This window comes from Dicentrarchus labrax, unplaced genomic scaffold, assembly GCF_905237075.1.
Source record: "Dicentrarchus labrax unplaced genomic scaffold, dlabrax2021, whole genome shotgun sequence".
In the NCBI taxonomy this organism is placed as follows: domain Eukaryota; kingdom Metazoa; phylum Chordata; class Actinopteri; family Moronidae; genus Dicentrarchus; species Dicentrarchus labrax.
Genome location: NW_026136718.1, coordinates 18579191 through 18720905, shown reverse-complemented (window position 1 = coordinate 18720905; position 141715 = coordinate 18579191). Strand labels below are relative to the sequence as shown.

At 40.1% G+C, this 141715-nt stretch overlaps 12 protein-coding genes across 18 annotated transcripts in view; 7 read left to right on the top strand and 5 right to left on the bottom strand.

Annotated features, from left to right (window-relative positions):
* Window positions 1-677, top strand: part of mob3c (MOB kinase activator 3C) — a 5293-nt gene extending 4616 nt beyond the window's left edge. Inside the window, exon 4 of the mRNA XM_051376803.1 lies at window positions 229-677. Within this exon, the coding sequence (XP_051232763.1) occupies window positions 229-258 (30 nt within the window). The 3' untranslated portion in view covers window positions 259-677. The remainder of the gene's footprint in view (window positions 1-228) is intronic.
* A 389-nt stretch (window positions 678-1066) lies between these two features.
* Window positions 1067-7300, top strand: mknk1 (MAPK interacting serine/threonine kinase 1). Its single transcript, XM_051376802.1, has 14 exons — window positions 1067-1222; window positions 1803-1865; window positions 2401-2503; window positions 2633-2731; window positions 2831-2928; window positions 3382-3461; window positions 3555-3628; window positions 3742-3846; window positions 3927-3982; window positions 4086-4181; window positions 4284-4478; window positions 4708-4872; window positions 5026-5069; window positions 5263-7300. The coding sequence occupies exons 2-14, from the start codon at window positions 1812-1814 to the stop codon at window positions 5480-5482; spliced, it is 1389 nt and encodes a 462-aa protein (XP_051232762.1). The 5' UTR covers window positions 1067-1222; window positions 1803-1811; the 3' UTR covers window positions 5483-7300.
* A 92-nt stretch (window positions 7301-7392) lies between these two features.
* Window positions 7393-9675, top strand: LOC127350312 (transmembrane protein 275-like). The gene is made up of 2 exons (XM_051376804.1): window positions 7393-8023; window positions 8432-9675. The coding sequence occupies exon 2, from the start codon at window positions 8524-8526 to the stop codon at window positions 9100-9102; it is 579 nt and encodes a 192-aa protein (XP_051232764.1). The 5' UTR covers window positions 7393-8023; window positions 8432-8523; the 3' UTR covers window positions 9103-9675.
* Window positions 9676-48628: 38953 nt separating this feature from the next.
* LOC127350675 (diencephalon/mesencephalon homeobox protein 1-A-like) lies at window positions 48629-53932 on the top strand. Its single transcript, XM_051377495.1, has 5 exons — window positions 48629-48838; window positions 50847-51014; window positions 51154-51332; window positions 51504-51951; window positions 52142-53932. Exons 2-5 carry the CDS (start codon window positions 50861-50863, stop codon window positions 52558-52560), a joined length of 1200 nt encoding a protein of 399 aa, XP_051233455.1. The 5' UTR covers window positions 48629-48838; window positions 50847-50860; the 3' UTR covers window positions 52561-53932.
* Window positions 53933-60493: 6561 nt separating this feature from the next.
* On the bottom strand, window positions 60494-68904 carry LOC127350358 (vitamin D3 hydroxylase-associated protein). The gene is made up of 15 exons (XM_051376881.1): window positions 68444-68904; window positions 66627-66740; window positions 66011-66151; window positions 65703-65836; window positions 65315-65521; window positions 65156-65196; window positions 64931-65055; window positions 63892-64017; window positions 63689-63786; window positions 62961-63060; window positions 62782-62825; window positions 62627-62666; window positions 62436-62544; window positions 62094-62239; window positions 60494-61458 (listed from the first exon to the last, which is right to left on the bottom strand). Exons 1-15 carry the CDS (start codon window positions 68657-68659, stop codon window positions 61336-61338), a joined length of 1764 nt encoding a protein of 587 aa, XP_051232841.1. The 5' UTR covers window positions 68660-68904; the 3' UTR covers window positions 60494-61335.
* Window positions 68905-71753: 2849 nt separating this feature from the next.
* LOC127350361 (cytochrome b-c1 complex subunit 6, mitochondrial) lies at window positions 71754-74499 on the bottom strand. The gene is made up of 4 exons (XM_051376883.1): window positions 74350-74499; window positions 73986-74027; window positions 73197-73358; window positions 71754-71999 (listed from the first exon to the last, which is right to left on the bottom strand). The coding sequence occupies exons 1-4, from the start codon at window positions 74392-74394 to the stop codon at window positions 71967-71969; spliced, it is 282 nt and encodes a 93-aa protein (XP_051232843.1). The 5' UTR covers window positions 74395-74499; the 3' UTR covers window positions 71754-71966.
* A 6-nt stretch (window positions 74500-74505) lies between these two features.
* Window positions 74506-79870, top strand: LOC127350360 (cytochrome P450 2J6-like). The gene is made up of 9 exons (XM_051376882.1): window positions 74506-75784; window positions 75911-76073; window positions 76655-76804; window positions 76903-77063; window positions 77263-77439; window positions 77876-78017; window positions 78355-78542; window positions 78634-78775; window positions 79329-79870. Exons 1-9 carry the CDS (start codon window positions 75581-75583, stop codon window positions 79502-79504), a joined length of 1503 nt encoding a protein of 500 aa, XP_051232842.1. The 5' UTR covers window positions 74506-75580; the 3' UTR covers window positions 79505-79870.
* A 743-nt stretch (window positions 79871-80613) lies between these two features.
* si:ch211-221n20.8 (neurogenic locus notch homolog protein 4) lies at window positions 80614-91819 on the bottom strand. Of its 4 annotated transcripts, none has more exons than XM_051377527.1 (23): window positions 91661-91819; window positions 91040-91177; window positions 90878-90944; window positions 90616-90789; window positions 89877-90002; window positions 89601-89741; window positions 89186-89311; window positions 88804-88836; window positions 88338-88460; window positions 88010-88132; window positions 87723-87845; window positions 86647-86769; window positions 86204-86326; window positions 85575-85700; window positions 84902-85030; window positions 84700-84792; window positions 83993-84088; window positions 83494-83589; window positions 83143-83238; window positions 81951-82052; window positions 81761-81866; window positions 81555-81671; window positions 80614-81018 (listed from the first exon to the last, which is right to left on the bottom strand). In XM_051377527.1, exons 2-23 carry the CDS (start codon window positions 91166-91168, stop codon window positions 80940-80942), a joined length of 2451 nt encoding a protein of 816 aa, XP_051233487.1. In that variant the 5' UTR covers window positions 91169-91177; window positions 91661-91819; the 3' UTR covers window positions 80614-80939. The 4 variants fall into 4 exon arrangements, with proteins under 4 accessions (XP_051233487.1, XP_051233486.1, XP_051233490.1 ...); XM_051377526.1 differs by having other exon boundaries at window positions 90616-90792; window positions 91661-91818; XM_051377530.1 differs by lacking the exon at window positions 81555-81671 and having other exon boundaries at window positions 90616-90792.
* A 762-nt stretch (window positions 91820-92581) lies between these two features.
* Window positions 92582-113818, bottom strand: ghrhrl (growth hormone releasing hormone receptor, like). The gene is made up of 13 exons (XM_051377908.1): window positions 113716-113818; window positions 105909-106014; window positions 105238-105345; window positions 103584-103675; window positions 102707-102810; window positions 101259-101391; window positions 100921-101074; window positions 99343-99403; window positions 98943-99012; window positions 98514-98605; window positions 97690-97819; window positions 96532-96573; window positions 92582-95178 (listed from the first exon to the last, which is right to left on the bottom strand). Exons 1-13 carry the CDS (start codon window positions 113767-113769, stop codon window positions 95077-95079), a joined length of 1248 nt encoding a protein of 415 aa, XP_051233868.1. The 5' UTR covers window positions 113770-113818; the 3' UTR covers window positions 92582-95076.
* Window positions 113819-117122: 3304 nt separating this feature from the next.
* On the bottom strand, window positions 117123-131766 carry fyco1a (FYVE and coiled-coil domain autophagy adaptor 1a). Of its 4 annotated transcripts, none has more exons than XM_051377889.1 (18): window positions 131662-131766; window positions 129996-130110; window positions 129128-129234; window positions 128812-128937; window positions 128547-128653; window positions 127885-128028; window positions 127693-127786; window positions 125076-127580; window positions 123976-124068; window positions 123085-123203; window positions 122826-122993; window positions 121776-121922; window positions 121410-121639; window positions 120882-121035; window positions 119472-119564; window positions 119158-119368; window positions 117730-117839; window positions 117123-117500 (listed from the first exon to the last, which is right to left on the bottom strand). In XM_051377889.1, the coding sequence occupies exons 2-18, from the start codon at window positions 130054-130056 to the stop codon at window positions 117425-117427; spliced, it is 4545 nt and encodes a 1514-aa protein (XP_051233849.1). In that variant the 5' UTR covers window positions 130057-130110; window positions 131662-131766; the 3' UTR covers window positions 117123-117424. The 4 variants fall into 4 exon arrangements, with proteins under 4 accessions (XP_051233849.1, XP_051233851.1, XP_051233848.1 ...); XM_051377891.1 differs by having other exon boundaries at window positions 129996-130107; window positions 131662-131746; XM_051377888.1 differs by lacking the exon at window positions 131662-131766 and adding an exon at window positions 131450-131649.
* Window positions 131767-132109: 343 nt separating this feature from the next.
* xcr1a.1 (chemokine (C motif) receptor 1a, duplicate 1) lies at window positions 132110-134540 on the top strand. The gene is made up of 2 exons (XM_051377909.1): window positions 132110-132740; window positions 132961-134540. Exon 2 carries the CDS (start codon window positions 132978-132980, stop codon window positions 133995-133997), a length of 1020 nt encoding a protein of 339 aa, XP_051233869.1. The 5' UTR covers window positions 132110-132740; window positions 132961-132977; the 3' UTR covers window positions 133998-134540.
* A 1920-nt stretch (window positions 134541-136460) lies between these two features.
* On the top strand, window positions 136461-141356 carry LOC127350871 (uncharacterized). Its single transcript, XM_051377907.1, has 13 exons — window positions 136461-136605; window positions 137172-137364; window positions 137482-137627; window positions 137807-137898; window positions 137971-138241; window positions 138382-138435; window positions 138567-138629; window positions 139037-139120; window positions 139226-139317; window positions 139420-139478; window positions 140487-140657; window positions 140764-140795; window positions 140930-141356. The coding sequence occupies exons 2-13, from the start codon at window positions 137172-137174 to the stop codon at window positions 141050-141052; spliced, it is 1380 nt and encodes a 459-aa protein (XP_051233867.1). The 5' UTR covers window positions 136461-136605; the 3' UTR covers window positions 141053-141356.
* The last annotated feature ends 359 nt before the right edge of the window (window positions 141357-141715 follow it).

Here is a 141715-nt window from a genome sequence, read left to right as displayed (position 1 = left end):
CTGGGCTGAGGCATTTATGTCAACATAACACAGAAAAGATACATCTAAAAGACCCTGTTTTATCACCCCACCTTTAGTACCCAAGGCAATTCTTTTTGTTGCTGGTCTCATAAGAACAACTTTTAATGTTCTTCATATTGTAACAATCGCTCTTCATAACAATCATTCATTCCACATACGATATGAATTTGATGTGTTAAACATGTCCTTTGTTTTCTTTTCCTACAGAAAGAGATGACAGAGAAGATATGCAATTAAACAAAACCACATGGACAAAGGAGTTTACATTTTGACGATAACTGAGCCCCGTGAGAAATCGGCGGCTTCAAAACACTCAGAACAAAGAACAATTTTTACATAAAGTTGAATGAGTGGTCCTCTAAGCATAACTGGGAAGGCCTGCTAATTTACCACACTTCTTCAGATGGTGGCACTGTGCCTTCACAGAGGTTTTTACTTTCAATAATTATGGTGCTTGATGCCATATTATAGGACTTTGTATTTGTGTATAATACACTCCTGTACTCATGTGCTTTTTCTTTCCTCCTGTGCATGTATGTTTATGTTTGACCTTTTTATTTACCATTGAGTCCTATTTTGCTGAACGGAAGTTTGTTTTTTAATTTGATGTCAGTGTTTTTTTATAGTTTGAATATAAAAACGCAGCCTCGAAATGATCAGTGTTTTTTATTTTAAGTTTTGTACTGCAACACAAAAATATGTAGTACTTGGCTCATGACTTTTCTGTTTTGATTATCAGAATAAACACTGTGAAGAAAACAGCATATTAACAAGATGAATACCACCCAAAGAGAAATTTCACCAGATAAAAGTAGTGTTCTAATAATCTAAACACGTATCATGATGAAGTATAGTAGATATGTGACATTAGCCGTACTTCCTCTCGGCAGTGCTGACCTGCCAAACCTCTGAAATACATGTAAATAAACGTCACCATCATGCACAAAAAATCCCCACTACGTGGAGTGGGGCGTGGCGGGGAGTCGAGCCAAGTGACGTAGCAGCGGTAACCGCGTTCTCGACCAATGGGAGGAGTCGGTATGCAGAAGTGGGCGGGGCCAACGTCTGTTGATGTGTTTTCCCGCCCTGTGCGTCACTAGCCGTCTGACTGATGGATCTCAGCTAGCAATGGACGCTTACATCAGCTGTCAGAGGCTTTGACAGAGGGGGATTTGGCTGGTTTGGGACGCAGAGAGTCCAGGTTAGAAGTGTTTATTGCATTTATATTAATTGTTTTAACGGCACCCGAGCGTCCGTTCGCTACAAACTAGTGAATGGACGTTAATCGGTAGGACAAGCTAACTAGCTGGTGCTAACGGCATTAACATTACGTCGGGTTTCACAATCAGCAGTTAACGCTTTTCTAATGTTCTGCTTATTCCTGTATACATTGTTCCCTCTTGCTAAAGGTGCCCAGATTTGTGTAGCAACGGTGCTCATGTTAAGCAACGACGTGGCTATTGTTAGCCGCAGCACTGGCAGTCGGTACACACTTGCTAACCAGCAAGTTTCATAACAATAACAACAGCGAGCTAAATATCTGCCATCACTGTCAGCGGGTATAACGCTAGCTGAAGTCCAGTCACTTAGTAACCGAAACAAACACTAGAGAGTCAAAGAAGGAGGGAACTATTTCTGGTACACGTCAAATTAAAACAGTGTGATTTAAAGGACTTGTGTTTGTCACTTGCCACTTTGAATTGACTGGTTCTCGACTATATTTGTGCATTTGCTGCTGCAGTTCGTTCCAGACTAACTCAATATTTGTGTTGTACCCTCAGTTGGCAGATATGGTGAGGCACAGCATGATGACAGAGCTGCAAGCCTTCCAGCACTCTTTCCAGGTAGGATGTGAACTGTTCTCAATACTGGGGCCTGAAACATGATATGCGTGATAAGCTCAAGCTGCTGGAAAGTAGTCCACAGACTGTCAAGGTTATCTGCACAGAAATGTAGAAGTTTTCATCAGTCTCCATGAGTCATGCATTATGACTGATTGTGTAAATGACTCTGGTAATATCCAGGGTGAGATCAGGCCTTTGGGGTTGTTTCCTGTAGTCTCATCAGCCCACTGTTCTGGCAGGTTGCCACAGGGGAAGATAATCAGGAAGCTTGTGTATATATTGTTATATGACCATATGATTACAGTCAGTCATTTTTTGTAAAAGAGAGTTTTATGACCTGTATGTGTTAGTGTACAGAGATGGTTAAATAAGTGAAAGTTAGGGGGAAATGTCTCGCCATTTAACACTTAATAAAGTGGGAGAATCATGTACTTCTTCATGTCCTTTCTCTACTGTACACCACCTGATCTTTCTGGCTACTCTCGTATTTTCCCTCCCTCTCTCCCCTCCCATGTGGCCCTTCTCTCTATTACAGGGTAACTCCCTGGCTGTAGGCCAAGTGGGGCAGAGCTGCAGGGGAACGGAGGAGAATGGTGTTGCTTCAGAGGACAGACAGCACCTTTCCCAGGGCCCAGCAGGTACAACGGCTGTATTATTCAGAATAGCTCTGGGGCTACTAAATCTTATGGTGCACACAGTGACACACGGGCAGAGTCTGTACTGTTTAACTAATTTGCTTGCATTTGGATTCTTCTGTGTTGCTACAGAAATGGAGAAAAGCCAGCCAGTGAACATCCCAGATGCAGCTAAAAGAAAGAAGAAGAAAAGAACGAGAGCAACTGACAGCTCCACAGGCACTTTTGATGGTAATAAAGCTGATATTATTGTGAGGCATATTGTACAGTATAAAAATCAAAAGATAACACAAACACAAACTGCAGTCTCACATGTCACATTTTTTTCAGATCTCTACAAATTGACAGACGAGGTGCTGGGTCAGGGGGCTTATGCTAAAGTTCAAGGATGCATAAGTCTGCAGAATGGACAGGAGTTTGCTGTGAAGGTGAGTACGGATGTTTTGTTGGCAGCACCCTATAAAATGCAGTAAAGTAAGATTTGAAGCTTGCTGGATGCTGTTTTATAAAAGTTGTATATAAATATATATATATATATATATATATATATATATATATATATATATAGTTATATATATATATATATTTTTATATATATATATATATATATATATATATATTTGTATAAACAATAACATTTGTAGACAGACAACAGTACAGAGTGAAAAGAATTTACATTTTTGTAGGTTGGTTGAGCTCACTTGCTCTTCTACAGCAATACATTACACAATACATTACACAATATATTACACAATACGTTGTTAAGTTAAACTGATAAGCACAGAACAGAATAATACACAATCCAATGCTAGCTTGTGTGATAACAAACAAAATGTTTCAGTTTTTATTCAGGCAGCTAATAGTGTTTTTGTTTTACAAAGATCATAGAAAAGAGCGCCGGGCACAGTCGCAGCAGAGTGTTCAGAGAAGTGGAGACTCTCTACCAGTGTCAAGGAAACAGGTTAGTGCATTTTGGATGAGAAAAGTCTTTCACTAAATTAAAATCAAAACAGACTGAAACAGATTCTAATTATTGGGAAATATTTTGTTGCAGGAACATTTTGGAATTAATTCAATTCTTTGAAGACAGCGCCTGCTTTTATTTGGTATTTGAAAAACTGCGTGGAGGTAAGAATAAATGAATAACAACAACAATCACATCTGCATACACTTAGCTCTTCCAGACGACTCACTGTAAACAAGTTCTGATTGCTGCATGTGATTGTCTTCTCTTCCTTCAGGCTCCATTCTTACACACATTCAGAACCGAAAGCACTTCGATGAGCTTGAGGCCAGTAAGGTTGTCAGGGACATTGCCCAAGCTCTTGACTTCCTACACACAAAAGGTTGGTCAGCCTCCAAACAGCAACCAATGTCCAAATAGAATAGCTGTGGATTTTAATGGTGGCAATGTGCTTTTCTGCAGGCATTGCCCACAGAGACCTTAAGCTAGAGAACATCCTTTGTGAATACACTGATCGGGTAAGTGACTTTTAAAGGACAGGAAGCTTTCAGAAGAACTTTAGTTGTTCCTAGAGGTATAGACTATAACAATATAATGTCTTTCCTTCATCTTTCCACTCAGGTGTCCCCAGTTAAGATCTGCGATTTTGACTTGGGAAGTGGAGTGAAGCTCAGCAGTGCCTGTACGCCCATAACGACTCCAGAGCTCACCACACCGGTAACAGTCTGGTTTGAATTCAAAGCAAATACACACACAAACACATAATCAATCTTTTGTATAACACTTCTTTGTTTTAATTTTATTTGTGCCCTCTCTTAGTGTGGCTCAGCAGAGTACATGGCTCCAGAAGTAGTGGAGGTGTTCACCGATGAGGCCTCGTTCTACGACAAGCGCTGTGACCTTTGGAGTCTTGGGGTCATCCTCTACATCCTGCTGAGCGGCAGCCCCCCCTTCACAGGCCACTGTGGCACCGACTGCGGCTGGGACCGCGGAGAAACCTGCAGAACCTGCCAGGTATGCTCATCCAATCAGCCTCTGCGCTCGCTCATTTCACCTGTCACTCCTAATCATCCATAATTACACTATCAGAGGAGCATCATGTAGTTATCACCAGATATCTAGATTTCTTCTTTCGTCCTGACTGCTTTAAACACTCACATACAGGCACTCTAATGCTGGTCCAAAGAGAGTGTTTTCATTCTGCTTCAGGTTTAAAGGATATTGTGTAATGTTCTTTCCTCAGAGTCACCTGTTTGAAAGCATCCAGCAGGGCAAGTATGAATTTCCAGAGAAGGACTGGGCTCACATCACAGAGGGGGCCAGGGATCTCATATCCAAGCTGCTGGTTCGGGACGCAACTCTGCGCCTTAGTGCTGCTCAGGTCCTCAAGCACCCATGGGTGCAGGGGGTAGGTTATTACATCTGGGCACCAGAATAGCTGTTTTGAACGTGGTACTCTACTATTGTCTGATACAAGACCACTGTATCACTCTCCTAATGCTTTTTTTAATTTATTAAAACCTGTGTTTTTAAGTCAATTATTAATTTTCTTCTTTTACAGAATGCCCCAGAGAGAGGTCTTCCAACGCCTCATGTTCTACAGAGGTATGTCTGCTTAGAAAGTCACGTCTAATGGATTTTTAAACAAAATTGTAGTATTTTATGCTCTACAGATGAAGTACATTCAGATTAAAGCAATAGACACTTTTTTGACAGGATGGTAGGCGGGAAGAACACATGGGAAAGAATGAAAAGAAGCTGTCTCCCAACTCTCCTTCTACCTCTTCTCTTCTTTCAGGAACAGCAGCACCAAAGACCTGACCCAGTTTGCAGCAGAAGCCATCGCCTTTAACCGGCAGCTATCCCAGCACGACGAGCAGCAGGAGGATGTCGGAGCCATCGTTTGCTCCATGAGGCTTTCTCCTCCTTCCAACTCCAGGCTGGCCCGCAGACGGGCACAGTCCAACGCTCTGCGCACCGGGGACTTCGCACCTGCATCGGACAACCTCGCAGCCTGAAGGGACCAGTACCAAGTCCCCGTCATTTTTTTTTATGACTGATTTTAAGCTCTCTACCTGCACCTTGTGTGTGTGTGTGTGTTTTGTTTTCACAGGCAGCTTTGTAGGATCACAGTATCAAAAGTAGTGACTGTTCTGTTCTTGGAGTTAAGGCTCTTTCCCATGGCCAGTAATCTTATCACCTAGACAGAGTTTGAGCACCAAGGGAACAGTTAATCCTCGGCTGCCACCTAATTGAAAACATAGTTGAAACTCCTGAGATTTGTCCAGGAATTGTTTTAAGCTGCCTTAGTTTGAGAAAATGTTTGGATTTATTTTTACGGATTTATTTATTTTCTATTCAGTGTTGATGACATTTACGATGACCCCAGTACAGCAGAAACAACTCTTAATGCCAGCAGTTTATAGTAAACAGCAAATCAGTACATATCATTATCAACACAGCATTACATAGGTTCAGTACAGTTTCTGTCCTAATGCAATATTCTCTCATTTTAATAGATTTAATGTTTCTTGTTGTCCAGCTGTGAATTTGTTCATTCTATTGAAATGCTACTTATTGCTTCTCAGTCACCAGAGGAATGGGATGAGTTATCTCATATTTTTTGCTTTAATAAGCATGTCAGTGTATGTGATTTGATGTGTGTGTGTGTGTGTGTGTGTGTGTAAGAATAGACTACACTTATAGGAGAGTGTCCATATTTTACTTATTAGTCATTCTTGTGGAGGCTCCATAGAACTTAGAGAGAGTGCAGGGATGTGAATGGATTTTGAAGTTACAGAAGACCCTTTTTTTTTGTATTTCTTATCATTTACTTCAACACAAGCTACCTGTAGCACTGATATACTTTAAAAGAAGTCACTTATTTAGTTTATCTGAAAGGGAGAATATTACATCATTACTGATGAGTTTGGGCCAACAATGTGGATTTGACACCTACAGTGATATTTTTATTGAAGGGGTTGGTTTTAATAACTTTTTATCCTCATTAGAGTCCAACATTACTTCAGGCTCTTTTTTTGCACCACGTCTTTGCACGTTTTGTACTGTACAAATGTACGCCTTCCCAAAAAGACTTGCTTAGTTTCTTATCGTCTTACTTGATATCTCGGAGTGTTTTTAGTCTGACTAATGACTTGTTTTGGTTGTATGTAGTTATTGAGACTTAAAAGGGGTTTGTGAATAGGTGATAGTTAAACTTTGTAGTAAACTGGAGGATTCCATACTGATGTTGAGGGGAATTATTTTTATACAAGTATTTGTATGTTGTTCAGTTTTCTATTTTTGGTTCTGAATTTGCCAATGGAAAGAATAATGGATTGATTTTCTTTAGTTCACCAAGTTGCTGATAATTACTTCAGATCCTTTTTTTTGAAGAAGAAATATTTAGATTTTTTAATTTTTGTTTCCTTCGTTGAGGATCCCGTTTATGTTTTAAAGAAGTCACTGATGACAGTCTTATCACTTCTATTTCACCTCACCAGCTAACTTCATATGTTGCTTGTTGACATGTCCCCAGATTTCACACTGTTGCCATGGGCACCCCATCCCTATAGCAACTAAGGGCCTTCATAGGCTGGCAGGAATATACAGAGAAACATCCACTTGCTATGTTAAAGCCCACTCACTGCATTATGAATCATAAAGGACTTGTTTCCCCCCATCAACTAGTAATTGCATCTAATGAGATACAGTAATTGGTGTGCCATTAAGGAGTCCCATTGTCACAAACTCTTATGGGATCCTATGCATAATGCTCTGTGTAGAGTATATTTTCATTGGTATGCTGTGTTCTCAATAAAAAGATCCTTAACATCTCTTGTCTGTTGTGTTACATCATTTAAACACTGTATTCCTTATACATGCAAGGTCATTCAGGAGTCTATAAACATATATATATATTCTTTTCTATCGAAGTAAATGTGGTTTCATTCAGCAAGGGCTCTGTTGTACTGGGTTAATGCTGAAAAGATGGTGAAGAAAAAGGAAGATGGTTTGGACAGACGCTGTGTCCTTGTGTTCAGACTTCTTTTAAAGCAGAGAAGTATGTCCAGCACTTAGCTACTGATAACCTGATTCTTTCTAAGACTTACAACACATAAAGAGTTCATATGTAAAACCATAAAGCCACCAGTGTGATTAATATTCCCTTGAGTGCATCAAAAACATAGTTTTTTTTTGCAAATAGAGCCTTCAGATCTACTTTTATAATAATTTAAAATTGTATTTAAAGAGCAACCCACCTCTCCTGTGTCTTTGTCTTTCTACTGACCCCTCAGAGATTTCTCAGTGTTGATTTGTCCAGCGGACACATGGAAAGACTTCACTTTATTGCTCCTGATGTGATTGGACCGTTTGTTTCTGAGCCCTCTGGCGCCCCCAGCGGTCCATCTTCATTAATGAATATACTGAGCTGTGTGAGAGCAGCAGTTCACTGTGCTGCTCACCTGCCGGAGGGACAGATCACCTCCAGCGTCCTCGACTCCTGCACTACATGATGGACGGACGAACACCAGACTGGGCTCTTGGTCTGATCTGAGGTAAGTGACACTGAGAATGGTAGATAATAATGTCTCTGTGGGCTTGTTCTCAGGTTTTCTTCCCTGTGCAAATTGTCTGTGCAAGTCGGAAAATGTGCTTTTGTGTTTTTAGAGTCGCTTATTCTTTTCTTGTTATTAGTAATAGCTGCACTTTTGGCCACATGCATTCAGTGTTTTGCGTCATTTATTGCTGTTTGTGCGTGAAAACATTTCTCAGTGGGTGTAACTGATGAGGAAATATTTTGAGGAAATTAATAACATTTTAGAAATCTTTTAAAAAAAGTTTTAAAAAAATCCAAATCCAGAAACATTTAAAGTATTTAAAACCTCTAAACCCACATTTGCTCTCTCTCTCTCTCTCTCTCTCTCTCTCTCTCTCTCGCTCTCTCTCGCTCTCTCTCTTTTCAGCCACTTCATCACTCTCTGAAGTGATGAGTTCAGTGATCAGTCAGTCATCTGTTCGTCAGCTCCTCCGGGTCTCACAGGGCTCTCCATGAGACATGGCGCTACCTGAAAAAACCTCCAGACCATCTGCTCCCAAGAAGGTCCCCAAGCAGCGCGCCCTGCGGCACCAGAGCCTGCCCTCCCCAGCCCTGTGCTGCGCCTGCGGCCTGTGCATCATGCTGGCCGGTATCAACATCACCCTTGTGGGAGCTTTCGCCTTTGGCACCTTCCTCCCTAGTGCTAACCCACCCATCATCATCGGGCCTCTTCTCTTAATGATAGCCCTGGCCTTTTTCACAGCCTGCTGTGTGGTCAGCAGGAGGCCCCCGGCCCACATGACCCACAAGGCTAAAGGTGGTGAGAAGTGGGGGCTGATGCGGATGGGGACGGCTGCGTTTGAGATGGAGACGAGCGAGCACACACTGCAGGACACCACGGCCGTTCAGCTCAGCCCCACCAACTCCCCCACCTCCTCTCACAAGTCCAGCTCCAGCCACGGGGGAGACAACGCTCCACCTACAGCGTGTCAGGATGGAGCCGCTGAGCTTCACATATCAGAGATGTCTGACATTGGAGATAACCCCACCTTGATCTCTGGCAGCAAGGAGGCGGCTCAGAACACTTCCTCTACGTAGCAAGGACTTTCCTCTGCAACCTGGATGTTTGAGTGTGTAATTGTTTTGCTGATTACAGGGTAGAAATGTGTCGTGCAAAACCTGATAGTAGCTTATTCACCGTGTTATGTTGAATATTCATTGCTCAGTCCCCATTATGCACATTACATTCCCAGAACAGGAACAGGAGATGACACCTTAATCCAAGTGCCTGTTTGTGTACTTATCGTTGTATTAAACATCCAGTTAAGTTAGATTATCCTGCAGCCACACCCTATGGATGGACTGTGGTTGTCACCTTATATGTCGGGGAAAGAAGAAGAGTATGTCGAGCCGAGCTTCTCTGACTCATGAGAGCTGGTCCTGTGTAAACCTGGTGAACAGTTTATTCACACACTTTGACAGAAGTGTAATAATGTTACTTTTTAATTGCTTGCATCAGCTGCAGTGAGTGAGTCAAGATCTGTGTCAAGATGGAAACCCAGGAACAAAATAGTGAATGTGTATTTCATGTTGTAGTGCCATTATTATTATTATTATGTTACTGCAGACATTGTACTGTATGTTTTATAAATAAAGCTGAACTCGTATTAATCAGTTATTTGGTCAGTTATTTCAACAAAAAACGACAGAAACAAAACCATAAAAAAAAACCACACACAATAGCACACACACGTCAGGCTATATAAGAAATGCACACAGGTTTGAAGATAATTCATTTGTTATCTGAGAAAGGCCAGCCGCGGCAGTGCAAACAGCTCCTTCCTAACATGTTGCCCATCACTTGGCATCTGACCCAACACCTGCTGGCAAAGGCGAGAGCCCTGTTTACTCACCATTATACATCTGCTGTCCACAAACACAGCAAGACACACAGTGTGATCCTCGCACACACGGCTCAACCACTGGAAGAGATAACAGAGCTGCCACTGCCTGCTGTTATTGCCACCTATTGTGTATAGTGTGTATGTGTGAATCAAGCTTTATGAATGGTTGCAGGCAGGCAGTGTGGGTGTCTGTAGTTATCTAGTGAGTCAGAAACACGACCGTAGTGTTTCTAAAAAGAGGGTGACATGTCTTGGCAACCTGCACTCATTTTACTAAACTAGTAATGAGGTCATGTTGCTCTGAAGGATGGCACAGTGTAATTAATTTAGTGCAGAATTGCAGGTTGGTGTATTTTAACACTTTACACTCTTTTATTTAAGTCTCACAGTTCACCTACTTGTATTTTTTGATAATTTACTCCAACTTTATGTCTAAATGTCACTTAAAGACATACATGAATGAGACACGGTATTAGATTTATGAATGGAATTCAAAAGGAAGATGAGCCATACGGTCAATTTATGAGGAATATCTTTACTGTGTTCTTGTCTAAAATTTAACTAGCAACAATACTTAATATAAATCTTGAGTTTAATACTTCAGGATATGTGTATTTACTGTCAGTATTATCATGAAACAGACATTCTGTGTGAAATTAAGTATTTATTTTCACTGATAAAGTTCATCTTAGCTTTCACTGGAGAAGCGTTTGGATGGATTCACAAATACAAACAAATTCATCGTGTCACTGGCTGCTCTCTTGCAGCTGCTGCAAGAAGCCCTGTCCCATGGTTTGACATCCTCCTTCTCATTTTTCTTGTTATTTGAGAGGATTTTAGGACCAACAAATGCACAGATCCAGTGATCCCAGTTTGGTGTGCTGGTCTTGTTTTCTGTCTGTGTGACAGGACTGTCTCTAAGCCCTGGATTTGCTCTGTCTGCAGTGTATGGCACACAGCAGGCAGCCTGCTGAGGCAGACTGGGACATGAGGAAGCCACCTGAGTTGAGTGAGTACCAGAAACCCTCTTCAGGATCAGTCTCAGACCAGTGGGGTCACTGGGAGCCTCATAGAGGAAGGATTCCCACTCAAAGTCTCCAGCTTTGGGGACAGCCTTTGAAGAACGCAGGTCAAGACGAGCAGCCTTCAGTTTGGCACCCAGGTGAAGAATTATTGGTGGCCTCTCAGAGAGAATGAGCCGGGAATCATCCCCTGGTTTCCTGCGTACATACAGCAGCTGCAAAGTATTGAAAGTGAAGTTTATTTATAAAATCATCCTCCAAATGTTGTCAGAGAAAATGAAGATACAGTGCAGACAAAAATCTATTTTTTGAGTTTCAAACATTCACCTCCTGTAGCTTTAAAGGTGCCTGCAGTCCAGCTCTAACTGATATTTAAGACTGACACCTCTTCAGCATACTGATGGTGAAAGCTGAATGCTCAAATGTTACATTTTCGGGCCTTTCATTAGAAATATATGAGTATGTAGCCAGAGGTTGCAAAACACATTCTTTACTCAAGTAGAAGTAGAAGTACTGATTCAACTTCTTTACTCAAGTAGAAGCAAATCAATTACAGACTCTGAAATGTATATATATTTATAAGTATAAAAGGAAAAGGAAATCTCTAAGTGTCTCTGAAGGACTTGTCTACTGTTTCTGTGCAAAGCTAACTTCTAATAGGATCGAGTCACTGTTTTGATCATGTAAAGCGTCCAATTATGCAGACCAATGCATGACAGACGATGCATTGAAAATGTGCTATGATGACAAAAATATACATATTGATAATACCCCTCAAATGCATTCAAACTAAAGTAACGAGCCTGTTGTGAAAATGTAAGGAGTAGAAAGTACAGATAATGGTGTAAAAATGTAGGGGGTAAAAGTAAAAATGTGTCAGTAAAGTAAATATACAAAAGTAATTTAGTAACAAAGTATTTGTGCTGTATAGTTAATTGTCACCTCTTTATGTAGTTAATATTTGCTTCACATTGAAATACAGTCATTGGAACAAAACAAAAAAACAAGATAATGATTATGTAAAACACCTAAATACTTTCACTTTTCAACCACATTTAGCTCAGTCAAGAAGTCTTCTGACCTTCAAATTACTAATTTCATATAGTTGTAACAAGTGTGAACCTATATTGTCAATGAGTTGGAACCAACAATATCCAAATAAACCTCACCTTTGCCATTTCTACAGTGGGTAAATGCAGTCAACAGATATGTAGATGCAGTGTTCTTGTAATAGTTGTTAGGATTTGAAGCTAGAGAGGTATTGTAGGAGTTAGTCAGCAGTGTATGTTTGAGGTGCTGAAATATTGAGCTGAATGTTCAGAGATGTTAGAATTCAGATGTTCTGTTGCAGGAATGGAACAGATCGATCAATTGAGTGTTCTCAAGGTCAGGTTGGCACACTATTGAGGCTTTGCTTCAAGGCTAATGTGCACTAAATAACAAGAATGATAGTAAGAATAATAAGGGACAGGGATCAAGGAAATGTATTTTATTATTTTATTTTATTTTATATTTTTAATTATACAAAACATGATTGTATAATGAAAAAAACATTACAGTCCCTCCATGATATACATACATAGAAAATTATAATTAAATTAATAGTAGAATAACATATAGAATAAATCATTGCATAAAGTTATTTATATACATATATGCATACATATATATACACACAGGAAATAAATTCTGCAGTGTATTTTAATTTGTGTCTGGAGGAATGTAAACAGCAGCAACAAGATAGTGATGAAAATATAGTTAATCTTCACATAAAAATACAAAGATTCAAAGTATGAATATACAACGTGCAATATTAAAATGCTATACAGGCCAATGTGTTGGTGGGCAGTACAATTTTATAGTATATAGAAATATAAAGTACAAATGCTGCATAGTTTACACAAAATGTAGCTACAGTCATTTTCTCAAACAACTTTGACAATTACTTAAATATTACGTGAAAGTGAAAGTTTGAAAGTGAAATTACGAAAGTATTAAGTGAAATGTGAAATATTTAAAGGGTTTTCCAGACAGAAAAAAAACTTCCTATGTACATTGATGACAAAGAAACTGTGAAAAATGAACCAGGTCCTGACCTGTGTCCCTGCCTGTCCCCAGTACCCTCTGTGTGAATACCTCGCCTTCTCTAACATCAACAAACATACTGCTGTGATAATAACCATCCTAAAGGTTCCTGGTCCTGAAGGCCAGCACAATACAAGCAACAGAAAAGATAACAGAAGAGATTGTTGACATTAATGTGGGGTAACAGTATGAATGACTACACACAGTCAAGTTGTTGACAGTTATTCATTGAATCAGATATTCTTAGTCTGTGTGTGTGTGTGTGTGTGTGTGTGTGTGTGTGTGTGTGTGAAGGCTATGTATGTGTTGGCAAATTTCATAATTTCAACAAAACAGTAAGAAAGTCACGTTGCTCGATGGCAGAGCAAAAAAGACCATTAATCGTGTCACTTTTATGTTTATGTTTCTTGTTAAGACACCATGATCCGCTGAATCTATTGTTACTGTGCTGGAGCCCCAGTTCTTCGTGCTGATTATCACACGATTCTTCAGACATTACTGTCAGCAAAATATGTCTTTGATAATTGATAAATACATAAAATAGCTGTAATTTGCAAGGCAATCTTCATTTCATTCCACCCCACTCATTAAAGTAATTTAATAATGACAGTGAGGCTGAAGGCTCATAATCACAAAGTGTCAGTGAGAACTGAAGGATGCACAAAAGGCTGAGGCTAATAATTTTATACAAATAGCTCCTATTAGAAAGAAATAACATGTTCAGTTTGCATACAATGAATAAAATGTAAGTTAAATAAATGATTATTCCTGAAGCTTCATCCTCTGGTTACAAAACAAAATAACCTCAAAAGAATTCAGCTCCAGTGACAGAGATCATCTACATCTAGTCTTAAGACTCCACCTTGTGGAGAGAAGAAAGTTAGCTGTATTAGCGTTCATGAAGAGCATCCCTATGGATGAAGCAGTGGTCCAGACCTTCAGCCTAGGCCCCTATGCTTCATGGGAGGGCTCCAGGCATTCTTATTAATAAGAAAACTTATTAAAGAAATAAATACAATTGGCCTGTATCTAAGAATTTAATTGAAGTTGCTACTTTAAAGTTTAGATTATAATTTAAAGGTTCAGTGTGTAACATTTAGGAGGATCCATTGGCAGAAAAAATATTCAGAACTGTGTTTTCATTAGTGTATAATCACCAGAAAATAAGAAATATTTTGTTTTCAGTACCTTAAAATTAGCTATTTTTATCTACAGACGCTGCAGGTCGCCTTCCATGGATGCTGCCATGTTGAACTGCCATGTTTCTCTAACACGCTTCGAAAAGGGAAGGCAGAGTGAGTGAGTTGCAATTTGCAACTACACTACAAGCTGCCACCAAATCCACATACCAGTCCTTGAAGATATGAACTGAAAAAAAATCACAAGAGCACAGTGAAGACCTGAACACAAGCTACATTCACTCAGTCTTCACTCTCTGGTCAGCAGTTTAAAAAAAAACAAAGACCTAATATAACAGTGACAAAGCATTACGGAAAAGAAAACACTGAATTTGTCAAAAAAAAAAGTCTATTAAGTATATATGATTGTTAAAATTGAAATAAAAACAGAGAATTGTATAAAATCTTCCTTAAAAAAAAAAAAAAAAACTTCATCTCGGAAGCTCTGCCCCAAATTAATCCAAATCACAAATTTTAGACTTAGATCAGTTGTTCTGTACACTCATTGTTATGCATTGAATATGATAGAAAAGGGGTCCCTGAAGGAACAAAGTTGGGAGCCTTTGCTTTAAACTAATAGTGCAGGAATCATCCTGTAGCCTGCTGCTTTAAAATAAAGAATTTAATCAATACAAGAGGAAGTCAGTCAGAAATGTTGTCATTTTAAGACACATCCTCTAGTTTCAGAATCAGTTGTGCATTAATTATAAGTTGCATCATCTTTCATGTTAGTTTTAAAAATACACAAATAAAACGCCAATTCAGCACATTATTTCCAAATGTAAACAACTGGTAAAATGTTCGTTATACTGTCTCCAGCACTGAGTTCTGCCACTAGAGGGCAGTATCGCCATTCACACGGTGTTTCCAAGCCAGGTGAAGATGGTCGTGTTCATTTCGAGGTAAGAACATTTACTGGCTTTGTTTCGATTGAGTCTTTGATAATATATTGCACCATATATAAAAACATTATCTAACCTTTACATCTCTATTTTAAAACATCATTTTAAAATATCATAAAACCTTTTGTTTGTCTTTTGATTCTGTGAACGAACATAACACACTTTGTTACTATTTGTTGACTTATATACTAATGCAGTCCTGCAATAAATCCTTCAATTTAAAGTCCCCTCCCAGAAATGTGTTTGTCTTCATTGTTAATTCACATGATTGTGCAGATGTGCAGAGTTTGACACTGGACAGATGTTTGTGACATTCATCTGCTGAAGAAAGTTTCTCTGTGCTTACCTTAAAGGTCCAGTGTGTAACAATTAGGAGAATCTATTGGCAGAAATGAAATATAATATTCATAGGTAGCCTATATTTACATTATTGTATAATCACCTTAAAATAATAATCATTGTTTTTTCGTGTCCGCAGAATGAGACATTTTTATCTACAGAGGAATCGGGTCCTCTTCTTGGAGTCTGCCATGTTTTTACAGTAGCCCAGAATGGACACACCAAACACTGGCTCTAGACGGGGCCTTTAGGATTTTTCAGGATCTTTGCAGCCACCGTAGTTTCTCCTTCACGCTTGGAACAGAATGCTTGTCTAACAGGTTTATTCACTGGTTACTTTTTTAATTTTTCACAGCCTTCCTGTCCAGTGAAAACAATCTCAAATCTCCAAATTTGGTGATTTTAAATCAGATTTTTTTCCCGATAAACTGAAGGATTAAGTGTTCATTTACATGTTAAGAATACGCTCCTTCTTCTTATGTTAAATAAACCATTACAATTCTCTTTTGGATTATCTGGAAAATGCATTGTCACAAAGCTAAAAGCAGGGTTGTTTTTTGTACTTAATGAAAAGTTGATATTTTTAGAGATAGTTGGTTCTCACAGGACAGCGGCACTACAAACATATGCTGAAGATGAAACTACACAACAGTAGTATAAAGTAGTTCAAATTAGCTCAACCTTTAACATTAACAGCAGTAAAATGCAACATACACATTAATGCAGTGTGATATCAACCCAAAAACATCATATATAATAGTAAATAAAATAAAACTTTCTTACTTTAAATTTTTTCTACAGAAAGAGTACTTTTACTTTGGATACTTTAACTATTCTTCAAACATTTTGCTGATAATACTTACAGACTTTTACTGTAGTATCGCTACTTTTACTAAACTAAATCTGAATACTTTTCCCAACACTGTTAAATGTGTTTTTATGTGTCTTAAAACATGTCTGGAACAAGTGTAAGTGATAGGATTTCCAGTGAAACAAATAAAAAGCATGAAAATAATAAAATATGTACTATGGAATTAAATACTGATCATACAGAGTTTAAAACAACAACACTCTTAAATTCTTGATAATGATATTAACTGCTGTATCATTAAAGTTTCCGTAAGTGACAAGTTGTGCTTATGTCCTTATTTTTTGGCTTGTTGAATTGTTTGTCTCAATAAATACTTTTCTTACATCCAAAGTGTGAGGACCTTGAATGCATCATGGCCTCTAACTGCACTTGTTCTAAGTACCCAGCCGCACTGCACCGTCCTTGGGCCTCCTCCTGCCTGCAGCTCACTGCGTTTCAGAGGGATGCAGTGATCCTCCTGCGGCCCTGAATCACAGCCAGGTCGTCTCTGAACCGCTGCCTGAAAAATACATTTCCCACAGGTAATACACTACATTCCCAGATAACCAGAAGATAGAACAATAGCAAGGTTATGGTGTCTTTGACCCCCTCTGTGAACACAATCATCACCAGGTGAGTGACCCGATGTGTTTCATGCACGCTGAACTTTCTATACACCGGCCCGGCATCTTGTATAAGCCATTTGTCTTTCCGTCCCACCTCTGTTGTTGGGTAGGACAGCCGTTTGATATCCCACCTCTTGAAAATGAAGTGCCATTAATTTGATCCTTGCATTCAGTTTGCAAAGTGTCCCTCTGTACAGCAGCCAGCTTGATCTAATTCCTAATGACTGTTGTGAGTGCTGACTCGGCTATTGTAAAACAAATGATATCTCTGTCCTGTTGGAATAATCCTAATCTATTTCAACGGAAGGGGTCGTATTAAAATGACAAAAGGGGGAGGATATTTCCATCTCATGATAAATGTGCAAATGTCCACCAAAGCTGAATCAGACACCACATTTTAATGGCCTGATTGCTCGTTCATTTCTCGCCTCATTCTCTAGCAGCCCTGCTCCCTCCTTTTTAATGCGGAGCTGGTCATATTTTGTCCCAGATTAGTATAGACGCCGGCTGACAGTTGCCTCTGCTCAAGGTATTTAGAAGACATAATTCATTCATAGATCTAGAAGTGCTCCCATTTGTCATCCCCATTTTTTATGCTCAGTCTCTCCGCAGTCGCTCATTCCTCTGGGTGGTGGTGTGTGTATGTGTGTGTGTGTCAAGGGAGATGAGGGCCAGGGCAGTTTTCAGCTGATGTATTAGCTGGCATATGCAAGCAATGAATTATCAAGGAGGAAAAGGAGTCAATTATCCACTCCTAAAGAGGGGCCGGGCCTGTGTGGCCTAGGGGCCCCTTTCCATATTTACAAAATCATTTCACAGAAAGGTACGCTGGGAGACCTGGGGAGGAGACAGTGAGCGCACATGCTGCACATGCACGGGCACACACAATTGGTTTCGACCCTCTCCAGCTCAACCTTGCCCCCCTTCGTCACTTTCCTTTGCTGCACATGCTCAGTGCTGCCTCTTCGGTTAACAAGGACAGGCGGTGACATTTTGGATCCGTATGGTAATAATCCATTTTATACACGCCAACTCCTCAAACTGATTTCGGCTGAGCTGGAATAGCCACGCCGTGACCGTCAGCCATTTTGCCGTGTCCCAATTCTCTCCCCTGACTCCCCTCGAATCAAAATGGGGCCCTGATTGACTGTGCCGCTCTGACTAATAGAGTGGATATGGTAAATGAAATACCCAGCACTTTCATTCCAAAGTCTCTTACCCCCTGTGTCCCCAGTCACTTTGCCTTGACATATTTTCAGAGATTGAGCGTTCTATCCTGTTTTTGATGAGGACAGGCTCAGACGAGGTGCACGCAGCGGCGGTGGCAGTGATGCCTCAGAGCAACCGGGACCCTCGGACATGGGCGGCCAAGCTGACAGGGCCCCTGGTGACTGACAGGGCTGACACTTAGGGAAATGAGGTCGTTAGACAGCATTATGAGTGGGCTGATAGCTCAGTAATGGGTTTTAAGTTTGGAATTTAACACAGAAGCCCACCGGGGATGGGTTTGATGTGCAGGCGGACAGGTGGGTTCCTCTAGAATAAAGACGGCAACTCTCCCGGGCACCAGAGAGAACAGGTTGAGAGGGGAAAAAGGGGATGAGGAAAATGAGAGAAAAGTGGAAAGAGGATGGGAAATGTTCTAAAAATAAAGCAGACCCGACAGTGATCCTCTTTAACAAAGATTTCAAGAAGAGGGTTTCAGCAGATGAGTGACTTTTGTTTTTGGTCCTGCCCTTCACTTCACTTACTGAAAGAGTTTTTCTTCTGATTTGAATGTCCACACAAACCAATTGAAAAATTATCTCCTCCATCCAGATGATTGTTCCTCCAAACTGTTTTAATCTGTTATGGCTCAATTGCAGAAGGTACAGATTCCTAAAACAATGAACATTTTCACACCCTTTGTTATGTTTTGGAAGGTTTAGAATTTTGCACGCCGTATGCACACAGCTTCCAAGCCGCCTTGAGTCTTAAGAAAGGGCGTCTAAATTTAGCACATAACGATAAACTCTTAAGTTATAAGACATAGGCTAATGCGTAAGGGTGTTAAAACCAGTGGGATAGTTTAGTGGAGATTAAGGGACGTATCAAAGACTTGTGTAAAGCTCCATCAAGAGCTGTGCGGTTGTTTGGTGGGCATCTGCACATGCTTAAAAAAAAAAAAAACGGGGGGCAGGAGTGGCTCATAGAGCTTTGGCAGCCATTGAGTGACTGATAATGTCTCAACATCACTCCCATTACTCCTTTTGGCTGTGCTGTGAAAACGAATGGTCCACTTTACTGCTGCCGTGGACCTAGTGAGTTCTGTTCAGGAGGAAGATTTAGAGGGACGTTATGGCCGTCCAGCGGAGGGAAAGACAACCCACAGGAGAGGATGAAATGGATGAGGTGGGGTAGAATGATGGCGGCAGTTTCATTCATTCCCCTGACTTAGTTTGGGAGATGAATCATGCTTGGTCTCTGTGAGAGGGTTATGGAGGGAAAAAGAAGGTCAGGTTTCCATGGCAGGATTTTTTCAGTAGAGCAGATGAGGAGGGTTGGCAATACAAATCAAGTCAAGAAGCTTCACAATGTGTTTCGGCTCCGTGTCCTGCAGGCATCTCTTTCACGACACTCTAGAGAATACACACCGAGTTCAACCTCATCAGAACAGTCCGACTGGTCAAGAAGTGATTTCTGGTTTATTAGAAGTAGACTTGTGTGAGTGTGTATGTGTGTGTGTGTGTGTTTGTATGTGTGAGTCCTGTTTATTTCTATAGTGTTAAGTATCTTTCACAAACTGCTGCTGCTTTAATCAGCATCTGTCAGGGAATTCATTATGCTCAAGTGAACATAAACCCTTTCTTCAGAGTTGTGAAAAAAAAACACAAAAACAGCCCCTTTCACTACCAGAGGTGTGGATGATCGCTGCAGCGGGCTTAAGTGACAGGTAAATTGCAGGTTAAGTGGAGAACACAGTCTTTTAACAAGAGACTCCAGGCTCCTGCAAATCCTCCTTAGTCTTTAATCTGAATACAAAAGGCAGGGGCGGGGGGATTAAATCTGACCCCTCAATGTTCTGTTTGTTCCAGACTCCACTCAAGGGCCTGCTGTAGCCAGCACAAGAGTCCCAGGTTTGCATTTCCTTTTGTGCCATGTGGCGGCATTTAAAAACAACAGCGTCCACAATGCTGCCTCTTCAGTGGCTAACTTCTCCGGGACAAAGGAAGGCCTGGAGTCACCAGCTTCTCCTATCATATCCACTCTTATCGAGCTTGAGTGTAAGATGTAGTTTGAATTCTATTAAAAGCGGCTGTTTATTTAATTGTGGATGAAATGCCAAAATGCGGCATCATTATCACAGTTCTGCTGTGGAGGAAAAACAAATCATTTCTTTATTTAGCAGCAGCGACGGTTAGAAAGAGGAGAAGGGGCCGGGGTGAGGCAGGCGGTTAGGGCTTGCCGAGAGAAAGGCGCTTTGGGTTGTCAACGTTTTAGAGGCTTAGAGTCAAACCTATCCGGGCTCAGGAGAGAGGAGTCTGGGTGTTAGGCAGGCAGAATGACTCCTGATAGAAGGAGTTTGCGGCTCAAGTCGAGAGGAATCGTCTTGGCTCCCGGATGAGGCGAGGACTAATTGATTCTCTGAAGTTTCCTGTCGCAGAGCCCGATTACAGGTATGACCGGATTAAAAAAGGAGAGGGAAAAAAACAAGGGATCTGGAGGAGGGAAATGGTAAAAATCAAAGAGAAAAGAAGATGAGGGCTGCCATAGACGGATCAGCATCGCTTATACGCGTTGATGTGCTTGCTTTTGTGTGCGTTTTGTTTGTGTGTGTGTGTGTGTGTGTGTGTGTGTGTGTGTGTGTGTGTGTGTGTGTGTGTGTGTACGGGTATGTTCATGTGTACACACACCGGTGCAGCTGTGTTTGATCTCTATACTCAGTGGCAATCATCAGGTCACATTGCAAGGCCCCTTTCACCGGCGTGTTGCACAGGAGCACATTGTGTTGTAGCAGCATGCTTCCCATAATCACTCACTTCTGGTTAACACGTCTCAAAGCCAGAGGCATGTGTCTCGCCTGCCCATAACAGTCCATGACAAGATTGAGTACAGAGGCCTGTGGGAGCCATAGTGAGGCGGGCTCTAAGAGAGAAGCCTCCAGGAGAAGGAGAGTTAGGACGCATATCTAGACCTAAGCTGTCATGCGTGCAGCTGTAATGGCTTGTTTAGTGGCAAAGTCCAATCTAGGGCCCTAGAGAGCCATTATTCCTGGAGTATCGATCGGGCCCTGCGGCCACCACAGCTCGGGCCCCTGTCCCTGATCCTGTTCAGTAATAAGCGTACTCATGTCAAGGTGGTAATTATCATTGATCTGTAGCCACTGTGACAGGGCAGCGGCCCCTTGCCGTGATTCATACCCGGCGTGGGGCTACTGGACTTGAGGCACCAAATCACCAATCTCAAATTCATGCGGCTTCTGGTGGCAATGCCATGCCCTCTCCTCGATACAAAGGAGTCAGGAGATGGATTCCAGGTTTTGGGGTTTTTGCTGCTTCTTTCCGGTTGGCAGTTTTGAGCAAGGCTAACTACCAGCAGGAGGGATTTGCTTGGCACGTTGTGCCAGAACTCTTAAGTCTTTGGACTAATTATTTTCTTAGTTAGACAATGCAAGAGCCTGCAGCAAGTTAATTAAACTTAACGTTCTTCCTGGAGGTGTTCTTTCCATCTCCTCTTCCATCGTTGCTAATGCTGTTGCCCCTCCTCTTGCTGTCCTTCCCCTTCGTCGGCCAGGACGCCCCCACCTTTCCCTGGGTTATAAGCAGGGAGATCTATCACTGTTGATCTACCTCTGTGTGGTAACCCACGGCGCAGTGAGACGAGCAAAGCACATTGTGCAGGGACACAATGTTATTGTGCATGCATTGTACTCACAAAGTACATGTCGGCATACCACAGTATATGTGGCTATGTGCTGACTTTTTAATACTTCTGCAAAGTTTAGCAGTGCTAATGAATGCATTACTCTAGGGAGGGATGTCTTTGCTCCTGACAAAAATTTCTTAACTTTTAGATTAGTGCTGTCAGTTAAACACGTTATTAACGGCATTAACGCAAACCCATTTTAACGGTGTCAATTTTTTTTATCGCAAGATTAACGTTCTTTTTGGCCTAGCACACTTTGTCGTTTTTTTTCACATGCTGTTGCAACAACTAGTAACATTAGAAAAACTACAACACCACACTGGATCTAGCAAGACCGGAAACAAAACAACAGGCACGCCGCACACACTTGTTTAAAGGGGAACTTGGCAACTCTAGCCATTTCTTCGCTGGTTTTCACTTTTGTCGTCGCATGTTTTCTCAACGAGCTCCCCCTACAGCCCTGGGACGTATATTTCAAAACACTGTCGTAAAAAAACTCACTTGCGGCACCCTCCTCCCCCTTTCTACCGCTGCTGATGTACATTTGTTGCCGCGCAACTTTTTCGTGTGGAGCAATGTCTACCGAGGTGGGTAATACATTCATCGTCGCTTGTTGTTTGAGGGGGGCGTGTGCATTTATGTGGAATTGCCGTAAAGCAGTTTGTGTTTCTCGTTCTCGTTCTCGCTTCTCGCGATACTTCCTATTTCCAATTTAACGGGACGATAGTCCCGAAGTTGCAAGCTTGGTTTTCTGCCTGGGGACGCTAGGGGGAGTGGGGACAGTCACCATTAACACCGGAACAGGCCATTTAACCATCCAAATGATTTCTAAAAGGGATTATTAAGTTGAAAAAGTTGCCAAATTCCCCTTTAAGAGTAGTAGACGTTACGTTTTGAGTGGATGGCGAGCGTGAGACGCCGAAATGGATGCCAGTAATATTCTGAATGGAAAGTTTACTTTTAAAAAGTTGCCAAATGGTTCCATTGACAAGACCAAAGTGATCTGTGTGTTTTGTCGTTGTGAACTGAGCTATCATCGCAGCACTTCCAGTCTGAAATACCACTTGATGGCCAAACACACAGCTGATGCAAATTCTCCGCCCCCTCGTCAAAGCCAGGCGACAATGGATGATTTTTCAATAAAAACAACATTTGCACAAAGCAAGCCGATCCACTTTTCCATGTTGATAAGAGCATTACAATGAGAAAAAATAATGGGACAAAAAGAAATCAAGGGACAGTTAGAATAGATAAAAATGTGCGATTAATTGAGAGTTAACTGTGACATTAATGCGATTAATCGCGATTAAATATTTTAATCGTTTGACAGCACTTTTTTAGATGAATCACCATGAAAATTCATGGTCCCCATTGGATTGAAGCCTATTGACTTTGGTGATCCCCTGACCTTTTTACAAGCACCACCATTAGGTTGATATTTCTGTTTTTTAGTGAAATGTGACAACTATTGGATGGCGTGTCATGAAATTTGGTACAAATATTCATGGTCCCCATGAGGCTTAAGACATTCCTCTTTGATAAAGCTTATGGTTAGGGCTGGATCAGGTGAGTCCTGAACCATCCCTTAGTTATGCTGCTATAGGCCTAGACTATCGGGGGATTTCCCATGGTGCACTGAGCTACTCTCTTCCTCTCTCTTTCTGCACTCATTCATGTCCCATTAATGCATGTTACTAACTCCACTTCTTCCCCGGAGTTCTTGTGCTTTCTCGTCTCGCAGGTTCTCATGGATCCTGGTGGAGCCTCCTGCCATGGTCCTGCTTGACTGCCATTGCCAATACTGTTGTTGCTGTGCACCTGTCTGTGTGTCTCTCTCTCTCTCTCTCTCTCTCTCTCTCTCTCTCTCTCTCTCACCCCAACTGGTCGAGACAGACGACCACCCACCTAGAGCCGGAGGATCTGTCCTAGGTTTCTGCCTTTTAACAGGCAGTTTTTCCTTGCCCTTGTCGCCAAGTGCTTGCTCATGGTGGTACTGTTGGGTCTCTGTAATTAATGTTAAAGAGTTCGGTCTAGACCTGCTCTATTTGAAAAGTGTCCTGAGATAACTTCTGTTATGAATTGGCGCTATACAAATAAAATTGAATTGAATTGAATTGAATGAATCGTAATGACTTTGGTAATCCCCTAACTTAACATCTAGTCCACCAGCTTCTCTCGATATTCCCTTATTCAGTGAAATACTCATCTACTTTATGTTCTGGTACAACATTTGGCACAGACATTTTTTGTTCCTAGATGATGAGTCCCATAATGACTTTGTTGATTCCCTGACTTTTCCCTCTCACACCACCCTGCAGGTTCACATTTGTGGTTGTGAGTGAAGTACCTCCAACTTTAGATGGGTTATCATGATATTTGGTACATTCATGTTCCCCTCAGGATGAACTGTAATAATATTGGTGATTCTTTGACTTTTACTCTCACACCATCATCAAAATCTATATGTCCAATACTTTAGTTTATGGCCAAATACCTGCAAAGCTAACATTCCCATCAGCCTCAGCTGCATTTCATGTTCAGTGCTAATTAGCAAGTGTTAGCCTGCTGCTGCAAGGTGGTAAACATGGTAAACATTACTGTTGACAATGTTGATATGAGCAAGTTGACATTGTCATTTAGCTAAAAGTGTCAAAATTGGCTACAGAGAGCCACATTTTTATTCTTCTTTGACTTTGACTTAAATATAGCTCCTCATGCAGTCTATAGAACTGTAGTTATACAGTCTACTGTATATTGTAGTTCTGCATTGGCTTTATTGGCACAGCTTTCACATGCTATCTCTGATTGAATCTAATTGCACTACATGCTCATGGTAAACCCCCCCCCACTTGTACTGGGGTGACAGAGGCAAGTGAGGACAGGGAAACAGTGAGAGTTAGATGGGCAGCAGAGAGACAGACACACAGAGAAATAGAGAGATGGTGGGGGTTTCAAGGCAAGCAATCAGTTTTCTTTTTGTGAGCGCTGGAGCGGGACTCGTGTCACCTGCAGACCAAACCCCATTTCCTCTGATTAAGTCCTTTGAAATATTCCATTTGTCAGTGTCATGGCCCCGGCGTGTTGCCGTGGCGAGCATCCAGCCGTGTCTGTTGACTGTGTCATTCTCCAATTTACATCAGACACTGACAACATCATCATGTCCCTAATGTCCCCTTGGCTTGCTCTTGCTCAAACCTTTGCTCACGCTCTTTATTTTTTTCTCTCTGATGCAACATTTGCTTATCTGCGTCCTCTCTGTATCACAGCTACACGAGAACCATCAGTTGTTGTCTGGATCCATCTGTGATTTCCTGTGCAGAGTGAAGCCCAAACTGTTTGCTCAGGTCTGGGGACTATCACTCTATGCCCAAACCTTAAGGGAGTTTTCCTCTTCAAAGTGTTGTTTCTTTTTTTCAATCTGTGTCTGGAGTATCAACAGCTAACATCACTCAGGCCTCAAACTCTCATGCGTGTGATCTAACCCCATTAGCAGCCAATGTCTTTTCAGGAGCAGAGCCGGCATGGTTCAGAGAGGATGGAAATTTCAATCTCCCCTCTATCATTTTCCCTATCATTACTCCATTCACAGCCATTTCTCTCCATCCTGAGTCCCGAGAGGGAGTGGAGCGGCTGAAAAGGAGGGCATCGTGCACTCTGTGCCCAACTTTAATATGAGTGGAGCAAAAAAGAGAGAGGGGGTGTTTATACATTATTAGGGGGTCTATTATAAAGCTGCTATCACATTCTCCCTCTTCTCTCCCTCTTCCTTTCATTCCCTCACTCTCCTGACAGGTAGCGGGCGGGCTGTCTTGATGACTAGACTCAATCACCTGTGACAGTTTTGATTTGATGTCACTCTCTGGGTCGCTCTATTTGTTTGAGCAGTTAAGAGGTAATTGTGTGACATTGGCGGTGGAAGACGTGCTTTGGCGGCGCACCCGTTGAACCGAGGGGACGAGACGAGGGAGTGTGGCAATAATAAATGAGGGCTATTTTCCCCAGCATTCCCAGACTGTGTGTACGTGTGTGTCAGTGTGTGAATTGCAGGGCTGTGTGTGTGTATAGCTGATGGGGGGAACAAGAAGGGGCGATGAGCCCCTCTACCCTGGGGGAATTCAACTGTGAGATGCACATTGAGGTCGCCTGCACCCACTCTTATCATCACTTTCTCTGGTGTGAACAGAATTGTTTCTTTGCGTGTTCGCTTTTTTTTTCTGTCAAAGATGAGTTTAGGTGTCACTCAGAGGAAATTCTGAGCCCTCAAAACATTGACAAGTGATGCAATATTTTTTCATGCTGCTTTTTATGGCTGTTGAGTTTATTTCAACAGCTTGTTGAATCCTGAAGATGACTGTATACCTATGATGGTTAACAATTAACAACAGTCTTTCTCATATTATATTGTTGTGTAGTCCTGTGCACCGCGTTTTTTTATGCGATGCCTAATTCCAGCAAAGGAGCATCAAAGATGAAGGATGGATAAAAATCCTAGAACAGTATCTCAAATGACTGTAAATGACACAACTATAATCAATATTCTTTATTTTTACGATGGATCAGATGACTATGCATAATGTGAAAGGAGTCGTTGTAGTGACGAACCAGTTTCTCTCAGCTCTATAGAGATTTTTAGCATTTTTCAGATCACTGTTTTGGTTTTCTGACCTCAACTTTACTGTTTAGGTCAGGCAGCATTGTTTTGGCCCACAGCAGGCAGCTGTTTTCAGTGCAAAAGCTCTATAAATGCATTGTACACTACCTGCCCAGCACCAAAGACAATTATGACATTTATGACAGTAAACTTCACCTCAAAAAGACGTAATAAATAAAGAATTTGTGTAAACAAAGGCAATTAACTAAATCCTCAATATGTTACTAAGATAAATTGCAGGGAGACACACGCTTTTGGTGCACATATGAGCAGAATTTAAACATTTTGACTATTTATTTTACTAAGTTTTTCTCTAAGTTTACTGTCACCTTTAAGTCTTTGTGGTCAAACCTACAGTATACACCAGCAACAGCAAACCATATTTTTAGAAACCCAAAAGTAAATCTGATAGCCATTGTGGCTATTGTACAACCACATTGGCTGTAAAGTCCTTTCTGTATTCAGTGAGTCTTCAACTCTCCCTGGCTTTGAGTGCCAGAGATAATCTAGAATCCTCCTTTTCTTATGTAGAAGAAGCAGAGAGAAATCATGGCTGAAGATTGCAAATCTGTGAGCTCCAGCTTTACTCCCCCTTTCTCTCTCTTCCTCTCTCTCTCTCTCTCTTTCTTTCTGGGTCCATTCCCTTACATCAGGGAGGAGGTATAGGAGGTCAATTTAGGGAGAACTGGAGGTTGACCTGGTCCAAAAATCAGAGAATCTGACCCAGTTGTGTTTTCTGCTCTGACCACTGTGCAGAACCAGGATAGTCTTTGGCATCCAAGGTGCCAGCTAAAAGGCTTTCTGGCTCTGCAAGTTGAGCTCATCCATTTGTTTGTTATCTCAATCCAGGATTTGGAGAGATACAAAGCTGATTAAACAACAAAAGCATATGGGAAGATAAAGAACACTTAGGTAATGGGTTTAGCCTGCCTGTTTAGCACGCCAAATTCATCCCCTTTCCTCTCGGCTCAAAATGCATTTGTTATTCTTCACTCAGTCTTGATCCAAATGGGAGAAAAGAGACAAGAATGGGAGGAAAAACAACAAAAAAGAGTGAGGAAAAGAAGAAGAGGCTTTTGGTGACAATCTTGTGAGAGAGCCTGCAGAGTATGGGAAACCAGCAGCAGGAAGCAGTAATGGTCTTACTGTTGCCATTGGCCTGCTGCTTGTAATGCTTCTCTGTGTTGTGGCTGTTCTCACAGTTAATCAATATTAAATAATACAGTGTTTGATTGCTTTTAACTGGAAAAGTATATTGTAAAAATGAATCCCAACTCATGAAATGCCTGTTTGTTTGTTCATTAAGCAGGTGGACCGGTGACAGTTAAAATTAACAGTAGCACTCAGCAGTGTAGTGCAGTCAAATATAATAGCATACAATAAGTTTACATTTTGCATTGAGTGTTGGAAGACGGATATTTGGTGTTGCTCCTGTTATATTGTGTAAAAAAGAATTTTTGCTGTGGAATTACAGGAGAATAAATTCGATTTTTAGAAATCTCTGCAGTGGATTTAAAGTCTAAATTATGCAAAATGTTGAGGAAGATATTGATGGAGTTAAAAGTAAAATGAATGACGAATCAAATAGATTACTTTAGCATTGAGATCTGTCTGTTCAGAAGATAAAAAAAAAACTTTATCTCTATTTATTTGGGTATATTATTTTGTTAATGGTTGAAATATTTGCCTAATACAGTAAGCACCCATCCATTATGTGTTCATTGGGTGGCATGTAAACCAATACAGAGCCATTAAAGCCAGCCTTACTCTCCCCTGGTGAACCTGGCTAAAAGCAATCTCAGGGCTTAGCAGTCACTCTGATAATAACACCTCACAGAGGTCAGTGAGCAATGAGGAGGGCTTGGGGAAAACATATTTACGCTCCTCCTGCTGCTTCCCCCTCATGGAAAGAAGCCATGAGAAAGGTGCTTACTTAGACGAGATAAAGAGCAAGATGAGAGGCAGCGGACTTGGATTAGGGAAGGGAGACGATCATGGCCAGAAAAGGCAGGGAAAAGAGAGGGGGGGTGGAGGACAGGGAGGCCGGGAGACGGTGTCTGGGCTGGTTGGATATGGGGGGAATATTAATCTGGGTTTAGTGTGAGCAGGACCCCACAAACGGCTCAAGCAAACAGAGCTTAGACGAGGCCAAGCCTCGGAGAAAGTCCTAAATCTTCACATTAGCTCCCCGCGTTTCTTCTGCTGAACCCGTAAGCTCTTTTTCTAAAGGACAGCACAAACAAACCACAACCCCCCCCCAATAGTACCTCTTGCCAGTCCTACACTTCCTCCCTCACAAGCAGCACACACACACACACACACACACACACACACACACACACACACACACACACACACACACACACACACACACACACACTATCAAAATCAAGACGGCTTTGAGAATCGAGATTGCAGGAAATTTATAAATCCAGGGCCTGAGTGGATAGGGAGAGATTAGATGGGTCCCCCTCTTAAAGCGACAGGATGCCTCCCAATTGTGTTCCTCATTCTCCGGTGTGCCCTACTTCTGTGTCAGTGAAGAAAGAGAGAGCAAGTAGAAACACTTTGAGGATTTGAAGAGCTGGTGTCATGATAACCTTGGCAATCCTGGGAAAAAAACGCAACTAAATGTTGTGTGTTTAAAGAAGTCTTTTTATTGGTTGGATTTTTATAGCTGGAAGTTTCCATGATTCAACTCATTTAGAGGTACATCCATGTGATAAAGGGTTTTCTGTTTTATTGCATTCTTTGAGGTCATTAAATCTCAACTAGGAAAAAAAATTAAATAATTTGGACAGTGTTCCCTGTTAAAGAGCAAACCTAAATTCTAAACTTTACATTATACTTCTCCATTAGTAAAACAAAACCAAACTGATTACCTCATCAGCAGAATATAAATTGGGTGAAAATCAGCAGGATGTGATAGAGCAGGAGGGATATGGAGGTGGAAGAGTCTCAACAGCTTCGGTGCCTAAAGAGGGTATCAGACTGTCCCGTTGGTGGAGAGGGGGGCCGCTGAGGGAGAGAGGGAGAGAATTGCTGAACCTCATCCCATCACCCGCAGCTTCCAGGCGGGGAGGGAACCAGGAAAAAGTGCCTTCTCACTGAGTTTCATTAACCTGACCACATGTGCCAAAAGCCCCGGTATTAGAGTTAATCAAACTGACACTGACACACTTGCTGCAGTCTTCTGGGTCACCTGGGAAGCTCATCCAGAAGCCTGCTGCCTCTAATGCGGAAGGTGCACACGTAAAGTATGCATATGTCTGCTCGTATGCAATCACACACATGCACACTCTCTCACCAACTGACACACTCATTGCAACGCTCCTTTGCGAACCGTAACTACATAAAATATCATTTATGGAGTTCCAATTAGCTGTGGAAGACCGTTTGATGTGAAGGAAGTGTGTCCAGTGCTGTAAGCTTCATGGCTAAATGTGACGATTGCATGAATGTGATTTCAACATCAAATGGAACCTTGAAAGGCCTTATATTATATATTACATGCCTTATTTAGAGTCACACTTTAAATCATTAGAGTCAATTGAAAATGTAAGTCTCCCACATATATGACAAAAAATAAATAATTAAATTCAGTAAAATGTCATTTGCAGTGGAGCACTGCACAGTGTGGCTAATTTTGTCCATTTTGTACGCCAATGACCTCTTTGGGTTTTTTTTTTTAAAAAACAACATGTCTGTTTTATCAAATTGTATTTGACACCTTAAAACTTTGACAGTAAAAGTAAAGACAAATCTTTATAAGTCAATTTTTGCAGAATACATCGCCCGAATTTTATAAATATTTCTTCATAAACTTCACATTTTTTGGACTCGTAAAAATAGTATTTTAGAAATGAATATTACAAATTGTCACTGTTCCCAAATTAGATGATACTAAAACATGCTCTATTATGTGACCTGACTTGGTCCTCTAATGTGAAGATGAAAAAAATGTTAAAACAAAACAAACAATCAAAAGTGGCTGCCCAGCTTCTGACAAGCATACAGAAACAAAAATTACTGCATGATTAGCCTAATACTCTACATACAGGAAAAGTAGCAGTTTAAACTTGACAGTGAGTAAAAATCCATTTCTGTGGACAAGAATTACTAATGGAAAGGAGTAAAATGGGGTTTTAGATATGTACAGTAGGAGGACTGGTTGTATTTAAGCTCCCCGCAAAGTCTCCCACTGGCAGCATTATCCGGCCTATGCACCTGTCAGACAACAGAACATGACAAAAAATGTACCTTCATCAAGAGGAGCCTAGCAAATATTAGACAATCTTAGAGACAGGGTGGCTAGCATTTATTCACAGGAATCATAGGAAATTACACAGTCGTGTAACTGACTCAGTTACAGTTTTTAAAATATATTGAAGACTTTTTGAATGTGCACTCAGATGTACGCACGCAGAGTCTGACAGGTTGCTCTCTGCAGGCTTCAGATGAGGCCCCTGGGGCATTGCAGAGGGTAACCAGGTGTCCACTGAGGCGCCCACTCACTAGAACAACCTTCATCAAGGCAACGCCCTCAACAGATCAATCTTCCTGTGACACTTCATTTAGACTGCATTAATGTGGAATTAGGGCCCATTACGGCTATTGGCAGGACCTGACAGTCCCTCAGCACAGTGATCCTCGCTTCCCAGGAGAGACCACTGCTGAATAGAGCAGATAAGGCTTTTTCAGCCCTGCTACAAAGCTGAAGAAGTCATTAGATTTTTCTACCCTCTCATTCGACCCCCGTCATCAGTATTGCTAATCAAATAAAGGAATGTGTAAGGGTTTTTTTTCTCCCTCTGCTTTTGCTCTCTAGCCCCTTTTTGATTCACAGGGAATGAATGAAAGCCTTTTGAAGGGTAGATTTCAACTCTATTCACTTCATAGGTCCGAATTTGCAATATATAAGTCTGCCTTTTGAATGGCACTTAATGATCTAATATCAGAAGTGTAATAGACGCCTGGGTACTTTCGGCCTAATCCAAATGACTGATGGACACTATTCAGAGCTTTTTCCAAAAGTCAGGTCAACCACGAGTGTATACGTCTATGTACATTTGGTTTGGTCTGTGTTTATGTGTTTATACTCAGAGAGAAAGACATTGTGTGTTTGAGCATCACTTCCATCCATTTGATGTTTTAAAAAGACCTCCTCTACATTTTGAGCCCAATTTTAAGCCCTGAGAATGAGACTTGTCCTTGTGTACAGGCACACTGTATCTCCCTCACACACTCAAAAGCACATATGCATGTTCATGCATCATATGATAATATAATACAGACAAACAAAAGCAAAGTCTTCTAAGGTGATACCATCCGTCTTATCCAGGGATTCTGTCTGCTAGCCCCCAAAGAAGTGAATCTGATTTGATATCGACATTTGAGATGGCAACCAGGGTCAGGGTAGAGCCAGTCATGAGGTGGGAGTCAGGTCAGCCTCCATGCGTTCCTCGCCCCCACCTCTAATGTGTCACCCCGCCCCCCTACTCTCCACTGTCTCAGCGGAGTTCATGGCGAGGCCCCCCTCATGCATCCCTCACTGACCAGGCAGCTGAGAGGCACACAGATACCCCCTTAAGGAGCTTTGCTCTCTGGAGGAAACTTAATCTCCTTTTTTAACGCCATCCCAAGGCTCCTCGCAGGCCCTGAATAGAGCGGGGGAGGAGCCGGCTGCAGAATATCTCCGAGCCCACATGGCAGCCCAGCCCAAATCTGAATATCTGAGCCACGGCGGAGCTGAGGAGCTCCAACGCCAGCACAGGAATTAGCCCTCCGACAGGCCACGCTAAATCCCCCGCCTCCTCCCCTCCGCCCCACTTGCTCCTTCTTCTTGTACTCTCCTGCAGCGAGTCCCCCACTTCACCCACCGCCGCACGTGTTTGACAGGCTGTGACAGACAGACACAGAAAGACAGAAGCTGATAGAAGGGTATTTTATGCTCATCTTTATGAGAAAGATACCTCATTTGAAAAGAAGAATGAGCTGACAAACCTTTAAAGGAACTGTTTGACATCTTGGGAAATGTGCTTGAGTTGCACTCTTGCAGATAGTTTAATGAGAAGATCGATTCCACCTCTTTATCTGTCAATTCAGGTGAAGTTGGAGCCAGGATGCAGTTAGCTTTGCTTAGCTTAAAGACTGAAAGCAAGGGGAGACAGCAAACCTGGGTCTGTCTAAAGGTAACAAAATCTACCTACTTGTGCCTCTAAAGCTCACTTATTGACATGTAAACAGTGGAGACTCCATAAAGTCACAGCTCCCCGGCCAAGAAATAGTCTGCAACTTAATTTTTACACTTCAGATTCTGTACAGATTAAACAAACAAGATAATAACCTGTTAATTTGTGAGTTTTAGAGGTGCTATTTTGTTACCTTTGGACAGAGTTATATGCTATCTGTTCCCCTCTGCTTTCACTCTCTGTACTAAGCAAAACAAATGATTTGTTGGCATCTTCAGACAGATATGAGAGAATGAATCTTCTCATCAAACCCTTGGCAAGAATTTTTTTCAAACTTTTAAGGTTTTAAAAGTCTTCAAATGTTAGAATTTTTTCTAAAACTCTGTAAACAAAATTGGTTCATGTTAACAAATGACCCATCAGACCTTTCTAAGCCTTTTATCACCTTGTCAGGTCCAACGGTAAAGACACGCAGATAACTCCCTGCTTCAAAAACCAAACTCACCCACTTTCTCTCTCCTTCTGTCTGCCTCACTCCCCCTCTTGACCAAAGGGCAGGGGTAAATATTAACCCTGACAGACTTGTGTGAAAATCTCTGAGCCATTTTATTTGGAAGGAGGTGTGACAGATTACCGAAGAAGGGCGGATTCCTCAGTGGCAAGAGGTAGCGGCTCTCTTTACCCAAACACTTTGGGACCCGTGCTCTGACATGCTCCTTTAGCACCCTGTCAGGAGACTATTCCCAAAGCAAACACAGCCAAGGCTTTCTCTCCACAAGGCGGGCCCTCATAAACTCCCTGAAAAGGACTTAGAGTGCTGAGGAGCCACAAGAAAACAAGATGTGGGGAAACCAAACAGACCTTACAAAGCCCTGGACATGGTGTCTTTAGTCAACTTAACGGGAGTATGGTGTTCACTTAGGGGAGTAAAAGGAAAGGCAAATTTCAGCTCCATTTTATCTCAGCAGGTCCAAACACAGACGAGTACTGTATTTCATGCTGAAAAGTGTCCAAGTGATACCAACAGAGAATAGAGAGAAAGTGTGAGGAGAACAGCCTGTTAGACTGTCTGATCTACAATATTTATTTTAAAATGTGTTTATTCCCTCTAATTCTTCTGTGAAAAAGCCTGTACTCTGTAATACTTTGGTCTGCACTTTTAATATCAAGCCATGGCTTTAAATATGTAAAACAAATAAAGAAATTAAGTTAAGTGTGCCACAGTTTTGAGGTCTTTGAAAGATAAAGTTTATTGCAGTTTTTAGAACAGTCAAAGCTATCAGTTATTGACCATCGGTGATGTGATGTGATGGGAACGCTCAGTCTGGCTAAGCACAGACTTGAGAACAGCATTGTGATCCAGACATGGACCCAGCAGAGTCATTTATGGTTGTGGTGTGAGATTCTGTCACAGCCATGATAATACAGTCCACACACTGGCTTAAGAGAGACAGGAAGTATATGAGGAATTTAAAACCTGGACTGTTAGACCAACACCAAATCCAATAATTCAATATTCTAGTGCTGGACAAATTAAATGAACCTCCTTAAACCTTCAATAGTAAAGTTTTTGGCCCCTTGGTGGACAAACTTTAAACACAACATTGGTATATTATTATTAGTTAATATGTTGATATAATATAATATAAAACCAAAACAGTCAGCTGAAAGAGGCAAAAACGCTGCCTCAACATTTGACCAAAGAAGGTATAATTCTTAGATATATTGATTGTGATAGTCCTCTAAAGAGAAGTAGCGTAATTAAACTCTGACTCCTGGCTCCTGCAGTCATATCAGTCTTAAACATAACTCCTTCACACTTGTTTAACACTTGGTCAGAGACCTAACAGAGCGTGTGAGTGTGTGTGTGTGTGTGTGTGTGTGTGTGTGTGTCAACTCCCTGAATACAGCTAATTTTCCCTCTGTTAGTCCTGTGTAAGCCTCGGCCTGTGAATGCACAGAGGGACAAACCTCTATTACCTCTTGAGCAAAAACTGGGTCAAATGGTTGAACCAAGAATTAATTTACAGGTGGTGGTATGGAGTATTACAATGGTTCACCAGGTTGTACAGGCAGGGTGTTGATGAAGGGTGTGAGGGCGATGTGGGTAAATGGAAACTGAGTTCTTAATTCAAAACTGGACCCTAATGAGTGGATTCCTCCGGGGGTAAGAAGGATCACAGTTTCTTCAATTGAAAAAGTGAGCCAAATGGATCATCCATTTATTCATCATCTGTGGAATCGTCTTAATTGGAATTCAATTTAGCAGTGTGTATGTGCGCTAATGTGACAGTGTGTGTGTGTGCATGTGCAATCACAGGCCACGTTGGACCCTCTTTTAAATATGCTGTGCCTGATGGGCTCTGAAATACATTTCTCTTGAGCCCCGAGCAGACTTAGATACACTTGTCACATAATCAAATGTGAAATACAAAGTACTGTATGGTGAAAGGGCCAGGACTTTATTCCAGGGGAAATAATTTACTTTTTTTTCTCCCCTCTCTCCAGTTGCTTGCTTTCATGTCATTTAGATGAGTGGTTAATAAGGCAGAGCGTTAAGAGGATTATGATCTGGTTGGGCCATGGTGGTGGTAGTGGTGGTGTTCAGGGGGGTGGGGGCGAGTCAGAGCATCTAAGGCAGCGAGATGTTGGGGGGCATATAGTCGGCTGGTACAATACTGGGCAGGAGGAGAGCATCCTCCTCACTGTCAAGATTCATTTAGTCAGAACTAAGCACTCCAATAGGCCTGAGCTCTCCAATAGGCCATATCTTTTTCCTGTTCTTTCAGGCTGGGGGGGATTTTCTTTAAAGACTTTCTATCTCTCTCTCTCTCTCTCTCTCTCTCTCTCTCTCTCTCTCTCTCTCTGCGTTAATGAAGACCCTCGAAGTGGTCCAATGGGAAGAGTTGCAGGTATTGTTAAGCCAATGAGGAGGTGAGAGCCTGAGTCCTGAATGGGGTTTAGGGTTCAGTCTGGAAAAGGGGAAAGATGTGGAATCAGGGAGCGTCAAATTTTAGCCCTGGCCTGTGAAGATTTTAGGGTCCTGTGTGCTGGGAATCCAAAGATAGAGCTTAAGAAAAAAGGCTTTTGGAAAACTTACACTTTTCAGCAGTCCAGCGTCGTTTCACTTGAGTGGAAAGGTAGATATTTTGGTAAAGTCTCTGACAGGTAGAGCGGACTTCACCTGGGAATCATCCTCTTGATGTGTTCTTAGAGGAACTCTGAGGATGGATGACGCAGTATCTCTGAGGAAGTAAATGTAACCAGAGCCACCTCTTTACTGAAGAGTCTTACCAACACAGACACAGATTCCACCACTGCTGGCCCGCTGCCATTGGCTAGTGTCCTCCGATGCCTTCTCCAAGCGATGCACATTGTGAGAGCCCATTTTAAGAAATCCCCATGGATCAGCCCCAATCGCTCCCCGGAGAAGACACAAGCCTCCCCCACCACCATTCCCAAACCCCCTCCACCATCCTCTCCCCCAATGCAACCTCCCACCCCGCCCTGCGACTCACAGCGCCCAGCACCAGGCTTCTTAAATGCATCTTTAATTCAGCAACTTTGAAGTGGCACTCCGGCAAATGCACTCAATCAATTATAAATGAAATAATCTCCTTATAATATTAGAGATTTTTAAAGTCTAAGAAATACTGGGAGATTAGGGAGCCCAAATCAGTTTTAGCGGTATCTAAAGTGACAGCAGGAGAATCATTGGAAGGAGCGGGTAGAAACTTAAAATGATTATGTAGATCTGTGTCACTGCCGAATGTTTCTGCAAATCCCTGCTGGATCTACCGCAACGAAGGAAACAGATTATTCCTGGCCTTATTTAAAGGGTTGGAGTTCTTAAGTGGCTTTTTAAAAGGAAACATTTATATATATTTACACATATATTTACAGTTACTCTCTCTCCCTCTCCACAGCTACTCTAGAAGCTCCTCACCGCCATCTTCTACCCTCTGGGTCAGCCTGTGTTGTCACATGTACATGAGCTCTCCTATTGTACGAAGGATTAAGCTTTTGTTAAAGTTTTAGCTTATAGCAACACTCATAACTTATTCATCAAAGCTCAGGATGACTGTAGATATACAGCCATTACATGCATTTTCGCCTAATGGTGTTATTGTATCTTGTGATTTAATAAGTTTGGCAGAAGAGAATGAAACTGCTATTCTTGTTTTTCAAGTTTAATGTGAAGTCAAATTTTCCGAAACTTTTTGTAGAGATCCAAAAGTAGTTTGTATTCAAATTTGCATATCAACTTGTATGTTTTAAATCAAATGACATGTTATACCTATCGTGCTTTTATGCTTTTTTTATTATGTCTTGCACAATTTAAGTTTATATTCAGATGATGTTAGTGCCACACATGCACGCTCTGCTGGGTTGTACAAACCTTGTGTTTAGTTCTACCTATTTTCTGCAGCGGCTGTTGTGTTTATCCTCTCCTACCATTACTCACAGTGGTAGAAATTATGACCCAGTGCACATTTCTATCACGCTGGGGTTCATTCATCTTTGATTACACCTTTCAGATGATATAAATTAGGCCTATCCCACACTGTTAGCTTGATGGATTACAGGGGCCAATATGAAACACACTGATCAATATCATGGATTAGTTTCTGTGTTTCAAGGCTATGCGACTCTGTGAGAGCAAGACTGTATTTGCAAGCCTGCTCAGCGCTGATAAAGACCACTGCCACCTTTTAACTTTGCAGGTCCTTTCCACTGAGCTGTACTTGAGTGTAACATCAGAAAAATACTCATGTATGCAATGCAACGACAAAATTAAAGTTTGCCCTCTTGTTATTACGCTACTCCTCTTGTCTCTTCCTCAACCTTCCCAGTGGATCACTTACACCATCAAACACGGGTAATTCTGTTTATTGTAGCAGGCACTTAAGCTGAGGAGAAAGCAGAAATCAATGGAGGGATAACTGTTCCAGAGGGCAGAGGTCATACACAAGGTGCTAGCGGGACTCATATCTCACTGGACTAAAAACAGTCAGTCAGTTTGGTGAATTGTTGTACGATAATAAAAAATATAGTTTTTCAGATATGCTATATATAACAATGCTGGTTAAAGCTGTACGGAGCAATAATTTTATGTTAACAAAAATTAAATTAGTATGTGTAATGCTCACACTCTGAAGTTGCCCTCAGCTATATGGTACATTTTAGTGTCTTTTAGCTCATTGTTTTGGTTTTACGATTCTGTTTTTGTCACTCTCATCAGCATCCTTTCCAGCAGCAGCTGGAAGTGGTTTTCAGCACCAAAAAAAAGCTCTAAAAAGCCACTGCGCACTACCTGCTAAACACCAAACAGCAGAAAAAGTTAGCAACTAGCTGGTGAACATAGTGGAGCATTTTGTAACTACACAGCTAATGTTGCTTTGTATCTGTTGGATGTGTGTTAGCTAATATGGTTTGCTATGGTGATAATACATCAATGATATGTTTACAGCTAGTTGCGCTTTCCACAAGCAGTAAAAAAGTCAGTTATTATGCTTTAAGGCAATGACTTTTTGTTGTACAGACATACAGTAAATGTCTGTTAAATGTTCTATAATGGCTTTACTCAGACATGGGAGGACTGTAAAGGAAAGAACCACAATGCTCTGTTGTTCAAACTGAACTGCTGAGAGGAGGCGTGTTTGACCATCCCTTTTAGCAGAACTCGGGGCATTTACACTCATTTTACAAAGAGGAAGAAGAGGTTTGGGGAAAGAGAAAGAAACGATTATGAGAGCATCAGGAAACTTACCGAGGCATTTATCAAGCTTAATGAAAATGCTCCATATGGACAAGGCACAGGTCAAACGAATAAGCTTTTAAAAATCAATCTCACCAATTACTGTCTGTCTTACTTGTGAGTGAGTCATGCTTGACTCGGCACACAATCAAAAGGGGCAGATGCAGGGAGAAGCTGAGGAGGGAGAAGAGTGACAACTTCATGTTTAGGTAATTATCACCACTTCTGGCATGAACTGAGGGGCCTCTTAACTGCCTCATTGTTGTTGTTAAACAGTTTGCTCCCTTGATTGATGATGAAAAGGGAACATGCACCCACACCTCTCATGGGACTGTGACATAATGTGTTGTGCATCCCCTGTGACCCTGCCAGCTGGGCAGGCTAAACACAACACACACAGGCGAGATTGTATGGACTACCACGGGGGGGTGGCTATCAATACATTATTCATATCCATCTGACGGGACACACTCTGAGGCGAGACACACGCACACCCTCACACCCACCCACGCACACACATTTATTCAAATTCAGCCACTTTATCATATCAGTGGCAGGGCTGAGAAGTCATACATCCCCGTAGATGCTCCAGTCTTTTTCCTGCACTGTCATCAGATTCCCTGGCTCTCCCCAGTGTGTTACCTCCTCATTCATATTCATGTGGAGTCAGATCTCTGCCAAAGGGCTCCTCTGCAGTGGGGGGGGGGCAGGACCCTAAGGCAAGGAAAACACTCTAAAAACACACACAGACATAAAGCATCGCAGTCAATCTCAGCATGAAGCACACTGTAGTTTTTTTCTTAGAGGGAAAATGTGACTAATGTGTGCGGTTTTGTGGAGCAGTATTTTTTTTTAAAAACAACCTGTTTTTAATGCAAACATATATTTGCATGAAGAGAAGAAAACAAAACATTTAATGCAGAACCAGGCTCACAATTAACGCCTTTTTCTGCAGTATTTTGTTTTCTCATGCCCACGTTCCAGCTCGGCGGGCAGCTAATCAGCGCTCATTAGGAACAGATAAATACATACAGATATCCATCGGTACTGGCTCTCTTTAGCAGGCTCCCCCCTGCTGCTGCTGTGTGCTGGAGGGATTAGCTAACGAGAAGACAGCAGCTCTCTCTCCTGGGTTCCTCCAGCCAGCCGCCATCTGACAGGATGGCCCGACTCTTTACATGGCCAGTTGGGCCCAGCAAGACTTCTTTTTATTCTGAATGCCTCTCTCTTTTTCCTGGCCTCTATATGTTGCTCATTTGAGAGTGTTTTTTTTTTTTCATTCATTTCACTATTAAGACTGATACAAATGTTACTTTGACAAATTGCTCAGCTGAACTACTTCTTTTACCCCAACTTTGCAATAAGTGTTCTTCATTCGTCCCTGATTGGTGGGATCTATGTGAGCAGGTATCCAGGTTAAGTGGCCAACCGCTGCGTCCCTGCAGAGAGCTCTGTGCCTTCAGGCCATCTCACACAGTCATTTCTTAAGCACTTATTTCCACACTGGCTGGCATTCTCTGCAGAGGTTTCCACCACACTGTAATTAGAGGCAAATGGCTGGGAGCAGACCTGTTGATCTGCAGGAATAACCCAGTAAAATATGATATCAACTTTGCTGCCCATTGTTATCACACAATAATTAAGGGAAGTGTAATTTGAGGTAAAATCTCTGAGTTACACAATATGCGCATCTTCCTGCAATGCAGGTACACACTGGAATATTCAGCATAGGAAAAAGATAGTATAGTTTCTTTAATATTTAACCACATTATATATTCGGTACATCTTCCATTTTAAGTTGGAAAAAAGTTATGTTAAGATTGTGCTGTTTAAAAAGATTTTAAAGGAATACTTTTGCTTTCTTTCTAAGAGATGGGGAGAATGATGACATTTGGTCTAAATATGAGGAGGTAGAGCTTTGATGCTGTTAGCTCAGCATAAAGACTGAAAACAGCTAGCCTGGCTCTGTCTGAAGGGAACAAAATTGGATGTCCAGCACATCTAAAGTTCAGCAATTAACATGTTATATACCTCCGCTGTCTCCAACTGTCATGGCGCTCAACTCAAGGTTTCGGGGGTACTCCACAAACCAATGGGTGATGTCACGATAGGTTCATACTTAGACTTGCTCACATCTAGCGGTGAAGTGGCAAATTGCAACCAACTGTACATTGTTCGCATTGCCGAAACTCACAAAAGACCCTATCTACAGCCAGGGTTTGATTTGTCCATTACGGGCTACTGTTACATGGTGGACCTGCTCCCTGAACTGACCCGATAAAATTATGCAACGAAAACACCGTGATTCTTATTTTCCTGGTGACACTAATGAAAAGATATCTATGAATATTATATTCCATTTCTGCCAATAGATCATCCTAAATGTTTGTGTTTTAATGGTCATGTAGGGGTGATGTCCCAGTGGTCAGTCAGTAGGTTAAAGCTGGATGTGGCTCTGTGCTGACAGCCAGCCAAAGCCTTCTTAAAAAGGCTTTGTGTAGAACAGGGCATAAACCCAGATTATGAAACAACAATAAATCAACCCATTATGCTCATTTCATGAAACAGTGAGAACTTATGGGGGGAAGAGCTTGACTTAGGTTTCTAAGAGCTATGCTCTTACTGAGATACAGTAATGAGTGAAGAGATGATGAAGGATAAATGGAAGTTCAACCATCAGTAACAAACAATCAGTGGTGTTTCTGTGCCTGTTTATGCTGTATTCGTTCACACGTTTGCAGATGTGCACCTCTTTGTTGCTTATTTATTAGATATTAGGCAGAAAAAGTAACACTTTCAGAGTTTGAAACAGACTTCAGACCAGCAGCCTTTATTCTGATGAGAGACTAAAGAGGAGAGGAGAACTCAACAGCGACTTAAGCTCATTTGAGCCTCAATTCTCTAAATGTTTGAATCCAGATGACCTACAGATGCTTTAAAGCAGATTTAGCAACAATAGCCAGATGTTGGATGTTGAGAGGTAGCTAGTGCAGGGGTTGGGGGGGGGGGCGGTTATCACACCGGCTGAGTTTTTTTCCGGTCTTTTTAATCGAGAAAAGACTTAAAGCTGTTTCTAAGTGCTTCCAAATCAGATATAACAGACAGAGAAAATCAACTTCTCCATGTAAGTGTGTGCTGCTTTGTGAGGCTGATATGGACCAGAGAGGATTACTCCTGGGTGGGAGGCTGGCTTTGGAAGGACTATGAAGATGGGAATATAGACTTTCCTACTTTATAGGATCATGACAATCAAATAGTGGATGGAAGCCATTCATGTGTGCCATGCAAAGATTCTTAAAGGGGAACACCGCTGAGTTTCACAATTTAATACATTTAATACTTAGTGTATTTTAGTAAACATTTCACACTGGTTTCTGGCAACTGGTTTTTGTTCGCTATACCTCTGTATGTAGCCCAAAGCACAATACATTTCTAATTCAGAAGTGAAGTCCATACTAGGACTATAAAGCTTAAGTATATGTTTATATATACATTTGTAGTGACACCAATTTATCGTCTGATAGAAGACTCAATACCCCAGAATGCATTGCAGCCACAACTGGCATCTAGCTGTCTAGTGTGTGAGAATCCAACATTTTATTTTATTTCCAGCACAAAGCACCACCACCATTTAGTAGTAAAGCATTTAAATTAAAATATATGTTTACATCCATCTTCATAGTTTTTTTTTTTTTTTACTGAGCACACAAATCAACATTAAAAGGACTTACAGCCAATAACAGAGGGAAGAAAACCAGAATCAGCCCGACTGTGTGACGACTGTCTGACTCTACTGTAGGTTACTGATAGTCCCAGCCCTTTCCCTGGGTGATAGTTAATTACCCTGGATAAATCCATTGGCAATTTGTCAGGCTCTTCCAGTGTGCCCCCCACTGAAACCCAACCATTTCCCTCCTCTCTTCTTCCTCGTTCTAAGCTCATGTAATGAATCACTAATCACTTGGTCCCTGACGAACATCCCCAACCTATTATCTCTTAATTACCCTATTCAGGGGGCATCAACACAGGCCAGCAGGGGGCGTGCTGTCAAACAAATATGAAAAATATGATGCGAATCAAATCACTTGGTTCTCCACCATGTATATTAAATTTCAAAACCCTGAACTTTGTTGTGTGTGGATGAGGACAGTGTATTTACTATCGATGTGGTGAATTATGTATGTCACCATGTTTCTGTTCGTATACCTGAGAGGGCGAGCGAGACACTGAAAGCCCCCCGGCTGTGGTGCTTTATGTACATAGAGCCAGAGCGAACTGGCTTGTTCTCAATCTCTGCTCGGCTCTCTGACCGCCCGGCTCCAAATGGTCCTCTTGTGGAGCATTTGGGCTGTGGCAGAAAATGGAGCCTCTAACTCACAGAGTCATTTGCAGATGCGACACTTGGGAATCGAAGCGAGTTGCCACAGAGCAAAGATAGAAATTGGAATTGGCAGCAGACATGAAATGGGGTCAGGGGATTTGTCCCTGAAACAGACACACACACACACACACACACACACACACACACACACACACACACACACACACACACACACACACACACAGAGACAGACACACAGACACAGACACACACAGAACATGTGAGTTTACAGGGTCTTCTAATTTACAAGGGGGGGTGTTCAAACAATAGTGTCACAGATTAACTGAGTCCCAGAAACAGACTCAGAATAAAAAGCCTAATTTGTAGCTGTCATTCAGAATTCCCTCACATGAAATTAAACAGATTCTTGCTGACTTGAGTCTTCTTGAAAGTAAATGTGGTTTGGACATAGGTCAGGGTCACCCTGTCGGTGTGATGGAGCAGATTGTCTAAGCGGTGTGTGAGGCGAGAAAGAGAAATTCCCATACTCCCTTTCCCCAGTCTGAGAAAAGAGCAAAGAATAGGTTCAAGATCACACAGTTGTCGCTTGTTTACATCAACCGAGTAAACCAAGAGCAATTTTTTTATAGCGTCCAAAACTGACAGGTGCCCCCTGCCAAGTCCTCTTAATAGTGAAGGTTTTTGAATTTAATCTCACTAATTTCGACATATCCCTCTATGGATCTTAAAGCTTAACTTTAGAAAAGAAAAAAGACCCTGTACGGCCCTTTTTTGAATCCTGGTGTCCGTTTTTTGTCAATCCTTTAGTGAAAGCCTGTCAAAAATGGTTAGCTTCTCCAGTGAAACTACTTCTTTGCATCTTAGCTCCCGGTCTTGCCCTGTGTCTGCACAATTTCTTTCTATCCTCTTGTTTCTCTCCTTTTGTTTAGATAAAGCGAGGGATTAGGAAAGATTTGCCCCCATAAAGTAGTGGTTTGATGGGCTTTTATCCCACCATGTTGCTAAAGCTGTGTAGCCCCTGGATTAGGCCCTGACAATAGGAACCCTTGTGCTGGGCCGCAGCCTGAGGGGCACAACCAAAGACCGGCTTTGAGAAAGAGGGAGGAAACAAACCTGCCAACCTCGATATGTCAAGTCTGCCAGAGAAACCGTTCAGAAGAGCAGCCCCGGCTACAGCATGGTGTGCTGTGTCTACAGGATCATACAAGGATAAACAATAGTGAAAGTGAACAACTTGTGGCCAGCCTCACATACTGTAGAGAATTACTGTGTCTCTGTCCCAATTATTATATTCTTTGAACACTAATTTCTGCCAAAGTTCTTGATGTTAAAAGTATTTTTAAAGGGGAACTCTGTTCACAGGTTTACAGGTCTTGGGGAGTAGCCTATACTGCATATGTGAAAATGTTGTATAAAGCCTTTTTGGGGTCTCAGAAGGAGCTGTATGAAGTCTGATAAATGTCCTCAAATGATGTCATTTGAGGCAGCTGCTACTAGCATAACACAGCATAACACACTCACATCTGCAACCAAACTGTCAGTTGTGAAGTTGGATTGTGGGTAAACTTTGGGTTTTGACAAGGATGAATAATATGTGGAATAAAAAGAAAAGAAAAGATAGTATCTCTGCTTCTGATACTTTTTCTATTTTGATACTTTTCAAACCACTGTGAGTCTGACAGTGTTATAGGAATACAATGCTAAAGCAATGGAGTACTCTTTTAAAGTTGCACCAATCAATATAGGCTACTTATATTACCAATTAATCAAAAGACGGGTAAGGGGACAAACAAGAATTTTTCCCGGACTTTGAGGTTCCCCCCAACTGTTTTAGCATCTTTCAGCTCATTGTTTTGGGTTTCCTGATAGCAGTTTACACTTTATAGTGCTCCCCAGGGAAGAAAAAATCAATTAATACCTCTTTAACTAATATTTGCTACTCATTTGTTGTGATTTGTTTTTGTCTGAATGTTGTCAGTTTTTATAATTAAAATGTGTAACTTTAACTTTGCACTAGTTTCCTGAATTACAAGAACTCCATAGAAGCCTTATGTATGCCCATTAAATGTGTTGTCACGACAGTCAATAGACTTCATTTTCCTTTGGTTATAGAGATTGGTGTCTTTCAATACTTGCAACTTTGGTGTTTTAAATAGCTTTTATAGATGTCAACCACATTAAGGTGACAGGAGACTGTGTGACCTTGTCCTTTGACATCATGGTAACTGCTGAAAATAGAGGAGCCAGAGATTTGTCCATTTAAATCAGGTATCCAACACATATGAGGAAAGTCTTAAAGGTGAATGCCCAGCTAATACACAGCCGAAGGATTGCTAATGGCAAGTTGCTTTGTACTCTAGTCACACAAGTCCCAAGGAAGCAGTCAATTCTAAACCATACATCAAAATGATTAATTTCACCCAAATGAGCACAAGCTAACCTTGACTAAGAGCATGTGCAGGCCAGAGCAGCTGGATTGAAACCTAATGTATTCATGAAGTTAAAGAAAACCTAATGATAAAAGTTAATGGGCTCTGAAGGCTGAAGGCATCAACTTTTTCCTCGATCTGATGTAAAATGCCACTTGGAAATATAGGGAGTCATTTGAGGGGTAAAATTACAAACGTTCATGCGTTATAAACCTGATTAAAAACTGAACATGATTTATAAATCGCTGCAGCTTCCTCGGCTGAGCTTTGATTCAGGCTGCCAAAGTCCTGATGCAGGGATAAAGTTTTGATATTCAGAAAGCAGGCGGGAGGATGATTGAGAGTAAAGACGATAACTCAGATCTGAGGCGAGGCTTTAACATGATAAAGCTTGAATGCAGCGAGAGTGCAGAGAACAATGAGTGCGGCAATGAAATCCACAGAAATCTGAGATGAATTTGGGGTTTAGAAAGTTAGCCTGGAGCGAGCAGTGCTGAGATCCTGGCGGTGATCAGGATGAAAAGCAGTGTGAAAATAGTAAGTTAAGAGATGGGTAAACTGATCATCATGATCAGGACTGATACTGTTCTGCAAAATAAAACATCTGGAGCTACTGTTTGTCTCTGTTCAGGTAAAAAGAACTGCAACAATTAGTCGATCAACTGATCAAATTAATTGATGGTTTAACTGAATTCATGCTTTTCAAGCAAAAATACCAAAAGTTTGCTGGTTGCAGCTTAGTGTGAGAATCTGCTGCTCTTATATCATTGCATATTGATTATCTTTTGGGTTTCGGAGTGCTGCTCTGACAAAATGAGATATTTGTTCATGTGACCATGAGCTCTGGGAAACTTTGGTGGATCATTTTTAATTTTTTAATGTTGATTTAATCAATAATGACAATAATTGCAAGTTGTAGTTTTATATAAACATCCTGCAGCATAATGTACAATCCACATTTGTCCAGCTAAATGTAAAACATCCTATTTACTTCTCGGCTTTGTTGGGTTGAATAAACAAAACTTAGTTAAATAAGAAAATTTGCTTTAAAATTTAATTATTTTTCCTACAATGATATTTTAATATCTCATAAAACAAATGCCTACATTTACAAAGTCACTCTAGAGTTTTATGTGGCTACTTTGTAATGTAAAGTAGGCATCACAACTTCAGGATACTTTTAGAAAACTGTAAATGAGTACCTTTTGATTATCATTTTAGAAAATCTCATAATATATCAACTTCACCAGTTTGAGACTTTATGAAGAAATTGTTCTGAAAATGTGTTTGTAGCCTATGTCCAAAGAAACGATAACCATGTGTAAACTGAGCCAGTGTGAGTTTGCTGTCCACTCCATTCCTGTCAGGAGGGGCTGCTGCTCCACTGGCCTAATATCACTCTAATAGCAGGCCCTCTTGACACTTGCATTAAAGCCCTCAGCCATGCTGGACATTAGCCCGCATTAAGTTCCGTAAAAAAGCTGATTTGAGGAAGAGCAGCTGAGAGGAATTCCTTCTCGCTTTAATTGCTTTAGAAACGGTTCCCACAAAGAGACACTGGCCAGATTTACCTCCAGTTTAAGTTCTTATTTCCATCGGTTCACAAGTTAATCCGATTTTTTTTCTCCTCTAGGCCCAAATGCTCTGCGGTTATACGGACAAAAGAGAAGAAAACATAAAGTGGGGATTAAAAAAACAGACATTAGAAAATGATCATTATCATTATTGTTATTATTGATCGTTGCATTCAGTAAACCACTAGATAGCCACTTGTTGCTTGAAAACTTCCTCTAAACTCATTCCTTTCATTTTGTTGCTTTCATATTTGGGATTTTTCCAATTCTATAAGAAGCCAAATTAAAAAATCAAGAGGACACCGCTTGAACAAAGTGAACTTTGGGTGAAGGCGTTGAGGTGTAAGAGTATCACATTTTCTTCTCACGCAGACTGTTGTCAGGAGTGTGAAGTTCTGCAAATGAATGTGGCCAAAGATCAAATTGAGTTTAGGATTTTAAACCCCTCCGCCTCCCCCTCCAGCACCTCACCTTCCTCTTTCTCTCTCGCTCTCTCGGAGAAAATTCAACAAAATATGCAAGCTTTACATTAAAAGGCTACTTTTCGATGCCCTTAATTCCAGCCTAAACGGTTTTTCTTCGGGAGAAGAAATCTTTTCTAAAAACCTTGAAGAAGAGAGGGGCATTATTGTTTTAATCCTCTTACCAGCAGTCATTTTAAGACATTTTTTTGGAGGGTGAAATGGCGTCTTGTCTACCCAATCCTAACCTAAATCCCTCGGGGCCGGGGAGCTGCTGGAGGCAGCAGCCCAGCCTGCATCTCTCCATCTCAGCTGCATTCCCACCAAACATGCAGTCACACCGAGGCAGGAGGAAAATAAAATTAAAGCACGGTATTAACCTGAAAGTCACCGTGCGCAAGTCACTGCAGAAGAGTGGTACAGGCCGGTTACTTACTATGTGCACATCTTTTAATTAAGACGTGTAGGCTATTATTAATGTTTTTTGGCTGAATTCAAGAATTAATGAGTTGGAGTTTCCTTTAAAAGAAGCTCTCAATTATTAGACACAGAAGACCTACTGAAAGAAATATTCTAATCTAATATTCAATTTTTTAGATTAAAATTTTAGTTTAGTTTTGTGATATTTGTAATGATTGTTTACACCTAAATTAAATCCAAAAAGTATTAGCCTATAACATACAATGTATGTATATGCTTTTTAATACAATGTGAATGTGGATTAAGGTTTCTGAAATAATTGTGGTTAAAAGCAGGTAACGGTATGCAGTAGGCTATTTTATATTTAAATATCCTATTATAAGAAATCCTTTTAAAAAATTAATAACATTTAAAAAAATGCCCTTTGACCTCGGCTTTAGCTCATATTGAGAAGCACATTTCAACCCTGAGATATTAAAAATATCAAAGAAATAATAATTAAGGCCATTACATAATTGGGAATACCTTAAAAAAAGCATCTTGTCATGCTGACATTTGTTTAATTTAGTTTTAAAGCATTAAGATAATTTGTTACTTAGGTTGAACCCTGATTTGGCGTCAGTCTGCATCCCCAATAAAACATATTATCATTATTATTATCACCCACTCAAATAACAACAGAGGGCTATAACAATAATTAGAAAGATAACCGTTTTTTTCTTTGCAGAAAAACAAAATATATAAAAACACAAAAATGTTTTTGGTTTTTTTTTTCTTCCTTCCAAAACAGCAACAGCGGCAGCAGAAAAGTCGGCACCTTCGGATGCAGAAAAATGATCTATGAAGTGCAGAGTGCAGTGAGGGAGGAGGGCGGAGGGGCTGTGGGGAAGGGAAGCGATGTGATTGGCACAGAGAAGGAGCGTGTGAGCGCCCCGGTGACCCCACCCTGAGCGCTTTAAAGGCCGGTAGATGGCAGCTCAGCATCCTCCCACATCCACAGAGAGGCGAGCCGGAGGACGGAGCGGAGCCACCGGGATATTGTCAGGATATCAGAGTGAATGAGAAAAAGATAATAAGGTGAAAGGAGAAAAAAAATGACCGACTGCGGATTTTAGAGAAGAAGATTTGAAAGGAAAATATTCGGCTGCCGGTGGAGATATTTCGCGTCAGACACACACACAGAGAGAGAGAAGAGAGGTAAGAAGTTTGCGAATTAGCTCCGAACAAGTTATTTTAAAACTCTAAAAAAGTGCTTTACGGGTCTATTTTTTTCTTTTTTTTTTTTTTTTTTTCTTTTGTTGCATTTTGGTTTTGTTATCGTGGAGTTTTGTTTGTCATCCAAACTCCATGAAGTCTTGGACAAAATCGCTTCCAACAGTGGACTGAGGTCTCCACCATCTCTGGTGATACAGCAGCTGAACAACGCGACTATCTGCTGCTTAAAGTTATAGTCGATTAAAAGTATGAAAGCGTTCAAAGTTTTTCAGTAACACCGGCAGTTATTATTATTATTATTATTATTATTATTATTATTACACAAATACACATCCTCATTTAGGTAGCCTACATTCAAACATTGTTTAATACGATTTTAAAGACGGTGTTTTTGTTTTTTGTTTGCAGGTTGTTTATTGACTATAGGCTATAGATTATCCTCATCCACGTCCTGTGTCGTTTAACTTTCTGCATGCTGCTGAATTGATGCCATGCATACACAGCTCCGGCCCCAAGGCAATCTTTAGTAAAAGCTGTATAACTCATAAATCCACGGCAATTAGCATAATTAGGCTTAAATCAGAGCCCGAGGCTGTGTGACATTGTCCTGAAAGAACTGCGTTATGTTGAATTTTTAAGCTGCAGATTTAAAAAAAATCGAACAGATTACACGAATCGAGCCAGAGGCTGATTTGGTAAAATAATGCAATGAAAGTACTTAGACCTACATGGGAAAAAGAAAATGTTACAGCATTAGTCACACGTTTTGATCTCTCTCTCTCTCTCTCTCACACACACACACACACACAGTAACACACAGGCTGGCCCATCTTTCACGTGTCAGGCCTGATGATAAATTAATAGCCTTGTTGGAACCTATTTGCACCCACATTAGACAGGAGCCCAACTGGGGATCCCGGGCATATTTCACTGAAGACCTGTCACACATCTCCGCCAGCCTCCAGGCGTCTGAGACTGACCTGGGACCCGCCACAGATTGAAATAAACGCCCCCCCCCCCCCCACTGGAGTCAAACTCTCAGGGAGCAAAGTAAATATTTGGTCGCACCTGCTGTCAGTGCAGCCTGCGGAGCTGTAAGAGCGCACAAAGGCAATGCTTTCAATTAAAACCTCTTCAGACTGAATTTAATGTGCTTGTAGACGGTGAAATTAAACAGCGAAATGGTCAGGTTTCCTTTCATTGGCCTATTTTGTTTTGCGTGGACGGGAAAAATGTCTGTATTTATTATTTACACCTGCCTGACCAATAATTTATATTATTGTTATTATTATTATTATTATTATTATACCTTTACATAGGCAGGGAATTTTATTCATCTCAATTGTGGACCATGATGAACAAATGAATCTATACATATAACAATACCAACATCAAGAAAGGGCTACAAAAGTATTGTATTTGTATTTAACTGCTGAAGTAGGCTTATGCTCCCTTTTTTTAAGTAATTGTAAATTACTAAATTTAGGCTGCCTTTCATTTCTGATTGGAAATAACAAAATCATTTGAATTAACATTTTTTTTCTGCACACCTCCGTTTACTATTATCCACTAGTTAAATCTGTCAGACAATTATTCAGTGTTGGGCTGTAGGTTCATGAAAAAAAGGATTTCTTTCTTAAAGCTTTGATCAGATGGTAATTGTAAATGTTTCTGTAGGCTACTTTAAAACTTTCCAAGATTTTTTTTTTCCTGAACTCCGCACCATTTAAATGTTTTACTTAAATGTAATCTTTTTTTCTAACAACATACACAGAAATACTGATTCAACATTTATTTCAAATGAATAATTCTTTCCTTTGGAGCGCAGTCGTTAATTCTCGTATTTCACCTGTTGCCATTTCAATTAATCAGGCTACACTATAATAAAGAGCAATTCAGTTTTTATCAGCGCTACGCCTCTAAAAAACAGACTGCTTTGTTCAGTAAACAGGACAGTGACACTCACAGCAGCTCCTCTCTCTCTCTGCAGACAGCTCGCCGGTCATGCAGCACTACGGGGTGAACGGCTACTCTCTCCACGCCATGAATTCACTGAGCGCCATGTACAACCTTCACCAGCAGGCGGCGCAACAGGCCCAGCATGCACCTGACTACAGGCCCTCAGTGCATGCCCTTACTCTTGCAGAGAGACTGGCTGGTAAGAATCAGTTGCTTATTTTGTTGTTCAACTGTGTATTAACACAAATTCAGTGTGCGTTGATCTCTGGGTGACCTTTGACCCGTCCTTCAATTAAACTGGTCGTGTTTCTTATTTCTCAACGGCTGCACATTTCAAGACATTATCCTCGAGGCCCGGTATGGCTCCCAGCACCGAAAGCAGCGGCGCAGTCGGACGGCCTTCACCGCCCAGCAGCTGGAGGCCCTGGAGAAAACTTTCCAAAAGACCCACTATCCTGATGTGGTGATGCGGGAACGTCTAGCCATGTGCACCAACCTGCCTGAGGCACGCGTTCAGGTAAAAAAAAAACCTCATAATGCATGTATCTTGTGTGCACAGTGCAGTTTAAAGGCAAAAGAGTAAACTTAAAGTTAAAATAATCTAATTAAAAGTGATAATGGACAGGCAAGGTGCTGAAAAATGTGAAGACATTGCATTCACTGATCTGTCTCTCCATCCATCGGCCAGGTCTGGTTCAAGAACCGCCGGGCCAAGTTTCGTAAGAAGCAGCGCAGCCTGCAGAAGGAGCAGCTCCAGAAACAGAAGGAGGCATCTGGAGCTGCAGAGGGATCTACAGAGGACTCCAAGACTGACCTCACCACCACCAATGCCACCACTACCACCCTGGTTCCTGAAGCCCACACTCCTCCCCCTCCCTCCTCTTCCTCATCCTGTCACTCAGAGACAGAGAGGCTGGCAGCCGCACGGCCCCAGCCTGGAGAGATGAGCGTTGAAGTCAACGTCACATCCCCTGAGCCATCGGACAGCGAGTCAGCAGTGGAAGATAATGCTGACAGAGAGGAGGACGAAATGAGAGGGGAGACAAGGGTGAAGATCAGGGAGGAGACGCAAGGGGAGGGGGGAGCGCAGCCGGGGAGCAGCTCCCCATCCTGCAAACGGCTGAGCCCCACATCAGGTAAAAATATCCCAGTCTAATGAGTGCAGCTACTTTTCCTGTTACACTCCCTGATCGTACATTTAAGAATCTTATCATAGATGGATATTCTAACTGAATTGGTGTGCAGGATAAACAAAAAAATATTGATGCAAGAGTCAGAGTGTGTTGACATATACTAACGTCCTCCTTCTCTCTTCATGTTTCTCAGAGTCTCCCTTGAGCTCCCCCGCCTTGCCGTCCTCCAGTAGTGTGACCAGCAGTTTGGCGCAAAGCAACTCCTACGCTTCGTCTCCTCTCAGCCTCTTCCGGCTGCAGGAGCAGTTTCGTCAGCACATGGCAGCCACCAACAACCTGGTGCACTACCCGTCCTTTGACATGAGCACGCCGTCCTCTCTGCCCTACCTGGGCATGAACGTCAACATGCCGTCCCCTCTGAGCTCGCTGCCCTGCCAGTCCTACTACCAGACCCTGTCGCAGGCCCAGCAGGTATGGAACAGTCCGCTGCTGCAGGCACCGCCAGGCAGCCTCCCTGGAAGCCTCAACAGCAAGACCACCAGCATTGAGAACCTCCGTCTGAGGGCCAAGCAGCATGCAGCCTCGCTGGGATTGGACACGCTCCCCAACTGAAGCTCAGGCTGCTCAGTTCTCATGTGTTCGCCCTCTAGTCAGGGCCGTACCTATGAATTATGGGCCCTGTCAACAGGAAGTGACTCTGGGCCCCCCTTCGCTTTCCTCTTGACCTCTCACCACTGTCAGCAACTATGGGTATCCATCCAAAACTCAGACACATCTCCAAAAACTACAGCAGAAATATCATATAATATCTATAATAAGTTTTTGTGGTCACCACCCAATTGGCTGTCATGATTTCAAAAATCCTCTGTTGTTGTACAATGTTTTCTTTGCAGTTTTCTAGATTTCAAATAAAGCCAATTTCAAAACCAGGGCGGTGTGACAAACAGTAGAAACGGGATATTTGTAGGCACACCACAAACCAAAAAATTAGTTTCAGAGCTGGCACTTTAATTTTGGGCCCTCGGTTGTCGACACACGTATTCCCCTTCACCTCATCGTCATCGTATGGGTGCGCAGCTCGACGCCGGGGGACACACCAGAGCATGACGGACACCTCTGCTGGATAGACTTAACAGAAAATAAGATTAGAACAAGAACTCAATGGACTAAATGCAACAAAAAAAATCCCACCTGGACTGCAGTTGTAACTGAAATGTACTTTTTGCCTGTGGATTTTTGCTTGTATTCAACTCCTCCTGGTCAACAGCATAAGCCAACTCTGCTAAAGCTAGCTGCTCACTATGTTTTCAGCCTCCTCTGTGACGTCAGGACAGGAAGTCTTAAACTGCAGAGCTGTCAGTCTTATTCCAGGACAGATATAAGATATTAAAATATTCTATAACTCAACCCCTGAACGTGAACTATGCATGCATGCATCCCTCTGAAGCATGGCTTACAGCCGCAAGACACAGAATGAAGTCATGTCAGATCTGATATCAGAAATAAAGCTCAGATCATGCAATATAATCCCACACACGACTCTCCTTGTTTAAAGTTACAGCACTCAGCTCAGCCTGCAAGAATCCATTGAGCGTTGTAAATATCCCTCAGTGTTCGCCTCCATCTGCCTGGCTAAAGAGTAACTCCATGTCTCCTTTTGTGTGAAGGATTTGAGTGGAAATAATTTTTTAATTGTGGCTTTAAGCAAAGGACCTACAGCAGAAATGAAATAAGGGGAGTCTCTGTAGAGGAGGCACAGTGACAAATAAATGTGAACCCAGCAGACATTTTTGTTCACTCGGGTGCCAGACTCAACTCAACAGAGTCACCACTTTTTCTGAGCCACTGGCTTCAGCAGAAAGACGCACGGGCCCATTCTCTATGTATTATATCACTGTAGATTCAAGACATGTATTTCTCAATTGTTTAAAATGTGAGTAATTTATCTGTTTAATGCAAGGGAATAAATCACACCTAAGAATGACTCATGCTCTCAGTGTCATCGGTTGAAAATATAAGATGAAAATATCTGCTTATACATATTGCCTCATTTTGCCATTTTACAAAGCAAAGAGGAAGTTTTAATCTAAGACAATGACTCTAGAAATCGTTTGTTACTACAAATGTAAGAAATGAACAAACATGAGGTGGCCTTTTTTGTACAAAAGTCCTTCATTTAGATATTTGTCTGGTTGAATTGAGGAAATAGAGACAACCCTGTATGAATATCATGAAAAAAATCCCACTTTCTTAATGGCAGATTTGTATATATATTTTTTTTTTGTAGATTTCTGAATCGTTGGACCTTTATCAGCTTAAAGGTGAGTCAGAATGAGACCAGACAATCCGTCTAGATTGTGAACCAGGAATAATCACATAGCAGGACATACAACCCACATGCACTCACACACAGGCCTTTAAAAAAGACCCCAAAACATTTTCTCAAAGTTTCTCAAGTGAGAGGAAGTTGGCAAAAAGCGAGGGATTAGTTTAGGGTGTGCTGAATCCAGCTGGATGGCTGACAGCACTGAAAGGGACTGACAGAAAACTGAATCTTAATAAACAGTTTTGATTTCCACGCACATTACCTCCAACCCTTTATAGTAAAAATGTAAGTTTGGTTAATATGTTCCACTGAAGACACCTTGATGAACCATAAATAATTTAGACACAGGAGGTCTACCGTTCTCGATGGTGAGGTTTACATACCACATACGGGAGAACCTGCCACTTGTTCACCCAGTGCAGAATAACTAATCCTAAATGAAATGACTGAAGCACAGTGTCAGGCTCTAAAGAGTCTCCAATCCACCACCCACCCACCTACCCTTCACTCTCTCCTCTCTCTCTCTCTCTCTCTCTGCTCCCCTCTTCCCCCACCCTGTCAGCCAAGGTTTGGCTGCACCGAAACAGAATGCTTTGCCATAAGAAGATTACCTTTGGTTGGGATATCGATGGATTAAGTAAGAATAGAATGAGATAAAATAGGACTGAAAGGGTTCCTGGAGTCAGCAAAGTTCAGACACCTGTTTTTTCTAGGTCTTTTCCCGCTTCCTTGCTCCATGACCGTAAAGATTATATCACTGTCGAACTGGAGAAAGGAAGGTGAGAGGGGTGGGTGGTTTAGGATGGGACAGGTTACAGTGCATTAAAATATTTTTGGGGCTGTAAAGACAATTCTTACAGATGCCTTTGGGCATTATTCATACATACTTTTTAAATATGTGGTCAATTTGTCATGAACGTCTAGGTTTTGCGTGTTCATAACGATCATATGGGTGTAAGTTAATGGGAATGCTGTGTTTGTGTGTGTGTGTGTGTGTGTGTGAGTGTGTGTGTGTGTGTGTGAGAGAGAGAGAGAGAGAGAGAGAGAGTGTGTGTGTCTATGGCAGCTAAGCTGCTGAAGGTTTCCAGGAGCTCTTTGATGTGTATCTGGGCAATGCGCTATTAGAGGGATTTTGCTAGTTGACAGCTCAGAGAATGTGTGGAGGAATTGCGATGCCAGCGGGCTAAAAGAATGCTGGAAACAGGATTAGGATCATATTCTGGCAGCTCCTGTCACTTCATCAATGGGCTAAGGTTTCCTCAGTGACAGCCCTCCTTCTCTGCCCTGCTAAAACCTTTAGTGGGACCATAAAAGGGGTGAGAGAGGGGAAAAAACAATGATTGAATGGTGTGCTATGATTTCTGTGCTGGGTTTGCTCTGAGGGCTTTGTGTTGGGAGGTCTGAGGGGGACGGCGTTGATTTGGAGGGAGGGGTAGGTCGTGGGGATGAGAAAAAGGGGCTGTTTTTTGGGGGGTGGGGGGCTGTGGTCTTTCTTGGAAGTTTTAACACCCAAATCCCCATGGCAGAGCATGTGGAGGGGTTTTACACTGATTCTGGCGGACAGGGACACCAGCTTGGTGTCCCCCAGGGGACGACAGCAGCAGAAGCAGCAGCAGGTGGGGAGAGAAGGGAGAGTGCTGTTTCCTGAATTTTCAGGATCCAGTTAGTCTGTGTACTGTAAGCCCTCCCTGTCTTCACCAAGTGAGACTTCTTGCACATAGCGACGCTACATCTGCTTATGTAGATATGTAGGAGTGTGATATAGGCTTGCAGGCTCATTTGAGGATATAACAGTGACTCCCTCTTGTGATTAGTTGATTTTATTTTACTGAAAGATTAAAATAATAAGTTGATCAACAAGTATTGTTTTATCATATTATATTATATTATATTATATAAGCCTATTATAACTTATTCCTGTTTCATAGAGCTACAAAGCCAATATAAAAATTATTAAAACAAAACACATCAGTGAACCATTAAATTTCATTAAAATAAACATATATACATAAACATAAACATAAACATATACAGACACACACACACACACACACACACACACACACACACACACACACTTTAATTGGTAATTTTATGGGATTTGTTGATAGTTAAAATATGTATATATTGCATATGCATGTGTATAAAACATGTGCTTTGCACCACATTTAAGTGCAAGCTATTTTTCATTTGTAGGTCCTGAAGAGGTTAAAAAAAGCAAATTTTTAAATTTATTTATTAAATGGAATTTCCCGATATTTCTAATGTGAAATGCAAGACATCACAAATACAAACCTAAATTTCACACGAGAAACACATTTCAGGTGATAAATTCACATTAGGCTACTTCATGTAACAGAAGTCAAATGATGAATTTACAGATAAGCACACACAGCTTTTCAGTCATTTTACATATGAAATATCATATTTCACATTATTTCACGTGCTTTTTTGAACATAAGAAATGAATCTTTAATCACTAGCTGTATGGTCAGACCTGACCCTTGGGATTACATTTAAATTTGTATTCCTCTACTTTCTTTCCATGAAAAACTATCATGGATCAGCCTCTTTCTACATATCACTCACCATGTTCAGGTGATCATTAAAGCTGAGAGGATTGTGAGGTCCACATGTAGTTGGGCCTGAGGTTGTGTTGTAGAACAGTTCCCGACTGGGCTTATAGGGTGGTCTCTGCCATGCATCTTGGACCAGCTGTCTCCATGCTGCCACCTAAACCCCTTCCCCCAAGAGTGTAACTCCACACTTTGCTCACCCATGTGAAACAATACTTTCACAATACCACAGGAGTTTGATTGTTGGCGACAAGTTATATAATGCCAGGAATTACAGACTAGCATGCAAATGCTAAATCCTCCTCTCTTTCTCCTGAGAAGTGGATGAGACGGACTATATCTGCAGGCTTCACTCTGGCTCCCCAGCTTTGTGCTACAGAGACGCTCTCCTTTCTCCCCCTGACTTGGGTGATAATCCTGACACGCACTGTCTGCATTTTTTACTGTACGTGTTTAAGCGCATTTGCAGAGCATTTATCTCTCCAATGTAAACCAATTTGGCTATAAGGGCCTTGGGCCAAGCAAGGCGCTGGAGGGAAGAAAGGAAAACTCAAGCCTAGCAGATGTGCAGAGAAGGGAGGATGGGAGAGCTGGCGAGGATGCGGGGGTTGATGAACAACTGAATGCAGCAAAAAAGGGAAAGCGGAACTGTATGGGAGAAAGAGTGTCCCTTGTCCGAAGGGTAAGCTTTTGAAACTTGGGATAGGGGCCTTTAAAGCCGATAGAGTGTGGATCACTGAATTGTTGAGTCACAGAATCTGAGAAAATCATACGGAGCTCCCAGTTAATCCTGTCATAGTGAAATCGGTGAGCATACTTTGGGGATCCCAGCCCCTTCTGAAGAAATTTGGAGCCTGCTGTATTGACAGAGCTGCTGTTTGATACCGCCTATACACCTGTATCAGCTGTCTGTTAATCTGCCTTCCCCTCCTCCCACTAGTCCTCCACAGCACGTCGCCTCTGCTGGTAGTAATGGCTGATGAAATGGACCAAAGACCTAAAAGCTGCCAATCTTGCTGCTTCTAGATGTCTCCTTTAAGTGGCTCTGGTTGCAGGCTGAACTTGTCACTTTGATCATCTGAAAGGCAGGATCCCTGCTGTGTCAAACATTACTACCTGCAATTCTGTGGCGCCATAAAGACTATGGGCTCCTTGGTCCCTGAAATGGGACATTAAGACAGAATCATCCTAGTTTAGTTGGGGCGATATCAAGGTGTTTTATTTGTTGGCACACAGGCAGGGTCTGAATGTGTTTGGATGGCTTTTAAAGTACCTGATCTTATAGTCTAAGGTTCCTGTAAATGAGGTGTTTGCTGCTCTTATCAATGAGACGTTACATGAGAAGAGCACCTTGGCCTGCCAGGGCTGGTGAATAGCTCTTCTGTATGATTCCACCAGGCTCAGCTTTGGCTAGATGCCCTCTACATCTAACTTCTCAAACTCTTTCATTATGTTGTCGCACTTTCTGATGTTAAATCCTGGATCAATGTTATTCATAACATTGGGACTATGTTATGACATTTAAAATGTTTTCTTCCAGTTACTGATAATACTGATAAGGTTCTATATCACATACAATCAGACAATGGTAGAAAAAGTATTCTTAAATAATGCAGCCTGACAGAGTTTTGACCTGTATAGATAAAAGTTGCAAAAGGGTGTATAACTGGGTGTTGATTATAAGTGGGATCAACAGTTTGTTTGTTGTGACTATAACATGGAGAGTTTTGATCTGCAGTTAAAATGTTGCAACTTGTGACTTAGTTCGATGGGTTTGTAACACTAATACCTCCTGCATAAGTTCCAGATATTATCAGATTATTTTTGATCTTTTATGCACACATGCATCATTCACACACTCACAATAGTGTAGACAGAACACTAATACAAATAATATGATTGAGCCCCTCATTGATATGTACATATGTCTTCTTCCTGATGTTTGTTTAATAGGACTATTTTATATTTAGATGTGTCACAACAGAAAAAGAACAGGTGTTACTAAAAACATAAAGAATGGCTCGGTTCTATTCAAGTGTCCCAGCCCATGACAGTGCGACAGTGAACTAGCACGCACAATACCAGCACCCTGAAACAGAAGCAGCGAAATGGAATTCAGCCATCTTTAATTTTTATTTCTTACACCTGTGTGTAATGTCTGCTGTGAAAAAGGCCTTTATATAACACATCAAAAAAACCTCCACATCCAGAAAATGTTTATATAGTGATGAGAAATATCATGTTATCTTAGACTTCACATTATTATGAAGTCAAGCTTCATCATATGCTATTAGTTATTTTTCCATTTATCAGTAAGAGTATACATTAATTCATATTTATTAAAATGTAAATGCTTTGTGTTAGCCAAAATTCATTCTCTTCTACTGTCCCTAGTTGGCCATAACAGGAAAAATTAAGAGTCTCACATTTACGTTACAGTCTGACAGATTACATCTCATCAAGTTTATCAAAGCGACGTGTATGTGTTTTAGGCTAGTACTGTGTATTGTTTCAACAAAATAAGATTAGGATTAAACAGAGTTTAGATAGTAACCATTTTTCTTTTGACTATACATTTTTTTTAAATGTATTCTGCTACAATTGGCAGCAGATATGAAATATTCTTCTGAACTATATCACTTGTGCTTTTATCATCTGTGATGTATTTAAGTACTACAGTATATAAATAACATTTAAATTGATTTTAATATGTATAATATAATACACACGACTGCCAAATTATAACTGGTAAATGTATTTAATGGGCCAATTTGAAGGCTGACTTTGTGCATGTGTGTGTGTCTATTTGTCATTGCTTCTGTCTCAGATCCTGAGGGATTTATGAACAATGTCAAGTTCCCTCTGAAGACCTGAGTCTCTTCACTGCCTCTTAAAGCTTAATGCTCCCTGACTGAGTGGCACAGCGAGAGCCACACACTCTCTCTCTATGTGCCACAGATAATGCTAAGAACAACCTCTCAATTCCAGCTCTCCTCCTCGCCTAATGTGCCCTCCTTCCTCTTCCGAACGTACACGGCCATTTCCATTCAATGATACAACAGTGCAAACATGGGTGATTGTAATGGAAAACACTGACATTGTCCCTAATGGTTTCCCATCCCAGGAGAGTTTTAAAACATATGTAAATTTATGTAAACCCAACAGAAACACATATTTACAATAGCACAGGGTAATCACAATATGACGACATGGTGCGCTGGCCTTGTAGATGGAGGCGCCATGTGTCATTAGTCTCCTTTATCTCTTTTCTGTTTCCTGTTATGGCATCAGTGCAACAATCACTCACAATAATAATGAAAATGATCTGCGCTCATCTGTGGCACAGTGATGGAGAGGGAGAGGTGGAGGATGAAGAAGAAGGTAAAAAGAGGGGTTTTTGTGCCCTCACCTCTGCTGGATGCCCTGAAGGTGCACCATACTTTATAAACTCAGTTCATTAAATATTCACCAACAAAACTGGTTTACTGTACAGGTTTTAAAAGCTGTAGATATCAAATCAAAAATGGCACATCACAAAATGTATCAGAGGATCATGTTTTTGATGACTTGTACCATTTCCAACATCTGGAAACTAATTTCAACATCTCTATCGTAGAAACACAAAACAGCAGTAGAACCTCTATTAGAAATCAGTTACTTTATTTCATTCTTAGTTCCCATATCACAGAAAGATGTCAGTGCTTGTAAAGAGAGAAACAACATTATTTTCCATATTCATTTTAAATATTAGTTTTCAACGTTTTCACAATGTAACTCGCAGTACCTCTTTGCTTTGGTGACATGAATTCAGTTTCTTCCAAAGCATGTGTCCCTCTTCATGCTATATTGCATGAAATATTAAAGAATACCAGGCAAGACCGAACAAAGACTTTGCTCATTTCACACCTACGACAGGATGCTGAATTTCGCAAAAGGAAAAAAACCCAACAAAAAACATGTCAATATCAATTAGAAAAGATTTTACAGCATTCATTTTAAATATTTTAAATTTTAAATGTAATAGTACAGTACAAATAAAATGTTAAAATCTTGAGGTTTGTCGGTGACAGACATACAAAAAAGGTCTGAACCTTTTTGACCAGTAAACATGAATATATCTTTTAACAGTTTTATAGTCAACATTCATTAAATCTTTATTATGGCCATAAAAAGCCAAAGAGTAAAAGATACCTGAGTACAGAGCAGAAGAGTGAAACTAAAAACTGAATTTGTTGAAAGGATATTACTATATTATTTCCATTTTCAAACAATCAACTACTGTACCTTTTCAAAAGGAATGTTAATTGTGTTATCTTTTACTCATATTTCATTTTTTTAACGTGTTTAACAAGTTTTGTGTTTGAATGATTTGAACAATTTCTGAGACTAGCTTATTATTTGTATTTCTCATTTTCTCACAGGATGTATTTAAGTCACATTTAATTGGAAGTCCCTTCAGGTAGCCCCACCTGTGGTCTCCAGGCCTTACTTTCTGCTCTGTTTGATTAGTTGTTCCACCTCCTTCATGAAGCGCAAGCAGAGCTCATCCTGCCACGGCAGGGCGACACACTGCACCGCCACGGGCAGTCCCTCACCACCAGACACAGCCTGAACACGAACACAGTACCCAGTCGGTCAACAGTCAGCAACCAGAAACACCATAGTCTTCTGCCTCCACCTACTGACCAACTGTGGAACTACTTTTGGTTTAGGGACAGAGTGATAGGTAGTATCATGGATGGATTACTGAGCAGAGTTCCCCCTTTTTCTAAACCCTCTCCTGCATGCAAGTCTACTCGAAGTCAAACTGAAAAAATGTATAATTGATGAATTGTTAGTCAGACAAACTAGTTCCAACTTCTCGTATGTTTGTGTTTGCAGCTTTTATAGATATATCTTGTAATAATACACAGAAAAGGTTTTGGGGGGGTCATGTTGAGCAAGACCAAACCAGCAATCTAAAGATGCCAGCTTAGACTAAGAAGAAATTGTGATTGGCATTTTGTTTACTATCATCTGGTATTTGGCCTAAGTAGATTAGTAGTTAGTAGATTACTAGTAGATTGAAAGCTGATTAATTGAAATATAGAAATAATTGTTAGCTGCAGATCTGCTTCAAATAAGCATAATACAAAAGTCAATATAAATCACAAATTGTCTCTTTGAAAAAATTTTAATCTTTACAAAGTAACTGTATTATATCATTTGGTATCTGTCACCTCTCACTGGCACATGGTTCTTACCTGTTTGAAGGACTTGTCCATCAGGTCCTGGTAAACACCCTTATAGTGCTTGAGTTCCTCCTCATCCTCAGCCGTCACCGTGGAAACAGGAACAACCCCGGCAGGAAAGTTGAGGAGATTGTAGAGCATCATGTAAGTGAGAACATCTGGAAGTACAGAAAACAGAAACAGGTTGTTCACTGTGGTACACTGGGTTTTATAGTAGTAATATTAGTGCTGTTCTGTACAGTCATGAGCACAACAACGTACAGTGCTGTGATAAAAATGGACATTATTATATCTCTATCATTCACAATGCCCTTTCAGATATCACAAACACTGTAACTGTTCAGGGTACCGTACGAGTATTCTTGCCGCAGTATAAGAAGTTGTAGGCGGGTCCGATAACAGGGCACAGCAGCACGTCTATGTCGCATCTTCTCCAGTGTGCTATCGTTTCAGAAATGTAGTCCTAATGAAAACACAAGAGAATTTAGTTTCACTTGTATGCATTCATACATATACAAGCATTATTAGCTGGCAGCTAACAGTACCTCAACAGCAGCATGCTGTTTCCACAGATCTGGAATAGATCTAAAAACAAAGGAGAGAACGAATCAGTACGGTATGTTTCGGCATTTTGTCGATTACAATGTGAGAGTCACAAAACTTCAAGAACAACCTGTCAACATTAAAATTACTTTCTCACCCAACTCCACAGATAGAACTGAAGATGGCAGAAACACGAGGAGACTGCAAAACACAAGCACAACATAAAACAAACTTTAAGTATTAAATCACACAGTGCCTGTTTCTTCAAGGCAAATCGCTGAGGAAGAAATGTGTCTTTAGTCTGTATTTAGTCTGTCACAGAAAGAGACACCTCACCAGGGGCTTGAGGAGGAAGGAGAGGGTTTTCTTCAACCACTTGGGAAAATAGTAAGGGAGAACCTGTGATCTGAGACAGGGGTCCACAGGGCCCCCCACCCTAAAACAGAACAATAAGGGATCTGTGAGGAAAATGAATCATATAACACGGATATTTATGTTTGTTTATTGCAACAACTAACTCTAAGACGTATATCAGATAACAACTTCAAAATTAGATATTTTATAGAAAAAAGGAAATGTGAAATGTTTAAATTATTTCCCCCTCCTCTTCAGTCTCCTTCCTCTTGGTTGTGGTCTACTAGTACTACCATATGTATAATTCCTTCATAACCGTGTTATTGTGATTTATTTGTTCAGTGGTTTCATACTGGGTTTGTATCTGTACTTGTTCTATGGATGTCATAAGACAGCAGTTGTTTTAATTCCCTCAGAGCATACTGACATATTGTCAATCCTGACTTGATTCTGTGTTGGTGTTCTCTTTACACGCCTCTCTCTCTTTCTGGGACTATGGGAGTAATGACAAGTAAGACAAAGCTAACTGCTGTACTAATAACATTTGGAATGTGTTGTTTAAATAAAAGTTTTAAAAAAGCATTTGAGTTCTAAAAATCTGATACAGGTCGTAAATATGCTAATTCTCAAACACAGTTACACACAATCATCTAACTAATGAGGCTAAAAACAATGACTGCACAGATGAAATAACTTAAAAGGAAACTCACAGTTTTTGAAGCAGGGTGGTAGCTCCGTCTGCTAACACTCCCTTTATCATCAGTTCATGGGCAGCGTGACTGATGTTCAGAGGACTGTAGGGCACCAACTACCGGCACAAAAGACATAAAAAAGGGACTGCATTAATAACATTTAGCTCATATGACATATTTTATGTGGCCGTAGATTGTGCCTGTGAGTGGTGTGGTCTTACAGTGTGCCCTGCTTGCTCTAAGAGGGCTTTGACCTCTCTGATGCCTCGGGCCATGCTTGGAGACGGCTGCACGTAGCCATCGTTTTCTAAGTAACCGATCCTCAGAGGTTTGGAGCTCTGGTATATCTGAGGACAAGACATTTTAATTCTGTCAGGTTTGTAGGGAGACATCTGAGAGGAAACGCACATAAACAGATTCACTTTTAGTACACAACTAGAAGATTGAGTCTTTTTATATATTAAGGCTTTCATTTTGTTTACCTAATTTACTTGAAATCAGAGGGCCAGACCTCAGAGTCATGATGACAAAAAAAAGTGTGTGAACACATTCTTAGCCAATGAAGCTAATTCTGATAAATCAATACAAACATTCATAATAATGTGTCTTTATGTTTCCCCTATGCATTATACTGTATATGGGTGAACTCAACTCATTACCACCACATTCCCCCAGAGAGCTTTACGGTGCAAACAACAGGCACCTCAAAGGAGTTTTCATCATGTTCTCTGAAAACTGGTACGAGGAGTTGTTCCAGATTTATGATTTCAGTGTCATCACTGTGCATCCATAAAGACATATGTGCTGAGATCTGTGTTAGGCTTAGCTTAGCACGAGAGGCAATCTCCACTCTTGTGAGAAGGCTTTCCACAGGAATTTGTCTTCAGGAATTTGTTCTCATTTAGCCACAAAAGTATTAATGAGGTTCTTTACTGAAGCTGCATGATAGGTTACAGTTTATCTTTAAGTGTTTGTATACTGAGGTTGAGTTCAAAAGTTTACTGAGGCCTGTAAAGTTACTTCACACCAAACTTGATTTCTTTATTGACCAGGCTTTGTGCACAGTGATGTTGAAACAGGAAAGGATATATTCAGCAAACTGGCATCATGTTATCAAAAATATATAGATCTCTGGATAAGCAATGTCTGGCTGTGAGTCACATTGATCTACCCACTCTTTGGTTTGCTATCCTCAAAAAGGAGCAGACTAGCATACTATATTCACTAATATCATTTTTATACTTTGGTTTCTGGACACACCTGCGTGTTAAAAGGTAAGGGTGGAACAGTGGGGTCCAAGGAAAACATGTGGTCGCAGAGCAGAGCCTGCATACACAGAGCCAGACTGTCCACATCCCTCGCCATGGGTCCGGATGATGACAGCACTAATTTCAAAAGAAACATAACAAAAAGCAATGTGATTTTTCAGACGACACATGTAGAGCTGTACGTTGGCAATGATGACGCTGCTTAACTAAACCTTACCAGATTTTTGCCCTCGATAAATGGGGCGTATACCCTGTGAACTGACCAAAACACAAAGAAATCAAAACAAAACAAAGAAGCAAAGAAGTGTGGTGTGGTGGAAAGTTTCATGAGTGTACAATGACTATCCATAAAACTGACTGACACGGAGACACTCACCTAAGCCGGCCTGCTGTTGGCTTAAAGCCAGCGATGCCACAAAATGAGGCAGGAATACGGATACTACCCCCTATATCGCTGCCTAAACCAAGCACGGAGCCTCCTCCCCCAATGAGAGACCCCTCGCCACCGGAAGAACCTCCGGAGGTCTTCTGGAGGTTGTGAGGGTTCACGGTCTGCCCATAGATGGGGTTAGAACAGTCATAACTGGAGATGAGACAATAAAACACAGATAAGCAATGAGCCTAACGGTCTTTGCACATATAAAAAATCACATATTACCTTTGCGCTGGACAAATAGAATTGCATGAGTGCACTGTTATTGTACAGTGTGTAACAACAGTGTCACAGCTTAACTTCCTGATTATTTAACTGAGAAATTAGTTACTTCAAAAGGCCCTGTGGCAGGTTGGTTTTCACAAAGGGAATAGCTCCTTGTCTCTTCAGAACTTCAACAAGCACGCTGTCCTTCTCGACAGGCTGGTCCAAATTAATGATCACACCACAAGAAGAGTCGTGATTCTTGAGTTATAGAATGAAAACAGGCAAAGACAGCAGTGTTAGACAAGAGCACATGAAAGACATAAGTCTGAGCTATATTAAGAATGCTATAATAGTATTATAAGTGCTTACAAATATCTGGAAACTTTGTCAATGTAATTGCCATTCTGTAAGGATGCAGTTAATACAAAATACCTTGTACGCAATGTTTTCTTTAATGCTGACTGGAACTCCGTACAAGAGACCTTCCTTTATGGAGGAAGCAGTTTTCAACTGGTCAAAACTCTCCAACAAGATCCCAGTGCAGCAGTTCAGCTTTTTGTTTACATCCAGAGTCTGTGGAAAAAGTAAAAACCATTTGGTATGAAATGCACAAGGAAACTACTAACTAGTACATGTTAAATATTGATTTAGTGACAGTGCATGAAAGCTACTTTTAGGCAAAACGCCTCAAACTAATGATTGTTTTTGTACTATTCTAGGGTACATTCTTGCAAGGAGACATAAGAAATGTGTTGGTACATTAACTTGATTTAAAAAGCGGCAAATGCTCCAGTCCGGAGAGTAAGGATGTGCTTCAGCATACAAACAAGAATTCAGTAGATCAGTAGATGATAATAACTTTTTGGGACACTGAGATCTTTGAAAACGGCCAGAGAGATAGGCCAGTGACTGCTCAAATTTATCATCTATTTGTGTCTGTATGTGTCTGTATGTGTGTGTGTGTTTGTGTGTGTGTGTGTGTGTGTGTGTGTGTGTGTGTGTAATATGTGAATATGAATGTGAATATGTGTTATCTTGGGTATTGAACCTTTTCCATGTAAGAGTAGAACACATCCTCCGGGCTCAGCAAGCCTTCCTTCAGTTGCTTTGTCAACTCAGACAGGGACAGTGTCACGATGTGAGCAGAGTCGGTCATTGGATGCTAAAAGACACACACACACACACACACACACACACACACACACACACACACACACACACACACACACACATATAGTATGGCATAGCAACAAATGCAAAAATCATCTATTTTCTAAGGGCCAAAGTAGCAACAGATGTATAATAGTTTGTCCAATATTTCTAAATATATATGTGTTGAAGACAGCTGGTAGTCAGTTGATCAATCTACAAGGTACATTGAAGTTGTTTTTCAACACATCATCAGTATGTATTTTAATATTTGTTTAAGAAAGTGGTTTTAAGATTGTTGTTTCCCTGCAGAGCATCAATGGTCCATTAGCTGCTCTGCTGTGGGACTATTCTGGTTGGTTTATTCTTTTTTTAGTCTGCCATGAACAGTGAGCTGCAAGTATGCAAAAAGATATGCGGCATACTACTTATCTTTTCTTTTCTTGTATTTTTCTTTTTCTTTGTTTGTTTTGTGTATTTGCTTCCCCCACTTAATGATTGACTGTACTCAGGTCATTCACAGTCAGGCAGTCAGGGCAGTCTTAAGGTGTGACATTAATGCTGCAGTAGATAACGTTTATAAAAATTACTTTTTGTCATATTTGTTTAAACTGTTCCTCGTGACAGTAGTATATTAGACACTTTCTCTGACTCTTCCTAGTGCTCATAATGGTATTTGCAAGATTCTATCATGGCTGCAATAAAATCTGTTTAATCTTTAGCTCCTTGCTTGTCATTCCTTATGCTAGTGACTAGTAGTGGGTGTAACATCAGAAAATGTCTGGATGGTTCAGAGCGTCACAAAATGAACACACATCACCACAAATTTGCACCCAAAGACAGATGGAGAATGATTTTCCATGAATGAATCAATGAATGAATGAATTGTGCAATAGAACATTTGAGTAATATCTCTTTTCATACTTAAATATTTTGAGCATTTCATGTCAGTTTATATTGTTTATACAACTACTTTAACATAATTTATTTTGAAAAGGGGAAGAGTTATTGACATGTATTTTTTTTTTTCAAGTTTCTGCTTTTACTACATTGCACAATAAAATGGTTTCTGTTTCATGCATTCTGACTCCATCAAAACCCCTATAATAACCAAAGCCTTCAGTATACATGATAACATTAAAATGTTTTATTTTATATACTATGTACTCCTGACAGTAGAATAAGACTTTAACAAGTTTTTGGTGATACTACAGAGCACAAACTCCACCTGTAATTTGACATGACGTTTAAATGCACCTGTTTCCCTCTAACATTATCACTTGTCAAACATGCAAGTCTGTCTCTAGTATTATTTACAGAACTTCTTTGCTGCTTTGCTCATTTGCATTGTGTATATTTGTATTGTTAATGGTGTGCTGTGTTGTGTGCATTGTGTGTATGTACCTTTGCTGTAGTTTGGGAGACGCCAAAGACAAATTTCCAGTGCGGAATCTCTAATCTAATCTAATCTAATCTAATCTAATCTAATCTATATTGTACAGTCTTGATCTTGCTGCACCCCCTATTGTATTCAAAGCAGCACTGATCGGTGCCCTTTCTGCTATTACAGGTCAAAATGTGTGAAAACGACTGACAGAAGCGTGTTTGCGACAAACAATGGTAGTAATTAATTCATCTACAAACCGAGCATACATTAGCCTGAATTAAAAACCAAACCAAGGAAGTGTGTTTTAACTTTCCCTCCAAGCTTCTCACCGACTCCTTGTACTGGAGGACAGCCTGCTCAGCCCGCTGCAGGCTCTCAGTCCTCCGGGTCCTGGCTCTCCGGATCTTGTCCTTCGCCTCTTGGTGGCTGCTGACCTTCCGCACCAGCACCACCAGAGCTCCCACACCGCAGGCTGCACCCGTCACCAGCGCCGCGGTCCGGTTGTCAAGCTCCACTCCCTGAAGAAAGTGTTTCACGTTGTCCATGGTTCCCCCACCCAAACCTCTTTAGCACAAGGATAAACGTCGGCTAGCTCAGGCTAACAACAGACTGTTTGTCAGGAAACGAGTGGGACTAGTTCGTGAGTCTGTCAGACGTTTTAAGTAAAGAGCCAGTCGCCTTTAGGACGTGTGGTTACATATTCATGATGGAGCTGGTTCAACTCGAACTACACTTGGAGCCTGTTTGCTCACACCGCCTGACTACCGAATAGCTCACTGTAGCAGAGCAATAAAAGCAATACACGTGTGCAAGGTAGAGGGCGCCAGTGCTACCAAATGAGTAATAACTACATAAAGTCATAACAAACTGACAATAGAGAAAAAGAATATATAACATCAACAACAATTTCTAATGACAACAAAATAACAATATGAAAACAAAAATATGAACATGATATAAAAGTGTGTTTGTGTGTGAATTAGAATTTTAAGACAGCAGTTAAATGGGCTTTTAGACATTTTTTGAAACATTTTATAGAGATGGAGTTTTTTTGCCAGATGGGAAAAGGTATTTCATAATTTGGTACCCCTAAATTTAATAGTAAATTGACCTCTGCACGTAAAAAATCTTGGGGGATGAAGATCTAAAGATTGTCGCGTTGGATAAGAGTGAACCTGAGAATTAATTTTAAAATAAGTCTTAAAGTGCTCTGGAAAGTTTTCATGATCTGAACATACCTTATAAATAAAAACACATATTTTAGAGATATTGATGTCATGAACAGTAAGAATCTGGAGTTTCTGAAAAAGAGGTACAGATGAGACATGTGACTCAGATCGGGTTGCCATCCTAACAAAACGTTTCTAAAGAACCAAAATTCTTTGGAGTGAAGTAGGAAAGGTGCTCGCCCAAACTATATTACAATATGAAAGACATGGATAAATTAAACTGCAATAAAGTGTAAGAAGACAGTTTGTGGTAACAAGATTACTAATCCTCCTAATTATACCGATAGATTTTTTTAAATTTTTTTTACTAAACCAGTGTATTTGTGCTTTCCAATTCAAACTCTCATCAACAAAGATTCCCAGGACTCTTGTTGTTGAGACTTGAGGCAACTCAGCAGACTGAATTATAACTTTACAAAAATCCTTAGTGTGATTTTTTGCCACAAAATATTATATAGTTAGATTTTTTTATATTCAGAAATAACTTATTTAAACTGAACCATGTAGCATATCTAGTTAAACCAACATTAAAAGTTTTAATCAGAGAATTGAAATTTGAGTGAGAATAAACTTGAGTTTGTATCAAGTGTTGTATCATCTGCAAACATTATTGGAGAAAGAATATTTGAGACATTTGATAAATCATTAAGTAAATAAGAAATAATAATGGTCCAAGAATGGATCCCTGGGGGACCCCACAAAGTAGTTTAGCTTTGTTGGAATAGCATCCATTAATACAAAAAAACTGTCTTCTATTTGAGACATAGTTTTTTAACCATTCAAATGTAACATCATGAAAACCACATTTATGCAGTTTTTTCAGTAAAATATGATGGTTAACTGTATCAAAAGCTTTTGAAAAATCTATGAATATACTACAAATAAATTCATTATTTTCTAATGCAGAGGTAACTTTGTCAATCAAATGATGCAAAGGCATATAAGTGGAGTGATTTTTCCGAAAACCATATGGATGTTTGTAAAGAATTGAATTACAATCTACATGAGAAAGGATCCTTTTGTATATGATTTTTTCTAATATTTTTGAGAAACATGGCAAAATAGATATGGGTCTATACTTATTAAAACAACACGGATCAACCGCTTTAAATAGAGGAATAACTTTGGGAACTTTTAAATCCTCTGGTACAACGCCTGTTGCCATAGACAGAGAAATAATGTAACCTAGTGGCTGCAAAATTGACTGCTTGACCTGTTTAACTAGGGTTGCAGAAATGTCATCATGGCCAGCTGAAGATGTTTTTAGTTCATCAATAATGTCACTTATTTCTTGGACATCAGGAGGCTTAAAAGAAGAGATAGAAGGATAATTTCCTGAAATGAAATCCAGTGGATTACCAAAACTAGGAGGAACTTTACTAGCTAATTCATAACCAATGTTAACAAAAAAAAGAATTGTCACTATCTAAACAGATTGAAGGTAACTCTGGGTGAGTCTTTTTTTCTCTATGCAGCAACTGATTTATAACTTTCCATGTGGTTTTAGTATAATTTGAACACTTTAAATTTTTCAGAGAACTATTTCTTTTTTGCAGATCTAATGGAATGAGTATATTTATTTCTATAAGATTTATAAACACCATTGGTAAGGGGTGTAGGATTTGAGACATATTTTCTGTTAACGAGTACTGGAATATAGGAAAATGATCTGACAAATCCAGATCCAAAACCCCAGATTTCATGCCTTCACTCAATTTGTCTGTTAAGATGTTATCAAAGTTGCTGAATTTTCCTTTACTCTTGTAGATTTATGAACAAGTGGGAAAAAAGTAACTAGAATAAAGAATATTAAGAAAATCCATAATTAATGTATCTAAATTATTTTTAAAGAGGTTTATATTAAATCAAGAGAATTGGACAGACTTTCATTAAAATCTTGGACAGGGTTAGGGTTAGTGTTATTTCTCTAGAATCTTCTGTAAGCCATGTTTCAGATAAGGCAATAACAGAGAAATTATGTTTGAGTGAAGATAAATAATGAATAAATTTGTCATAGTTGCAAGGAAGACTTCTTATATTCAGATGGAAAGTGGAGAATATATTAGAAAGCATAGTACTTCTAATACTTTTTAGTGAAGTCTCCAGATCCCGCTGTTTACTTTGACATAGTGTAGCTATAATAGCCTCTTTAATAGTTGTGTATGGTTTACAATGACCAGGTCAAAGGGTTGTATAGGTTCTTAAAAATTGCCATTACAGTACATGGGGCACACGCTCTACCAGATGAACTACTGCGAGCCCTCATTCATAACCTTTTGTATAGTTGTATATTGCTGGTTGTCACTGTGTAGGAACCACTGCTCTACAGGCATCAAAGGTTTAACTTCATAAGAATCATTTACAAACTTTTATTGGATTTATAATCATAAATGAACTTGTGACACAAGGGAAGGTTTTCAAGCCATCCACTTTAATGAAATGTTGACTCAGACTACCTTGTTAAATACTGTTATTTCTTCACATAAGCAGATACAGTATAGTATACATTTAAAGTTACAACAGACAGCAGATCCACATATGGATGTATTTAAAACAATTTTCTCCTCATAACACAATATTTCAAGAATGTCATCAGCCAGCAGTGCAACAACCAGGGAGGACTTCATTTGACCGAATGGAACAGTTTGTGTGCCACCTAGAGAGAATATGAGAGGAAGTTTGTTAATGCACACATCCTTCATACAGTGCATAGGAAGGTAAACTAAAGAGCCCCAAATCGTTTTGCTATGAAAAACCTTTTGACATCACTTAAATGCAGTGTGGAATTGTGCAAGGGGTCTCTCACATCAAAACAATAACAAGAGACGTAGTTTTATGACATCATGAAGTAGTGTGGGATCATGGGATTTGTTGTCTTCATTGTTAAACAACCACCACTGCTGATAAAAATCGACCAAACGAAACTCAGGCAGAACTTGTTCACCGACAAGGGAATATATTAAAGTTTGTATGTTGTATGTTACATTTAGTCACGTTCACTGACTTCCTTCCTCACTCTGACGTTTTTGTACGCTTTAAGACGACAGAAAAAACATCTTAGCAAATCCATTTTGAACGTCTTGAGGCGTTTACAACTGGGTACTGCCCAACTGAGGAGAAACCCTACATGCAATCATTTGTAAGAGACAAGTTACCCACTCAACCTACCTTGTATTAATTGAGGTTAAGAAAGTATTGATTGAGTTGGGCTTATAAAATAATATTGACTTACGGTGACATTATTAACATCTGCACTTATGTAGGTTACTGGTTACTTATAAATATAAATATACAATATCATACTTGACATATTCATTTAATGTGTGTTCGCCTTAGTGCCCAATAGATGGCAGTATAAGAGCACAAATGGCAACCTGTTGAATTTTGAGTAGATTTAGTGAAAAATAAAGAATCTGGTGTTCCGCAAGGCATTAATTTAAATGTAAACTGATTAAGATCCTTTCATTTGATCTACATCTTTTCATTTTTTAAAGTAAAGCTTGTGTTAACAGTGTATTTTCTGTCATCTAAACACATTCAATTGTGGTGTATTAATGCAGACACTGACCAATTGAACCAATCCGTACTGTAAGGATATACTGATGATTAAAAGGGACAGTAGAAATGGATGAAGTAGCTTGTATTTCCAACAAATAAAACCTTTTGGTAACTAGAGAAAAATGTGCTTGCTGCTGTACCTGTATGAAAGGTCAGCTGTGAGGAGTGAAACCTTACTTGTAAATGTTTTGTGAAATTTTTTGTCATTTAATTGATACAAGAACACAGTCCTGAAAGGTCCGTCCTGATACTATAAATCATTATCAACCGTACAATTGGCAGCTGTCACACTTACACAGTGGTCCCGAGCATGCAAGAAGTCAAACAGCTCCTCAGTACAATCCTCAGCCGTGGAAGACCGAGAGCCAACTCTGGTCTCGCACTGCTCCAGAAGCTTCCGAGTGTGAACACAATGCTCCGCCTCTTCACACTTCTGTCGCATCGCGTCGATTGGATCCTGAAACAGAATATATACAGATGATCAGTACTACGCTCAGTTGCCCTATTAGTACCAACCAGAGTAAACCTAATATTGGAAAAATCTAAACACAAGCACCACAAACTACAGCCATCCAAAGTGACCACGAGGAAACTGGTACCAGAGTGTATGAGTGTGTTCTGGGATTCAGAGGATTCAGAACTCCCTAAACTCTAACCTTTTCTTCCAGGTTTAATACTTTAGCCGTCTAAGAGGTTTGGAATCAGTGGAAATGTGGGAACAATGACATGTTTGATTCATTTACACTGAACAGGAAAAAATATCTCTCATGTATTTAAAACATAAGGTTCCTGGGGGGGGTAAATGGAGAAGGCCTCAAATGACCCCACGTCTGGTTATTGTCGGTCATGTAGTGGGTGAGATAGAAGGTCTAAATATTGTTCCACAGCTTATACACCTTTTTCTTCACACACTCGTATGTTTGTCATGTTTTACAGTTTAATGTTGTTGGTTTTTTTCTTCTTCGAAATCTGATACATAAATATATCAAATATATATCGTGAACAAACGTGTATTCTCACAGTAATAAAGAGGCGCAGTTAACATATTTATTATAATTTTAAAGTGTGTCTTCAATGCACATACCACCATATCTTCCTCTTCCTCCTCCTCCTCTTCTTCCTCCTCCTGAAACAAGACATTCACGACCAAATCAATGACATCATCCACAGACAGTCGTTAGCTTGTTAGCGAGCCTTTTGCTATAAATAACACATTCAATATTCAGCATGCAAACTTCACCACCGACGAACTAGTCTGTAACTTTGATTCAACACCATGAATGAGCTCCAACATGTTTCTGGACGTCACCTTATAACGTTTGCTAATGCTAACGTTAGGCTAGGTGAGGATTGTAGCTCAGTTAGCCGTGTTTTGTTAGCTTGCTGGCTAATGTAACCGAGCGTCACTGTCGTAGCAGCGTTGTGTTAAATCTGTAAAAGCTACTAACATCATCGGGCTCTCCGTTCATGATCATCTTCTCCTCGAAAACCATGATTTTTGGAGCTCTTGTCCTCAAACGACCGGCTGTCAAATCGCGACTGTTGGAGGACACAGCAGGTCACACGAGCACAGCGGACAAGTCAGCGACAACCGACCACAACGTATCCGGTCATCAGACTTTCACAATAAACCTCCCGTTCACCAAACCTTACAACCTCAGATGTAACCATTTGATTCAGTCTTCAAAATGCAAAAAAGGCTACAGGTTTTGATAGCTAGATAAACAAATACCCTACTATTTAACTATCTACTGATCCAGTAGTAGCAGTTTTTCACACAAAAATTGTTGTTGATTTTTAATTACGCGACAAATTTATTTTATTTTGAAGCCAGAGTCGTCAAGCAGACAAAATTGTGATTTGTGTACTTCCCCTCGGACAAAATTATGAAACACTACACCTCCATCACGTGTTGAAAAGTAGTACTACACCAGTCGTCCAAAATAACGTGAAGTCCATAATGTAGTGTTGTTTTTGATTTTGGATCTGCAGATGTTTTTATGGTTTGGACTTAATCCTTCTAGTTAGACTTAATATAAATTTTTATTATACACTTAATCTAACTTTGTAGTGGCGATTTGGTGCTCGGGCTCCTTTCCTGCTTCAATATACCATTAAGGTCAATCATTTTTTTCCCAGTCTGGTGAAATAACTTGAATGCCCTGCACAGAGCTCCTATTTCACCCCTGCCAAACATCTTTTGATGAGCTGGAACACAAGCTGTGAGCCAGGCCTTATCACACAGCATTAGTCCCTGACACTGATGATCTTGTGGCTACACTGGAGAGAGTCCCTGCAGCCAGGTTCCAAAATATTGTGGAAAGCCTTCCCCAAAGAGCGGAGGCTGTAACAGAACCATATTAATGGTCAGAGTTGTAGAGTTAGATGAGTGAAACAATCTCACATGGGTGTAATGTCTGTGTTCTTTTGGCCATGTAGTCTAGATGATTAGATATTGTTTTCGTTTTTTTCTATTTAGTACCTCACTACAAATAAGTTATATGATCCAACCCTGGTGGTCACTGGTGGACAGTGTTATTTCCTGATATCCATGTATAAAGAGGTCAGAGTCCAATACAACCAATGATATCAAGCTTCTCCCTCACAGGAGAGAGAAGAGTGCTCCTGGTTACATAACAGTCTCACAGGAGAACACAGGCTTGAGCCCTTGTTCACAGGATGGATTCATTCTTTTCTGTTATTGGCTCCTATGTGGATTGGGATATCAGAGGTCTACTGCTCTTTGCGGCAGTTTTCCTCCTAACTGCAGATTATATTAAGAACCGTCGGTCGGCCAGCTTCCCTCCGGGACCATTTCCTTTACCTATTGTGGGCAACATGTTCTCTGTGAACTACAGCAGGACCCACGAGAGTCTGACACAGGTAGATCAACAGATGGCAAAAATGAAATGTACCAATAGAAATACACCAGGTTTGATAGGACTCATCTTTCTATTATCTGTTATATGAAACATCATGTTCTTCCTCTTTTATCAAATCCACTCACAGTTAGCAGAGACATATGGAGATGTGTTCAGCCTGCGAATGGGCCAGGTGTGGATGGTGGTGTTAAACAGGTTTGATGTTCTGAAAGAAGCTCTGGTAAATCAGGGAGACAGTCTGGTTGACCGCCCAGATTCCCCTCTGCAGCAGGAAATATCCCATGGACTAGGTGAGTGGATGTAACACACACAGAGACACAAAGCTATTGTGACTCCTGTGATACTCACACAGGAAGGAGTGAAAACACTGTGGTTTGTTCAATCTTCTGAAGAAGTTAAAAGGTTATGTTTTACACCCATTTCATGAGCATGGCGTGTTTGAAGTTACGTACACTATGTCATATTGTAAATTCATCACATTTTTCCCCATTGGTTTCCCCATCAGCACAATCTGCATCTTGGTTTTGCCAAATTCTCATGATGCCTTTTGCCTGCTTCTTTTGGTCTAAATCCCCTCCTGTATGATTTCTATAGAATTAATTACAGAAATTTAGAGATTCTATCAGTTTTCTGTTAGTATACTTCATAAAGAATAACAAATATATTGTATATAGTTGTTTTTTAGCAGTTACAGTTAGTTAATATTTTGACCATTCATTATGAAATAAAAGCACTGTTCTCTTTTTATTGTATAGGGGGCTGAATGAAACGAAAAAGGTGTTGTAGAACGTGAACTGTCTTTATTTAATGTGTAAAAGATTATTCCTTGATTTTCCTGATATCTATGTACTTTTCACATATTTCCTATCAGGTGTGATTTTCAGTAATGGGAACCTTTGGAAGCAGCAGAGACGTTTTGCACTTTCAACCCTCAGATATTTTGGATTTGGCAAGAAGTCACTTGAACCTATCATCTTGGATGAATTCAGACACTGTGCAAAAGAAATCGATGGCTTTCAGGGTAAATACTGAGTATACAGTGACACATTTAAATGATACACACATACACAAATCATCACAAATACACAATTTACATCTCTTTTCTGTTTGATTGTGGAGGTAAGCCATTCGCTCCACACCTCATCATTAACAACGTTGTCAGCAACATCATCTGCTCCCTGGTTTTTGGTCATCGCTTTGAATACAGCAATGAGAAGTTCAAGAAACTAATGGCGTGGTTTGAGCAATCTCTTCAGATTGAAGCCTCTGTCTGGTCACAGGTGATTGATTGAAATCTTAATTCTGTACCATTGTTGTGCAATACATCCTCATTTTGAAACCATCTACAGCCCACTCACATAAATGTGAAAAAGTGTAAGCTGCACGAGAGCCAATTTGTAAATGGGATTTCAGTACTGATACTGATTGTCACAAATGCCTTATTAACACGTTACTCTTCCAACCTGTTCTACTCTCCAGCTTTACAACTCATTCCCTCTGCTGATGAAGTGTCTGCCAGGGCCACATCAGACAGTAAAGCAGATCTGGAGAGATACAAAGGACTTTGTAAGAGCAGAACTTAAAGACCACAAAAAAAACTGGGATGCATCCGACCCAAGAGACTACATCGACTGCTACCTGAGTGAGATTGAGAAGGTGACTCACATTAGATGCAGCTTTGTATTGCTGTGCTACTCATGAAGATGCTCAGTGCTCATTTCCTGTGAACATCTGCCTGTTTTGCACCTGCATCAGTATTCTCAGCTGTTAGTGTCTTGTACTCATGTGTCTTTAATCATGGCCCCCACTCCTGGCTGGACAAGTGTAAAGACCAAATGTGCCCTTTTGCCATGACCTCTGCCTTACAGTGCTATCTTTCGATTCCTTATCACCAACAGCATACACCCACTTCAATCAGACAAAGCAAAGTATTTAAAAAAAACAGGTACAACGTCCAGTACAGATTGAGAGCTTTTTAAGTAAATAAGGTTTGAAAGATTATGACCTTGGCTGTAAAAGTGTTAACCGGTACATGCATTGTCATTGTTATTTTGCAGAATGCATTAACACATGTATTTGTATATATCCTCAGACTAAGGGGCAGGCTGACAGTTCGTTTGATGAAGAAAACCTGATTATGTGTGTCATTGATCTGTTCGTGGCTGGCTCTGAGACCACATCCACCACCCTGCGCTGGGCTTTCCTCTACATGGCAAAGTACCCTGAGATCCAGGGTAGGGGCACTGACCAAGTTGGAGAAGCTCTTTGTTATTACTAAGTAATGTGTGAAAATGGGTGACACCGAACCCATTTATTGGTGGCAATTTTGTAATAAAAATCGTCACCTGTGTTTCAGGTTCAAACCAATCGACATATTTTTGTGCAATAACCAGTGTCCTTCATATTTATGAGGTTCAAGGTTGCAAATCAACACAATCATTAATCTGTCTGTTCACTAAGGTGGCAGTGCTACGTTATGCTCCATCTCTCCATCATCCTTTAAGATGTGCTGTGGGAGCCTGTTGATGAATTACTGTGTCTATGTTTGTCTGTTCTCCTCCTGTCACTCAGAAAAGGTCCAGGCTGAGATAGACAGAATGATTGGACAGTCCAGACAGCTGTCCATGGAAGATCGTGCCAAACTGCCCTACACTGACGCTGTCCTCCACGAGATCCAGAGGATAGGAAACATAGCTCCTCTTAGCCTGCCTCATATTACCAGCAAAGAAATGCAGCTGGCAGGCTACACAATCCAAAAGGTCAATTCTTGTATATATTCTTATGTCACATACACTTGTTACCATACCATATTGCGTCTTTATGAATTCCAATTGTTATTCCAATCATCAGGGAATAACAATAATTCCCAATCTGACTTCGGTGCTGTTTGACAAGAATGAGTGGGAGACACCCTATACCTTCAACCCAGGACATTTTCTGGACAAGGAGGGCAAGTTTGTAAAGCGAGCTGCTTTCATCCCCTTCTCTGCTGGTAAGGAGCAAAACAATCATTTTTATTTGTGTCTTTACCTGTTTATACAGGAGCCTGCCTGTCCCAGCATACACTGGGCAGGTGGTCCTCAGAGTCAAGAAGACAAAGCCAGGGATTATAACTATGTCCTTATTGTGAAGGACACCTGTCACTCATCACGTTACTGACATACTAGTAATAATTGATTGGAAGTATTATCACAGTCAGCATTTCTTATCAAAGACTCCTGAGATGTTCAGGCCACGCTGGTAAATTTTGTTGGCTGACATGGTCATTTTTCCTGCATCAAGCAGGTCCACAGTAGGAGGGAGGAGTTAAAAAGATCAGGAGTGGAATGTTCCTCATTGCTTTTTCCCTACTAGTGGACACCAGCAGACCCTAACAAGGGCAATGTCTGACAAATGATTGGAGTGAACCTCTGACCTTTTGTCGAGCCCTAAAATTAGGATTAGGAAAAGAATCACTACAACTGTTATCTTAAATTATCTTTTGACCTCCGGGCCAAAACTTTGTGTCAAAGAAATGTTTGTTTCAGATTGTTTTCTTGTCTCAGGCAAGCGGCTGTGTCTCGGGGAGAACCTGGCCAAGATGGAGCTTTTCCTCTTCTTCACGTCCTTCATGCAGCACTTCACCTTCGCCATGCCTGCTGGGAAGAAGCCTATATTGGACTTCCGCTTTGGCGTCACTTTGGCACCGAATAAATATGAAATCTGTGCAACCTCACGTTAACAGGCATTTTTTCCCCCTCTTGCCCCCACTTATGATTATGTTTCAGGGTTTATATAAAAATTAATCTTTGGTTTTAAGGAAAGACCCCATTACATAGGCTCCACTAGTGATATCTCTGTGAGGCTTCAAAACTGTGAAAAAGTTAGTTTCTTTCCACTTTTTGTTTTGTTTTGTTTAATTGTGTGATCTTTCCAAATGGGATTCAAATTATTGTTGTGTCATGATAAAAAATTATGATGATAAGAAATTCTCATTGCATGAATCCAATAGTAATGAAGCCTCTTGTGAATTTCAGGCTACTGCTGTCGAACCTCCATTATTCCAAGATTTCTGTTACTGTCTTTAATAAAAGTGTGATACATCTCAGCTATGTGTGTGATGTTACATTTTGGATTTTGGAACACAAGACCCAGTCAATATTTATTTTATATTATCCATGAGACTCATTAAATGATGTGTGATTTCCTAAAATATATTTTAGGATACTGTATAGATATTTGAAAAAAATGGCAATGTGCATCTAATGTCTTATATATTCAGTGTTAAAATGATCTTCAATAGAATAACTTTAAACTGATAAAAAACAAACAGGAAGTTAGTGATGGCTAACTGTATTGTCAGAGATACCTACTGATACAGCAGGGCTGTACATAGATATGGTCTGTGTTTTTCTAAAAATATGTTCATCTAAACCCTGAAGGAGGTCAAAGTATGTCATGTAGAGGCCTTTTATATGCTCATTAAAGTTTAACAGGAATGCCATTTAAACAAGGTCATGAAAAAAACCTAGAAAAGAGGGCAGATGTCAGTATTGTACGGCGATAAGAATAAGATATACAGTCACTATTATGTTACTAATAAGCTGAAGCAGTTCTGATTCAGCAGTTCAGTTTTGCTGTTAGATTATTACATAATCTTTGTTAGAGGTGGTCCTGTCTGGTCATTCACACAGTAATTCTAGTTCAAAACCCAAATAATCTTTCTCTAAAAGTTTGTGTGAGTTTGTGAGACAGTTTTTCTTTATTGGGACGATTCCTTGAAGTGAACTCTTTGAGTAGGACCGTACACTGACAAGAGACTGTAAAAAAATGTTCACAATATTGACACAATTTTGTAAAAAGACAAGAAAATTAACATTTAATAACTTTCAGCTGCCATACACACACGACAAATAATGAAACCATTGCACATTTCACATAGAAAGGAATATTTCTATTTAAAGAGAAGTCTCAACATATGTCCGAAAATAAACAGCCTTTATGATACAGTCACCCCTTTTTTATTTCAACAGAGAGTCTTCATTTAAGGAAACTGCAACACCTTCTCACTTACTCAGTTACATTTAATTTTACAGCTTGTCTCATTTCACTTCTTGTGTGTGTTTTCTGTTGGGTGGTGTTTCCGAATGATAAGGAGCATGCATGCACAACATCGTTCATCGCCCCTTCCTCTCTGGACACTGGATTTTGTAGCCGACCCTGTAGGCCTGCAGGTACACACGTGCCTGGTTCATCCTGAAAACACAACCACAAAGCAGACACAGCTTATTATAGTAATTATAATTAAACTCTGATCTAACTTAACCTTTATGTTAATATATGTTAATTATTGTTCACAAATGCTACTGTAAGACACATCTAATTTCTTGCCTATGTCATTGTGTTCTATCATGACCTTAAATAACACTTTTAATTAGGTAACTATTTAAGTAATGACAGGTCTGGAAGTCAATTTGTTATGACTGACACTAAACAGTTCTGTGATAAAACTCCATCCTTCAGTGCCCGGTTAGCTCAGTGGGTAGAACTGGCAACCCATGTACTGACGCTGAGTCCTTGCTGCAGTGGCCCAGGGTTCGAATCCGACCTGCGGCCCTTTGCTGCATGTCATCCCCTCTCTCTATCCTCCTTTCCTGTCTATCTTCAGCTGTCTCTATCATAAAAGCCCAAAAAAAAAACAGACAAAAAAAAACTCCATCCTTCTTTGACTCCAAACAGATAACAATAACAACTTAATCCAGATGTAGAGGATGTAAGAAGAAAACAAAAACCTGTATTTAGTGCAAAGCTGAACTCCCAGGGGTCCACAGCGGTCAACATAACTCTCCCTAAATGCCTTTCTTACGGCTCGAGCCATACTGACCACCGTGGTGACCACAGGGCACGTCCTAGGACACACACAAACACAAACGGAACATCCATGAGAATATATAAGTAACCATAATAACATAATGCTGCTGCTGGTGTTTACACTTACAGTCTCTCACAGCGCAGGCCTGCAGTCCCCTCCGGACAGGTGCAAGTGTTGTGAGGACTGCAGGTGGCCCCGTGTTTGCAGGGCGGCACACAGGGGGTGGTCACTGCTGTAGACAGATCAGAGCAAGAGTCTTAATGCAAAGTAAAGGCAAAGGTCTCACGGACACTAGCAAGCACACACACAGACTAACCAGTTTCACAGAGACTTCCTGTAAATCCTTTGGCACAGCGGCACCTGTTGAGGCCCACACACACTCCACCGTTCTTACAAGGTATCTGACACTTAACAGGCTCTGAGGGAGAAAGAAAACAGGAATGTACTCAACAGTATATCTAACTCAGTGCAGCTGATCTTTACAACATAGTCTTCTCACTCACCTGAAAAGCAAACATACAGTAAAGTTCATGGCAGAAATTCACAGAGCATCTACTACTGTTATTTTGGTAGGGAAAGTTGGTTGGATCTCATTTGAACTGAACAGGAACATAATTTAATAACATGTTGAATGAATCTTATTAATGGTAATATTGACTACACAATAAGATTTAGTGTTCAACATTTACTATATAGGCTGTAAATTCAGAAGCCTCCAGAAAGATCAGCAAACATTTACTTAGAGAATGTGGTGCTGCTCTGGAATCTGTGCAAAGCTCCACTGACTGGCTGCCTGGAGAACTACAAATCCCTCAGCAGCAGTTCGCAACTTCATTTGGCTTGTGAACCTTTAAAATAAATGGCTTGCAACCAACAACTATTTTCATTACTGATTAATCTGCTAAGTACTTTTTTACTACTAATTAATTACTTGGTCTATACAATGTCAGAAAATACGTTTAAAATGTATGTCACAAGTTCCAAGAGCCAAAGATGGCTTCTACAAAATTAAGGAAATAATTTTTTTCTAAGCCCTTTAATTATCACACACACACACACACACACACACACACACACACACACACACACACACACACACACACACACACACACACACACACACAGGAACAATCTACAGGAAGCTGCAAGTTGAAGAAAAGGTAGCTAAAAACCATAATTTCCCCCCCTTCATCCCATTTTGTTTCAAAATCACAACGGAAGTCAGCATCTCCTGTGAGGAGCTAAGACATCTGTCGTCGGAGTGTAAAGTGTGCTGGAAGTCAAGAAAAAATTCAGCACCTCGCCAAAGTAAGTGAATTTTTTTGTTTTGCATGAAATAGCAGAAGTAGGTAGCAATTCTCATGACTTATACTTTGATGATTGTTATTGAAATTTATATTATAGGTTTTACTATATTGAAACATGACTTAAACAGGGGTAAAATGCTGACTGTAATATTTCAGTTATATAACAATGGATATATACAGATATAGTGAGTGCAGTTTCACCTATCTGGCAACGAGCTCCTTGCCATCCTCCAATACATGTGCATTTGTTGACGTCCGCACATCTTCCCCCGTTTTGACACGCAGGAGTGCACAGGGCTGCAAAGCACGCAGACACACACACACACACACACACACACACACACACACACACACACACACACACAGATAGAGGTAAGTCTGTGTCAGAAAATGACACATCGAGTTAAACATCACGACTTTTAGATTAAACTGTTGCTTTTTAGTTTTTCTATTTTTAGATTTTACTAAGCAGTGCTAACAAGCATGAAGGCAGTCCCCCCCACCCTTAGAAGTACTTGCATGCCTGGTGTTTGATGTGGTTTTGTTACTCACGCAAAAGGCACTGGGGGCCGGTGTAGTCTGAGGGACACTGGCAGGTATCAGGCCCCACACAGCGACCACCATTAGCACAGGGCAACTCACACACCGCTGAGAGACACAGGGAAAGAGACATGACATGAAGGTCAAGACAGACTAAATCGAAATGGTTAAATATAAAAAGAAATTCAACTATTACCATGTAAGAGAAATGTGCTGTTTTAAATAAGGTTTGTTGTAAATACATAGAAGAGTAACAAATTATGCAGACAGTAAACTAAAGTTCAAAAATGAATAGCATAAGAGAAGTGGGTGCCACAAAGGAAGACTCAAATGGCACAAAAATGTGACCATCTTCTAACTGCTAATGCAACAGTGTTTTTTAGCAGACTTTCTTTATTCAACATAACACCTACAGGATCCCCCTGTGTTTATAGACAATGTCTATACAGTGCCTGCTTGGACAGAAGTGGGGCAGTCTTCATTAACGTCCAAAGTGTCAGAAGTGAAGTACCTTTGTGGCAGCCCGCTCCAGTCCAGCCGGGAGGACAGAGACACTTGTTCCATCTCATACAGGTACCCCCATGGGCACAGGGCGGGGAGCACATGGCTGAAATACACAATCAACAAATTCACACCATAACACTGACTCCTAATCAGCATTCCGTTATAACCAAATACACATGTCCCAGTCCCTGGAAGATATGATATCCAACAGGACAGACACAAATAAAATCTACATGCTTTAAATAGAACTTCTACAGGGCTTTGCTTAACATTTTGCAACATGACATAAACATTGTGTCTGAGGGACGCTAGCACTATGTAGTACATCCATGAACTGCTAATAGCTAACTGCTAATGTGATGAATATCACATGTAATATTTGTGTCGATAGACACATGTCTCGTTTGTGGTCATTTTCAAAAGAACTGGCACAAAGTACACAACTGAACCTTACACATATGGTGTCTCCATACCATCTCCCTGCTCGTGATCACATCATAATGGATAAACTAGAATTTCAACAGTGTTGCTAGTAGTATGTTGTGCTTCTATTCATCTGTGACCAAGCATGATATTCTGAAAGCATGTCAGTCATGATGACTAATTATTTGTCCAGAAATATTTGATTCAGTTGTTTAAGTACCTAAATTGCAAATAGCCGCCATATTAACAATTACATATATGTTATGTATGTATAACAGTCTAGGTTTGCACCTGAGCAGCCTTGTCCGGGGTAGCCTGGAGGACAGTCACAGCTGTTTGGGCCCACACACACGCCATAGTTGTGACAGGGAGGGTCACACACAGCTGGGAAGGTAGAGAACTCAATAAGCATCGTTTCATATTTTTAACCCTGTATAAAAAACAGAATCTAGCAGTTCCTTTTGTTAATGCTGTTGTTTGATGTTCGACTCACGCTGGCACTTGGTGAGGTCGTCTGTTTGTACTTGATACCCTTTCTTGCATGAGCAGTTAAACCCACCAGGATGGTTCAGGCAGAGCTGCTCACAGCCTCCGTTTGTGAAGTCCCCACATTCGTTCACATCTAATGACAAAAAGATAGTGACAGTTAAACAGGCAGACATTTCAAAACAGCAAAACAATCTATAAGACAATCTGTTCATTTCCTCTTGGGCTGAGTAGATGTGGCTGTGTGCAGCTAATCATCCAAGAAAACTTGGCCACAGCTGAACCGCTCAGAGTCACCAGCCATTAACAGCCAATCAAATTTCCGCACTTCAGCTGATGTGATTTCTTTTTATGAATACCTTCAGCCTGGCAAGTGCAAAATGGATGTGAAGTTGATTGCAGCCATTTAAACCTTTCCAGATCATTATTGTTTTTTGTCCAAAAGACTGCAGCAATAAATGTTTACAGAATGATGCTTGTGGAACCTTTGTATGTCAACAGATGGTGAAGTCTGAAGGAATTCAAGTTTTTTAACCTTAAATGTATTTAAATTTAAAAATCCCAACACAATCTGCTGCATACATATCAACTCAAAATGAATAACATTAGCCATCCCAAAATATACTGAAATGTATAAATATTCTGCTTAATTTCTGGGTCAAAACTTTGCTGAGTCTCACCCACGCAGCTCCTCAGGTCCTCGCCCAACTTCCAGCCTGCTTGACAGCTACAATGGATGTGACCCTCAGCCCTCACAGTACATATATGATCACAACCACCATTTCTCAGCTTGCAAGATGTAACATCTGTTCAGGTGAAAAAGAAATGATCTTAACATTGAGTATTTACAGACTATAACAATGTTTCAACAAGAGTTGAAAAAGTTTACTTATCATTTTCAAGCCAAAATGCCAAATTATCTGTTAAGAAAGAGATTTGAGACGTCACAATGGACTTTGGGAAATCAAGATGGCTATTTTAAAGAAAATAATCATTACCTACAGTCCTAATTATGATCAACCAAACTTTTAAACTATTTGACTAGTTAACGCTATTGTTTTTAGCCTTTTAAACTAACTATCTACTATTTAGTATTATCTAATAAGAACAACTGTAATTGATGGTATACCCAAGTACAGACGATTGTCATAATGTCTCTTTTGTGTTAAAGGAGGGCTTTATTTGGACCCTTAACTTTGATATCTGGGCTACAGTGAGATCATGGAAAACAAAACCAAAAATTATATTCTAGAGAATATAAAGAATACATATATTTTCAACTTAGAATAATGTGAGTTGAGACACGTACTGCTGCAGGTGAGGTTGTCTGTGTCTAGCAGCAGAGGAGGAGGGCAGTGGCAAGTGTGTCCTCCTGGAGAGTTGCTGCAGGTGTGAGAGCAGCCGCCATTCTGTAGTTTACATTCATCAATGTCTGAGCACAAACACACACACACACACACACACACACACAAAGTAAACATCTTTTTTTGGACACCATTAGCTCTGCTGTGGAACAGATTCCTAACTGAGTCTGGCTTTCTCATCTCACTAATCCACCAAAATGTGCCCTTAGGACATCCACTTACGTTCGGGCAGAAAAGAGACATACACACAAACAGGCACACACATAATGAGAAAGTGAGATAACATATTCATGGAAGTTTTTGTCTCTGCAGCATGTGGGTAAATCAGCCTGTTTAAATGACTGAAATAAGCAGGTAAACAGCAGTTAGAAGTGAAAGAGTAACTGACCCACACAGGTGTGGTCATCAATGTGCAGCTGGTAGCCAGGCCTGCAGGAGCACTGGAAAGATCCCTCAGTGTTGACGCAAATGTGCTCACAGGTCCTATTCAGTGCCAAGCACTCATCCACATCTGGGAGATCAGAGACACTTAGTTGACTCTTTTATAATCGAAAAACACGGCTCCATGTAAGGGCCCATTCAGATTTTAGTCAAACACTATTTGCAATGCATTTTAGCACTTGTTTCAACAAGCTTGGAGAGCCAGGTGAGTGGGGTTTGCAACCGAGGACAAGTTAATAAGAGGTGGCTTGTTTGGATCAAGGGACCAAAAGTGGCCTTGGCTTTTGAGGATGATAAACTGGTCCAGTATGGAGGACTAAAAGTGCCAAAAGAGACAATCACTTTGATGCCTTTGATGCCTTCTATTGAGTAGCTGCAGGATGACTTGGAACCTCAGTCCAAATTGAGGATTACAGCTCATTTTGTGAGCAGAAGCAGAGTGTGTAAATTCTTTCACAGGCTTCAAAGGTAATTTTAACTGATGATGGTTTTTAACTACTGTGCCTTCACATAGCCCAGTTGGGTAAAATCACACTTCTACAGCCCCAGTCACTGGCTGTGACTCAGGGCAGAGTAGGTCTTCAACAATCATGTTGTCCACTAATCACAGAACCTTCCTCTGCTCCTCCTGTAAACATGTCAAAGTGCCCTTGAGCAAGACAAGCAACTCCCTTGTGGCCAGGCCAGCGTCTTGTATGGCAGCTCCGCCACCATTGGTGTGTGAGTTACCATGTTTTAGACTGCATTGCCACGTTACCCCACACTAATTAACATGTTATTAAAATGTTTTATCTTGGGACAGAACCAGACTAGCTGTTTCCCCTCAGTGTCTTTCCAATAAGCTAAGCTAAGCTAAGCTAAGCTAAGCTAAGATTAGTTAACTTTTACCTTCATCACATAACCATGCTATACACAGTGGTCTTTATTACTTAATAGTTTAAACCCCTTGATGTGTGAAAGGATAAACTCTTGTTTGCCATACGTGTGAAGGGCTCAACGTTCTACACCAGAGCTGTGTATTACCTGTGCAGTTGTGTCCATCCTGGTCCAGCCGGTAGCCTGAGGCACACCGGCAGCTGTACCCTCCCAGTTCATTGGAGCAGTTCTGTTCACAGTGGCCGTTGTTCACAGCACACTCATCAATGTCTGTAAACAAGGATAATCCTGAAGGACTGGTGTCTGGTGATCGCTGTGTGCCCAAGAGCTGCTGGCACACACAGGTATTGACACAAGCATCACTGGCGGACACTTAGTGATACTGAGCAACACTAGTGGCACGCACACACAAAACACACATACTGCTTACCCACCAAAACATGAGTGTCCATCTCCATTGAAGCCCTGGTAGCACTGACAGAAATACGAGCCAATGATGTTGCCACAGCGAGCGTTGGTGTCACACCCGTGATCACCTGACGCACACTCGTTCTTATCTGGAAAGAGAGCGCACACACAAATGTTTTAAAACACAGATACAAAACTCCGTTCATTTCCACCCAACAAACATTATTCTGCCACTCGGGATAATTTTAATGGAAGGCATAACAGCAAGCATTAAAACAAGCGCACACAAGGAGGCTGACCCCGTCTACAGGAAACAGAGTTTTCCATGGAGGGACGTCAGCACTAATTGCTTACCTTCACAGTGCGTGCCGTTTCCCCGGTAACCTGGTCGACAAACACACTTGTAGCTCCCAAGCGTGTTCTCACACACACCCTGACCATCACACACCGCAGGATTCTCCGCACATTCATCCACATCTGGGACAGAAATATAGCTTGTTCATTCAATTGTTGCTCTGACATTATTGGCAATGAAATGTTTTATTACCGATGAAAAAAACAAAAAAAAGCAACATAGTTACTTTCATATTTCATGTCCCTATTAGGCATATGTTAGTTAAAATGTTGCCCCTGCAACACTATGGGAAGCTGTTGTATTCATTTAAGACAATATTTCGTTTTCCCAGATCTTCGATTTATCTTCGTCCAACTTCACATCCATTACTTTCCCGTAGCATATTGCTTATGATGTGGTTGTTACCTTGAACATTAAACATTAAAAAGCAAGCAGCACATGTTAAGCACGGAAAGCACATCATACCTTGACACACGGTGTAGTCTGGACACACAGGACCTGAGACCAGAAGTGCAGAAGAGTCACAAAAAAAATGGAAGGGAGATGATGAAAAAGAGAAAGCGAATAGAGTATTGGGAATATTTTAAAGGACAAGAGAGGAAATTAGTCATTAAACGAAAGATGAAAGAGGGGAGAGAGGGGCTGGGAAACAACAACAGAGAATAACAAAGTAGGCAAGCAGCAAAGCAGCAGATTTGAACTCTCTATTCCTGCAAAGCCTTCCTTCCTGTCAGCAGGAGTTATTAAGTCTGGGGCAACTCAAGCGAAATATGAGAAACTCAAAACACCAGATAAAATCTAGACATCAGTCTTATCCAGCTGTGGTGAAGCCCAACAACAGACTTACCAACACAGGCGGGGGCCTCTGCTCTGAAGCCTGGTTGGCACTGGCACACAAAGCTGCCGGGAGTATTCACACACACGTTTCCCAGCTCACGGCGACACTGCTCCTCGAAGCTGCACTCATCTACATCTACAGTGGACAGAAACCAAGGACCATAAATAGGAAGCTTTCATTTGACAGGCATGTCTCCGGTCATAAATGTGTTTCTAGATTGCTGTTTTATATTTTGTTGCTTTTTTGTATGTAGACTGGTATGTTGTTTGTGAGACCAGCAACACCCGTACACCCCTCACTGTTACCTCAGTGTAGCTGCTCCAGGTATACATGCTGGATAAAATGCTTTTGAACATGTATTTGTCATTGTACATGCATCCATATTCTACAGTCATAACACACCAGATGTCAACATCTGCCTCACCTACACAGCTCTGTCCATTTAGAGCCATTACATATCCTGAAGGGCACGAGCAGGTGAAGGAGCCAGGGGTGTTTGTGCATTCAGCGTTACCCTGACAGGCCTGCAGGCCCGTCACTGCAGCCAGAGCACACTCGTCTATATCTGTAAACAGACACACATGTATGACCATACTACATAGGCTGAATAGTGCGGATAATCATTTCTGTAACCACCCTTGCAACATGCTCTCACACACATTCTGTACATCCTCTCTCACACACACAGATGCTGACGAACCCTGGCACCCTCCAGCGCCTGTTAGGTAACCACGGAGACAGCTACATGAGTAAGAGCCGGGGGTATTAGTGCAGCTGGCATGGAGACCACATGGTCCTGGCCCCTGTCCTTCACACTCATCAACATCTGTTGAGTAGAGAGAAGGTAATACGCTGCATCTAAGTGACATTAACGTATGCAAATGAGCATATAAAACAGGTTCTGCTGCCAAGGTGCTACATGTGATATATAAATAAATATGATAATATTTAGTTTCACATTGAAATATCAAATGCAACATTGTCATGGTATCATGGTAGCCTTTTGGTAGATCACATTTTACAGGAATGTCCTGGTACTAAGGAAATTTTCTGTTTTAGTGTAGAGCATAATCACGTTGAAAATAATGCCCTTTTACTTAATGCACCATCTGTCATTGGGAGAAACTGAATTTTGTGTTTCGTTTGGCTGTGTTCTTGCTGAATTCATGCAGAAATAAGGTTCTAAATAGTTTAAAATGCAAATACACACAGCACCTTCAATGAAGCACTGGTTCTGTTGCTTATTTAACTTTTTTAAATTCATTTTTTGCCTTTAGTGACAGGACAGTTAAACAGATAGGAAAAGGGGGAGAAAGACAGGGGAAGACACGCAGAAAAGGGTCACAGGTCAGACTCAAACCCAGGCTGGGAGGATTCAGCCTTTGGTATATGGGGCAGCAGCTGTACCATGTGAGCTACCAAACGCCCATGAATCTCACCTTTACACCCTGCAGCTGCCTCCAGGGTGAAGCCCACAGGGCAGGTGCAGTTGACTCCACTCTTCACCATGCCAGATGGACATCCACAGCCTGTGCCGTTCTCCAGCATCACCTGGTTTCCAGTACACAGAGGAACAGGACTGGAGCTCACGGAAACTGTGGTAGTCAAGGAAGCTTCTAATATAAAAGAAAAAAGAGTTATTGTAGGAGAAACTGAAAGGGAAGTCAAAAGAGAAATGCAGCAAAAGCCAAAAAACCTCACGTGTGGTAGGTGTGTGGCTTGGTGAAGTTTCACTGAGATTTCCAATGGCATTCTCTGTCACCTGATTCTAAAACAGGAGAAACCAGGAGTTTCATTCAAGCAAGTTCATCCAACAAGGACAGATCTAACATGTCAAAGTGGAGGGTTTGTTTGGTCACTCACCTCGCTCTCAGTGAGCTCCCCCTCTGTGTGTTTCAGGACTTCATTTTCATTTTCCTCACGGCTGTTGAGAGGTTCGGCCACAGATGAAACCAGCAGCAGGGCTGACAAGAGAGTCCAGAGGTGAGTCATCACCTGAGTCTGTGTGGAGAGAGGCGGCGGGGTGTTTACTAAGCCAAAGAAAAACAGCTCAGATAGTTTAATAATGCATAAAATGTCTATGGAGAGCATGTTAAAATGACTGTAAACCCATATTCATGTACCCATATGAACGGTTAGTGCAGTCACTCCACCCATACAGTGCATGCCTCGGCAGGCAAAACAACACAGGGGTAAGAGGACCCTGTTATTAAGTTAACATCAACCCCCTGGGCTGTCTGCATAGAACAAAAGAGACTTACAGCAGCTGCAATACAACTACAAGTTTAAGATAAAGTCATTTGGATTTTTTGTCTTAATCTATAATCGAATCTAGAAATTAATCTATAAAAAACAGCGATTTTAAAAGAAAGCTTTTGCGAAAAGAAAAACTACAAAGACTGCCGTGAGACTAACTTGTGTGGGCCAAATGATGCGACAGACAAACTGAGCAAAAGTGTTACAAACTCGTTTTAGCCGACTTACCCGGGTCAGATCTACTCGCACTTATAAACCGGGAGACAGACGGAGTCCAGAGAGTTATCCAGATGACAAAACGAGCTTCCTATCTTCTCCAGATGCGGACTCGTGCAGCCGCAAGCCAGCTCTGTGTCAGTATAGGGGGGCTGTACACTACAGCAGTGACTCCACATCCTGTCCAGGAACTTTACACTTCCCATTCCACAAATCCCAAAGCACCGCTAAAGAGGAGCAGCAGACAGGCCCTGCAGGCTGCTGCAGGATGCCTCTGCTCTGAACTCTGACATGGAGGTCATAAACCAGTCAGGAGGATCGGTCAGCCAGGGAACACGGGAGGTCAGAGACACTTCACAAGCCAGTTTATTGGAAGAACTAATACAGAGAAGTGTAAAACAAGTTTCAATATAAATATCGTTAAAGGTACAAAAGACCACATGATGGCAGCAGGTGATTTCTCATTGAGGTCAGTAACCTTGGGAGAATTGAGTCATACAATAACCAGTAACTAAAAGTATCAAACAAATGGAGTAGAGTAAAAAAATAAAAAAGTGCAATATTTCCCTCTGAGATAATGCGGAGTGTAAGTATAATGTAGCATGAAATAGAAAATACTCAAGTAAAGTACAAGCACCTCAAAATGTTTCTTAAGTACAGTACTTGACTAAATCTATGTGATTGCTTCAGGGTCATTCTGTTTGTGTCAGATGCCTCTGACATCCTGCCTGATGGTGCAAACATCTGGGGCTTTCAATGACAGCAGAGTGAGAAGACCAAATAAACATTCCTTTAGAAAATTTAGAGTAAAGTCATAAGAGTATCTTTTCCAAGCTCGGGTTCCTAATATATGTTAAACTATGTTAAAAATGTGTATATATATTTTATTATTTAAAAAAAACACTCTTTGCAAACATCCATCATATTTCTGCTTTTATTGCAATTTATTTCACAGAGTTGGAATAGTGTGCAGAATATGAATGTGATATCTCTGGAATAATTTAAGACTATTATAAACTCTACAGTAAAAGCCTCCTACTTTAATTGTGTCTGTTCTTATCAAATATTTAATATTATTGTCTGTTTTTAGTATTGTTTTATCTGTTGTTTGTTTTCCATCTTGTCCAGGTCTCCCCTCCAAAAAAAGACCTTAAGCCTGGTCTGGTCTTCTGCTGCAGACCAGTGAGCAGCTCCACTGGATTGTATTATTGCCTTGCTCAAGGGCAACTCAACAGTAGCTGTTTGGTTAAAGTGCTGGTGTTACCATTCCCATTTCCTGTCCAGATGTCGTATATCCAAACATTATGTGTCATTTGTCCTAATTTCTGAAATATAGTAGAACCCATTTAAATGTTTGCCAAAAATATGTGAACCAGGGATTACATTTATGACTGCAGGATGCTTTTCCAGAGACCCACACCAAACAGCAGTTGAAGCTTCATTATTCATCACTAAAGTTACAGCAAACCAAACCCAAGTGTAAAGAATAATGTGTTTATAATGTGCTAGAACAGTAGTTTATTTTTGTGCCTGTAGCTGCGACTTTTTAAATGTCTGTAATAATTGATATGCAGGTGACTAATGGAAATACTGGAAAACCATACAGACTATAATGTGACGGATCTAATGGGTTATAATGGTTTTAATAGTTTTTTTCTCATTGGAAACCATTATAATTTATTGGACCGTGCATATATTCATTCACAGTTCATCAGCTAGCCAAATAAACCTAACAATAAAACTGGAGATATAATATTCTGTACACCTATTAATATATTTAAATGGACTTACTCTCCTAAAATGTCATGATGTTGGCTTGTGGTTAACAAAGGACAAATTGACAAGTTTTAGGCTCCTGTTTTTAAGAATAACATTTATTAAGGTTTATCTTTTGAAACAAAAGAGACATTTTACAAAATACTCTCATATTTTGTTTTTATGAATTGTATAGCTTCCCTTAAGGATTGACGCTGTTTTTACCTTGAAAATCCTTTATGACTCAACTGACTACATATGGGTTCTAGTATCAGCACATATTGTATCTGAATTAAACGTAGCCATGTAGACTTTCATGGCTTAAGCTTTTATCACTGATTTTACATTTTGTAGCTGCCAGCTGATGATTATTCACTCAATTAGTGAAAGAGGTTGCAGAGAGCCTTAATGAAGCCGAGGAAAAGTTTTGAGGTTTTAACTTTCAGAAACCTGTCACAAGGTATTAAAACATCACAGAGATAGGCACAAGAAGCAGAAACATCCAAATATGCAACGACAGAGAAGAGTGACTATAAAACAACAGTCTGACAGCGACTAGTTCATACGTACATTTAGTTTAAGGCAAATGTTTACGTTACATAGAAGAAACTTAATTGTAACAAGAGGATTCTGGATAGTGCAGAAATAGGCAGTAATTCAATATTTTCTATGACGTTTATCTTAATAGGTCGATCAGGTTAATTTATATGACATAAATTATGGGAATCATATATCCAGTTTTGTAATTACTTATATAACCATGGAATTGAAAGAACTGTACAATATGTGAGCAGTGTAGTTATATATTGATATTGATATTAAAACGAATAATATGTTTTCCAGTGGCGATTCCTTTTATAGTACAACACACACAACATGACAGAACACAACACGCAACACTGGCTTGAAACTTAAACAGTAAAGTGGTTTTTAACAGTGTGCCAGTGAAGTTCAAGAGTGTGCCGGTTTTCATTCCAAAAAATAAAACACACTGTAGCTTCTAATTTTACTGCTCAGCACGAGTAGAATTTAAATTTAATAATATGATATGAATTAATGTAATTTGATGCTATAATACCAATTAATAATATGAAAGTTCATTTTAATTGTCATGTGAGTCAGCTGAGTGATAAGTCATTTGTGCTTCACTTGGCTACAGCGTCATAACAAAAAGTCTGGAATATCACATGTTTAACAGGTTGCATTACAGCGTTGGTGATAAATGGAATAATATTTCAATATATTGTATCTTACTTCAGTTTATCAAAATTATCATTCTTTAATTTGACCAGTGAGGCCTACAAGGAAATCTTGAAGATGATCTTTCTGAAGTTGTTTGCACTGCCTCCCAGGGGAAATACCTATGAAATTGGCAATATCTGTCATTGGTGGGATCTGTCTTGAAATGTGTGTGTCAAACATAATTCTGATTTCAGAATCATTCTCCATTGGAAAAGTTTGCCTCCTTTCTGTCTGAAGGAGTGCAGCCAGTAAATCAGTCATAGAGTTTGGAATGAAAACGTACAGACTCAGGCTTCAATGGTGTGTGACCACTGGTATTGTGCGGACTGCACAGCCCATTAGAGACGATGACATGCACAGAAGCAATCCGCTGTGATTGTTCTGGTAGCAGAAGTCCTATAGGAAGAGGGTGAAAGCATTTCAGGACACCACTAGAAGGGCGTGTCCATCTGGCTGCCCTTTGCAGCGGGTGACACCACACCATAGCTCCGCTCCTGCCACCTCAGCCAATGCATGTGGACCTCTTTCTGAACCTGTCAAACATACACATAAAAAAAAAATTGTGTTTGGCTGTTTGCAAACTGGTAAGATGGTGCTGTTGCAACTCAGGCCACATTTATGTTTAAATCATTATGGAATTAGTTTATAATAAAAAATGATCTCATGTATGGTATATAATATAATATCCTTGAAATGTAATTGTTTGACATTTTGGGAAATATGCTTATTTGCTTTCTTACAGCTACCCTGGCTCTAGCCAACTGTAATAAAATCTGCCTATTACCACCTCTAAACATTAAGTTATAGCTCATTTAATTTGCAAAGAAATTAATTAAAGTGTTACATTTCACTGTATAATGATGAGTATTTCTTAGCCAGGAGTGCTACTTCCTGGAGTCTATGCTGGTTGCCTGGTAACAGCTCAGAGCCAAGAAATAGTCAGGTCCGTAACCCCTGTACAGCTGCAAATTGAGTTTTACACTTTGGTTCTTGTACAGATGACAGTAACAGTATATATTGTGTTAATTCGAGAGTTTTAGAGGTGATGGTAGGTAGACTTTTTTCCCTCTCAAAACCATGCTAGCTCCTTTCCCGTTTCCTGTCTTTACACTAAGCTAGGCTAACCGGCTGCTAACTGTAGCCCTATATGTAACATTAACGGACAGACATGAGAGTGCTAGCAATTTTCTTATCTAACTCTCTGCAACAAAGCAAATAAGCATATTTCCCAAATTGTTCAGCTATTCCTGTAGCTTAAATTTCCAAAACAGGATCAAGAAACCCCCAAAACTCTTGACAGGTAAAATCTGAAAACTAAACTCATTCATATATTCTTCTCACAGAGATGATAAGTCATTTTATTGGATATTAAGTCATCTAAAGTATTTATTTGGCGTATTATTGGGATATCAGTGACATTTTTTAAGCATTTGAAATCATTTCCTTTGGCATAGAACAATATTCCCTGATAAGCCACAGCCTAAATTTTTAATCGGTTTCTAAAAGGATATAGATATGATAAGAGATATATTAGATTATTACCCATGTGGCCATAAAGCACCAAACAGATGAACATGGTTATTGTTTACTGAGTAATATATTATTATTAAACACAGACTGGTGTTGCCCTCAGACTCTTTGGGGTTGGCCTCACATTAGTCTCGGTGGTTACATAAGTGCTCGGGGTCCTTCCATTATGCAATGAGGGGAAGAGAAGTGGCAAATTATTGTCCATTTTAAGCCCTGACAACTCTAAACCGCTCACCCCTCGCTGGCATATGATCCGGGTACACAGGTTTATTATGCAACAGAGAGCTGTAAATCATCTGTGTGATTTGTTGAATATGTTATGGTAAATGCTCGAGAGTGGTGTGGCTTCTACTGACCTCTTCATTGAGAAAGCAATAGAGAACTGCAACAAGAAGCCCCTGTAGGAGAGATGGTTTAACATTTAAGACTAGTCGGCATCATTAAAAGGTTGCTCATGTGAAGAGAGCTTAAATGTCAGACACAAATGAGAGCTGATAGGCTGAAGAATGAGAATTAAATTAGGTCTATCTATTATGTTTTGCTCACACAGCCAGTAAGCAAGAGTGGAATAATGAATAATATAATTTCATATCTCCACAATATATTGCTGTAAGCCATGTACGCTGTCCTTCCTTTTATCTTTACAAACATGCCACATAAAATTGCTTTTATAAACAAAGCCTGTCTTACAACTATTTAGGCACTGTTGTTACTATTTTGTTCGTAGTTCTCACTGCTGTGCCATATCAATTTGAATTCTCAACGAGAAGGGGGGCAGGGACAAAATCAGATTTGGGGAGCTGGCGAGCAAACCATTTTGTGTCCCATGTGACATGAAGTGCAGGAAGCCATCTGACTTTTCTGTGGTTGTCTTCTGCAGATGCAAACACTGGTCCAAACTTTGCTCACATTCTCAGCAACACAGCACTGCTTAGCCCCTTTTCACTAATTAAAGAATTATTTGTTAAGCTTTTTCAAGCATATAATAGTGTTTTAATACCTTATAGGAATTTGGTCGATTTGTTTATTCAGTCCAGCTCTTGTCCAGATTTGGTCCAGCAAACTTATGACCCATCAGTCTCATCAGCCTTTTTGTTTAGCAAAACTTAGTCCTGAACTACTAAGTACAGCCTCACAGAGCCGCTAGCATGCCTGTAGACTCTCAGTCTTGTTTATGTAAGTTGTCAGCAGGTAAGAAAAGAGAATTTCAGTACAACTTATTACTGCATGAGATGTGTCTAAAAGTGGATAAAGAAAAGTGAATCCAATAATCTAAACAAATTTCAGTTTTAGACCAGTAATGTAAAAAATTAACCAAGATATTGTCTATGTCAGTCAGGGTTAACTGCAACATACACTGCAAAAGGGATTACATTCTGGATATGATATGGATTGGTGTGTGTGTGTGTGTGTGTGTGTGTGTGTGTGTGTGTGTGCGCGTGTTCAGGGTATTTGAGCATGTACAATATATATTGCTGTCAAAATATTGAGTGTTTTTACATGTGTGTGCGTACCTGGAAGGATCCCATGCAGAGCTCGATACAGAGGCGCAGGTTAACATTGAAGTAGTCGGGCAGAAAATTGAAGAACATGTAGTGAGTACCAAACAAAGGGATGAGGAGGAGGGTGGACTTAGTCAGGCGTCTGTTGAACCGAAAGAAAGAAACAAGATGCAGGAGGTGAAGCTACCACAGGGAGTCATTTAGTGCATGTCTCATCTGTATGCAGCTCCAGACGGTATCATGAAGTCACGCTAATCATCAGATGTCAATCAACAGGATAGTGTGTGTGTGTGTGTGTGTGTGTGTGTGTGTGTGTGTGTGTGTGTGTGTGTGTGTGTGTGTGTGTATGTGCATCACTTTTGTTTATGAGCAGGAAAAGTTGGTGGCAGGTGCATGATTCAAAGTGAGGATATTAGAAACTGAGATTTTTACATGTATGAGAACATCTAGCTGGTGCACTTAAGTCAAGCACATCACTTAACTTACCTTTGGTATGTCTTTTATAAGATCCAAATATGCATGATGTCCCTGAACACTTTCAGCATATTAGTGAGCCTGCTTCAATTAGAAATTCTGATAAGCCCCTTGGATAGTGGGAAGGTAGACGTGGTTTGTGACTGAATGAATTATACATTGCCACTGTCATGTGTCAACACAACTGTGATTTCCACACAACTTGCATCTTCTACATCAAAGTGTCTTGTCAGGGTGAAAAAGTATCAAAGAGAGTGGGAAAGTATTTGAAAATGTGAACAAGATGAAAGTTACATTTGATAAAAGCAAATACTGTCACTGTTACTGTCTCTATACAACTGTGTCTGTAGCTGAAGGATTACCTGTACTGAGAGGAGTTATTAAACTGGATCAGCCGAGGATTGAGCTTCTGTATGAGAATTCTGATGATGTTCATGAACAGCATAAAATTGACCTGTTGATAAAAAAAGAAAGAATGCAAAAATTACGAAACATGTTCAGCTTTAATGGGATAAAGCCTTGACGGGTACTGTGCCAAATGTCACTTAGAACAACGTGATTATTGAATGTCCTGGCAACAATATGGGCAGCCGTGTGTAATTGACTAGGACTGGTGTGAGGGCAGTGTTTAGCACTCTATTCTAAGGAGCACAAAATACGTTTTTATAAATAATTTCTCAGACATCATCTCTAAAAGGAAAGTAAACAAATCATCTGCATTAGAATCGGTAAGCTGTTAGGTGCATAAGAGGCAATCTTTTTGTTTGTTTCAGCACAATGGGAGCATTTACCGCTATAGACACAACAATTGGTCCCTTGATGATCCACCAATAGGGCGAGTCCTCGTTGATGTCCCAACATCTATATAGGAAGACATTTTGAAACGTGAGTCTGCAGAAGAATTGAACTGACTCTAGAATAAAACTCATAACAAACAACAAACATTGGTGAATTAATAGTATTTGTTTAACAGGTTAATTAAATGAGAAATCTACCCTCACCTTCCCTCTTAAGGGAATATTTCTTTATCAAAAACCTAAACTTTTTATCATAAAATCCTTTTAGGAAAATGCTATGTGGTGGCTCTAACCGCTGCAGCCCATTGATTACAATGTTAGTCATTAAGTCTGTTGTAATATGCTGTACAGTAAGTAACTGCACATGTGGAGATGGAAGTGGGAGTATACACACTCTGTGTCCTCAAAGTACACCCTGGATACAATCCACAGGATGATGAAGAGCACAGGCACACCTGTGGAAAGGCAGAAAATCAAAACTGATGTCAGTGAGATACAATCAATACACACTGAGTTGGTTGTATCATAATTAGTCAGTAACCAGTGTGTGAACACTTTTCCAATATCTGAATTGATCTATTCTGCAAGAGCTCATAGTGAATGGAGGCTTTGTGCACTACACATCTATATTCATTCTTGGCAAGTGAAGTGGCAGTGACCCCATTCATTTAATCATACAAGTTTTTAAGAAATCAACTTGAACAATTTTTGAAAAAACGTTCAACCCACAAACATAATCTAATACATTAGTAGTGACTGCCGCAGGGATGTAAACTTTAATTCAGTTTGTTTGGTAATTACAGTTGATGCCACTGAGCCAGGAGAGTTTCTGGCTCTATCACAATAATAAGTGGGGGACGTTGGCCGATGGCAGACTGTCTGCTTCTTGTTGTCCCTAAAGACAGCGGTGAATCTCCTTTAAAATACAGACCTGTAATAAATATCTAACGGTTCAGCTCAACAGGGTTGAAATCAGTCATTTTGAGGATATTAAGATTTCTCCAAAATATGTGTTTCACTGTTGAGAAACCCAAAATACACCTACCACTCACAATGAGAGGGGTATTCGTGATCTATTTTGGCACTGTGTTTGGATTTTAAAAAAAAGCATGTTCTTGGAAGTAAATTCTTCAGTGAGTGACCATATGGAGACAAAGTTTTAAATTTTAAACTGAATCTTCTGATCCGACTTTCATAATACAGTGGGATGATGATTTTGGTGTCCTACACTCATTTGTAGATTGACAAATAAAGAAACCTGTGATGTGAATTGAAAAAGCTTTCTAAATAAAAAGTTAGGTTGCAAACCACCTTTAAGTTAGATGGAAACTACAAATCACACTGTGCAAGCATTTGTGCACTTCAAGACAAAATAACACTCTCTGAAGCATCAAATTATAGGGCAGTGATAAAACACATCTATTTTATTCTCTTCCACAGGGCTAGGCAGATATATAGCTAAAGCTACCGAGCGAGTCGTACAACAACGGCAGAGAAAGTGCAACCAAAATTTCCACATCCACACATACATACTTGCACTGCTAAACAAAGCAAGAAAAGAAAGACAGACCCTTCACCATAATTATTATTTTTAAACCATGAAAAAGTCCAAAAATACCAAAATGTCAAAACTACTCAAATGTAACCAAAATAACAATAACTGATGGTCTGGCAAAAATTTAAAAAAGCCTAACCTGAAGGGGTTTATCCAACGTTTACCTACCATGGCTTTCATTACTTTTTCTGAAGTTTCTCACCTTCAGCCAACCGAGGTGAAAACGTAGGTATATGTAAAAGTCCCCTCATTTTATAATCCTTGCATCTATCACCTACTAATGTTAAAGAGGCACAGGACTTTTCTTCTCAGTCTGGAGCAAGTATCATATAGGATAGTGTATATTGAATTGTATTGGAACCAAACTGCAGCTCAGCATAACAAATGTCAGGCAAACTGCATGTCAAGGTTTCTCACCCCATCCCAGCAGGCTGAAGCCCCAGAGGCATCGACGGCTGTGATAGAAAGACGAAAGCAGCAGGGAATTGAGGTAGAGCGCCTCCACCAGGAGCCAGAAAAAATTGGCCATTACACAATAGTGACAGAAGACAACAGAGGCCTTACAGGCAAACTGTGCAGGAGGAACAGGAAAGGAAAGAAGGACAAAAAGTGAATCGTAAGAGGGGTTATGAGAGAAGAGGTGCACAGACACATATGTGATTAGAGTGATGCATAAATATGAGAACAAGGAAATCTGCCCATAATAATTTCATATTACAATCATGAACCTCTTGTCCTCAATGCCATTATCTTACTGTTGAAAGGGTGCAGTGGTTGGTGTCATCACTTGAGAAGAGAATAGCATCCTTTATGAAAACCGCCACAGCTTTCAGGATAAATGTGATGAAGAGCTGGATGTGAATGAAGTTCCTGGCACAACGCAACCTCCTGTTGAGGTAACATACAGTACATGTGATAAATATACTACAGTGTTGCTTATGCACCAAAAACATCAGATATAATGTCAAATATAAGTTAAGTTTTACAAGACATTGTTACACATTATCTAATAGCTGTAATGGCTTGGTTTACATGGTTTGTGACTGGCATGGTGTCAGTTTAGGGCAAACAAGTGAGAAAGAAAAAAAATGCAGAAGGTAAACCAAACCTCTTAGCAACGAAAATAAAATTATAAAAAATGTACAGTTATGAGGAACAGAACAATATACTATAAGAATTTAAAAAAAGAGATGGAAGTAATGGTACTGTAATATCATTTCTAGGTGACCATCATTTCATAATAAACAGACTAGATTTATGAAACCGCACACCAACTGAGCAGAGAAAAAAACAAACCATTAATTAAGAGGTTTTGTGTTTTCACACGGTCCTATTTCTTTTCATCCAGTGAACCAAAGAGCTGGGTGGGCGGGGGTAAGGAACCCCTTGACATTGTGTCAATCAGTTGCTAAGTGGACTATAGGACCAGTTATGTCCACTCCATGTGGACCTAACCAGCCCTCTCATATGGGATTATGAGAGGGGAAATTATGTCATTCATCAACACCTTGTCAGCTAATTTCATGGCTGTTTTGTTTGCATTTTATTTTGGGTTTCAGCGATTCTGTTATACAAACTCATTGTAGAGAGTTTGTATAACAGCTTCACTCCTCTTCCTTAAAGTAACATCCAACATTTTGGGAAACATTCTTATTTGAGTTATTGATTAGATTGGCCTGTTAGCTAGTGGCCACACACAACCTTAACTTAACTCTGTACATACTTAAATAGCAAGATATAATATGTTTATTAGTAAAAAAAAAAAAAAATAGAGGTGTGGGCTGGCAGGCTTTTTGAACTTTGGACTAGCTGTTTCCTCCTGCTGTCAGTCTTTATGCTAAACTAAGCTAATCACCTGCTGGCTCTTGCTTCATATTTAGCATACAGAAATTGAAGTGGTATCAATCTTCTCTTCTAAGTCTTGACAAGAAAATTATAAATATTTCCCAAAATGTCAAACTATTCCTAAATAAACTTAGCATTAGGGCATCATTTGTGTGGCAATGTGCCAAAGCAACAAAAAAGTCAAAACATGTATGAGTATCACATTTCAAACAGCACAGGACCTAGACAAAGGCCCAAAACTGGTGAGAGTCGGCTAAATAAAGGCTTTTTACAACACCCAGGACTAAGAGTGTCTTGGAATCATGTTTTTATGTTTACACTGGACAACCAATATTATTGCAATATGATCTGTTCCTACCTAAAGAGCAACAGGATCAACACAGCAACAGCCAGCACCGCTAGAGAGCTGCTGTAGCCGATGGTGTATATCAGCTTCACTGTGGCAAAGTACGATTGCTCTGTCTGAAAGCAAGATGAGAAAAAAAGATTTTTTGTAAGCTTTTCAAAAGGCTGTCAGACTTCAAAATGAATGTAATGTCTCCAAATTGCTAAATTGCAGACAAGCTTGAGACTCAACTGCATTGAGGAGATGACTGTGGTATAACTGCAAGAAAGCCTTTTCTATATTTTGAGGCTGACTGGACTAAGCAGACAGAATTAACCTAAAAAAGTACACGTAAAAGCTATTTAATTACAGTAACATCAGACTTTATAATTAGTGACTTTCCACCCTTTCTATTGGAAGACTTAAAGGGTTCTTTTTTAACTCAAGACAAAAGATGGTCTGTAAAGAACCAAAAGTAGTTTCTACATAGTTATCCTCTAAAAACACTATTCAGTATACGATCAGGCACCATTCTCTCTGAAACAAGATAATGTCAGCTATTACCTGATAGGTGACGTGTGATTCACTTCCTGCCTAGCAAAAGTATCAGTAGCACCTAGTGACATTATTTTCTACTCTCCTGCTACTACTACTACTACTACTACTACTACTACTACTCTAACAAAATACTAATATATATATATATTATAAAATCTCTAATAAAAAGTAGGTATATGGACAGCAGTTTCACTTCATTACAGTCTGACAGACTGCACGAAAAGAAATTTGTATCGTAGTATACGTGGGTAGGGGTCAACCTGTTGCTTCCCATCCTGTTTCAAATTCTCTTCCTCTGGAGTTCCCCATTCCCCAGTCTGACCTCTTTATCTGCCTCGCCATAGTAACTCACCTCAGGAATGTCATCATCCACACTACAGGCAATGTCGTACGGTGGAAATAGTCTGGACCAACCTCTGCTGGTGCAGTTACGGCTCACTGAACCTGAGGTGAAAGGCCATGAGATCAAAAAGTCAACTATGATACGATAGTCTTCAGATTAGATCCACTAATGTGTCAAAAGACAGCGATATTCACATAAATGTTTGGTGTTTTATGATGTTGGCGTGGCTCTTCGGATGGCAATCCACGTTCTGTCCACCAGTGTGGTGAATGAAATATGTCAACAATAAATATTATATATTGTCATAATATTTGGTACAGATATCTATGGTTCCCAGAGGATGTATTCTAATGATTTTGGTGATTCCTTAACTTTTCTTTTAGCGCCACCAGCAGGTCAAAGTTTTCACTTTTCCTGTGAAATACACATCAGTAAAACATCTACTGGACATGGTCATGTTTCCCTCAGGATTAATTGTAATAATTTAGGCAATTTCTTAATTTTTCATCTAGTCTGCATCTAAACCTAACACTAAACTAACACACTAAACTAAGATGGTCAACGTGATTTACATTATACCTGCAGAACATCATTATGTTAGCATTGTCATTGGAACAAAAGCCTGTTTGACCGACAGCCCGTTATTCCGAAAACAAAAAAGCCCACTGCTCCAAAGCTGCTCCAAAGTTTTTCCAAAAATACATACTCTACTCTACCTTTCTTAATATCTGACTGTATTTGAACATGTAGGAAATGATTAAAAGTCAGGTACAATAATAAACATGTGATTAACATTGTGAAACAGTCGTAGTTTTGTTGGGTTTAAGAATCAAAACTACTTGGTTAGGTTTAGCTAAGTTACATACATCATAAATTGGTGATACCAGAGTGTGGTTCTCAAAACAACAGGCCTTCAGAGCAATGGCCGTTTGTTTTTGGGCTTTTGGACAAATGGGCTTTTGGTCTAATGGGACATATTTCAGACTATTGGGGTTTCGAAATAATGGGTCATCATAAAGATGGCATGGCACCATTGTGAGAAGCAAGCATGAGAAATTATGAATTTCCGACATTGTAAAGAAAAACTGTGAACTGGAAATTTTCGATTTCACTGAAAGCAATTATATATCTGACTAGGAGTTTATGGAAGTGCCTAAAAACCAAACAAAAGTAGATTAAACCCAAATTTAACTGATTTATTGTAATACTTTGTATAGCCTTACAGGTCCACTAGCATGACTGTAGACTCTTATTCTTGTTTAGACACTGTTATTTATCCTCACAAACACATAAGGCCAAGGTACTTCTTGTTTGCTCATTTTGTAAATCATTTGTATGGGTTTCACAACCTGCAAACACGCCCAAATTTACTTGTTACGAAAAAACTAATTTGATTGCATTCTCCTGTGACAATCTAGCAAGCCTGAGCACTGAGGGCTGGCTGGAGTCCAATTCAACATAAAAAATAAGTAAATAAATGAACAAATAAATTAATAAATAAATAAACTTTACTTTGTGAAATTATCAGGATGAAAAACACCCTTTACTTTTCATCAGAATAATTTATAATTTAATTTATAATTTTGACCCACGGGTGAACATCATTGTCTTAGAATAAAACACCCTACACGCCACCTCTTTCACAGTGTGATCTTTTAGGCACCTGTGTTGTTTCTGAAGAGGGAGAAGACTGCAGGACAAGGTCTGTGGACTGTTTCCCCCACGACTGCATGAGGCCAGCAGACAACTGCATCCCAGAATGGCTGACAAACTTTTAGGAGGAGAAAGAGGGTTAAAAATAAAGGTAAGTGTTTCTCAAGGTAGTTAATCAGAAGATTCCTATTCCATGAACACATTTATATGCACAGTCATACATCGGGGCCTGTAATGCACACAGTTTAAATATATACTCATGGAGGTACAGTAGAGGTAAATGGGGTGTATCATGCACAGTAGCCACAACAACATTCTTCAAAGCCATAACACGCCTCTGTTTAAATTGTATTAAGACAAGAATGAGGAAGTACTGTAAATCCCCAACCAAGACCTTTATCTTGAGCTAGATTACACACATAAATCCTTATGTAACTATCCTTAACGGTCTCCTCTACAGATGCATCACAATGATAGATCACCCTGTGCGTTTTTTTATTCTGCAGTTGGGACGCCATCAAGAATCTGCCCTGACATCTGATGATTCTCTGTGAGGCATTTATTCCAGCTTAGACTCTTATTCTTAATGTGAACTTGTGGTATATTTCATATTGTAACTACAACCACGTACGAATGTATATGAGTTACTGCTGCAGGGTGATTTTAAAATGGAAAACACACCTTCTGAGCTTCTGTTGCCTTGCTCTTTAATGTACTGAAGGCAGTTACGCTTCTCTTTCTCCAGCTGAAATATGAACTCACATTCAGGGTGCAGGCTCGACAAAGCCTAGAGGTAGGGAAGAAGTAAGGAAGAAAAGGAGAAGAGAAGGACGGAATGGGCTATTAGATATATACAGACATTCAAGAAAAAGAACAAAATGACCACTCAGTCTGTAATTGCATGACAAAGGCATTTCATGTGTCTGAAAAAAATGCATGGCAGTTTTTTAAAGGCCGGTGACTCATTTTGCCTTTATGCCCTACCTTTAGCAGGAAATGCTTTCCCACTAAAACACTTGGCTAACCTTTTGGAAAAAAATGCACCTATGGCATTAAGCAAAATTATCTTTCACTATAGCACACACAGGGGACACTAGGAAAATTCATTAAATGAGTTTGTCCCTAAGGACAGAGATGATTGTCATGGACTCTGACAATTCCGCACTCCATCCATTTAATGCGGCTCAGAGATTCTTCTGTTTGTCTGCCCCTACATATCCCTCCGTTTCCTGATGTCAAATAAAAAGAGAATAAGTGGATTTGCATTTGACTGACATTTATCTCAGTCTTAAATAAATAAGAATATCTTGTTTCTGGGAAAGAAATGGAATGATGTAAGGTGGATGCTGAAGGGTAACGTAGGAAGCGGATGGAGGAAGTATACACCAAAAGAGGATAGGATTTTCAAGACTCTGTGGTAATTATTACTTTAAGCTGTACTTCAAAACTGATTGAACAATTTGACATTTTAGTTTAGTAACTTTAGAAAACATGTTTAATAAGCTTATGATATTAAGTTGAACCAACAACTGTTTGGTCACACTGATGAACTTTTAAATTTTCTCAGCTTGAAGAGTCAGCTCTTCGATTCATACGACAAGCTTACGACTACTCCTCGGTCTGTACCAGTGAGTAGTTGCTGTATAAAAGAGGGTATAAAGAGGTTATAAGGTCACATAATACAGCTTCAGTGAGAATGCATAAACATTCCTGTGCTGTGCCAGGACAGAATGTAATTTGCTTTTGAACACTGAGGTTTATGCGCCAGATGTCGTTGCTGACAATGAGAGCAGTAGAGACAGAAGGATTCATTTTAAGGAAGCATTTCTTACTAAGGGTTTAATGCACAGTATGGAAATGACTATGTAATGTTTGTGTCTGGCAGAATGTCCATTGTTGGTGAGGGGTTTCCAGATAAAAGGAATTCCAAAAAAAAAGGGGGCAAAAATGGGCCCGAACTGCATTTAAAACATCCAATGCTGTTCCGTAGTCTGGTGTTAGACTCTCAGTGAGCATCACACAGTCCATTTCATTAGATCCCATTGTGCTTTGTATGTAAAGGGGTTGGTGAAGCCGTGATTAGTATAGGACACCACGTAATGGAGTCTAGACGGTGGTGGTTGTGGCAGTGGTGATGAAGGAATGAAGAGAATGCTGAAGATCTGGATGTGATGAGGAGTGCACTTCTGATGAGTTCAACCTGGGCACTGGATAGGATGAACTGGAGGTGAAAGGGATGACAGCTGAAAGCAACAAAGAAGAGAACAGATTTAAAGTTTGACAGCAGCAACATGATTGGCTGGAGGAGATTGTGGTAAAGTCTGATTGGATTAACTGAAAGAGTAAACGCACATAGCTGATTAGAAAGGAGAGTGAGGATTGTGAATGAATGAGGCATAATGAGAAGGTCTTCCTGACTGAACTTATGCTGAGATTCATATCTATAAAATGTCATACTTTCATTGAGCCCACATAGCAAATCAACATTATGCTGCCAGTCGCCAGCTGGGAATGTCAAAACTGAGGTGAGCCTGCATTAACATGAGAGATTAGATCTCTGTGTTTACTGAGGAGGTTGATGGTGATAGTATCTAAACTAGTCTGGGTTAAATTCAAGTGTCCTTTATTTTGATTTCATGCTGCTGGTGAACTTAAGTGATCCTGAATGTAAAGGTCAGAGCAGCAGGCTGGGTCCTGTCTTGCTAGCTTTGACAACATACAACAGTCCATGTCTTGCATGCTACTGAAGTACAGTATCTAACTTTCCTTTTACACATTTTGTTCCATGCTGATTACTGTAGCCCCCAGTTTATTGTTAGACTTTAATGATGCTGTTATTGAAACATTGCACATTCTGGCCCAGAATGTGCCACAAAAGAAGAAAAATATCTTTAAAAAATTATTATACATATTATAGAAGCTTTTAAATGTTTTTGCATGGGCTTTGAAGACAGAATTGTCTAGTTACAGTGCCTATAGTGAAAGGCACAATGTGATATCAGCAGAGATGAGAGAAGTGTGTGTCAAAAAGAAGAGATGAGCAAATGCAGACAAAAGCAAGACCAAAGGAGAAAAAAGGAGGTACTTACAGGCAGCCATGTAATCATGACGCGCCTCCATTTCCAAAATTACTCAAAATTTTTGAGAATGTTTTGCATTTTGTTTTCCCAATGCTACGTAATTTTGAGGCTGCTGTTTGAGTCTCTCCCCTTGTTTTTGAAAATGCATATTCAATACAACACAGAGGACAACACAACGTGTCGCAGACACAGCCTTAAAAAAAGTAATCTCTGTTATTGATAGGCATATTGCACAGACTTTTGTCTTCATTCGGCTTAGTTCCAACTCATTTTAAAAGACTCAAGGGGAGACAAGTGCAACTCATAATGAAAAAAAGCTTCAGAGGCAAAAATCCTCTGAGACCACAAACACTCCCTCTGGAGGGCTGTGGTTTCCCCCACTCACTACTTTTTTGAGTGTCATCCAATAAGAGGCGCTGGTTGTGTGTTATAAACATTTCCATTAAAAAGATCTATCATTTCTCTGATGGGGCACACAGCAACATCTGCACCCGTACAAGCACAAACCCACCTGGAGCCATTTCATGAAATGACATGACTAAGTATGCCTTGCATAGATATAATATATAATTATAATTCAACACTGGTGACAAACTCAGGGTTGACTCTCTAGCAGTGTTGTAGCTAGGACCATCTTTGTTGAGTCCAAGACCAGACTTAGTCAAGACAGAGCCCAAAGCACAAGTTCAGACTGAGGCAAGACCAAGACAGGAGAAAATAATGCTTTAGCTATTGAGTTTGGCCAGCCAGGCACACAATTGCAAGTGACAGTGATTGGCCAATGTCAAAGCCCGTTCTAGATGGATTCTGAATTAAACCAATACCTAATTTCTGAACAAGTGCACTCAGTCAATGGTTTTGTTTTGAAGGAGGAAGTTACATTAGAAAAAAAAATTTGGCGAGACCAATGGCCAAGTCCAAGTGCAAATACCAACAAGTCTGAGACAATAGAAAAAATGTCTCAAGTCTGAGACCGGACTCGAGAACAGCACTATTTTTAAGGTTGTAGCACCATATGTGAAACGTTAAAATCACATAGGAAACTGAGAATAAAATGCGTGTAATGGCAAATGGCAAAATGTACAGATTTTAATTTAAGCAAAAGAAGATGATAGTGGATTCATGAGTTTTCCTATGAAAACAGGGATTTACTCATTTCTTTATCACACTGATAAATATTCTCATGAAGTGTCAGTTGTAGATATTAAGATATCTAATCTTCTTATTCAATCAAGCTATTTGAACAGGTGCTTTGTACAAGAAAACTGTCTGCCTTTAAGATTCTCATCAAAAGCAAAGCCAGAGCATTTGAAGAATTTAAATCCAAAAGGCTGCAAATCCAATCAGAACTTCATCAGGATATATTTGAAAATAGATGAAATAGGTGAAATTGGTCCGGACCAAAACTTTTCATTTCTATTTCTCCAACGCAATCACTGAGCCCTTTCCCCTCATTGTGTGTCTTAACTGTCAACTTGTTCGCCATCTCACCTACACACACACGCACAAATAATGGGATTCTCAGAAAAAAGCCGTCGCTTGCGTTCGTCCAGAATAACAAACCACTTTAGTGACTGTGTCAAAAAAACACCTACATAATAAACACTATACAGAAAACTAGTTGGAATTGAACACAATCCTCCTGACAGTTGTTGGACAGAAATGTTCAGAAAATGTTCCTCCCCATTGTCTTGTAGGAACAAAAATGCAAGCTCTCAACACAATCTGTCCCCACATCAATGAGGAATGGACGTGATGGAAGCAACCTAAACAAATTGCTGTCAGTCCTCTTTGTTCCTAATGCAATGCTAATAATCTAATGAGAGGTGTTATTGAGCAATTTATGCAGCAATTACTGCCTGTTCAAAGGCAGGCGAAGGATGCATTTACCTTGCCTCTTGCGAATATTCCAACAATCAGAGTTTGCGTTAAGTGTGCTTCAAGGGGGGAACCGTATAATGCAGATATAGTGGAATATTGCTCTTTGCTAAACTGGTCGTATTGTTATAATGGGAGGAACACTGCCAGAGTTAGGGCATTTATATTCAAAGCAGACAGACATATGCACTTACATGTTACCATAATGTACACTACACAAATGCAGCTAAATGGCAAACTGTATGTCAGATGTGGGTCATGTACCACACATGGCTTCCCTGTTTATATGCAAGGGGATGCTGTGAAGACATTTGGTTCTACATACGGTGTGCAGTTCAGAGGAAACGAACAAAGCTTTGAATGGCAGCGGGTGAGGAATAAAGCCAGAGTCAAGACTTATGAGCATCGAGGGTGCATGACATGCTCATGCATTTCAGCTGCATGATGAGATAGAGGGAGACACTGTTTTGCATTTAAGAGACAGAAACAGAGGTAGAACTATAGATGGAGGAGCTGCATGAGATAAGTCTGGATAATATGAGCCATGAACTAAATGCAAAGCCAAAGGCCCCTTACACTACCAGGTTAGCGTGCAGTCCGCTGTAAAAATGTTCTCTGAGAGGTGAAGCCCATTATCCACTAACTACCCAAAAAGGGGCCATTGGATTGGGCTCACTTTGCACATGTTGCCTTCTATTTTCAACCCCGAATGAGATGCACTTTAAGCTTCTGCAGCGGTACTGTGGCACAGTATAAAAATAAAAAACACGTTCAGTCAATCAGAAAAAGTACAAACACAGCCAGTCTCTGAAGTTCAGATATCGAAGGAACTGTTTGACATTTTGGCAAATATGCTAGTTACTGGAGTTGCAACATTCAATCAATTAGTTACTATTAAATTAATTGGCAACTATTTTGATATTCAATTAATTCATTAGAAAATGTCAAAATGACTGTGAAGGAAACTGAGCTGAATATTGAGGTGTGGACAAAACAAGACATTCAAGGATGTCACCAATTAGCTTTCTTGCTGAGAGTTAGATGAAAGGATTGATAGCACTCTCACATTTGTATTCTGGATTTGAAGCTGGAGCTAGCTGGTTAGCTTAGCATTTAGCAAAAAGACTGGAAACAGGGAAATAGTTAGCCTGGCTCCGTCCAAAGCTAATGAAATCTTCCTACCAGTACGACTAAAGCCCACTAGTTATCTAGTTTGTTTAATCCATAAAAATAACAAGTGTAAAAAGGACAATTTAAGGTTTTAAGGCCAGATATTAAGCTAGCTGTTGCCTTCTGTTGCTGGGTGCAACATTAGCCTCTTATCATGGAGGCATGTGTGGTATGTATCTTCTCAACAATCTCTTGGCAAAAAAGTGAATAACCAGACAAACAGTCCATCTGCTGGCTGCATGTGGGTGAATCAGGTTCATAAGATCCATATTTGGACTTTTTTACCACGCAGCCTCAAAAAATTGACCAGTTCATTTTTTTTAATCTTTCTTTTCTTTTTTGTAGGTGCAAAATTTCAATCATACCTGAACGTTCAAAAGAGACCAGCTACCATCAGTCTTGTTTTTTAGTGACTGTTTTCTTTTGAAATGTGCATGTGTGTGTGTGTTTTATGGACCCCAGGAGTTCATTATAATTCTCTGCAGTCCTGAGCAGTGAAAGAGAAAAGAATGAAGTGGAACACAGTGATGAGTGTCTGCCCTGTTCCCATTCTCTCTCTGCCACACTGATCATCAAACCACCGTTTGCCTGCTTCTCCTATTTCTATTGCGTGATGGAAATTAGCGAGGTGGCCATGTAATAATAACCTATAAAGCTGTTGATTTAAAAAAAAAGATGTGTGTGAATGGACATACGTGTGTGCAGTTTGTTGGCTGTCTTGCTTCTTCACAGTTGATTGACCGAGACAAATTGATGGTGTAGGCGGTAAATAGTCAGCAAACAAAACAAAACCAAAAAAATTTATTCATTTTCACTTTCTTGATTTCAATAAAGTGAATTCACTGTAACATATTCCAAATTGTGTGTCTTCATGTGTGCGTGGGCTCATTTCACTATGTCCATGGGGTCCAAAAACCAGGACCCTACTATATTTGTGGAGTCTGACAGTTTTTGTGTGTGAGTGATAGTCTAATGGAAATAGTTCCAGTTTTATTGAATTTAAATTTCCTTTGCTCTTCATCCCTCTTCATAAAGCTACTCTAATGTGCATGCATATATATTCCAATATTACATGTTTTATTTTTGAATGTACAAACAGAATACACATATATACTCACATACTTGCATCTCACCTGCACTACATGATAGGGCTACACGATATGGTAAAAAAAAAAACCCATGCTGTGATTATTTTGACAGATATCACAATTGCGATGTGATTAACAATTAGTGGGGATAATTATTTTTGCATCACAATTTTCATTTTCACTGAAACAAATACAAAAATCATGATGATGGGACATTTGTTGAGGTCTGTAGTACCAAAGAGATGTTTTCTTAGATTTGTAGGCCATGGCATCTCTGCAGCACTACAGTACTTAATGCTGTTTGAGCTGACGTTTTACTTTTATCAAAACAACTGCAGCTTCTACAATTTGCATATTGCACTTGGCCAAATTGCGATTTTAACAATATTTCGATTAATTGTGGTGCCCTATTTAGCTGACTCTTCTACGTAACCTGGACCAGAACTTACAGTCATCCTAATACACAGACAGATCCATCTCCATAATGTGAATTACAGAGTACAAGTAGTCTAATACTAAAATAATAGCAGGTCACATATAACAATAATGCAATAACGTGCAATAGGGCTGCAAATAATTCTTATTTTTGTCTACGAAAATCTATAAAAGCTATCAGTCTGACAGTCTAAAGGCCAAAGATATTCAGTTTATTATAATGTAAGACAAATAAAAACAATAAAAACTCTCATTTGGAAGCAAGAACCAGTAACTTATTGACTACATATATATATATATATATATATATATATATATATGTATATTTATTATATGTACAGCCTATATTTACACCCCATATGCACATATAGTACACACACACGATCCATCACACACACACACAGTAAATCTCCATTAAAATGATACATGATACACACACGGAACAATGTTAAGAATATTACTTTGAACCAATGTGAGGAAGCAAACAGCTGGACATCAGGTGCCTGCAGACAGATGCACTGTGTCCTGTTCTGATTGAAGGTAAACTGAATACCACACATCATTCATATGTTCAGTAACATACAGGTCTATGCAGAAGGAAAAGATGACACAGAATATCTGTTTCAGTTGTGTGCATTTTGTTTTGTTCAGTTTTTCTTTTCGACCAGCCTCAAATATGTGTGTAAATAAGGTGTTAATTCATCTCTCATGAATACTTCTCACAAACAGTTCTGAAAATGTCCAGTTAAAGAGAGCATCAAGTTTTTCTGCATGGCAAAAACATTCATTCATCTTTTTTTTCCCCCCACAAAGGTGAAGTTAAAGTAAATCACTCACAGTTGGAGCCAAACACAGAGTGAGAAAAATCCGTCTGATGTGGAGACAGGACATGTTGTCGCTATATCCTCCGTTCAGTCCAGCTCTCCTCAAAGAGACTGCAACACACACTCCTGCAGGACGGGATGCTGAGGCTGAGCCCCTCTCTAGGTGGAAATACAACACTTGTCAAGCATGCAACGGTAAAAACGTACCACTTCCTGTGCATATTTTCAAAATAAAAACCTAACTCACGAACTATAGGTACAAAAATGGTTCTGTAACAACATTTTTTTTCTCCACAGATTTTTATAGCCTCGCAAAGAAGTGCTTCGAATACCAACTGTCTAATTAAGCACGCGCTGCACGATTGTGAAGAGGCACGTTTCTGTTTTATTTTGAAGGTAAGAGTCAGCTCCTCGCTCGGCCGGTGAGATTTACAGCTGAGGCTGAGCGGGTGTTCGCGCCCTCACTCCTGCTGTTAGGTCAGATTCATCCCTTTGCTCTTCTGAGCCTGACTGTGTCGCCAAACACACACACACTACATCTGGTCATAGACATCAGGCTAAACGTGCACTTTACACTCTTAAAGGAGTGACAGGTGAAATACTGAGTTATTTGGCTTTGATGGAAGACATTTTTGTGCATTTTTAATTCGTAAATTTTGTGGAAAAACAGGTCTTTCAATTTTTTTTTATGTTTAATGTTTGTTTTTTTTTACATAAAATTGAATTGAAATGCATACAGGGCAATTTAATTTCAATTACACCAAAAAAAGACTAGGTCTTATAAAGTCTTATAAGATCTAGGCTTCAAGTAATCAATCAACCAGTCTTAATCCCCAGGGTGAAGTCCTCAAATAGCTTTTTTTCCCCTGTCCAATCAACAGTCCCCCAGAGTTATTTAAAAAAGAACAGCACACCTTCACATTTGAGAAACTGATCAGGAGAGCGAGCACTGTCCTGGACTTTCCTCTGGACTCCATAGAGGAAGTGGGTGAAAGGAGGATGTTAGTGAAGCCTACATCCATCATGGACAACACCTCTCACCCCCTACATGACACTGTGGGGTCCCCGAGTAGCTCCTTCAGCAGCAGACTGTTACACCCACGGTGTAAGAAGGAGAGGTTCCGAAGGTCTTTCATCCCTGCCGCTGTCAGACTCTACAACACTTGATCTATGTTATAGTTTCTGTTTTTCAAATTACCACCATACCATAGCTTTACCACTTAACCATAGTTTTTTTTATATCTGTATTTATTCATTTATTTTACGTAATTGCTGCTGTCACAAGGGAATTTCCCTGTTGTGGGATTAATAAAGTAATACAAACCATCCAATATTTGGCATTTGTGCTAGACAAATTAAAACATTCATTTTCCATTAATCAACTAATTAATCAGCTATTTTTTCAGCTCTAATAAGATCATTAACACAACAGGTTCTGACATCAGCACAATGAGGGGGGGAACAAAATCAACTAATTCACCAAGTATTATCCTGGTGGGCCATTTCTACACCTGGTGTCCAATAATGATACACAGTGAACTATTAAACCTTCCCTGAGGTAAAATACAGAGGACGTGATAGTGGTGTCTCCAGCTACAGCTGTACTGTATCAAAATAGACCTGACAGAGGAGATATTTGCCTTCATGGTTTATGGCAGAAGGCTTTTTCTGAATCATAAAAAGCTTTTGCCCTACAGACCCCCTCTACGCCCCCTCTGATTTTTCCAAATTTAGGTAGGAGGTTTTGTTAGAGAGGAAACACTTTGTGTGTTTGTGTGTTCACGTCTTCGCTCATGTCAGATTTCTGAAGGAGTGACGCAGAAATGTGTTGATCTTGTTGTTCTGATGTTTCCAAACTGTCAAACATTAAGTCACATAGATTGGTGGATGTCAGAGGCATCATCACCCTCACATTTTATTCATGTTTACTGGATGTTTGACAGGTCTATTTCAAGTTACACTGAGAATGATTCATGCAATTTACTTCTTCAAAATGATCCTTTAAAAACAGCAAGTAGAAAAAAATCTCTCCCTGTGTGAATTCTTTGAAAAACGTAATGTAAACTTGACAGACTTAATATTGCTTATAAGAATTTATAAAATAATTATCACAAAGTGCAGCTTTGTAGAGAAAATATGAGGCTTTGCATATAAATTGCACCAATTTACACCCATCAAAAAATATACAAGAGATCTGAGTGTGAAGTGCAAACAGATCCCTACAAAAGCAGCAGAGATAAGCCCTTACTTCATTAAGTAGTGAATGGTTGTGTCCCAAAGTGACCAAGCTCACTTTTTCGTTATTGCTTTGCTATTAAAAAAAACACAATAAACAGCACACGATATTCAATCCATTTGACCAGAGTGCAGTGCAGAGGATTATCTAACATATGACAAAAAGACTCAAATGAAATCCAAATTGAAAAATCATTGCAACTGATTAAATTGAAATACATGATATTGTGCATATTGTGATTTAAATGTCACTCAAATAAATTTTTTTCGGAATATTACCAATTCATACCAAGCGTCACGTTCTGTGTGGTTAAGTACAATACACGGTTACTAAAGCAAACTAATCCCTGGCAATTAGAGTTAATAGGCACTTTAAAGTACAGTAGATCATTAGCTGACAGCCATTAATATGCTTTAACTGAATGTCATTGTAATGAAACTTTAAGTCAGCCTGTGAAAGTACAGGCACTCCGCTTAATTAAATCCTCTAAACTGGATGGAGAAAGCTGGTTTGTAGGTCGGTCTCCTTGCACAGAAAGTCAGATGGTGATTTTTCTTTTCTTTTTAGTTTTCAAAAATACAAAATCAGGACATGATACCACTGGAGGTCAATTTTATGTCCCACTCCTGAGATTTGCACAAAGTGCAGTATGCTTTGTTATCAAAACAGAAACTGTATTTTTCTAGGCCAGTTACTAGTTTCTCCATTGTTTCCTTCCTGCACTGGCAAAGTGCAAACATAGTGTTCAGACAAGTCAGTTCATAAACAAGCCACGGCAAACTACTTGTCTGCACTTCCTCTCCTTCTTTTGACCATTTGATTTATATAATATTGCACAGCAGTTCAAACATTTTAAACTGGCCATGCATGATTTTGTAAATTTCAAAAATATTGGGTCTTAATAGGCAATTTTTGCAGATAAATATTTGTCGTCTGACCAACAGTCTTATCAGATTTCGTACAGATGGTGTTACTAGTATTGCAGTGATCCACGTTCCCTAATATAACAGCATAATTGGGAAAACAGAGGCGAAACTGAAATCTGAAAAAACAAAATTACAAAAAAGCCATAATTACAGGATGAAATAACTAAATTCCACATTTCTCTAACTGAGCACCTTACTAATTTAACCCTAGCTGAACTAAAGATATCTAAATTACTTGGTGTATATTTTTTTAAACACATGATAAAACTTGCATAAACATAAACCACTTTCCTCTTGTTGACAAAAATTTCACGTAGGCCACAGTTAAAACACCTCAAAAGATTAACACCACAGAGTTAAATAATACAGACATTGTTTTTAAAACATAAAATACTTGGGTAAAAACAGGTTTTTGGGGGAAAAAAGAGCAAAAAAGTAAAATGAATAACAAACAGTCAATGAATTGCCATCTCTTCTTCTCCCTTGAGCTGCCACATTGACATCAGGATGTATTTGTGACATCATGCTGATGCCTCTGTGGGAGTGTGCATGATTCCGCTTCAGGGAAAGTCACTTCCATCATAGATTATGGGCTTCTCCATGGTCAGATGGTAGAAGACCTTCTTGGAGATAAAACTGTTGGAAGAAAATTTCTGATCAGAGGACAGCAATCCCATTAACTGAAACGAGACACTGAGGCAAAACAGGAAGCCTGTTTGAAGGCCAAATGCGCACGCACGCACGCACGCACACACGCACGCACGCACACATATGCCCAGTAGTGGCAGGAAATGAAGGCAAAGGCAGTAAGAGTTAAAACCACTAGGAGGAAGAATCGGGATGCGTGATGTCAGGAGTTACATACCGTGAGAAGGAGTTGTCAAAGATTAGTGTGTAGAGGCCGGGGTGTCGGACTTTCAGCTGTCCCTGAATTGTCTCTTTATGGGAACTGCAGCGAGTCAGAGGAATCAGGACCTGAGAGAAGAACAGAAACACTGGTGAGTGGTCTGAAGTGAAACACAATGTACAGGTGAAAGATTGTGCCAGAGGTTGTCTAACGGCCTCAATGTACTTCCAAAATGGACAGCTGTGGAAACAACGCCCACACAGCAGTTCTATTAGTACTACTTGGCCAGTCCACTTGGAGGATGTGTTCCACACATGGTCACAACTAATTGGAGGCACACGGATGTCCACACAGAGACTTTAGGTCATGTTCTGATGACAAAATATACGTCATGCGGACCCTTGCATACTCATGGACAAAGAAAGTATAATTCCGGCTCAACAAATCTCCCAGTCTATCTATAATTATCTAGGCTTGTGTTTACGACATTTATGATATCTTACATGACTGTTTATGTTGGACAGCAAGGATCCAACAATCATCAGCATAAACTGTAATATATAGGAAATTCCAACACACTTTGAATTAAAGGGGCAGTGTGTACGATTTAGTGGCATCTAGTGGTGTAGTTACAGATTGCAGCTGCCTCATTTTCACCGTCCGCTTCCAAGTGCGAAGGAGAAACTAAACTTATCTGCGAATTGTGCAAAAAACATGAACGGCCCTATCTACAGCCAGTGTTTGGTTTGTCCCTTCTGGGATACTGTGGAAACATGGCAGTTCAACATGGCAAACTCCATGGTAGGAGACCCGCCATCTGTAGATTAAAAAGGCTCATTCTGAGGTAACAAAAGATAACGATTCCTGTATTCAGGTGATTATATCCCAATGAAACCATACTTATGAACATTATATTCTATTTCTGACAATGGATCCTCCTAAATGTTACACACTGGACCTTTAAAATCAAATTTCAAGTCAAAAGGACATTAGGAAACATTAGGAAATAGTGGCAAGATATGGAGGGGATGGGAATATGAGGCGAAAGGTCAAAACTCATTGACAACCCCTGACATTTGAAATGCAGGGTGTTTACCTCAATCTGCTGAGCAACACTGGCAACCTGCAGTGGTTTTCCTCGGTCGGTGATATTTGAAAGATCAAGCAAATAACCCCAATCTCTGCAGGGAGCACTCACAAAAGCATGCACAGGCCAGTCTATTGTGTCTGGTAATAACGTTTGAGTTTTCACATAGCTGCAATTTCTCACAATTGAAAAGCATTCACTTCAGCCTTATGATTCACTTTAATTTGAAATTATGTAACAACCTTGCCCTTGGTTTGTGTCTTCCTTGACTTTTCCACTGGAAGACACACAACGACTGGGTCTCCGACACATTGGTCTTAGAGCATAAACATAAAAATGCAAAAAACAAGAACACCCACCTTTGACTGTTCCACCTGAGTATCACTGGATTCCCTATAAACCACACTAAAGGAGATGCTCTTAGGCTCTGAGGAAAACATCCAGCTGATGGTTGGCCCGCAGTCACCCACAACAACAGTTATCACACTGTAACAGCTGGACTTGATGAAGAGTTCCCTGGAACCATCGCCAAACTGAGTAATATCATCAATGCTGAGAGGGACAGCCATCCTGCAATGAGAGACAATTAATTTTAAGAGTGGTGTTAATGAATATCAGTTACTCACTCAGTTACACACACTAACACAACAAGTAAACCAAGGACAAGACTCACGTGACTTCTCCTGATTTGAGAAGGTTGATTTCTGAATCCTGAACAGTGGGAACATGTTCTTCAGGGTCATCGGGGGTCACATCTCCCGTGCCTCTGCAAAATCCAGAGAGACACAATGAATAATATTATTATTTTCAATGTATATAACTCTTAAATGGCGTAATGATTCATTCAGAACCAAAAGTTGTTCTTTGCTATAATGATTTAACTCCAAAAATGCTAAGTATCCTGGTGCAGCTGACACATTATGTATGCATATTCAAAGATCATACCAACGTTTTTTACAGATTTTATCCCATTTACTTTATTGTAAATTTAAGTTGAATCTATGTGGGACTTAATTCATTGTTACCTAACCTTCCTCCCAGTTATTTCACATTGTTGGTGCATAGATTCTACGATGACAGCAATGTGACAGTACTTCTGCACATGTACATTTCTGTAGACTTTGGTATGGTAATGGTAACACATGAATGCGTTAGTCTCACTCCGCCACCATCACCTCTAGTACCATAAACCTGTTGCACTTCTCAGTTCTTGCAATAAGTTTTTTTTTCCCCGCTCATCCACGAAAACAAGAGGAACAAACCCTAATTACTATCTGACAACTGGAAGGGGGCAGACCATGCGTGCTGAATCCCCTCTGGGTTCTATAGAGATCCTGTGATTGGGAAATATCAGAAGGTGTTGAAACACAGAAAGCAAACAACTCAAGTTGCATCGAGTCTAGAGATTTCAGCATTCAAGCAGAATCAAGTCTGCATTTCTTGTCTTTTTTAAGAGCAGTGGTGGGACATTTACTGCATGTATGTTCTACGGAATGGGCTATGATGAGTGTCTCCAATTTACAATACTGATTTATAAAGGTCAGTATGCAGGCAGAATTGACACACTCGCTCTTTAATTTCCCCTGACCAATTCATGGTGCATTATTGAAAACATGGAACTAGTTCACTTCTCAATTTTCTACTTCCCACTATTGAAAGTTCAAGGAATTGATGTGAAAACAACATGAAACCTAAAAGAAAGCCTAATTACCTAGCTGCTTTAAGAACAAAACAAGATTTGAAAATGTTTTACATTTCTCATAAAACCATTATATTTTTTGTATTTTAAATCATCCAGCACTATATAGTTTGTATATTTTCACTTCCTACATACTGTGTGCAGTTGTCACTGTTCTTATAGCAATAATTGACCACGGAAGCTTGGATGCTGATGTGAGGATGTGTGTTACCCAAAGCACTTATGTCTTTAAAACTCTGCAATTTCAGGAGCTCAGCACTAAGCGGTGGTATCTTGTGTTGTGACTGTCTGACCTTCAACTGAGGAGACCAAATGGACAGAGTCACATAATGGCTCAGAAATAAGGTCTCAACCCCATCCCTCTCTGTCCCCATATAAACTCACATATCCAGTGCTCCTGGAGGCCGTCTGTCTTGTTCTCCCTCAAAGGAGCCTCCTGTGGTCTGGGAGGTGGTATCACTGTCATAGACGCCATTCACTTCCTCTTCTGTGATTATGTCATAAGCTCCATCATCCGATCTGTTGCTGGGGTCTGAAACTGGAAGGAACAAAAATGTATGAATTTAACTATTGGAATAATGTGCTACTACCTAGTCTTCTCATTACACAGTAAACACAGTAAACTTAGCCCCTACAAAAGCAGATATAAGATATGCAGCTTTAAAATAAAAGCAAAACACCTTATTCTCTGAACAGAAATGTCACCGTCTTCCTCTTTTGTTTATTGAATAAGAATTCAATGGCAATGGTTTCTGTCCTTGTTCCTCAATATGACAAAGTCAGTCTTTTCACTTCTGCTTCCCAGTTAATTTACAGTAAGAAGAACAGGTGGCTGGAGAACGACAGTAATAAATGTTTGGGCCAAGTGTCCAGTTGTCAAGTTAGTGTTTTTCTCCCCATCTTGCCTCTCACCTGTTACCCTGGGAGTGGGTTTATATGGGGCTGGTTCAGGAGGTGGCTGAGGTCCAACTCCAGGTGGAGGAGGCTGAGTGTCTGAAGGACTCAGCTCTCCCACTGTAAACCTTTCCACCACTGCACTGTGTTGGGTGTAACAGTCCCTGCAGCAGCGCTCCTTCTTCGCACTATGCTTGGTCATCACAAAGTTGTTGCTGCAGTAGTAGCAGAAGATGCGACCACAAAGCCTAGAAAATGATGAATGTATGAAAAAATAAAGGAGATTTCATCCATATTAGACCTATGTATATTAACCTTTGTTAATAAGACATATTTTTGACGTCTTGCATTTTGAGAAAGCCCCTGTACCAACTTAAAGCCCACCTGCAGTGATGTTTGCGCAGAAACCAGGTGAACTGGCCCTGGCATCCGAGGCAGTTAGTGGCCTCCACTAACCACCAGCGCTCCTCTGCTCGCAGTTTCTGCTCAAACTCTAGAGCGTCTGACTTCTGCCACAGAGCATCTTTGTCCCTGATGTAATGCACAAAAAAGACAAATGCATAGAGGTTTAGTGTCATTCTGCGCTGCTTTAACAAATTTTGGCCTGCGACCGAATTTAAAGTGTTTAAAATGTTTCCTTCACATGGATGAACTGTTCAACTGCTCAATATTTCAAAACTGCTCTGGAGGCATACTGAAGCTGGCTGTACTGTAAAATAAACTTCACTAACCTTATGATGTTGTCTGTGGTTTACCTGTTATGTTTCCCACTTTATGATCTTTGACAACTGAACAAATTTAGCATGTTGTGTACTTGAACTGAACTGTAATTTTTTTAACATGTTCCCGAAATAATGCCAGTGAGAAGAACAATGAAGGCACGAATAATACAAAAGTAGAAATAACAAAAATCATGTGGGCACATCCCAGAGGAGTTGACTGAATCACTGTATTTGCGTTTCATCCCTTGCAGAGTATGAAAGCTTTTGAGGCAACCGTGGTTCCTCAACCCAGTGAAAAAGATGCATAAAAGGCTGTTGTTCTATTCAGTTGCCTCTCTCTACCACTTCACCTCTCATGTTGGCCTCTCAGTATTACTTTTCCTGGCGTCTTCTCTGTCAAAGTCTCTCTGTCAGACCTGTTCTCAGTCTATTATCTCAGCATTCAAAGAAGCCTTTTCCCCTGCACCTCAAACCTAATTTCCCCCCATCAACGTCAAGTATAACAACACCAGAGAACTGCTCTTACTGGAAGAACTAATTCCAAATATAGACTCCCTAGTGGGACTATCAAAGAGCAGGCAGCAACCAAACATAACAAGGTGTAGACATCCAAGGATAAAATGAACTTTAACCCTTTTCTTCATTAAGAAATGAAATGCCTGTTGCAATAGACAGCCTTGACGCTGACAGCTGTACTAGAGACAGGGCATACCTTATAAGCTCGATGAGCCGCTCTTCAAGGTTTGTCTTGGTTCTGTTGAGGTCATCGATCTCTGCAGTCATCTTCAGGCACTGGCTTTGTTTGTCAGCTTCTGCTGTTTTGAGTTTCTGCTCCAATTCCTCGCTGACCTTCTGCATAGCCACGTGTGCTTCTTCAGCACTGATGGGAATAGGTGTGAGGTAGATTAGTCAGTAGCTTTTTTTTTCATCAAAAGATGAAATTCACAGGTATTACTGGTACATAAACGCACCTGGTTACGGCATCTCTCAGTTGCTGAATCTCGCTCTCACCCTCACGAATGGTTGCTTCGGTCTTTGTGATGTGAGCATCCTTCTCGCCAGTTAGCTGCAAGTACTCCTTATTCAAAGCCTTTATAAAACACACACATAAAAATACCCGTCATTTTGTTTCCATAGTTTAAACACTTCTTAAATTGGTCTCAGTACTGTTGAATGAATTCAATACATTTCAAGTGCTGTGCTACAAAAAAATATTTCTGCTGGTGCATTTTGCAATAGAGAACATACTGAAACATGTAATTGAGTAAAATCTGATAACAGCTTTTGGAGTAACCCAACTTTAATTAAATCGTATTTAATCATATTATATATATATATATCTGTAAACACATCGAACCATAGAGCAAAACATTAACTATTATCTCAAAGCAATTTCATTGAGGTAATGATTGGATTAGGATCAGTACACTACAGTGATTTCGCATCTATTCAACCTTCTGTAATCAAAGAAAACTGCTCAAGCAATCAAGGTGTCTCATTATAAAAAACTGAGATCTGAAAAAAACATTTCACATAATCATCTACTGTTAATGAGTGCTAAACAAATAATCTGCCTGTTATTATGTCCCATGTGGTTTGTGGCTTCCTTTTTTCCATTCCTTCAGAAAATCCACTAATGATAAAGGTGTTGGTGCCTGCTCCAGGGTATGTACATATAGGATGTTGCTCGCGAGCTATCTACAGTCTTCTCTTAATCATGTATCATATTTTTAGACTTGAAAGTACATCACACATTTTTTTTTTTAACACATTTAACACTATGTTACAGAACACATTCTACCACCATGTATGTACTTATGTAACCGTGACATCACTGTATTTAATGCTTGAAAGACACAGACCTCTAGTTCAGACACTTTGGCCTGCAAGCTGGACACATTCTTCTGCTCCTCCTGCAGCTGGGCCTTCACCTTGTCCAGCTGCTCATTCACATTCTGAAATGTAAAAGTAACAAGTAATAGGAAAATGAAAATAAGAAGAGTGCTCACCATGCTAGCACCACTGTGAGACTGTACTGAGCTAAATATGCTTACAATGACAATACTAACATGCTGATGATCAGATTTTTACCAAATTCACCCACTTAACTGCTAATTAACACAAAGTACAACTGAGGCTGATGGGAATGACATTAGTTTCAATCTCAAGTATATGGTCATTTGAAATTTAAAATTAAAATTTTGACTGGTGGCACTAGCTGAAAAGTCCGGGATCACCAAAGTTATCAGGTTTAATCCTCTGGGCACCATGAATGTTTGAACAAAATTTCTTCAATCCAGCCTATTCTTGTTAAGATATTTTGGGCTGGACCAAAGCGGTGGACTGCCATGCCAAGAGGTAACTGATTTGGATATTCTGACACACATTACCCCATTTACACCTCGCATTAAATTGCAATCTTTATTTGGACACGTTATGTGTATAGGGGAACGCATTGGGATCAGTTTCAGCTGGGCCACATTTTGAGGTGGTCAGTCTGGCATTGTGAGCGGATCTCAGCCAAATGCAAATGCAATCCTTACAGCACGACCACATTCTTAAGACACAAATCAGCCCAACCAGTTCAAAGGTCCCCTTACTACACTTCTGTTTGCTATCTCAAGCAAGCATTGTAAAAGGTACAAATAGTAGACTTCCCTCACAAAAAATGATTTAGAAATGATGACGTCCATTCGTGGCATTGCTTGCCTTGGTCTGGGACACAGCAAGACTATTGACAAGTCAGCCAGTGCTATCTCACTAATTTGCATATTCAGTGTGGGAACAATCGAGATAAGAAAACCGCATTTTATTACGAGTTTAAATGCAAAGTACGGTTGTCATGTTATGTCATGTTAATCCCAGGTGTAAATGGGGCCAATAAACTAAGAACTGCAGTGCGAAGAATCAGTAGAATCAAAATGAGTGTAATACGAGACATGATTAATAGATTCTGACTCACCTTCACCTGGACCTGATAATTCATGCTTTCTGAACTCATTTGGAACTTGACAGCCTCCACCTCCTCTCGGCTAGAGTCCTTAGTGTTCTTCATTTGGGACTTGGCCTTTTCCAGCTGCTCCTGGAGCTCCTTGATAGTCTCTGGAAGTTCCTCCTTCTGTGTCAGCTCTTCTCTTAGTTTGGTATTCTCCAGCCGTAGTTCTGCCATGCTATCTACTATTCGCTCAACCTCTTTCTCCAGCTCTTCGATCCTGGCAGTGTCGCCTTCCCAATGCTCTCTGGCCTCCTCCTTCTCTGCACCTAGCTTACAGATGGTCATCCCCAGCTCCGCCATCTCTGTGTTTGCCCTGTGTAGACCCTCACGTATCTCGCTGTTCTCTGAGGTAAGTCTGTCATTTTCTGCCTTGAGGGTGGACAACTCTTCTCGGATGGCAGCCGCAGAGATAGCCAATTCGGCATGGGCAGCTACTTCTCTATCACGCTGTTCAATCAGCGCCTCTTCTTTCTTTTTGCACTCCATTAGCTCTGTTATATGCCTCTGATTCAGTGCCTCTGTCTGGGCTTTAAGCTGCTCGGTCAGAGTCCTGAACTCATCCCTTTGGGCCTCCGTCACCTCCAGCTGTGCTTGTGATTTTAACTTTTCCTCCTCAGACCTCTTTACCTGCACCTTGAGATCCAGGATATCTGCCTGGAGCCTGGACACGTCTTTCATGCTCACCTCCAACTGGCCCTCAACCATAGTCAGTTTGCTTGTCACCTCCTGGCTCTCCTTTGCTTGGACCGCACTCCTCTCCAGCTGAGATTTCTCCATTTCCTGCTTCTGAGACGTAACCCTTTCAATCACTTCTGTCTGTTTAGCACAGGTTGCTTCTGCAGCAGCTTTGGCAATCTCCAGCTCCTTCTCCCTGGCCTCCAGAGAGTTTAACCTGGACTGCAGCTCAACAAGGTTCTTCTCTTTACTGTCTAACTGGGCCTCTTTGGCTTGGAGCTGTTCTTGAAGGCTTGCTTCATTCTTGTGTGAAGCTCCTAAGTTCTTCTCCAACTCTCCAATTTGCCCGTGAACACTCTTCAGGTCAGCTTGCATGCGGCTGAGAGCTGCTTTCACTGTGTCCTGCTCCTCTCTCAGACTATGGTTCTCTTGCTCCAGCCGCTTTGATGTGGCGTCTGACAGCTGTGCAGCCATGGTGGCTCGCTGCAGACTCTCATCCAGCTTGCGGTTCTCCTCACGCAGGTGCTTCTCTTTTTCATCCACTGTCATCTTGGTATCATCGAGCTGGCCTCGAAGCTGTTTCTCAGAAGCCCGTAGAGCTGCTAATTCAGCTTCAAGAACTGCTCTGTTGTCTGCCATCTCCTTCTTCAGCTCCTTATTTTTCTTCACCGTAGTCAGCAGTTTCTCATTTAGTTCCATTAGATTGCCGCATTGCGTCTTGTACTCTTCTATCTTCGTGGCTTGTTCTTTGACGTTACCCTCCAGCTCAACAAGGTTAGTGGTCAGTTTTTCCGTCTCTTTGGTCAGGCGTTGGTTCTTGGCTTCTAGCTGTTGTAGTGTCTTACAGCTTGAGGTAAGCTCTGTCTCTTTCCTCTTTAGCTGCTCCTTTAGAGCAGTGACTTCTGCTTCTAAAGACTCTTTTAAGCCGCCAACATTCTTCTGCATTTCATCTTTATCTTGGCGTGCCATGCTCTTCACCTCCTCCAACTCTTTCTCCTTCTCCTCTAGAGATCTTTGGAGGTCCTGCAGCTGCATTTGTAGATTGCTTGCCTCCTTTTCTCTCACTGTCAAGGCCCCCTGCAGCTTATCAAGGGCACTGCACTGTTCCTCCACTTTCGCCTCCAACTTGGTCTTCTCCTCAGACGCAGATGCAACTAATGCTCCGAGTTGTGTTTCACCATCCTTTGCAGCTGCCTCCTTGACTCTCAACTCCTCCTCTAGCCTCTCTGCTTGTCTCTTCTTTTCCTCTACCTCAGCTACAGCTTCCATCTTCCCTCTCTCTGCTTCTTTCAATCTGTCCAGCAACTCGTGTATCTTTTGAGCTGAATCAAAGTAACTGGCTGCCTGCTGGCCTTTCTCATTCAGAACCCCGTCCAACTTGGCCAGAAGCTCTATGTTCTTTCCCTCAGCAGCTGCCAGTTTTTCCTGAAGCAGTTGTTGTTCAGCCTCCCTGGCTTTTTCCCCATTTCTGAGTGCTTCCACCTCTCTAGACAGAACCTCCTCGCTTCTCTGTAGAGCCTTGAGTTTTCCCTGCAAGCCCTGCTGCTGCTCTTGGGCAGCAAGGGAAACATCCAGCTGCCTCTGGAGCGCCTCAACTACCCCCCTGAGCTCAGTAGCCTCCTCGCCCAGCTGCTGCACCTTATCTAGGAGCTCTCGCTGCTTTAGCTCTGACTGGTCCAGCTCCAAGCGAAGGTCTTCAACTGTGCTGGTATCTTCAGTGCAGGCAGGCAGAGACTCATTTAGGTCATTTAGCAGACCCTGACCATAGTCAGGGCTAGATGGGAACTCAGGTGCTTGCTGGATGGTTGTGAGGGAAACCAAAGGAGAAGGGAAGGAACAGAGGTAGAGTGATGAATATTCTACAGTTCTGAAAAATGACAGGATGTTATTTGAGATGTATGTCAGTTACCTGGGAGTAGTTGCTGGCAAGACTGTTAATACTGGAACTGCGACTGGGTGGTTTCCACATGTGGCCAGGTGAGTTTGCACTTCCCAGTGTCCTCCTGTTGATTAGAAGAGAAATGTTAGCTGTATTCAGACACACCTGTTTCTTTTAGCTTTTATCTGCTCTGCATGTTATGTTGATGATATGCTTTGTTACCTTGCAAAAGTGGGCCAGGAGGCATCAAGATCATGACCTCTGGAAGCCACATCAAACTGGACCTCATTGAGTTCATACAGGTGACTAATTATGTCAACACTAAGGTGGGGCTTCAGGAAGGGGCTTCTTGCATAGTACCAGTCACTACGGGAAGAGAAATTAAGGAGAAGTTACAGTAGGAAACAAAACAATTGGAAACAATCATAGTGGTTGAAAAGGGAAGTTTTGATTAATATTTTGACTCTTGACTAGAAATTATCTAAACCAGTAAATTCAGAAATTTCTCAAAAACAAGCCACGTTGCATAGCTTAGAGAGTAAATAGTTTATTACTGACAGCTGTTTGACTCTTTAAGATTAAGATTTTTCCTTGTAATGGTGTATTTTTCAGCTTGGTACAACACGTACCCATTCTGAACTAAGTAAGTCAACTTAATTCTTCTTAGTTAGACTGTTGTTCATATTCAACTACTAAACTTCAGAAGCACTAGTCCCATTTAAAAGGAAGGGAAATGATGAAGTAAAACACCACAACGTAACACCAACATTCGGTTTTTGAAAGTGCAAATAAGGAAGTGACATATACATCAGTTTCCATTTTTCAGTTTGTCTTGCACTTCAACAAAAGCCATCCATTCTTCATATATAAAAGACGAGTTTTACCTGGTGACTCTCTGGTTCATCAGGCACTGCTGCAGGGTGTCAGCCAATCGCTGATGTACGAGGGAGTAACGGATAAACGCTCGCCCTTTCCCCAGAGATGTTTTCAGCTATCAAAGCAAAAGATATGGTTTAACACAGAGCTTTTAACCAATGTTGACTTCATACGCATTACACTTAACTAATCTATATCGTTTTAATTCTATAAAATTAAAAAGAAAAAATTATTTCTCATTCTCAATAACAACAACAACAAAATTCTTCACACCTCAGCGATGGATTTGACAAAGCGGATCCCATCATTGGCTCCTTTGATCTTAGCCAAACAGTCATTGAAGTAATCCCAATAATCCTTCTTTGTACCAAGAAATGTGGTCTTCTCCTTCTGGTCAAACTGAAATATAGATATAAGATATATAGATATATATAGATATATAGATATAGTTGCAACAAAGAACCTGTTAAACGTGGATTTTCTTAGGCCTGTGTTTAATTTAGAAATCATTAATTATTTATTTATTCACATGTTCGTTGAGTAATTTGGATTCACTGCGTCATGTGTGGCAATATAAGCAATATCACACCTGTAGCAGGTACTCCAGTTTGTAGGAGAATTTGTGCAGGTTGGTACTGTCATCAGTGATTGGCTCCCCACTTTCCCTGTACTCCCTTGCAAGCTCTGCAACAGCCTCTGAAATTCACATAGTTCAAAAATGGGATGATGATTCAAACTGGATTCATACAAACAGGTGGATGGTAGATTCCCGGTGGAAAACACATTTAAAAGGCAAAAGACACATGCTTCTTAAAGATACACACATAATATAAAAATGTGTTTTAGGCTAAAAGAAACTTGAACAGCTAGTCTTCATTGAGAAAGAAGCAGGAAGGCATCCTGTTGTTATCCTCTTAGAAATTACCAAAAGTCACATGGCTTAAAAAGAAATAAAAAGAAATACAAAACTATACACTGTATGGCTGTAATATTTTCACATCTTTGTTGGTGCATTTTGGTTACACATTCACACACAAATACACCCTACATTTTTTTTTAAACCCCACCCTCTCCAAGCACAGCTAGTCTGAAAATCAACCACTTGCCTCGTATCCATCGCAAAAACTGGAAGGACACCTGTGATGGGTGCACCCTCAGTACGCACTTTCTGTCTCGTTGCATGCTGACAGAAGCTTCCACCACACCCTTACTATGGGAATGTGTGGTCGGATGCACGTTTTCCCAAATGATTTGATGAGCAGGAGAGGTCAGGTAGTTCCAGGTGTAAAGACTGTACTCAGACTTGACACTGAAACTAAGGTCATGACATGATGGAAAACCTTTCTATCTCTCCTTTCTCCTCTTTTCAGTCACACTATGTCAGCCAACAACTGCCTGCAGCCAATCTATTCACACACACTCACACGAACAGGCGCACACACATAAAGCTGGCGTACCATGCAGATCTCGGATAATCCTCTGGAGTTGGCTCTCCCCGACAGTAGCCCCAACAGCCATGGCCCCACTGCTCTCTCCCTGGCAACCAGGGGTCACAGGGTCACATCCAGTCTGCTGAATCAGAGAATCAGAAGCAGTCAGGAACAAAAGATTGACATGAATGCTCCAACATACTGTACTCTCTTGTGGCCAATCATGGGCACACGTGATACACATAGAGATGCTACACATTAATGAGAGTTCCCATAATGAGTACATTGCTGAATTCTGTGCAGAAAATGTACAGGCCTGAAAGTTAGTCTGTCAGTGATAAAATGGTCTGTCACATATACAATGTGATCTGATACTGTATAATCTGTAGAATAAACCATTAAAAAATGATGGCACTTTATACATTCTGAAGTTCTGACAACCAGGTACTGTTCAACTGTGACCTTTTATTCGTATCAGTCAAACTATGCATCTGTTTTGGTAACATTCGATGACACACTCCTAAACACATAAAAATAGTTACATTCTTATATAACTACAACAACAAAGTCCATTAATAATTTACTGAGGGTAGTATAAAGAGGAACGTAAATTCCAGAGTTTTTGAATTGAAGAGTAATGATCCCAAGGCCAAAAGAGGGGAATTGCATAACACTTAAATCACTGTCGGAGCAACAAAAGAGTCATTAGGTAAGGAAAAATACCTAATGGTTCTTGCAGAATACTGGTTAAAACTAGACTAACCCACTCTTATCATTTATGACTTACTACTTGTTATTATTTAAGAAAAATGCACTATAATAACGCAGAACCCAAAGAAAAGAGACATGTTACAAGATGTACAATTCCCTTGCTTTTACAAAACCACACAGTGAAATTCATCACATTAAACAGTATATTAGATTATAAGTCTGTATGTGACATGTACAGAAGAAGCTTGTGGACCCAATACACCATCTGTGCAACAGGACCCCATTACCAAAGAGAACATTTCCACCCTAATGTTCATAAAACGCCATCACTACAAGTTCTGGCAACAAAAATGACCAGTTAAGTTCAGTAATACCTCTCTGACACAGTGTTTATTATAACATACACTGAGGTAGTACTGCACGTATTACTGGCCATTGTGTAAGTGTTACTGCTGTCCTGTAACCTCCTCCTGTTGGTTAGCTATGAGGAACTAGACAAAGCACACAATGAGTATGCTAAATAACACCTATGACATTAAGAAAGTGTCTATACTGTGGCGGAGTGAGACCAGCCACAACCTACATGTTAATACACAGGCATTAACTCTGTAGTAACGTTATTAAAACAACTTTATGATTTGACGGACGTTAGACTGGCTAACGGCTAACTAGGTTAACGTTTGTTGGGGTTTTTAGCCTAAACAGTTTGAAAAAAACACCAAGAATAGTTTTATAACACTTACTATCAGCTCTTACAGCGCTAACATTACCTTTCTAACATCGAAGACGAAGGACAAGAGCTCTTTTTTGTGTGTGTTTTTGTAGCTGTCTCAGTGACGTTATATTTAGCTTTGACACGGTGATCCTTTGACATTTTGAAAATAACCTTGACATCACCGATAAGCGATAACTTGCATCATCTAACGTGTTTCTAGATAGTTGCTGGTGAAATAATATGAAAAGAATAATAACTTTGACATACTTTTACAGATATGGCTCAAGTCCATAACAACCCAGCTCGTTTGTGTGTAACGTTACATACGAACTTGTTTAAAGTGACGTGATTGACACTGTGCCGTCCAATGACACAGCGACATGTAGCCAACGGTGCAATGGCTACGTGGTTGGTAGGCGGGACTCTGAAACTGCATAGTTTGGTTGTCACAGCAGAGTAAACAGAGGTGTCATGTGATCAACAACATACATTTAATACTTGCCACACTTTTCATTTAGGGTCTAATGAAAAGATGCTTTTGGTTGCAATAATGTGGAATGTAAGAGCCAGTGTTTTCAAAGCTTGATCCATACTAGGGACGAAAACGTCCGGACACCTCAGCCTCTGCTCCATTCATTCATTTTTTTTGTACCTGAACATTAAGGAAGTGCAACTCTAAATTGCTGGAGTACCCCTTTAAAGTCCAATTTCCAAAGTCCGATTACAATTACAACAACACATATACTCGTACTATCCTATTCTCGTGGTATCCAGCCATGATGGCAGGTTTCATTTTACAGATTCTGAAATTTATGTTGAAGAAATAGTCCCTATTAAAACTAAATGGCTGGATAGGCTACCAGTAGAGCTAAGTTTGTTTGTTTGTTTGTTTGTTTGTTTGTCTGTTTCTTTATACCAAACAAATAACTTAACTCAAGGTCCATTTATTAGATCTCTTTTCAACCCCATCTCCTTGCCTCCATCAGAGGATGAAGTTTCCCGCATTGTCATGGAAATTGTCAGTTGTCCGAAGGTAAGGGACCCTGGTCATGTGATAACAGGTGGTCACAAATGGTGGTTCGGTTATACAACTGAGCGAACTCCATCTGCTGATGAGGACCATGATATGTGGCTGAAAGCTCTATAGGAAGTCTACAGGGCCTTATTCACATCTGTGGGCCAAATATACAGCCACAACCACAGATCCAACTAAAGGGTGTAGCCAGTGTGGTGAAATAGGAAGTAGGAACAGAAAAGAACCTGGTCACAACATCATTAAAGCTGCTTATTTTTGAGCTCTCATTTGACAGAAGGTGTCACAACAGATCAGTCCCATCAAACGAGAGGTAAGACATTTTTTTGCTTTACAGTGCTATTATGCTCTTACAAAAGGAGTTCCTACTATATGAAGCCTGGCACATCAACAAATTGCCACAAAATTCTAATTATTTGAAATTGAAGTGCTTATTGGGCTTCCTGACAAAATAAAAAATATAATTTACTTGTATGATTTTTTCTGTATCATATTTGATAACTCATTATACTAATCCTGTATTCCTTTTCTAGGATCCAGTTTAACAGCAATGAATTACTCTTCTGAGAACTCTACTGAGACCATTTATGATGAGGACTATGACGATGAAGTCTGTGATAAAGGCAATGTGGTCAAATTTGGATCCATTGCCGTTCCCGTTTTCTTCTCTTTTGTGATCATACTGAGCCTCACGGGAAACATCCTCGTCCTTGTAATCCTGGCTTTGTATGAAAACCTCAAGTCTCTCACCAACATTTTCATCCTAAACCTGGCCATCTCTGACCTCGTCTTCACCACCGGTCTTCCATTCTGGGCAAGTTACCACATCTGGGGATGGTTGTTTTCAGAGATCCTCTGCAAAATAGTGACTTTCGTCTTCTTCACTGGGTTTTACAGCAGCATCCTCTTCCTGACCATCATGACCATCTACAGGTATCTGGCCGTGGTCCACCCTCTCTCTGACCTAAGCACACAGAAACTCAGCACCGGGGTTTTTGTGTCTGTCCTATTGTGGATGATCAGCATTGGAGCAGCCATGCCCTCCCTTCTCTACAGCTCTCTCGTCCAAATCCACCACAAGGATAAATACTCCATGGGCTGTGAATATCCAGCTACCCTGTGGAAAAACATTGGTATCTCCCAACAGAATATTTTCTTCTTGGTTGCTTTTGCAGTGATGGCTTTCTGCTACATTCAAATACTGTGTAGAATCTCAAAATCAAGATCCCACACAAAGAACAGAGCAGTTAAGTTAGTCTTCTCTATCGTGGCCGTGTTCTTCTTCGGCTGGGTGCCGTACAACGTGGTCATTTTTCTGAAGATCTTGGCTGACAATGTGGTTGCACCGTTTCATACCTGCAAAGCAAGTATCCAGCTTGACTATGCATTCTATGTGTGCCGGCTCATTGCTTTCTCCCACTGCTGCTTGAACCCTGTTTTTTATGCATTTGTTGGTGTGAAGTTTAGGAGTCATTTGAAGTCAATGCTGCATCGAATGTTCATCCGCACAAGTCCAGCGGAAGAACAGCAGTCGAGAATGCAAGCCTTTTCACGTGGATCAATGTACTAGTTGCTGTTTGTGTATAATTTCCATCCATTTAGTACTGCACTACTGAGTTGGAAAAAATACATATGATCTCAGCAAAAATATAGATACTGGTTCAATTCTGACTTTTGCTGTGTATTGCTGCGTGTGTGTCTGTGTTAAACCTTTGTCATAATATGCAGCATGTATGGGATGCGACTGGAAATGTTACATACAGTTATTTAATGGCACTTTAAAAGGAGGCCATGTCACTCATGGGCATGTAAAAATATTTGTAATTTAGTCACAGTGGAAGGTGAGCCATTGTAGCAAATAAGTTCACAGAGCAAAATGATTTATTATTCATTTAAAATTATACTTACTCTCACTTTTGTCAGGCGTGGTTTTCACTTACTGTAATTATGAATTTATTCTGTTCATTTCATACAATGTGTCATTGCATACAACGGTTAAAAAGTGTTTTCAAGAAATTCTCAATTTACAGTTTACAGGTAGATTAGTGTAAATAAAATGTGATGTAAAATAATGTCAAACATTAAAAATAAAAACTACAATGACTTTTTTAAACTGTTTTTCTTATTATGAGCATATGAGTAAAAGTGCATCTCTACCATTAACAGCAAATTTGTATTTTCAGTCTGCATTAATTTGTAAGTATTTAAGAGAAATAAAAGACACCTTTTCATTAGATATCTCTAGACAAGAGCAATGTGTAAAACCTGACTGATGAAACATTTTACATATGACATCAATTTAAACATGAAAAACAACAAATAAATAATTAAAAGTCATACGAAATGACAAAAAGTAATATAATATGTAATGCAATCTTTGTAGAACTAAGTCCTGCTCATCTGTTTTTTACGCCATGCACCCTCTGCAGGTGGTATAGCACCAACCATTGCTGACTCACTTCAATCTGGAAAGTCCCTTTGGACAGAGGAACCCCAGTGATCAGAGCGATCATTATTATGCTTACATCTGATTCATTATTAACAATGTTAGCACTACAAAAATGTCAGAATGGCCAAAAATAATCATACAGATATAATACTGTGAACAGTTAAATAAATTGTAATAACATTACATTTTGCCAAATGTTATACTTCATTAAATTATTATTATTAATGCATAATGTGAAAGCTGGATTGTAATGTTGTAGTTGGTTGAGGTGGAGCTTATTTTAAACTATTTTGTATAAGACTGCAACTAATCATTTCCATAATAGATTATTATTTCCTTCATTAATCCACTGATTGTTTAGTTTGTAAAAATCCTGAAAACAGTGAGAAATGCTGTCGCAATTACCCAGAACTCAAACTGACACATTCACGCTGCTTGTTCTGTTCAACCAATAGTCCAGACCTTAAAAAGCAAATCCTCACATTTGTGTAGCTGGAACCCTTAAATGTTTTGCATGAAAAATTATTTAAACGATTAACAAATAGTTCCTAGTCGACAAACAATTTCAGCTGTACTTGAATTCACTGTTGGGTAATCTATAACTTCTTATTTTATGAGTTCTTTGTATGTTTTATGTGCAAATCTTAATTTGTAAAGCTGTCAGATAGTTATAGTGGAGTAAAAAGTACAATATTTCCCTCTGAAATATAAAGTTGAAGAGAAAATTACAGTATAGTAGTATAGTACCTCAAATTTGTAAATTTGTACTCAAAATTGACCCGTTTTGACATTTGACAGCAGTAAAAATACCCTACATGTCATTCGTTTAACCTGAAATTTGATGACTTTTCCTAAAGTGACCCAAAATACACATATTTTAAAATGTTATACATTTGCACAGGTGCTACAAATTTTTGTACATTGATGCTGCTCTGAGTCAAATTTGACCCGGATCTAGTGAGATGGATCTGTGTATTTTTATGGGACAGTGGTGACAGAGTTGGGGGGGGGCTTGACATTGTCACAATAACTGCTCGCCCAGGTTCCCGCAGGGGCAGGCCCCTGCTGGTCTTGGGGGGCCATGGGGGAACCTTGAAACAGTGAAATAGTAAAACAGCATAGGAGTGGTCATATATGGTGCACATAAGAAACAACGGTCATACAGAGGTCAGAGGGTGCCTTGACACAGAGACTTGCACCTGCACCTGTAGCTGCACTGTAACAATATAATCTAAAAATAGACAAATTAGAATCAAATCAATATTAATGTAAGATAGGCTATTTACATATTCTAAATAGATCTGTAGTTCAAAATATGGTATAGACACCTTTTAATGAGGACTTTGTTGGACTGGGTCAAATTTGACCCGACCATACTGTGAAGGCATTGGATATGAACAGTTTGTAAGGGTTAAGTGCAGTTATTGAGTAAATGCACTTAGTTACATTTCACCACCGGAAACCAACAAATCATGAGAATGGTGTAATCAGAGCTAAAGGGAAACTGTATTTAGTTTTTCATTTAAGCTGTGTGTGTGTGTGGGCGGGTTCAGCCGTGGACTTTAATTGACCTTTCAAACTTCCTCCTCAACCCCAGTTGTTGCAGTGCTCTCTAGTACACTGCACTGTCCTGTGAGGAGGATCCCTCTCTGAAAAGATTTCTTCAGTTTTTCTTAAAGAGACTTGAACAAAACAATTTATACCATTATACAAATACATTCATTTTAAGGTAAGAGAAAAAAGTTTTTACTATCAGTGTATATTTAGTTATTTGACACTGAGGTCTTAAATATCTATAAACCAAATTTTAACAGTGAGATAGATCTCAAAAAATGTTTGCTGTTTATTTTAGGCCTAATTTTGTTCAAATTATTCCTTTTTTAGACACATTTCATATTTTGAGTGATTCTGTATTTTGAGTGGGAGTCCTTGTATTGGGTCTGTATTCCAGCAAACTGCATTCGCAGTCAAACAATGTTTGTAAGATTAAAGAGCTGACTTGAATCTAAGGCCGTTTTTATACATATGGGTGAAAAAAGTGGGAACTGTAGCTCTGCTGTTGTCGTACTATGCGGATGTGAACACCCTTAAACACCCTTAAACACCATTAAAGCAATGTACCGGAGCATACTTACTACAGCAATAAACTACAAAGATAATTACGGTACCATACGTTGAATATCACTGTTAAAGTGTTTCAGGTCAATGTTATTAATCCCCAGGGACTGCATGTTTATGGAGAAGGTTGAAAGACATTGTTTTATTCACTCATGGCATTGCACACTTGTTTTACAGATGTGTGTGTGGATATTGATTGGCCTTTGCATCATCACAAAGGTGCATGGGTATTCAGACGGTGATTTCCCACAGTCGTGTGACTCACTGTTACCTGAGCATCGAAGGTCAGGGGTGAATATTCTTCCTCAGAACACTAAACCGCCCTATAAGGTCACTTACAAACCTGGCAATAATGGAGAGCCTATTACAGGTACAGATAATATTGGATCCCTTTTCTTTAAAGCTTCTTTACTTCTTCCAATCTTGGACATTTACTAAGTGAAACGTTATTATTTCTGTCCCTCCACCATTTTCCGCCATTATACAGTTTCTCTCGAAAGCAACCCAGGACATAAGTTTAGCGGATTTATGTTGGAGGCTCGAGAGACACAGAGGGTGGACGAAGGCCCTCCTGTTGGAAGATTTATCTCGCTTCAGCCTGATACTCGGCTACTGACGTGCAGTCTCTCAGCAGTAAGTAACCATGCAATTTCATCATTATTAGAGGTAGTAAATGCATTGAATTGATTAACTGAATGCTCATACTCCAAGACTACTTGAATTAACTAATTTAAAAGAACTTGAAGTACAAATTCAAGCTATGCTTTCGTATGGATGTGACTTTTTTGTCTCGTTTTTGTCTCTCTCCTCAGGACTCAGCTGTTAGTAACAGATACAGTGCAGGAAAGACTTTGATCAGAGTCAACTGGACAGCGGAGGGAGCAGAGCTAGACATCACTTTCAGGTATAAAGTTCAAGAATAAATAAATGTATTTAATATTACAATGTGGAGCACCTTTGTCATCATACCTTTCAGAGCCACATTTGTTGAGTCTTATGCAAAATTCTGGGAACGAGTGGATAGGAAAGTCACTATACAAACCACGACACCACCACCAACTACCCAACCAAGTACTGCCGAGCCAAGTACTGCGAAGCCAAGTACTGCGAACCCAAGTACTGTGAAGCCAAGTACTGCCAAGCCAAGTACTGCAGAGTTAAGCACGACCAATTCATCCCCTGTTACTACAAGCATTTCATCCAGTACAACACAGAACACTCAACGACCCGACGCATTAGGCCTAAAGGTAAGGTAAGAGGTAAAGATGGACACCAAGGTGGATTTAATGGAGGTTTTTTGACATTGTGCAGAAATCTATGCATGAATATATAAACTTTAACTGCTGTTTTAATCAACTCCTCATTGTTTCTCTTGATTTATCTTCAGCGAGAAGGTACTGTGCAAATGTCTCTCGACATTCTTTTTGTTGGAGTGAAAATGGTACGTTGTTCATAAACTCGAGACACCCAGAAAATGCTCTCACACAACATTCCTACCAACGCTGTAGCATGGTGAGACACTGTTGTAAAAAATAAAATGTATATATTTCTATATTCACTATCTCTCTTCAGGAGCTGCCTAATATAATCACAATCACAATCACCAACAGCCTCTTTTCTCGTGGTCTAATTAAGGTAAGGCATGAGGTGAGGGGCGTGCGTTGTCATAGTAACTGTTTCTTGTGTCATTTTCTGTGAATCCCTCGTGCGTAGGTAGATAAGTTTAATCTTTAATAGCAGACCCCGCCACTAATGATAAAAACTACTGGCTATAGAGAGGAAGAAATAAAATGTTAACAGTAGCTTACATCTAACTAATGATAGTCCTTTGCATTTTATGTTCATTGTTTGCACAAGTTCATATATATTTTTTCTGTTTTCAATGTAAGTTTATGTTTTTCAACATAAAAAGCCAATAGCCTTTGTAGGTGCAGTTAGTATCCTGTGCTTGTGTATGTGTGCCTTTGAAAACAAACACAAAATGTATATTAATGATTCAGATTCATTAAGATAACTGAATGTGCATTGTATTTCTGTTGTAGGTGTCAAACATATTGTGCAGTCTGCTTTCTATGGCAGTTGAAATATCGGCCCCGATTTTGTTTTGTGCGAATGATTCCTGTACAGTGAGTAGTAATAAGTGGTTTCTCTATATCTATGTCCACATTTCTGAATTGTGCTGAGGTGAAATTATTTTTAATGCACGTATATGTCTGCAATTGTACGTTTAGGTCACTCTCATTGCTCTCATGTGTGTGGTAATAGTGATTAATTTCATGGATCTGGTAATCGTCTCTCTGCCTATTGGACCCAGTCATGAACTGTAAGTTCAACTCCTTTTCTTCTCACTGAATATTGATTTTACCCTTACACCAACACTTTGTACTCAGATGTCTTGTGTATTTATTTTTTTGTTCGGTTCAAGAAAGGACATCTGTGACCTTGCTGCCAAAGTGTGTTCTGTCATCCACATGGTTTTTACAAGTAAGATTTGCCTGATTTTAATCTCTACAGTAGTACATTTTACTGCATTCATTTGGCTCTGTGAGAAGACTTGTTTAATGTGTTTTAAGCAATAGTTTGACATTTTGGGCAATACCTTTGTTCCCTCTGAAAGGCCAATTCATAGTTTGAGTTGCCACGTGGGTCCACGTGCCATAAATTTTGCTATCTGCCCAAGTCTGCCCAAATTTTGGGACTGCACAGACTGCGCTACAAGTACACCAGCATGCCCTAGAAAAGCAAACTAGATACTATTGTGCGTATGTTTGTACTGCATTCCCAATCCTACTCTCATCAAGCCAAAATCTATTTCCAACTTTTTCATGTTGCTCAGAAAAATACAATAAAGAAGTGTTTCTTCTTACTGTCAGAGGGTCACAGTGTGTCTGCTTACACATACCCCTAAATGACGCTGTCAGTATCCGTACTAGAGAATGATCAGAGCTTTAGATGGGAAGACTGATACCACTCTCACACTTGTCCAGTAAAGAAATGGCTACAGCCAGCAGCTGGTTAGCTTAGCTTAGCTTAGCTTAGCGCAAAGACTGGATGTGAGAAACAAATAGCCTGGCTCTCTCTGAAAGAAACAGAAACATCTGCCAATAAGCACGTCTAAAACAAGCTTATTAGCATGTTATACATTTTCAGCCACATAACTCCCTGTAAAACAGCAGCCCTACATTTTTACACTAGAATGAGATTTGTGGGATCTTTGGACAGAGCTTAGTTGATTCCCACTGTCTTTAAGCCAATGCAAAGCTTACTAGCCGCTGGCTATAGCTGCATTTTTACCAGACAAATGAGATAGTATAACCTAGATCATCTCAACTAACTTTCAACAAGAATTTGAATAAGCAGATTTCCCAAAATGTTGAACCATTTCTTTAAAATGACATAGAAAACCAATGTCAGAGCTCGGATCTCTTCCGATAGTTGCCATTGCTTTTGTTTATTGCTCTGATTTAATTCCCAAATCTGTTTTACACACAGTTGCTGCACTCTTTGTTGCTGTTTTGGAGATTGATGACTGCCGAAATAACAGGAAAGACTTTTGGCTTCTGAAAGTGATGACCGCTTTCACAGTGTGGATTTGCCTGTTTTTAATTTGGACCTTTGTAGTCAGTATTCATAGAAATGAGATACTGGGGAGAAACAAAACAGGTGAATTACTTGTGGTATAACACAATTTGAATATAATACTGTGCATGAAATACAGTTCGGAATCCTAATGCTGAGCAAAATTATATGGGTCTATTTTCTGTTACAGGGAGTTCAAAATGGAGAGAACAAGGAAAAAAGGTGAGAGCCTGTCCAAATGATTTGACAATTATGTATTGATAACACTTTGTATTATCTTGACAACTATAAACTAACCACCAATAATGCATTACAATAAAAATGTGTTTTTGTGCCACTACACCTCTGTATTTCAGAACAAGCTCAGTGCAGCCGAAGTGATTGTTACTGCTGTCTCAGTGATCCTCATCATGGGAACCTTGTCTTTCACTGTAACTGTCATTGCTGGGATATTTTTAGCAAAGCAGACTTGTGCATGAAGTCAAGTCACATCATTTTTATTTATATTATCCAGTATCATAAATCACAATTTTCCTCAGGGAGCTTCACAATCTGTACAACATACAACACTCTCTAAGATTCACAGCTGTTATTCTTATGTTTTGTATATTTAATTAATGTTGTAATGCATTTTAATGGTTACTGATTACATATAGTGGCTCTTGTAGAAGGCTTTAAAATGTATTTTGACAATGTGTTTCCCTGGTTGGTGCCGCATGAGCTGTAAATATTGCACTGCTGATTTCAGCTTCAAAATAAGAATAAAGCCATTTAGTGTGAAAATGCTGGACTATCTAATTTATTACATGTCATACCAGTACACGTTAGACTAAACAGACCCGGGTAATGTTCCAGTGATGATGTTCTTGATTTGCTTGTGGCCTATACATATTTTCAAAGTATACTGATGTGGCATATTTCTTTTGCAGCAACTGTCTGCTCAGTCCTTCTATGGGAAGAGGAGGCCTGGTGTGCCACAGACTGTTGTTGTGCCATCATTGACTTTGATTTGCAGCTTAAAACTGAGACTCTTTTAAAAGAACAAAAAATAAAAAATGTCTTCTTATATCCAGGGGTAACACTCCGGGGTTAAAATTTTTAATTTCCAAGTATTTCAATGAGTGCCCTATGAAGGGCTAATA

Excerpts from the sequence above, each read along its gene's own strand:
- mknk1 (XM_051376802.1), top strand. The coding sequence starts at position 1,812 with ATGGTGAGGCACAGCATGATGACAGAGCTGCAAGCCTTCCAGCACTCT. Across the intron at positions 2,732-2,830 it reads CTCCACAGGCACTTTTGATG|ATCTCTACAAATTGACAGAC; the intron begins GTAATAAAGCTG and ends CATTTTTTTCAG. Across the intron at positions 4,182-4,283 it reads CTCCAGAGCTCACCACACCG|TGTGGCTCAGCAGAGTACAT; the intron begins GTAACAGTCTGG and ends GCCCTCTCTTAG.
- LOC127350312 (XM_051376804.1), top strand. The coding sequence starts at position 8,524 with ATGGCGCTACCTGAAAAAACCTCCAGACCATCTGCTCCCAAGAAGGTC.
- LOC127350675 (XM_051377495.1), top strand. The coding sequence starts at position 50,861 with ATGCAGCACTACGGGGTGAACGGCTACTCTCTCCACGCCATGAATTCA. Across the intron at positions 51,015-51,153 it reads TCTTGCAGAGAGACTGGCTG|ACATTATCCTCGAGGCCCGG; the intron begins GTAAGAATCAGT and ends GCACATTTCAAG. Across the intron at positions 51,952-52,141 it reads ACGGCTGAGCCCCACATCAG|AGTCTCCCTTGAGCTCCCCC; the intron begins GTAAAAATATCC and ends CATGTTTCTCAG.
- LOC127350358 (XM_051376881.1), bottom strand. The coding sequence starts at position 68,659 with ATGGACAACGTGAAACACTTTCTTCAGGGAGTGGAGCTTGACAACCGG. Across the intron at positions 65,522-65,702 it reads CTGCCACAGGGCCTTTTGAA|TTATGACTGTTCTAACCCCA; the intron begins GTAACTAATTTC and ends TCTCATCTCCAG. Across the intron at positions 65,056-65,155 it reads TTATCGAGGGCAAAAATCTG|TGCTGTCATCATCCGGACCC; the intron begins GTAAGGTTTAGT and ends TTTTGAAATTAG.
- LOC127350361 (XM_051376883.1), bottom strand. The coding sequence starts at position 74,394 with ATGGTTTTCGAGGAGAAGATGATCATGAACGGAGAGCCCGATGAT. Across the intron at positions 74,028-74,349 it reads TGAACGGAGAGCCCGATGAT|GAGGAGGAAGAAGAGGAGGA; the intron begins GTTAGTAGCTTT and ends GTCTTGTTTCAG. Across the intron at positions 72,000-73,196 it reads TGCATGCTCGGGACCACTGT|GTGGCACACAAACTGTTCCA; the intron begins GTAAGTGTGACA and ends TATTCTCTCTAG.
- LOC127350360 (XM_051376882.1), top strand. The coding sequence starts at position 75,581 with ATGGATTCATTCTTTTCTGTTATTGGCTCCTATGTGGATTGGGATATC. Across the intron at positions 76,805-76,902 it reads AGAAATCGATGGCTTTCAGG|GTAAGCCATTCGCTCCACAC; the intron begins GTAAATACTGAG and ends TTGATTGTGGAG. Across the intron at positions 78,776-79,328 it reads TTTCATCCCCTTCTCTGCTG|GCAAGCGGCTGTGTCTCGGG; the intron begins GTAAGGAGCAAA and ends TTCTTGTCTCAG.
- si:ch211-221n20.8 (XM_051377526.1), bottom strand. The coding sequence starts at position 91,168 with ATGACTCACCTCTGGACTCTCTTGTCAGCCCTGCTGCTGGTTTCATCT. Across the intron at positions 83,239-83,493 it reads CGGCCCCCAGTGCCTTTTGC|CCCTGTGCACTCCTGCGTGT; the intron begins GTGAGTAACAAA and ends CGTGCTTTGCAG. Across the intron at positions 81,867-81,950 it reads AGGAAGTCTCTGTGAAACTG|CAGTGACCACCCCCTGTGTG; the intron begins GTTAGTCTGTGT and ends ATCTGTCTACAG.
- ghrhrl (XM_051377908.1), bottom strand. The coding sequence starts at position 113,769 with ATGTCCTGTCTCCACATCAGACGGATTTTTCTCACTCTGTGTTTGGCT. Across the intron at positions 106,015-113,715 it reads CTCTGTGTTTGGCTCCAACT|GCTTTGTCGAGCCTGCACCC; the intron begins GTGAGTGATTTA and ends CCCTACCTCTAG. Across the intron at positions 98,606-98,942 it reads CAATTGTTGTGTCTATAGCG|GTCAATTTTATGCTGTTCAT; the intron begins GTAAATGCTCCC and ends TTTTATCAACAG.
- fyco1a (XM_051377889.1), bottom strand. The coding sequence starts at position 130,056 with ATGGCTGTTGGGGCTACTGTCGGGGAGAGCCAACTCCAGAGGATTATC. Across the intron at positions 128,029-128,546 it reads ATGAACCAGAGAGTCACCAG|TGACTGGTACTATGCAAGAA; the intron begins GTAAAACTCGTC and ends CTCTTCCCGTAG. Across the intron at positions 122,994-123,084 it reads CTGAGAGATGCCGTAACCAG|TGCTGAAGAAGCACACGTGG; the intron begins GTGCGTTTATGT and ends TATTCCCATCAG.
- xcr1a.1 (XM_051377909.1), top strand. The coding sequence starts at position 132,978 with ATGAATTACTCTTCTGAGAACTCTACTGAGACCATTTATGATGAGGAC.
- LOC127350871 (XM_051377907.1), top strand. The coding sequence starts at position 137,172 with ATGTGTGTGTGGATATTGATTGGCCTTTGCATCATCACAAAGGTGCAT. Across the intron at positions 139,121-139,225 it reads GTGCGAATGATTCCTGTACA|GTCACTCTCATTGCTCTCAT; the intron begins GTGAGTAGTAAT and ends TTGTACGTTTAG. Across the intron at positions 140,796-140,929 it reads GGAGAGAACAAGGAAAAAAG|AACAAGCTCAGTGCAGCCGA; the intron begins GTGAGAGCCTGT and ends TCTGTATTTCAG.